At 36.3% G+C, this 144,179-nt stretch overlaps 3 protein-coding genes across 8 annotated transcripts; all 3 read right to left on the bottom strand.

The window, feature by feature from the left end:
* Nucleotides 1-46,313: 46,313 nt before the first annotated feature.
* On the bottom strand, nucleotides 46,314-59,398 carry LOC134841318 (uncharacterized). Of its 4 annotated transcripts, XM_063857220.1 has the most exons (13): nucleotides 58,913-59,380; nucleotides 56,530-56,790; nucleotides 56,026-56,172; nucleotides 51,480-51,709; nucleotides 51,088-51,292; nucleotides 50,579-50,721; nucleotides 50,309-50,377; nucleotides 50,156-50,240; nucleotides 49,781-49,970; nucleotides 49,257-49,437; nucleotides 47,433-47,509; nucleotides 46,949-47,073; nucleotides 46,314-46,731 (listed from the first exon to the last, which is right to left on the bottom strand). In XM_063857220.1, the coding sequence occupies exons 1-13, from the start codon at nucleotides 59,109-59,111 to the stop codon at nucleotides 46,508-46,510; spliced, it is 2,136 nt and encodes a 711-aa protein (XP_063713290.1). In that variant the 5' UTR covers nucleotides 59,112-59,380; the 3' UTR covers nucleotides 46,314-46,507. The 4 variants fall into 4 exon arrangements, with proteins under 4 accessions (XP_063713290.1, XP_063713293.1, XP_063713292.1 ...); XM_063857222.1 differs by lacking the exons at nucleotides 46,314-46,731; nucleotides 46,949-47,073 and adding an exon at nucleotides 47,101-47,357 and having other exon boundaries at nucleotides 58,913-59,388; XM_063857223.1 differs by lacking the exons at nucleotides 46,314-46,731; nucleotides 47,433-47,509 and having other exon boundaries at nucleotides 46,966-47,073; nucleotides 58,913-59,385.
* Nucleotides 59,399-61,605: 2,207 nt separating this feature from the next.
* LOC134842899 (zinc finger protein 330 homolog) lies at nucleotides 61,606-64,248 on the bottom strand. The gene is made up of 4 exons (XM_063859414.1): nucleotides 64,162-64,248; nucleotides 63,148-63,446; nucleotides 62,530-62,727; nucleotides 61,606-62,268 (listed from the first exon to the last, which is right to left on the bottom strand). The coding sequence occupies exons 2-4, from the start codon at nucleotides 63,427-63,429 to the stop codon at nucleotides 61,879-61,881; spliced, it is 870 nt and encodes a 289-aa protein (XP_063715484.1). The 5' UTR covers nucleotides 63,430-63,446; nucleotides 64,162-64,248; the 3' UTR covers nucleotides 61,606-61,878.
* On the bottom strand, nucleotides 63,794-95,672 carry LOC134842897 (histone-lysine N-methyltransferase SETDB1-like). Of its 3 annotated transcripts, none has more exons than XM_063859411.1 (17): nucleotides 95,564-95,672; nucleotides 86,168-86,276; nucleotides 84,777-85,006; nucleotides 79,414-79,794; nucleotides 76,917-77,238; nucleotides 74,790-75,164; nucleotides 74,385-74,600; nucleotides 73,679-74,151; nucleotides 71,737-72,472; nucleotides 71,271-71,472; nucleotides 70,625-70,791; nucleotides 69,147-69,199; nucleotides 68,602-68,862; nucleotides 68,366-68,442; nucleotides 68,198-68,289; nucleotides 64,529-64,574; nucleotides 63,794-64,257 (listed from the first exon to the last, which is right to left on the bottom strand). In XM_063859411.1, the coding sequence occupies exons 1-17, from the start codon at nucleotides 95,661-95,663 to the stop codon at nucleotides 64,186-64,188; spliced, it is 3,912 nt and encodes a 1,303-aa protein (XP_063715481.1). In that variant the 5' UTR covers nucleotides 95,664-95,672; the 3' UTR covers nucleotides 63,794-64,185. The 3 variants fall into 3 exon arrangements, with proteins under 3 accessions (XP_063715481.1, XP_063715482.1, XP_063715483.1); XM_063859412.1 differs by lacking the exon at nucleotides 95,564-95,672 and adding an exon at nucleotides 94,947-94,958; XM_063859413.1 differs by lacking the exon at nucleotides 79,414-79,794.
* Nucleotides 95,673-144,179: the final 48,507 nt, after the last annotated feature.

Genomic DNA, 144,179 nt, shown 5'->3' with positions numbered 1-144,179 from the left:
TGCAGAAGCGCTACCAATTAATGGATGCATTCTTGAGAAACCTAGAACGCAGGTTGCGAAAAATGATTTGAGAAAAATTGGAGACATTGAAACCGATTCAAGCAAAACTTGACGCACTCTTGAGATAATCGTGCCAAACAACAAAGACTGCATCATGTAGAGAAAATGAGACACATAAATCCAGGGTCGGACTCAAAAAACAAGGCAAAGCCCAACCGGAAACACCGAACATGCCTTTACTCACCCCAATGAACCCGACGACTAAAGATGTATGGTGTCAGCCAACACCTAGTGGTCACCAGACCACGCTGATTCCTCATGCAAACTGCAAGCAAACACCACAAAACAACTATGTGAGGTCAAAAGAATTTTGCAATAAGCCAAATAATTCAAAGGATAACTCTGATGGATTCATAGATACGTGGGTTGAGGTTTCGAGATTACATCTTGAGCAAGATAATCTCAACGATAGACAGGATTTTTCCGCACTCCTGAGAAGTCTCGAATAAGATGCACTGAAAGATGTGATGACAAAGAAAGATGAAGAGAGGACACGGCGGAAAAGATTTTTGACATCCTCATGAACTGCTTTGGATCTAGTCTGAATGGTCATCAAGCCTGGGTGATACTCGAGAAGAGAAGACAAAGGGAAAATGAATCAATCGACGGGTTTTTGGATAACCTAGAAAACCAGCGACAATAGAGCGACCCTGAGGAATCCTCAAACCGGCTCAATTTTAGAATAGCATCAAAGTTTATAAATAGGTAAGATGTGACGGTTTGACAAATAAGGTAGCAACTTGTTACACTTTATCGAAAAATAATGCTCCAACTCCAGAGGAGATGAGGGGATAATCCAGAGAATGAGTGGTGCTGACGAAATCAAAAATAACTCACTCTCTAATGTACAGAACTCTTCAGGTGGCATCACTGGCTCATGAACAAGATAGTAGCTAGTTGCTTTATTTGTAGCCAAGAAGGACACTTCAATATGAATTGCACATTGTTTTGGGGTGCAGGCAGAACTCAGAATCACCCCAAACACAAACTAGCATTAACTGCAATACAAAATACTAGAAACAACTGGCAGGTGGAGAATCTCGATATCCAGAACAAAGGCGTAAAATCAGACGAGAATGCAACTAAGTCGGTCAAGCGGTTTCCAGCAATCAGAAAAACAAATCCGACTAGATTCGCAGACAGAATCTGGAGAGGAATTATAGAAAGGCTGTAGCTGACGCCATAATAAAAGTCAGAAGAAAAAACCAATATTTTTCCCACCAAGAAACGAAGAAAACTTGGAACTAGAGATCAAAAAACCAATTTTGGACACTCGGATCTCACTCTCAAGCAGAGTGGAGCCAAATACAACGGAGGCGAGAAATACGAAAACTGGAAGCTTCAACTCAATGAAGGTCGTAACGGGAAGACCGTTGGGCATAAAGAAGATCGGTTGCCGAACAATTTCAATAATAACAGTTGCAGGTCACGAAGTACTCCGAAACTTAAATGAATTAAGGGATCAGACACTGATGCATATAGACATATACGCTGATTACTTGATGTCTCTAAAGCCATGAAAAGCTTCGTCACCCGTGTGGGCACTACTATCAACCAAAAAGAGTAACCATAACAATCAGTGAGTGCTATAATGAAGCACATGGTGCATATCAAGTGATGCTGAGCATAGATTGAATAAACATCAACATCTATATAAAGACGATATTAATCTGTGATGATGACTCAGCTGGTCAAATATTCAAAGGGCAAGAGGAACTCAAAGTCAGAGCAATAAGAATATAGCTTCAAGTTACAACAAGATGCCATACATTTAAGCACAGAAGCAGATGTGAGAGCCGGAATACTGTTTATGAAAGGAATGAAAAACTCCCTGAAAGGCCTATTGGACACAGGGATAGTCTTGAGCGTGATGCTAATTGAAACATCGTCGCGGATGCGATTCGACGAAAGAGTGCTGATTGAGTCTAGAATACGTTGGCAGCGGCAAACAAAGGCACCCGACGCGTTATGGGAAGGAATTCGATTCTGGCATTGATTATGGAGGAAGGAATCTATGGATGAGCTTCTTGGTCGTGGAGAAACTAGACGAATCAGACAAATACATACTAGGATGGAACTTTATCACGAACTTCGACGTCACTATTGATATCAACAGTGCCACGTTCAGGACTTGCAATCCAGAAAGTAAGTACGCTGTGAAACCAGTAAGTTTAACAATAAGCAACGAGCGGAAAAGTCTAGGGGCTATATTTTGAGAGCAGTCGTGATCTTGAAAATTAAAAAATTCAGTTAATTAAGTAATGATAAACAAGAATGCGTTGTGCCCAACCCCAATAGTCAAAATGCTGCAAATTTAGAAAAGTTCTTCTCAATAAAAAAATAGTGGCTTATATTTTAAACTACATGAATTGATTGATCGCCCGAATCAAAAGGAAAAGGGCTCTTTCTTGTAGCGTAAAGGAAAATTAAATCCTGCTCCAGAAACAATTTCATATAAATGAGAGACCAATGATAGCCTGTCAAATTGTTGAAACTTTCCTGAGAGACAAACCCATAGGAAATGGATATGGATAAGCTGCGATTAACAGAAACAAAACACTTCAGGTTCAAAAAAAGAGATGAACGACTCGAGGTTATTTTTTTTTTAAATCAGAAACAGGGATGGTTTTGTGAGGCACAAGACTGACTTGGTTGTTTCAATTTTGTGGAACATGAAATTCAACTAGAGCCACATGCGGTGGCGCACAGGGAGGATGCGAGGCGTATAATATCGCACAAATCTGCATGCAAAAAAAAATTAATGGAGTATGAACTGATAGAAGTATCCAAATCACCGTGGGCATGCGGGGTAGTGATGGCTAAAAAGAAAGGGGATCAATTGAGAACCTTTTGCGACTTTCGATATCTGAACACCGTTACAGTGAAGGAGGCCTGTCCCATTCGTGGAATGTATGAAAGTTTATCAAAATAAAGGAATGCCCAGTTCTTCACAACATTAGATTTATTTTCCCCATTTTAGCTAGTACCAGTAAGGAAACAGGACAGAGAGGAAAAGAAAAAAGTTTGCTTGCGAGCTGTGATTACTGTAAGGGAAGCGCATCCTGTTCGGACTATGCAACCCTACATCAGTATTCCAGTGATTGATGTCACAAGCCCTGACATGGGTATTGAAGAAATATGGAAATTGCTACATGAACGATGTCGTAATCGCCACACCACATGACGATCATATGAAACGACTGGACGAAGTGATTGCCTGCATAAAAAGAGCGATTCGAAAAAGAAAACCGTCAAAGCGCAAGATTTTGAAGGACTCGATTAAATACTTAAGGAGGATGGTCGATAAACATCGAAAAAGACCAGATCCAGATGTCGTACAGGCTTTCTCGACGTTGAAGTCGAAGTGAAAACCAGCGGATGAGCTTTAAGGAATTCGCGATAGAGTATAGGGATCTCATCGAAGAATATACTAATTAAATTTATCAGATTCAGCAGCTCATGAAGCACACGGGAAAAAAACTTACGAGCAATGATCGAGCGGAAGAGGCGTTCCAGAAACAAAAAGCTGAGCTATGCGAAGCCATTGTTTGAGTCATGGCGACAAAGGAGTGCATGTAAATCTTAAATACACAGATGCCTGGGTGATAGCGGTATCAGACATACTGCATGAATAGCAGTAACAGATTTACAAAAGAGTTTCAAGACCAATAGTTTATGAGAGCAAATTCTTGAGTGATACCGAGTTGAAGTAAGGAGCACCAAAGGCTGAGGTGTCCTCTGTGATAACGTTTAAGGAGATGTAATGGTATACCTTGGCAGCGCGCCATTCAAACTGCGGGTAGACAACAGGGCATTCTCATGACTAAAGACATACTCATTGGATCAGAGCTCTATTTGCAGATGGATCGTACGCCTGAAAGGGGTATAAATGATATTTGAACACCGCACGAGAGACAAATATCAATTTGCCGATAACCTAAGCGAAATAAAACCTATTTTTATGAACGTCAGGAAAAGAAAGAAGCAGGCAGACCCGATTTAAAAAGAAGGGTTTTATTCCATCGACCATAAGACCATCCATAACCACCATCCAAAGCCACCGGTTAGTAGACCATCCAATACCACCAAAGTGAAGAAACATTAACCAAAACTCTGTCCGGAAGTAAGCCAGAGTTATTGGGGTCAGCAAACGAACCAACGATTGAAGAAGAAGATCACGATCAGGCATGGAAACACGATAAGCAAAACCAGAACAAGCAAAATGAATATAGGATCTGGAAATATCCAAAAAAAATAAACAAGCTTGATCGGAGCAATAGGCGAGAGTGGAACAGTATGCCATAATTTAAAACAATCATTTGTCGATAAATTACAGCGGGAAAATTGAGTGAGAACTCGCTCAAGCAAAGGGAGAAAAAAGTAGCATCCAATCAGGAATGGACAGAGTTTGGTACAGAAAACGAGTCTGGCGAGTCAAAATCAAACAATAAGAGACCGGATAAGGAAAACTTCTTTGGGGATGGTTCGAGTACGGATACAGAAAGTAACTTAGTAGATGAGGAGAAGATAAACAAAACAACTACGATATGCTATTGAAAGAAAAGCTTTTAGGTCAAGATAGAGAGTAAGAGACTGATCCGGCATCAGGTACCTTTGATATGAAGAGTGATTAGAGCATTGATGAAGCGAAACTAGTACAGCTGGCAGTAGCCAGGAAAACGTTCAGTCAACTATTTTGCAATAGCCTTGTGAGAAATAATCTAGAACCAGACCATCGAAGCAGAATCTTTGAGCCAAGTAGTTTGGGTGAGGCTGAAGGAAGACACCAAAAAACTCTGCCCAGAGATCCTTTGCGGACAACTAAAAGTCATTAAATATTAGGTAAACTCAATTTATAGGATATCGGATCACGTTAGACAACAGAGAAACGACAAAATGACCAGCAAATTGTCAAAATGAATTGAGCCAGGGGAGAAGGATAAAGGAGACCTAGAATAAGACAGCTACAAGATCCTGAGCCAGTTCTACAAGGAACAGAAGGAAATATCTAATCAAACAGCAGATGGAGTAGTCGAATGCAAAATTTTTCCATAAAAAAATCATTATCAATATGCTACCGCAATTGAATTAAACGGATGTGCTGTTCAGGTCGCTTGATCGGATGAGTCAACTGGGACTGAAAAAAAAACAATTTAGGATCCTCAACATTTTGACTGGTTTGGGATGAGAAGAGCCTGTGAAAGTTGGGTCAATGCGTGCATACCCTATCTAAAAGTGAAAGAACCGAGAAAACTGAAACTTCAGTTCAAATCAGTCGAGAGCTCGGAATTTAGGGAAACAATATAGATCAATCATCAAAATGTCTGTATGACGAATCCAATGAGTTATCAACTGGTCACACTTTTCCTCAAATGAGGCAGTGTCACAAGGCACCGCTTCTGCCAACTTAGTGAAGTGGTCTATCATGTTGTTGAATGAGCCTGTGCTACGGGCGATCTTTTCAGGAGTTCGCTTGACAAGTCTCCTTTAAACGCTTTACCATTGTCTAATTGAAATGCCATCGGAGAGCCATATTTTGAAGGTAACAAAACTTAGGTAACACAAGGCCAAAGCAGAGAAAACTCGGGAAGTAACTTTACGGGAGCTAGATTTGTCTGCAGATAAGTTCACTATCTGTACTGACAACACCAAATCGGGCTGGATAGCAGAAGATTGACCATTACGAATACCATCGAGGAATCAAAAGCGCAAATACTGTTGTTAACGTTGACAAAAACTTTTGTCCGGGAATGGGGTTAGTCTTATCCCCCCAAAAATTTAATAAAAAACGGGCTATGAGAGGTGAGAGAGCTGGGTGGGCTAAAAGCAAAGCCCGATTGTGAAGCACTCACCCGTCTAGGAGACTTTCTACAAAAAGACTGATGCAAGAAGTTTCCATGCTCATCTAAGATCCCAATAGAGGCAGATTGAACTCCGGAGAACTGTCAACAGAAGAAACAGGACATCTCCACAAGAAACACTACTTGAAAAACACGAGTATCGCTTGAAACAACATGAAAGAGACACCTCCGATGATACTTTTTGGGATGCGTATCGAGACAACTCCACGCCCAGAAAACTGGAAGAAGTAGTAAAAGAGCTGGAAAACATAACGAAGCCAGAAACGATAACAGAAAAAGAACTTAGACCACAAAGAGTGAAGATGAAGAAAGAATCCACAAATGGGTCGATAAGGGATGTCAACGTTAGCCAAGACTGGATATCCACTCCTTACAGAGGAATCGGCGGACAAGTGTCCGAGGACCCTCACGAATAAGCTCTGGCTAGAAGCACGGTAGGCATGTGGTGAATAGCTTTTGACAGTGTAGAAGAAAAGCGAAACAACTTGAAACAACTAGACATTGGTGTGGCCAAGAAGAAGAAGAACTGGGCCACTCAGCAGCGGTGGAAACATTAGTCTGGATCGGCGAAGTCAATAGGCAAGGAGTTGGGAACCCTTATTAGGGGAATAGTTCGAGAAAAAATTGAGCTCCCTCTTCGTCGAAATTCTTGATCGCGAGTCCGATCATCCGGACGTTCGCCTAGTTGCCGTTTACCAACTGCAGGTGTCACCTTGGAACAACTGACCTAAGTTGAGGGACAAGCACCTAAGCAACTTTGAAAAGTTGTAGAAATATATGGCTCGTGATGATGTAGGGTTAGGCTTAGCAAAGGAGAAAGGACGCGTTGTTTTTCGCGAGATGAATCAACTCATTCCACAAGTAGTGGTCCGGACTTGCCAACAGTAAAACCTCGAAGAACGAAGCGAAGGAGAACAGAATGTCGACCAATTTTGTGGATGCCTATCAGAGCGTGTGGATAAAGAGAGAAATGAACAGACCAGAGAAACCAAAGAGAAAAAAAACAAGATTGATGAAATCCGACGATTCTCAAACAAGAAGCTTGATAGTAGTAATGATGTCTTTCGACCAATGATGAAATCATAAGACTCGCACAAGCCATTCAAGAAAACGGAACATCAACACCTCTCTGGAAAACCGGGATCTCGTATAACCCTTCTTGAGCGTTGATGGCGAGGCAGACTGTTTCAGCAATAAGGTTGCATTTTTGTTGAAGTTTCGGATCGATAAGATATATGAGATTGCCTTTCTTGAAAGAGGAAAAATTTCAATATTCATGAATCTAGACATAGACTCGAAGGTAATGTGGATTCCAAGATCCGGTGTGAAGTTCATATTACGACTCGGAGTGAAAGAGAGCGTCTTGAATACAAACCTGGGCGTGATCTGGAAGTTATCGAGACCGTCTTGGTTTCCGAAACCTCAAGCTGATAAGAACAGCAATTTTACAGAGAAAGTTAGGTTAAGGCCAGAGAAAGTTTCAAGCGTCTCAAACATTCTGCTCAAGCTAATCAGGCCCCACCAAGCGACTCAAGTTGAGATGGTGGGAGGATCGAAAAGTGAGAATGAGCTGGAGCTAAGGACCTGTTTAAAAATGAGAATCGAAGACGGCTAACCTTGATGGGATAATAAAGTCTGCGTGAGAATCCAATCGACTCAGAGCGGACTTGGTCACGTGGTTTGCTGATATAACCGAGAAAGACAAAAGCCATGTTCAGATCGTAACAAAATGTTACGAGGACACGACCGTGAACTTGGCCTCTTCTTTGGAATTCTTGTCAAGACGATGTAGTCTGAAAAATTTAGAGGTTTTAAGAATCAAATGAACCAGACAGATATGGCCTTACCTGTTAGCAAGGGTTATAATCTGCTGGTTAATGCAAAATCTCTTGATGGATCGGCCCTGGCAAGTTATTAAACGATCTTGACAGTGGTGCAAGCTGCTAGCCAGAGAATCCTGATTGACAAAACTTTACATGTACCACAGTGTGTACGCTTTGCCAGAATGTCTCGTCATTCAAACCAACTCTTGATAAAACTATTTAGAGCCGTACTCGGGGAAAAAGAGGAAGTGGTAAAAAAAATGTGGGGAAGAGATCATTTGAGGTATGAACAGCTTTGAAAAGATTTCAAGAGACAAAGTGCCAGTGGCAAAGTAACAAAAGATGCTCCTGTGATAGACGAGTCCAATCCGTGATCGCAGAGACAATGGAATTTGAACCATTGTTGGAAATCTTCGGAAAAAGGAACGTTAGAAGCATCAACCCGACTCATGCTGACTACCCTGCCACTGTACGGCGCAGACCTTCTGATATCCTGAAAAGAGCAACTTGTGCCTGATGTGGGACAAAGAAGAAATCAGTTTGAATGCATTTCTGGACCATCAACAAAAAGTCGATATACCGACAGAAGTAAAGCACGTCTGGATCCGGATTTGATTCTTCACTTGGTTCCCAGCCACGCTGACGTCCTGGTTATACGAACATGCTATAGAACACATGAAGAGGCACATGCAGAAATACAAGTCTTTCCGTTTCGGTTTGGGACCGCGAATGTTCAAACGGACTCTGTTCACCCATTGAAATAGAGTTAAACCTGCCCGAAAAAATAAAAGGAAAGTGTCTAGAACTCGCAGAAGAGCGCGCCAAAGTATCCTGGACTAAGTTTTTGCCAAAAACGTAAATCTGAGCCTGCACGCTTCTTTCTACACAAATCAAGAAATTAGAGTAAGCATCTGCCAAATCAAGCAGAGCTATTGCGGGAACAGAACAAATGGCTTGTTTTATATTGTCAAATAGGAAAATTATTCTTTTTTATTTAATGAGACGTGAATGACATTCTATGAATTGAGTTGAAAATGACAAAGTGTTAGAACTGAGGTTGAAAGGATTAGAGATAGTGTTCGCAAAAAAAAACAGAAAAAACTCTTACATTAGTGAAAAAGAAGTTTCAGAAAGGAAAAAAGGAATCCATTTGCAGGCAAGTGAATTTTTCTTATTGCTGCTGAGCTCTAGAATGAAAATATTAGTTGGCTGGAACTTTTGGAGAAATAAATGAAACTTACAAATGGTGCACTTGTTGTGACTGACCTCTGTAATTTTGATTTTTTGACGATATTGTTGCTGACACGATGAGAACATCGATTCTGAGTTCGGGGAGTATGTGACAGACAGTCCTGAGGCAATAAATTTTCATTTGCGATTTCTTTTTTTGAGTTTCAGTCAAAAACAGAACATCCGATTCTTTAATTGCTGGAAAGTCAAGCTAGAATTCACACCTGGTCAATTGCTGATCGCAGTTGTCACACATACACATAATTTCGAGAGTAGAACTGTCTGATTTTTGACAGAGATAATCGATAATGGCTGCAACAGGCGACGATTGCAAAGAGATGTACAAATTAAAGTCAAAGTGTTCGTTATCCAATTGTGCGAGTCGGTCATATTAATTTTTTTGTTCAAATTGGTTGTATCAAAAACTCGACTTGACAGCTCATTTTAAACTTTCTCGCAGAAACGGAAAATCAAAAGACGGAAATGAGACCAGACAAAAGTACAATTGTTTAAACACGCTCGAAAACTCGATCTCGAGTCCAATTGCTATTTGCAATTGACCTGCATATTTTAAATGAGTAGTTTTTTCGGTCCTGATAGAGAATTCAGCGAATGCGCGAGGAAATTCGGAGAATAAGGCGGGAATCTCAAATGAACTAGTAGCCTGCTTGATTGGAGAAGCTTCCCAACAAATTGACCTCACTCCTCACTCTCGAAAAATACTTGAGCATTAATGTTGAGTGTTGTTTACTAACTAATAAATTACTGGAAATATATCTGGAGATGTTGTCTGAGTGACTTGATTTGCTGAATGAAAAATTTCGAACAAACTTCGTTTAACCATGTTGAGACAAATTCAGTTTCAAGTTGATCCATCTGAACAGGATCCCAAACACACTATCTAACAAAAACCAAAAGCTACTATAGGTTCCTAACCTGGTTTTCAACGGCATTCGCGCGTTTTAGTTATTTAGAGACCTAGCCATAGGGGCGTGCTTATTTCCATCTAGAGTACCAAAAAGGGTGTATAATCCAGCAATGATGATGATGATGATGATGATGATAGAGGGGAATGGTACCTTGTTAGTATGCAATAAGCTGTAACGAATCTAAATTTTAAGACTTAAATCCAATTTTAAATCTGAAGTGAATCACGAATTGGCTCTAATCGACTTAGATACAAAAGCACAATAACTCCAGAGCTGAATTCAAAATGTCTTGAATTACTGAATATTAATCCTTGAGTTATTTTCACTCAATCATGTTAACATAAGTTGAGTTTCAGGTAGATGCATCCGAAATGAATCGAAAACACACGGTCTAACAATAAACTAATAGTTAATGTAGGTTCCTAACCCTGTTTCTCTGTTTTCCTTGGCATTCGCGTATTTTTGTTATTAGGAGACCTAGCTAACTTACTTCTATCTGTATTGGGAAGATATTTTGTTAGTATGCGCAAGATTGTAACGAAGCTACGTTTTTATGTCCCCAGTGAACTAAAAACTTGGCCCTTATCGATTAGGGTACAAAATGTAAGAACCAGTGTATCTGGCCCTCGAGCTATTGGCGATAAATTCTATCACTCCTAATATCATATGTAACATCAGTGAACGACTGATACAGACTGAAATGTCTTGAGTGAACGAAATTTCCACAGTTCATTTTTAAAACCGAATATTTTTAATAAAAGCAGCATCATCAGGTATGTACCTTTTAAAATCAACTTGCTTTTTGCCTGATGGTGCCACTAACGGTCAAAAAGCTTGGTATTGAAGCAACGATTTTTTGTATCGTCTTTTTTAAAGACAATGTTTTACCGTTAAAAACAAGTTTTAAGAATGAAGATGATTAGCTTTGTTATTTCAGCATATTTTGGAAGAAAAACAAAAATGTTTCAGATTGCAACGTGGGAATGGCGACAACTGAGGCTGAAAACTGCAACAATGACAACCTTAGAACTTTAATTCATCATGGTTATGTTTTTCAACCAATAGCCCATGAACTTCATGCTGGCGCCGGCCCTAGGAATGGGGATGATCTTAAGGTAGCTCTAACCGATCTCGAACATATGTACCGAAGAAACCGTGGTAAGTAGTTGCTTCAAGCGGAGGATCATCCTCGCATTACAAGTTGCGAACGCCGCCTCTAACGTTTTTTGTTAAAAAACTGCTCTCGAATATTTTTTTCTCGATTAGCAGAGTCGAAGGATTAGCAGGGCAGATTATTTTCTACGATCAGTTGGACCCGTAGCCTTAAATCTGGTCATTTTTTGTCTGCACTTCCGGCTAAGGTGTGTAGTTTCTGTTTGTTTTGGGAGATATTTGTTTCTCCAGCACATATTCGAAACTGTTTCGCAATTTTCTCAACTCTGTGAAAAAATTGTAGAGCTAAATTATACTATTCTTTCAATTTTCTATATAAATTTTTTTTTAAATGTATCAAGATTGAACGCACGATGTCACATTAGTGCTTAGTCAATTTCCTGCGATTCCATTCAGTATCCGGTATCTTTGTTTATTATTTGTGAACAAGAAACGTTTCCAAGGTTTTTTTTCTCCAATGACGACAAGAGTTCTGGGTACTAATTTTTGTTGCATTTTGTTTCAATATTTTGTCAAAAATTTTCTAGCTACTGGTACACCGAAACATTTTTAGTAATACTCCTTCAACAGAGTTATTTGTAATGGGCGGTTGCGCAACAATGAAAAAATGTTTACGGGTTTTTTCTTAAATAAATTCTAACAACGTTTGCTGTTTTTGTGAGATCCCGTTGTTATCCCACTGATGTTTTACTCTAATTATTTTTGTCCAAAAAAGCAAATGCATCGTTCTCGTTAGCTTTTTCTCTACACATTTCTTGCGCAAAGAGCTTACTTTTTAGAGCATTGTAATTGCATCACATTTTACAGTACAAACTATGTCGTCTACATGTCTTTCGTTGATAAATACAAGTCAAAATTTTTAATAGATAACAACAAAATTTACAGTGAAATAAAATATCACCCAATTATTGGTATTCTTCTTCTTTATGTTTTGTCACTAAGCACGAAACAAGTATCAGTACAATACTGTATCATACATTTGTAACTTAATGGTTATTTATGTTTTGACACTTAGCAAGAAGGCAATCTCACTTTCACGACATTCAACATCTTCAATGATCCAAACAAGTTTTTTACTGCAATTTGTACAAGTTAAAATAACTGGCTGTATGTCACAAAACTTTTCACTCAATGATGCGCTTTCTAACGGTTACCTCTTCTTAGGAGACTGAACTATGTTTTGAAATTATGTGGAAAACTATTTTCAATATACTCTCATTCTGGTACAAATCAACGAACGCATAAGGTAGTAGTGCAGCGCTAGGCTGCTTCTGTTTTTTAACGGTTATAATTAAGCTGTTTTTGACCAAGAGAACGAACTCTTCAACTGTTCCAATACAGCTGGTGGAGGAAGCGATGCCGTGAAATGCAGCAAGCTTGAGAACTCGAACTACAGAACCTTGTTATCATCTGGAAGATACACGAATATGTGTCTAATTTTCTACTTAAAATCACAAGAAAATCTAAGTTATGTACAAAAACTCAGAAAACAAAGCAAAAACGCTCGGCAAGTGAGGCTAATCGGGTACTTCCATTCAGAGTTCCGAGTAATTCTGATTACCTTTTACACCAAAGTTCAAATTGCTGTGCCGATTCTACATTATAGATGGTTACGCGTAATTCTAAAGAGATATGACGGTTGGTGTCTTTGGTTGAAATACGTGATAAACTTAGAAATATAAATCTTGAGATTGATAATTTTTCGAAATTCTTTCTTGATATTTTTATCAATAGCAAGTAATGCGAAGCTGTATTGAAATTTTTCAAATGCAACGCCAAGTTATTGAAAAGGTCAAACTGCCAATAAAAACTACTATAAAAGCTTAGATGAAGCAGCTAAATTTTTAACCGCTTAGTTGGAGGTATCAAATTGCCAGTTTTTTCAGAAACAAATTTTTACGGTGCAAATCGACCAATTAAGGATATTTGTATACAACCTATTTTCTTTCTGTTGTTGTTATTTTAGTAGGTAGCTTACGTAAAAACGGAAAACAAGGAAAAATAATTTAAAACAGTAGCCTCGGCGAACTGGTACGCTAAGAGAATCAGTGAAACAATCGTTGACGATGGTATCCAATATTCGTGATCTTTTGATTGTGCTATTTTTTGCTATTCAATAAGTTGGCTGGTTCTTATTTGAAATATTTGTTGATTTTTAGTAGAAATAACTACCCTATTCATTGGGGATGGGTGGACTCTTCCAATTTACTAGTTCTTCATATCCTGTAATTGAATTCAGATCTTGTTTATGTTAAGATCGAGAGATATCCGGAGAGCTAGAAGTTGCAATAAAAACACTTGATTTTCAACGGCAGACCTTTCCTAATTCTCTGTTTTTGTTGAAGAAGAGGCTTCACCACCGGGAAAGACTACTTCTTTTAATCCCAGCTCTGTTTTCTTTTGGGCCAAATTGAAAACATAACATTTTAGGCTGTTTTTTAAATTTTTGCATGAAAAGTGTATAAAAAACGTCCAATCGAAGTGTATAAATTATTTTAAAACTTTATCTTTAGCCTTCATTTTTTGGCTCATTCTATAAACAACGCTGTTAAAAACAATTTTTAACATATCGTACGCTACGTTTTGAACTAAAATCGCCTAGTCTTCTGGTTGAATAGCACATAACCCCGCCAGCTCCTTTTTGGTCCTTACTGATCTTCCATCCAACAGAAACTTCATCATATGTAGCAATGTCATGCAGCAGATTTTTTCAAAATGAACATCAATTTTTTTTTATCTGCATCACAATTGGCATCATATCACATCATAATGGCTTCTAACTCTTTCAATTATTTTTCAACAAGGACGTGAATCAAGATAAAAGCTATTTTCAGAGTTCTAGTGACCACTTTCTCATTAAAAATTGTTTTCTATGATTTAATGTGGTATGGAGAATGCAGGTCGATTCTGCCAACTTGCTAAATTTATCGTAAGATTCTCATCCTCCCCGGAATCTTTTAATTTATTTTTCCCCTGAAAATAAAAACTCAAAATATCTGTGGTTGGAAGAATCAATGAGTAATCGCCCTCTTCGAAAGGTTATTCAAGTTTTTTCTTGTCAACACAAAACCAACAGTTTGCTTAGTTGATTGAAAACAGTCATGCAGATTGAAATACGACAAATATATCCTCCACCTAAAAATCGTCAATTAAAAATGCAAGTTTTTTTAAAACCACAAACAAAATCATAATGCACTTTTATAAGTGTCAAATCAAATTTGTATGTTCTTCATTTTTATTCTTGACGAATAGAATCTTCTAAAATCATTGATTCTTTGTGTCTTGATATCAGGTTTTTCAAAGTTCGGCGCTATCATCTTTTGCTACTTAGTGTAATCTTACTTGCAAGTAGTACCGTTGGTTCCGAACTAAGGCATCAGACTTTTCCTGTCCCATGTGTTCCTTTTTTCCAATAGGATATTCAGAAGGTTCCACTTTGTGTCCAACAGGTCTCAATCCTTCAGACATTTTCCCCATTGCTCCTTTATGGATGCTTACTCTTAGTTATTTTTCTTTGTTTCAGCCTCCAGCCCTTTAATTGGCATCAGCACTACGACCGCTTTGATTGTAATAGGTTCCGATGAATCTGGCAGACCCATGGAGAGCAGCTCTTCAGCGTACCAAATCAGTACTAGGTTAATTCGCGCAGGATACCCTCACGTCTGCAACAAAGAGTGACTTGGGAAATTATAATGGTCGAACCTGATGCTTCACCAATAGCGATGTCCTGACGCTTTTAGCTGTGGTTCCACTTCGAGAATCACTCGATGGATTTCATCATTTTCTTTAGTGGCCTCATCATCCAGTACTACTGATCGTTTCGGCTTCTGTCTTTTTTCACAAGGTATCTTAAGCCTGCTGGCCTATGGTATGCGTCATTTTCCTTCAGATTCAGTTCTACCTCAATTGTTTCGCTTCATCTTCCGAATTTTCTCTGGTTAGTCTGTAGTACACCTGTGAAGACTTCTACTCTGATGGTTGTAATCACCGCGAGCCTCTGCTCTAGATCAAACAGCTACTCTAAAAAGTTAAGCATGATTTTAGCGTTCTAGCATTTAACTCAATTCTGTATCTCTAAGACAGTCCGCTTCTAGTTTGGCCGTCAGTCTTGGTAATCTATGTTAGGTTTTCAAACAAAGTCATCGGTTGTTGATGCTGCTTCATCAACAGGTTCGAACAATACGTGTCTTTAGAAATGTGACCATTTAAGCCAGTATTTTTTGCATGTAAACTACTAGGTTCCAGTTAGTTCCCTCGATTCTGCTGGAGGCCAGTTTTTTGGATTAACGTTCTACTTCCAAGTTTTGAGTAGCTCGTCATATCGTAGCCACGACAAGACTTGGAAACCAATATGGGCAGCAAAATTTCCCACACTGCCATTGTGTCTGTGCTCAGAATCTAATTTCAGAAACTCAATTCGAACTGCACTCTACATTTGGATTTCAGTTTGGTCACCTTTTCCTCCATTACTGGGCTCCATTGCATCCCGTTTTCAAATTGTTGGCTTGCACAATCTTTTACAGTCAAAATTCTTGAAAGGAAGAACCACATAGCACCGAGAGCAATCACGTATATCTTCATTATGAATGGATCAAAAATCATTTCACTTACCCTAATTTTTTATTGGTAAGACATAGCCAAAACCAATTCACAGTACTCGCTAGATTTCACTAGCGTTCCCGCAATTCTTTTTTCAGTCTCAGTTTTTTTTGAAGTTATCTTACAACGAATTGTTTTATTGAATGTTCACAAAAAGCTTCAATGCTCATCATCTTCTTTCATCAATTTGAGCACGAAGTCAAAGCTGGTGCCGAAATTTGCTCCAAAAGAACCCTCAGAGTACAAAGAGCTTCTCTCCTCTTTGCACAGTTGACACCCAATCGGTCTCAATTTTGATGGTCTTGCCGTGTATCGCTAATTTCATCCGCTCGTAGAAGAAGCAAAATTAGTTCCCCGGGTTGACCTCCATACACCGAAAATGGTTATCATACAATTCCATACATCAAGTGTATGGAAAAATGCTTGTCATACAATTTTCATACAATTTCTAAAAATGGTTGAAAACTGGTATAAACTTATTTCTGGTGATAAAAAACTGAGGTCCTCGTTTTTTTTGAAAAAAATGCTTATCATACAATTCCCATATATGGGAATTGTATGACTGGCACTTTTTTGATGGCGACACAAAAAAATTTTCAAGTAATTTTGAAAATTTGGCCCAAAAATTTTTTTGTTTTTTTTTTCAACCGCAAATCGAATTTCGTACGCAAACAAACATTTTTCGAAATTTTTTTTTTGCATGCAAAATTTAATATTTTGTGTGCATAACGTAGTCCTGGATACGATAAAATTGGCTTTTATTTCCTTTTCACTTAAATTTTTTTTTCGAAAACGCTGAAAATTCCTATTTCTTTTGTATGGGGTGTAAATGTAAGCTTTGATCAATGTCTGATAACTTGAAAATTCAAAAATTTGAAATAATCATCATTAAAAAATTTTGCCAAAAAATAAAAGTTCGTTACTTTTGTTATATCAATCGTGAAAAACATCCCAATTCAGCTCGTTAGCTATGCAGTGTAAATGCAAGACCGGGCAACCTTTGGTGTTTTGAGTAACCAAGGTCTTTGACAGTTGTGTTCGGTTGCAAACTCAATCAAAAACTTTTCAGAAACTAAATTTTGAAAGAAAAAATCAAAATTTTTGGTCTATGGAAAAACACCTCTCATACAATATTCATTTATGGAAAAATCTTTATCATAGAGATTTCATACAATGTTCTGTACGTATGGCATTGTATGGAATTGTATGACAAGAAGTTTTTCATAAATGGAAATTGTATGATTAGAAGTTTTGGTCAACCCGGGCCCGCATGCAGCTTTGTTCTCAACTCTTTCTTGAAAGGACGGTCCATTGCACTACTGCAGCTTTTCTACTCACCATATTGTAATTCTGCTGTAATTTCATGGACAGCAAGAGGCCTCTCACTTTGTTTAAGAAATTTTTGATAAGTTTTTGGTAAATCACATTCTTAAAGACCCGAATATAATCTCCTGCCTAGTATACTTGGACTCTCGTCGTTCCATTGTCAAGTTTTTCCTTTATTTTACTTGAGTTTTCTGTTTGATCCGCCTGCACAAAACATTGAGCTATCACTGACGTTCTATCACATCTCGTCTAAACCTGCAGTGAAATTTTTTTGCCCTAATTTTCAGTATAAAGGAATGTTAATGGCTCAGCCTACTCATGTCCCGACTGCATCATGTGTGTCCTGATACCTATAGTGAAATAATGTGTGATGTTATCAGCCCCGATTGATTGTTGTAGATATCTATCAAGATCCTTCATATATAACTAGCCGTACACTCTCAGCATCAAAGTCCTGTTTCGCCGCTTGACTCAGCTATTCGTCTGCTCGTGGTATCGTTGAAAGAGCCTGTACTATTTATGAACGCCTCATTATCTCTTTTGTCAAACCACCGAAGAAAGCATTACCATTGTTTGGTTGAAATGTCATGGATAATACGTCATGGATAATACGTACTTCAATTGTCTTTGTTCCTTTCTGCGCCCGCCTCCTTCATTAATCGTGCCTGGATAGACTCCCGACAGAGGGTCTTCTTGTCTTGGATGTTTGATGTGCGCGTCTGCTTTCCAGTAACAGCAGACAAGCAAATTGGATCGCATCTCGTTCGGATTGTTTTTATCTGCTGTTTTTTTTTTTCGTTTCTTCTAGTTTCTTTTTTCAACATTGTTTTGTTTCTGTTCTAGTAAAATTTTATTTTTATTTGGCTTCGTACATATCTTTATTTGATTTTGTTTCAAAATTGCTAAGGATCGACGCGACGGCCAATCACTTATCCTTCAAATTAAGGGAGTTTCTGGTGCCGCTTATAATAAAAAGATGGTGTACCCAGAGCTGCGCGTTTCGGAATACACTGCCAGGTGTCTCGTAAGGTCCTTTGAACGAGCATCCGTTCGGCGTGCAGGTTTTCGTTAATCATTACGAGGCCAAACTGTGCATTTTGTGCATTGTAAGCGGAATCCGCAACAAGGACGCTCCCTTTGTTCTTCTTTTGTTCTTTCATTCTCTTTGATCGTTCCGACAAAACTTCAATATGTTTAAAGACTTGTCACTGGAATCCAGGAACATACAGACACAAAATTGTGCTCCTATCCAGTGCACAGTTTAGCCTCGTAATGATGCATTTGTCGATCATGGTGTTCCATGAGCGCCAAAAAACCGCATATGACGTATCGAGAGGGTTCTTTACTTGGATCTCAAACACTAGTTTCTGTCCAATTCGTTAAATCTGTCGTTTTGTTCCAATAAGCGATACTGTTTTTCCTATCTCCGCGTGATTTCAGATGTTGCCAAATAATGCGCTGTTACGGGTCATGACACGCCGATTGAAGTTTTTGAAGATTTTTGAAATCTTTTCTTTAGCCTTCGCTTTTCAGCTCTTTCAATAAAAAACTTCCCTAAATGCTCTTCCTCATGTATTAAACGCCACATATTTAATCAAAATCGTCGAGCATTCTATCAAATGGCAATATCTGTCCCTCAGGGATTCAATCCCATCAATACACAAAGGGTCCGTGAGTTGGTACTATGGTGCTACATCCATTTTCAGCTGACTGTTCTTAAAATATAATAAAAACGGTTTCAACTTCAATTTAATATTTTGAGGTGGGAGCTGGCGCCAAAAACCACATGGTTTTGGTCAAAACTATCCGGAAAGAGCCATAAAATTTTTTGTCCTGTTTTTTTAAAAGTAATTGCGTCAATTAAATTTGTCTCGAGAGAAGATCTTTGTAATGGTTCGGGAAAAATTGAAGAATCAATACGGTCGAGCCAAAAAAAATTGATTTATTTTTCGAAAATCACACCAGTAAAAAACCTTAGATTCGCATCTGACTATCAGTCTTTTTACAGGTCGAAATGTTTTCCATTGACTTCTGCGGATTTTTCCGTTTGGCAAACTTAAAAGGAAGCAATTCTGACAAAGAGGCAAGACGGAGCTTTGCAGCACTTGCGATCAAAACTCAAACATAAAAAAAACAGAGATAAAATAAAATTTTTGTAAAAAGTAACCAAAAAAAAACTACTTTTGGGTCATTTTTTCCCAAAAATTTTTTTGAAGGCTGTCGACAGAGGAGTAGAGTAAAAAGAAATTGAAAGAGTATACATGTACATGGGGGATTAGGCGGTCTTTCCATTCAATTCTTTTTTTTTTGCAAATCGGTGGAATAACTTTTGAGAAAAACAAAAACTACTGCATAAACTGAAAACAGTTTTTGAAACGTCTTGAAAAAATTTAACTCATAAAACTCAAAAAATCGTTCTAAACACCAAAGAACTCAAAAAGTAATATGAAAAAAATTTAAATTTCCTGTACCGTTCAAAACCCGAATTAAGGTGCTGCACCCAGAAACTCGCAACTCAAAGAGTGATCACTTCAGTGCAGTCACTCTCATGCACTCCACAATCTGAAATTGTACTTTTTGTACTAAAATGGATTGAAAAATGTTGGAGGTTACCCAGCAGTCAATTGATGTTGTTCTTATGACACTTTTTTGCCTCATTCCAAGGCTGTTGCGGTACTTTTATTCACTCGCAAAATTTTTTGCGATCTGACTTGCTTGCTTGCGGTTGCTTGATATTTTCCTTTATATCCCACATGATTGTAACGAGAACTTGTAGTGGTTTTTTGTACCTTTACTGTAGGATTATTTCAGTATTTATTTAATTTTAAGCTCTTTTTCAACCAATACAGAAAGGTATTGGTTGAAACCATAAGAACAGAAACCATACCTCTGTATTGGTTGAAAAGAGCTTAAAATTGCATAAACACTGAAATAATCCTACAGTAAAGGTACAAAAAACCACTACAAGTTCTCGTTACAATCATGTGGGATATTAAGGAAAACATCAAGCAACCGCAAGCAAGCAAGTCAGATCGCAAAAAAGTCTTGAAATTTCACGCAAAAGTGTCTTGAAAATATTCCTCGGATAACAACTTGGTAACAATTTTTGATATAGTTAACAAAGATATGTTCGATCAGCGTAAGGTTTGACTCGGGGTGACTGTACAATTTTATAGAACACTCCATGGTTTTAAGCAGGGGTGGATCTAGGAATTTCTCGAAGAGAGATGTGGGGCGGATTTTAAAAAAATCGAATGTATTGTCGACCTTCTTTTTATGTCGACCAAACTGATTTTCTGGGCTCACGAAAATTACTCTATTCTGACCAAACTCTGACCTCTTTCTGACCAAATGCAAAAACAACCCTATTTTGACAAAATTGTCATTCTGTAGGCTAATTTTTGAAGAAGAAAAAAACGGCCAAAAATTGTTTTGTCATTTTTTGGAAAAATTTGAAAAAATCGCGTTTTCTGGTGCGTACTCCCCTCTCCAAATTAGTATATATAGGTGCCTTAGACAAATTTTAGAGTTAGTCAGGCTCCTTTAGAACAATTTTAGTGTTGGTCAGCCAAAATGGATATATCCTAAAAAAGTACTGTTAGTTTATGATTTTCCCAGTTTTAAGATGTTTCCTCGGTACCTCAGCTAAAAACGCCCCACTGAGAAAAGAAAAATCAAAGTCACTAAAAATCAAGAGTTGTCTACCATTTTTAATTGTGTTAAACTTCAACTTATAAGTTAAATGTGACAAAAAAGTTCTGAATTGCTATCGATTACAAAAAATTACATGAAAGGCTGCTTGCTGCGCAATTTGTTCAGAATGATTCACCTATAGCTATGTGCGGTACACAAACTCAAAAAAATTGCTGACCAAAAAAATATTTGTAGGTTTGAATTTTGCGGGGGCAATCTTTATGGCACCATTGTCCAGTCTTATGCCTAAAAGGGGCAAAATCAAACTTTTTAAATATTGACCTAAAATTTATGCGGTGGATTTTAGTTGGCTTATATTAGACAATCAAATTCAACCAACATATCAAGGAAACCAATCAAAACTTCTAGCAGATTCAAATTTTCAACGAAATTACCAAAGCTTGAAACTTTGTCTAATAATTACATTTTTTAAAAGTCACTTGGAACATTTCATCCAGACTAGAAAAATTCAGTAAAATGCCTTCAGCAGAATAAAATTTCTGTAATTTTGGTTTTTTCGGCCATTAATTTTGTCTGCTGGAAGTTTGGATGGAATGCCGGAACATGCTCTCTGAATTTGATAGTTTAATCAGCCAATCAGATTCAATTTTTTTTCTAATTGAGTTCCAAAATTTGTGCAAAAGTGGTTTTTGGGCCGTGTAACGCATATGACCTGTTTTATGTGGCCAAATTTTAGGAGTATTGTATCGCGTCCCGGATCCTAAGGGGGGTCCTTCCTAAGGGGGGTCCTCACGAATAGGGGTCCTCACCTTTTTGGAGGACCCCTATACTAGGATTTTAAAATGAACGTAAGTTCCACGCCTTAAGTAAAAGAACCCCTCCTTAGGATCTTGTTAGGCTGAGCTTAACGACCGGGACCCGATACAATAACTCCTTCTAATTTCTTTTAAAGCGGTCAATTTTCCCGCCATAATTAAAGTTAATCGCCCTAGATCCTGATTTTTTTTTATCGTCCTAGTTTCATGTGGATATCTTTTCCTGGCTTTCTTTCTTTCCGTCGAAGATTTGTCATGCTAATAAAAGTTTGTTACTAAAACTGAACCAAAGGATTTCACACATTTGTTTGAACAAACACTTGATTTGCGTCAACTTGTTTATTTGCCTGAAGCTTTTTATGTTAAAACACTGATTGAGCCCAATACGAACATTTTATTAGTGGTAGAATAGTAAAAACCAAAACAAGTTTAAGCCGAAGTATAAAAAGGACGAGCAGTAACAATCATCTCAAAATATATGTTTCAGAATTTAAAGTTTTTTGTTTTAGTTTTCTTTGCGCTGTTTTTTAAACGGTCTTTCTTCCGATAGAATAAATGGGATATTTACAGGGGACGTTCACAGACTCGGCTACTAGAAACTTCTTCTTCTCCAGTTCTGTTTCTGAGTAGTGCCGCTGTATAAATCCCCAATCCGTAAGTTGAAATTCGGACGAACTGTTATCAGTTTCATTGTATGAGTTGGCCCATTCGGTTTCCATGTAAATGTCTTCTAAAAATGCATTTTTTTCGGTGGCTTTATGGTCAAAGGGAACTGTCGAACTCCCGTCGAAAAGGAGAAAATATTTTGAGTCGAATGGTGATAATGCAAGTTTGTTTTGTTTCACTGTCATTTTGGTGTGACCTTTCGAAAATATACTATAGTTGTACACTCTCAGTGTTTTACTAGTGATTAATATGTCCCTGAAGGTTTGGTGGACCAGTTCTCGCTGTGCACTCCGTTTTATTCCTTTGGCACTCAATTTTTGAGTGCCTTCTGAACATAACCAAAATTTTTATTCTTTCCTACAAGGCAGGGGATAGTTTTATTTCACTTCAGCAACTCAATTTTTACCAAGCAAAATGATTTTTCCTAAAAGAGCAGAAAACTCTAACCTATGATTAAAAACGAGGAAAAGAGGAAAAATATGTTTTCAGATGAATTAACGTTTAGGCAACATTGTGTAATGTTGCCTAAATTAGCTAAATGCCTATAAATTATTGCAACAATTTAAGGGAGGGAGGGAGGTTGGTGGTGGTGGTGGTGGTGATTTTGTTCAGTAAAACGATAGGGAAGGGGGAGGAAGGGTGGCCTAAGTTGGAATTTTTACTTACCATTTAAGACGACCGAATATCGTCTCGGTTTTAGGGCGTTGAATTCTCTGATCGCCTTCCCACCAGTCTCGTCTTTGAACTTCAGAACAACGTTCTTGTTGGTATCGTCGAACAAGAAATGGTCCACATCAAAATTTGAAAAGTCAAAATTTTCTCCAAGTCGCGGTACACGTCGTCAGTTTTTATGGCATAAATAAAACTATCCGTGTCGGAGCAAAGAAGTTTCAAGTTTAGATTAGGCTTCATTTTTTGATAATGAAACTGGAACATGAAACGCTTGGCGAGGTCTAGGATGGTCGCAACAACTAGCATAGGTTTGTCCCATAAAAATTTTGTTACTGAAAAGCTGATTGTGGCTAATTGATCTTCAATGATTTGAAAGCTCTTCATTGTGCTTGGAGCTGTTTTTTGAAGAAGCTCGCTCTTCCTTACAATCTCCAGCTTCTTTTTTCCTAACTTAGACTCCATTGTCTTATCGAATGCTGAATTAACAATAATTAGCTTGGAAAAGTTCTCCTGGATTTTATTTACCGCGGCTTTTCGTAGGCGGGTGTTGAGGTCGACAAAGGGTGCCATCCAGTGACTTTGGCGGAACTGAAAAACTTTTCTGAGGTTAGTTTTTTTCATTCCCAGCTCGTGGTACAACTTTAGGGTAAGATAATGCAAAACATAACATTCTTTAGGATGCAAGGTCTGCAGAAGTTTTGGCATTTTTGGCAGTGTGTTGATTCCCAAATTTACCAAAATGTCGACTTGCTCGTTGCTCATTGCACCGATGTCCACTACTTCACGAGAGGGGAAAAGAGGGTAATCAGCAAAGAAGTCATGAAGCTTTTTGGATATGATCGAAGTGACTTCAACTATATAACCCCACTCTGAGGTTTCGCTGGTGAGCAGTATGTCTTCCAGACTTTTTTCAACTATTGAAAAACCGTTTAATGACAAAAAGCAGTGTTTCATTATGCCCCCGTACAAATTATTTGCGTCAATTTTGAGGATGTAGCTTGATGGTTCTGAGGGCAAAAATCATCGAGGTTTTTATTGTTTGCTTTGTAAAATCGGCGTGCGTAAACCTTCGACATGCATCCTCGTATCATTCGCTGCACAAGGTCCAGATCCGTTAAGAGTTTCAGGCCGAGCTTACAAACTTTTAGAAAGGCTTCCCCGGAAAGGTTACTTGCCGTGAAGTAACAGGCGCAACCCAGCCCGTAAGTTTGATAGCAAACTTCACGAAAAGCTTCGAAAACGGAAGCAAGCAATAACACATCTGTAATTAAGTAAAAGTCGTGGTAATCACCAAGTCAACCACACTTCCGTTCAGTGAAAACTTTTAGGGCATGATAGTGCTAGCTTCTTGAAACACTCACATCCCCTCATGTCAGACTATTTTTCCACATTGCTCGCGGGGGAAGCCGAATTTCTGGGAATTCTTCAAATGAGTTGAAGTATGAGTAGGGCTAATGCCCCTTTCCGTTTCAACATACTGACATTTTCAGGTGAGTGGCCGAGGTTTTCAAAATAGTTCTCCAGCTGAAAAAACTTTTAGTTTGGAAAAGTATTGACAAATTTTGCCAACGGTGCTAACATGAACCTATACGAATCGATGAATCTCTGATTTTCGTAGAGTTTTTTGATTTTTCCGTTTTTGTCCGTGTACGTTTTTATATATACTGAGATTGTCATGGAAATATATTTTTCTTCGGATGCGGGTATTACCGAAAAAGTGTTTTGCTTTATTTTTGCCAGCGTTTTGATTATAAAGTGTAAATCATAATTTGACAAATTATGAGCTACCACTGGAATTTAATTTGTTGTTTTTCTATTAACGTTACACTCATTGTGTGCCCATCCCAGGAACTTGTTGGTTTAATGGAAATGATCAAGTACCACTTGAACATTGTCGGAATAATCGTTCTCGCATATCCAACAAACCGAAGCATCTACCCATTCCTGCTCTGTTATACCGTTGAAACTGTAATATTTCCTTTTCTACGTAAGTTTGTCTCGCTAATGATTCAAAGGAGCTTATTAGTTCTTCCATCACATTCGGTCCTCTTTTAGGCTCAAATTTTAACCGGTTTATTTTCCCAAATTCGATTACTGCTCGTGGTATTGGCACGGTTGATGGATTTCAATTGTTTGCGTGCTAAATTTTTGCGGATCAGGTTGCGCTCCGGATACTGGTAAAAGCAGTGACTACTAATCAAATTAAACTCCTCTGGGTACGCACCAACGAGCTGTTAAGTTTTTGAACTTATGGTCATCTGTCCCTGCTGGGGCATTGTTATTTCGACATCTTCATCTTGGTAGCATAGTTCATGATGTCTTCCCACAGTTTCGAATGAAGCGCATGAGTGGAAACATTTGCGGCAAACCTCAGATTGGAATCGGTGCAATTTAAACTGCACGTACTCGACCAGTTTTTGGAGATTACTTATCACCACATATCGATATTTTGATCCATCCGTCAGCAGCAATAAGTCCACAACCAGGCTAGTAGTGATTTTGCTCGGCACTCTTATGGGCAACAATTCGGCATCGTTGAACCTGAACAGAAAAATAAATTTTTTATCTAGTTTTGACGTAAAACATGAAGGGGATTTGAATAGGTGAAGAAAATTAATGAGGGGGTATTACGATTTGCTCACCGAAAGACGTTGATTTGACAATTGTTCAGTTTTTCAAATCTGTCCATATCCATCAGACCCATTGGAATTTCGTATTCCCCATTGATTTTCAGAGTTTTTTCTTTGACCAGATTGTTAGTTGAGACTTTGTTTTTCTCCAGCCACCGTCTAGATGTGGGGTAGAGTGCGGGCTTATTCACGTTGTGATATGCTGCAACAAAGCAGTATAGAAAACAACGGTCATCATCTTTAGTGTTGATATTTGTGAGCAGAGTAGAAGCAGCGCTGATTGCATCAGGTAGCTCGAGGTAGGATCCTGCTCTTAATTATTAGAAGTCCGCAAAATGGATTTGAAGTTTTCCAATTCGATCGATAATCCATCCACTACCGTGAGAAGAGAAGGAATTGACTTGGTTGACCATATGTTCAATCAGTTCCAAGTATTGATCCCCAGCTATTCCCTCGAAGTACAATGTCAAGGCCTTAGTGTTTAGAAATAGCATGGTCCTTTCGAAGTTTCCATTGGCCCCGTCTTGCAGAGTAGGAATTTTGACATCCCAACTTCCACATGGAATTGCACTTTGTTCGGACCCTCTAAGACCCTTTCCAGTATGAGAGCATCTATTTCCTCCTTGTTTTGCATCATGACTTGAAGAAAATCCATTTCTTTTTCACCAACTTTGAGATCGTATCGGCGCATTTTCCCTCTGATAGCGCTTTCCGTTGGGACAATGGAAGAGCTCGTCTCGATGCCATCTCAAACTGGCAATGCGTGCTTCTTCAGCAAATGTTTTTGATAGCTTTCCGCGGTGAGAATTTTTGTATGGTAATGGATACAATAACTATTGGAAGTCATGTCATGTGCCAGCTCGACAGGCTCTCGGGCTTCCGACAAGCTCTCGAGTGATTCCAGACACTCAACGCAAACAGTTTAAGGAGGAGGGGGGGGGGAAGGATCTTGTGTACTTTTTGCTCATATCTTCTCAAGTTCCTCTTAGAGCTCAGTATTTTTCCGCACTGCTGGCAAGGAACAGGTGTCGCGATAGAAGTAGAGTTCGGCATTGTTTGTTTAAATTACCGAAGTAATTCAGAATTATTTCAAGATTGAAGTAAAACTGGTTATGAAGAAGCAAAAACGAGAAGTAAATAGGACCAAAAACTAAGAGTTTTGCGAGTAAGGACAAGTAGAAGCCAATAACGAGAGTTATACTTCGCCGTGACTTTGACAATAAGTACTTTCCTTTCCAAAAACAGGGTTTATTACAGCTTTCGGCTCTATATTTCTCATCACCTTGTTCAATTGCAAGGGTTTTCTACATTGAAAAACTGATTCATTTACAGCCTCAAACTTTGTGCTGTTAATTTTAAGGGGTAGCGATAAATTTTTTTCAATGTTTAGCAATATTTACGAGAAGGGATTAGACTTTCATTTAACACTAAATTCAGCACTAAATTACAAAATTTAAGACTTAGTATGATTCAGATTCATCCTAAAACTTTTTCTGACTAATTGTAACTGGAAGCAAAATTTTTTAATGATTTCAAGCCCACTACTTGGTTTGCTTACATAGGTTTAGTAAAAAAAGAAATATGAGATAAAAGTGTAAGAAAAATAAAGCCCACAACTATATAAATGAGTTGAAAAACGAGATAATGTTAAAAATAAGAAAAATTTTTACATTGGGTATCTTGATAGTTGCAGATGCATGATAAGCATAGATTGTCATTTGAACATGTTTAAAACATATCAAATCAAAGTTTCTTTCATGAAATTCAGTGTACCGTGAAACGTTTCCTATCATATCAATCGAAATGTTAAGGCATGGCCGTTTGTTTTAAGGGGCAATAGCTAACCCGGCATTGCTCGTCGCTACGCTGCTCGGGAACGCTTTCCGTTCGGTAAATTCAAGTTAAATTTTCTTTTCTTTCCAAATTAAAGGACACCTCAAACTTTTTAAGTTATGAGAAAATGAAAAATTAATTTCAAAAAATGTCTTCAAAATCAGTTAAAAACACCAGTAAATTCAAAGGATATTGAGCACAATTCTACTGGTCGTGTTCAAAACTTAAAAAAAAATCATTTTTTACATTTTTTTTAATTCAATTTTAGCTTAAATTATTCATTCTCATTTAATTGAAAGGAATGTGGTATGAAATTTCCAGGAGCTATCTGATGCTTCATTGGGACAAGCATAGAAGTTAAAACACGTTTATAGCCCAATCAGTGAGAGTAGACGTTCAAAAAGTTGTGATTTTTTGAGAAAATCTGTTTTTTGTGTAACATTTACAAAAAAAATGGGAAAAAACACTTTAGTCTCCAAATCTATCGAAACTAACCTCAATCAATTTGCCATGATTTTCGGGGCAGGGTTAAGGGTCATGTTCAATTTTTGAAAAAAAAAACATTTTCATTTTTTCACGTTTTTTACCAAAATTGTTTTAGTTTTACACCCAAAACATGTATGCAAACGTAATATACAGCAGAATGATGGCTTAAAGTACTCTCTGTTACTTTGCGTAAGACCTGGCTAAACCCACCGGGCACAAAGTATAATGGGAGAGAGAGCGCAAGAGAGCAGAGAGTGTTTGATAAAAAAAAGCCAAATAAATATGGTTGGACTACCAACAAGAAAATGTTGGACCCTTCCTTTGAAAAGAAAGCAATATCCTGAAAAGGATTTTCCAAATGGGGTTCACTAATGAGCAAGTGTAATTACCTTTCTTTCTCTCTCTCATTTTTTTTTTAAACAACAATTTTAGCGAAAAATTATTCCCGATTTATGGTTTTTTCTAGTTTTTCAAGTTTTTCTCTAACATTTTGCTGAAAACTTTACACAGCAAACTTTAATTGATCTATTAGGCCAAATAAAAAAATGAGACAAAAAATAAACCAACGGTGTTGTTAATATAACCTAAAAATCAAATCAAACAAAAAATGTAAAACCTTGGAATAATATTCGAAACAAAGGAACGTTTTTCGTTTAAGTTTATAGAACTATCGAAACTGTAGTTTTTCTCCTTTTTTAGCGCATAGCAAGCTGCATCTAGAGGGGTGCCTTGAATGAGATCTGGAGTCAATAGATCAATTGTCTCCGCACTCTGTGTCGATGAAACCCGAGCATCCGAATAGGAAGTTGATTGTTCTGGAGTTGAAACTGTTCCCTTACAAACGACTCGGGAGACATTGCTGTCGGAATATCCCAGTACGATTCGCGCTCCGCATAATCGCGAATACTTCCCTTCTGACTTTCTTACAACGGCATTGACTCTCAGTCATACGCGAAGAGAATTTTTTTGGGAGACTGCTCGAGGCTGTGTCGTTTATCTCGGTCTTTTCTAATGCCGGATAGCTCTCGTGAATAGTGCAACTCTCGTACATTCGTTTTTGATTCTGTCAAAGTAGACCGATGCGATCAAGGAGGTAGTTCGGTAGCAAGATATGGTTTTTTGTAGTCCGGTTCTCGTTTTTAATCCTGCCGTTTTTTCGGGGAGCCAAGTCATTGAACGGACTTGCTCTAGACGGAGAAACTCTCTCTTTCTGTTGATGGATGACTGCAATCGACTCTCTCGTATTTGTTGGGTAAATAATTGTTCTGTCTCGATCAGACATTGATAATATTTGTAAAGGACTAGCCATGACATGAAGATGTTTTAAGTTTTGTGAAAATGAAATGAATGAATTACCGAAAGGAAATTCAGAGATTGAAAAAGATGAAAGATTAATTAATGAAAATGAGATCAGAAAAGGCGTGGCATGGTTCAATTAGGTCAAAACTATTAACTTGTTAGGCAAGGCTATCAAACTTCATTCAATCGCTTACGCATGACGCCTGAGGTCATGTTAAGAATGCATTAAAAACCCGATTGTTTTAGATTTATGTGATAGCTTTTTGATAGTGGCTACGGGCGAAAGCACTCAAGTTCAATTTTTCATGATAGTTTACCAGACATTCTTTGTCATGCTGTTACAGATTCATAACCAAAATTCATAGCAGTCAATAAATTAACCATCACAATAAAAAAGACTAGAAGATTTTTAGAGTATAGATGGGGAAAAACAACTAAAGACCCATATAAAAATTGGTTTATCGTTGAAGATAATATTTTTTTGGTGATTAAGTTTAATCATTATGGTTTAAGGCGCTCGTAAAATTTATAACCTAATTTTTTAAAACTTTTATCTATCTGGTATACTGTGATCAGTCATTCTTCAACGTTCCACACTAAAAACTAGTTGGTTGTTATTCATTTATGATGTACGCTTCTCCTGAAACGGATGTTGACTATTTCGATGATTTTCAGGATACATCTTCGAAAAATAAACGTTTAGTTAGAGTCGGTTCAAAATTATTCGCACTAACCGGTACTGATATAACTATCAAATTGTATAAAAAAGACGAAGAGGGAATTTTCAATCAAGTTTCGACAAGGAATGACTTTGTCAACTAGTGAACTCGAGTCCTTGGCGGACAATTACACAAAAATCGAAAGATTGACGAAACGAAAAAATTGCGACGTGACTGAAAAACTTAGAAAGTGAAAACGATGATAACTGTCGGGTTGTGTAACATTATTAACTCGTTAATTAAATTAAACTTCAAAGTAATGGTTGAAGCAATGTATGAGCAGTCCCAGAATTATTTCAAACAATTCCGTAAAAATTACAAATTCTTCTTCCTGAATCATGAACCCAACTTCTCTGGCTTCGCTTCAAAAGCAAATTTTGTGGTATCCTCCCATTTGAATAAATTAGATTTTTGCAATCATTCGATTGATAACGAAAAACATTCTCATGTGCTGGTCGAACTCACAAAAGAGTCCACCGATTTACTGAACAAGATGTCTTCAAAAGCCTTCGTTGTCCCTTGCCTTCTCTCTACAATCAAATATTTATTTTTGGGCTGCTCCAACTATCAACTGTCTGGCCCTCTGATGGAAAAACTGAAAATAGCTGGGAATTATAATTCCATCGGCAACTTAAAAGTTAGTGGTGTTCCAGTTCGCAAACGATTGCCTCAAGTTTGCTTCGGCTCGCAGACTAAATCTGTTCAAGTTTAAACTGACATGATTACTAACGTAATAATTGAACGCTTGACTAATATTTTGAAAGGTGAAAATGCTGCTGAGTTTTCTAGAATATTTGACATAGTTTTAAGAGGGTATGGTTGTATGGAAATTGATTCAAACACTTTGTTTGTAAAATTTATCATGGAGAAGAAACTCAAGTTTTAATTATTGCCTTTCTTTTGCTCTCTTGTATATCAAAAAAAAGGTTACTACACAAGCGAAAGGCGTTCTCGAGCAGCGTAGCGACGAGCAACGCCGGGTTAGCGTTTTCCCGCTAAACCAAATGGCCATGCCCTATTGTTTCGAAGGACATGATATGAAACTTTTCGCGGTTCACATAAACCTGTAGAAAAAATATCTGTTGTTGATAAGAATGAACTTTAAAAAATTAAAAGCATCAATAAAATAGTTTCGAATACCATATGTTTACCAAATCTTATCAAATCATGATCATTAGGTTCGAAACCTTGTGGAAATCTATTTGTAATTATAAGATGAGCAACATAAAAAGAATAAAGTCGGCATAACACTGAATCAGCTGATTGTATTGGTTTTTTCATCAGTAGTTGATTTCCCTCGTGAATTGTACGTCGCATATTCTTGTACACGAGGGGAAAATTATATAATATTTTACCTACAGGACCTGCAAAGAATATTTGTCCTCCAGTGCGTTCCAGGTTGATCCGATGGTGACGCCTTCACAATCATGAACGTATTATCGTTTTTCAGTACTGAAGTGCATGGAAAATGTGCCGGAAAAAAACCTCTAAAGCGATATTTCAAATGTTTACAACGGTTAAAAAATTCCATTATTTGAAGATTATCTTTGATTAGCTTAGGTCAAAAGAGTATTTTTTTTTGTTTTTGGTAATTTTGCTATCTGAACGCACATAAACTGCTGACGCATGCTCTCCCATAAACAATAACTCGGAGTTATTACCGAGACCTGCGTCAAATTTGAGTTCGACCGAAATAGTGCAATTGGTCAATTCAGGATGATTGAAATTGTATGAAGCCTCCTGAGTAGACGAGAGATCAAAAGCCAAAATATAAAGATTATCATAATTAGCCAGACTGACTCCAAGCCTAGTGTTCAAAACAAAATCAAGAGCCTCAAGCGTATTGTAAAAAATTCTTTTATTGCCTGATGCTCAGATGGGAGTTCCGGCAATGGGTAGATTGTTTCTGTGTACAATGATCTCATTCAACCCTAATATCTGGTAAGGAAAAGGGTTTATCCTATTAGTTCCTAAATATGCTTCGTTTATGCTCAATGCTACTATCATTCTTCGAACAGGTTCTTTTGCAAAAACATCCTCTTGTCGCCATTTTTGTACCCCTGCAGTTGCGAGAAAAGTTTTTGGTGTTACTTCGATGTAATTGTAAATTGCCGGGTTCTTCAACAAAGTTTTTCTTTTGATGAAAGAACATTGTCAGTAACAGTCATTTTTTTGACATAGAGATTAGCTTCGATTAATTGAACCTTGTAGTGTTTAGCTGCATCTTCAGATATGACAACAAAATCGTTAGGAGAACGTCTTATAGACAATCTAACTGTCACACCGCTAATTAGGTGCTTGTCACACGACAAGAAGTCGCAAGCAATTTTAACAAATAGCTCTAGCTCTTTCGAGGCCGCAACGAGACCTTTACGCTCCGTAACATCCTCAGCTCTCATTCCATTACCGTCAATAGCTAATGGGTTTTTTTCATTATAAGAACCTTGAAAAGCCAACCATGTTTTCTTGGAATCATTACCGTATGAAAACTTGGTCTCAATAAAGATTTTATGGGCAAAATTAGCGTTGTTAGTTGATATTTTCTCACCATTCAGAGGCAGTGTACACTCAGAAAATAATGAAGATAAAGGAATGTTAACAAAAAACGGCGTATCTCTACTTGCCGCCTATCTACGGCGTATCTCTACGGCGTATCTCTACGGCGTATCTCTACTTGCACGGTTCCATTGCTTCAAAGAACTCGTGTAACTATTTCCAAACGAGTACGTTGAAGATCGATGAAATTGTTTCTGTCGCCGAGTACTTCAAACTCGAGCATAGGACCATCAGGAGAGTAGAAAGGTCCAATTTTTTGGTTGAATGCAATTCCAAAATGACAAATAATGGCGGTTTTTCAAATAATTCCAACGAGTTGTGAGTTGCTTCTGTCGGGATTACATTAGAAATCATTTTTAACCCTCGTCAAGAAATGGGAGCAATTTCTCTGTGCAAATCGTTTTCTGGGAATGACGCGTCCCGTTTTTCGTTTCACAACCGTTGTTATTTTCGGATGACTTTTTCGAGATCTACTCCCTCCTCCTACTTGCATTTTGATTATTTTTCTGACGGTGCTTTTCAGCGCCTGCTTAGGGCTTTTTCTTTTTGTTGCAACTTCTATCAGTTCTGGAGCTGCCTGAAGAAGAAGTTCTTCTCCGATCTTTTTTGCTGCTGGAATCACAAATTTTCGGGCCAATGAAAGTGCCACTCTTCATATTCCCATTGCAAGTGCACCAAAACCACTGCCTCGTTGTCTATAATGCACCGAGAAATAAGGTAGGTTTGCTTGGCTGTGGTAATATGAATCCATATTGATCAATTGCTAAACTTTTGAAGTTTCAAAGTCAGAACGACTTTTCTCCCTCAAGCGCAAGGAACAAAACCTCCAGTTTCTGTGCGCAAGTTCACAGAAATATTAGAAATATTGTTGACCAAAACTTTTTAAAATCCAAATTACTAAATACCTTACGATGGTTCGGTTCAATTGTAGATGCGTAACCGTTTTTCACTCGACGATTTTTATCAGTGACTCGTAAAAGGGGTGCTTTTGTGTCTTCGACTATTTGATATTGAATTATGTCCAGGTAAATAAACATAAGCTGAGTAACAGCGCATAAATCAACGGGAGTGTCAGCAATAAGATCTTGGGTAGAGAATGTGCTATGTTTCGAGCTTCCTTATTTGTAACCTATATGATTAGCAGTTCCATCTCCGACGCCTTTGAATCCAAATAGAGTAGGAATTTGCAGAGTTGAAAAAATTTTACCTTCCCAATAATGCAGCCATAATGTAAAATGTTTGGTTATGGGATCTATAACCTAATCCAATTTCTCTAATTCTGTCTTTTGACGAATCTCATCCAGTATTTGTTCATTGCTCGTATACTCTCCTTTCGTTAGTTTTTTTGTTTCTCCAAGGTAAAGCCTCGCGATCTTGTCTTTCTCAACTTTCATGCTTGCTATAACCCGATCTTTATTGTAGTACACAATGTTGTTGTCAGTTACGTTGTTTATCTGAGTAGGGAAGGTAAAATCTGTAATTGCCACTCTCCATTCACCTTGCAAATTTATTTTTTCACTCAGGAGATTTTTGAAGTTTGCCAGAGTGTTATCTTTAAAAACGTTCTTTGATGCAGATGCAATTAGGGTAATTATCAAGGAAGGGGGAACATTATGGGTGAAAAGGCTGGAAGTGCCCTCAGTCTTGATTGTTTATAATTTCTCCTTCTCCAGAACCCGAATTCGTTCAGACTCGTAAAATTTTCCCTCAATCGGTTCTCTTAGTAACAAACAGATTGTATGTTGGAGGATTTTGAGTTGGTATGTCAAAAACTCCAAACACTTCATCGATGAACGATTGTTTGTAACCCTTGCGAAAAGGTATGTCTACTTTGGCGAGTCTAACATAATCACCAAAATAAACCTTTGGACGTCAAACAAGTTTCATTGACTGTTCCGCTCTCAATGAAATCAAGCGAGGAATATCTTTTTGGTTACTTTGTTTGGTGCAAGATTTGGCACACGATTTGTTCTTGAATTAATTGCGTTGATAAAATCTTGCAATTTGTCAATGTATGAGTAAGCCCGTTTATCCTCCAAGTTCTTATATATAAGATTTTTCGAGGAACGAATATTTCTCTCAGCGATTGCAAACTTTTTGTCGCTCTCTGTGCTAAATGTTTTATGCCTTTTTGTTTAAATTCTGTGCCCTTGTCCACCCATACGTTTTTCGGTTGTTTTGTCGTTATCATTAGTTTGAAAACTTTTGCTGTTGTGGTAGCATTCTTTGATTTCAAGGCTTGCACTCTGAGATAGCGGGACATGCAGTCAACTGCAACAAGCAGATACTCAACATCATCGTTGTACTTGGCAAGTTTATCAACATAGGCCAGATCTAATGGCCAGATTTCTTCGATATCGTTTATTATGACCCTGATTCGCGGCGTTTTTCGTATGACAGATCGATATTCCGTGTAAGCAGGTTCATTATGAAGGAAATGCTTAAATTTCTTTCGCGACAAATTGGTTGCTTTTACCAAGTTGTTCACACTACCAAATAACGCGGGACTTCTGTCACTGTATTTAGTTTTCAACAATTTTTCTTCAATCTTGGTAATTTTCCCATTGTTTTGTTTTCACCTTCGTCTTTTCTGATTTTGGAGAATCTGAATCGTTGAAGGCGTTTCGTACGAGCCAGAGCCTTCTTCTGACTCTTTTTCTTGTTTTTGGTTTCGGGTTTTCTATTGTCGCTAAGACTTTTTCTTTTTTGGTTATTACTTCGCTTAAGGTTTGCACTACTTTTTTGCTGCCAAGCGGGGAATGTTGGGCGGTTTCTTGAGGGCCCGGGTTCTCGTTTCTCTTGAGCGTTAAAAAACGCTGACTGAACCGCCTGTTTGGCATTTCGATTTATTACCAGCTTTTCATTCAAGTTGAGAGCAGTTAAAATGATAATGAACGCCGGATTGTGTAATTTTTTGTTGGCTATTGTATGTCGTATAAAAATACGGCAGCTTTGATTCTTGATCTACGTATTTCACCACATTGTCATGGTTTATGGTTACTCTTTCTGAATTTTTTATGATTTCAAGTTTGGTTTTTGCTCTAATAAATTTTTTGTCCTCTAAAACCTGCAACTGACCCAAAATACTTTCGGTCTGACTATCGTTTTTCTCTTCTAATACCTCATCTTTATCACGCTCGACCGTTACTTCTCCATCGTCCATTAACAGTTCAAGCTCTTCTTGTTGGGGCTCAGCATTTTCCGTAGCTGTTTCCTTCGTTGCAGTAGTCTTACTAGTTTAAGGAGGTAATTGGGGTCTAAGCCGGTTAAGGTAGGATAGTTGAGCGTTTTTATGGTTAATAGTATTATCGTGAAGAATGTGGCTGCTCTTTAACGTATAAGTGTTTCAGAATTAGAAAGAACTCTTCAGCAGTCATAATTAAGTTTTGAGGTACTTGTAACAAAAATAAAAAATTTGTCGCACTAAATGGAAACCTTCTTTACCCAAAATTATTGCACATTTTTTTGACAACAATGGTTTTTGGAGTGACTAAATATTTGTATGATGTCTCGAATCATTTGATATTTGCAATTTTAACGGGTACGTTGCGATTGACTACTTTGAGCGAACATTCAGAAATAGTTTTTATGATCTCGCGATTCGAAGTTTTTCTAATTAATCGTCTTAGTTGGTCTGGTGTCAGTTGTACCATATGCCTCAGAATAGATACGTTTTTCTTTTTCATTTGTGATTGGAGTAGTTTCTGCTTTAGATAAGGGTAAATAAAAAACTGTTGGCCCAGGCCGTATGATATTTGAACAAGTATCTCAAACAATCTGATGTACGAGGGTCCAAGTCGATTAGAAAATGTCCAAAAGAGTCTCTGGTAGCTAATTCGTAATCAGTTTTCAAAATTTTTGATACATCAATTTGTCTTCCTAAATGATCTAGTTGCTGAATGTCACGAGGCGATTTGAACAGAATAATGTGTGAAATGTTCACATCAATCGTACGCGACCTTCGACTTTGTTGAAACAAGTTATGTTTAACGTATATTACATCTATCCCTCTATGTCTACCCGCCGGCGCTAATCTAACAAATTCTTTGTCATTATACATGAATCATCGAAATTTAGAACAAAATTTTCTAAATTTCTTAAAGATTCGAATCCGTTGAATTTCATGAACTTCACGTTTACTTCGCGAGAAGACACTTTTTTCTGAGAATCCAGGTTGCATCTCTTTGTAAAGATAAAAAACGGTTCCAAATTTAGGGCAAAAAGTATTGCCCATCGAAAGTTTGAAAATTAACTCGGTTTTCCCGGATCTTGAGGGTCCCACTATCGCCATGAAAACTCTTGTCGAAGTATCAATCACTTTATTCATATCCTCGGGTTTGGTAATACGTAACCAACCAAGCCGGATAAAATCAAAAACCAAACTGAAGTTTCTTCGCAACTTAATTTAGTGAAAAAAAGTTCGAGAATGCAGAAAGTAAATAAAATTTGAATTATTACCATTTGCGCAACAAAAACTATTTCAGACCTTGGCAAAGTTACATGGTCACAAAACGTTCATGATTTTTTTTCACTGTTTGTCTCGTTATAAACAAACTCTGCTACTAATGTCGCGTCAGGCTCTTCTACTGCTGCTGCTGTTTCTGACATTTGAGATCTGATTTATTCTTCAGACTGTGTTAGACTTTTTCTCATTCTGAATGAAACTTTTAAAAAACAATAAATTGAATTAAATTTAAGAACAGTACAAATTTTCATAACGTGTGAAGTCTCTATCATTTTAATCTTGCGTTTCAAGAACATAATTTACTGGAAAATTTGCAGTTTTTTCCTAGTACATTATTTTCTTCACAGTATCCTCTTTCACAATCCTCTGAATCTCATCTAGCAATTCACTGCTGTTTAGAACCATTTGAACTCCTGGCTGACGTTCGGATGCTATGACTAGTTCAAGAAGATATACACCTCGCTTGCTGGCTAACATTTCCGATAAACTTGAATGTATCGAAGTGTACAAACTGATCAATAACTGGAAAAAATCTCTTTGGTGTAGACAACTCTTCTTCGGAAACTATTCTTTGCTCCTTCCTCTGAACAATTTGGTCGCTGCAATCAATACGCTCTTTTCTTAATAATGAAAATTTAATATCACCCTCTGGAGTCATGTACGCACAAAGAGTGAATTTGGTGATAGGTGTGTCTCCATTTTCGCTAATCTGTCGCTGTTGTTCATTTTCAGCCAATCATAACAAACCTTGCTTTTCTTCAGGGCACAATGATTCCTGGAGTTGTAATGAGGTACTTGTTTATTGCAACTTGGATAATTTTGAATTATAACTTTTCAGCCCGAGGACAGCCCAAATCATCTAGGTTTTCAATATTTCGGTCCAAGTACTTAGCCAAAAATTCTGTTTTTTTTTTCTAGCGTAAAAAATGGCACCGGGTGTTCTCATCAAACTCTGAAGTAATTGATTCAAGTTTATCTAAAAGTAATTACCATTTTTCCAATGGAGACCGTGTAAATAATTTATTAAACATTTGTAAGCTTTTTGTTTGAGCTTTGGTAGTTTATTGGAGTTAGACCAAGTTCCCTCCAACTTCATTTTCCTTTTTTCAAAATTTGACAAAGTTATAATTTGTTATATTTTGCCCAGAAACGGCCGCCGCCTTTGGATAAAAATTTCAATTTACTGCCTTTTCACTATAAAATATAGGTCACTTTAAGGAATTATTTTACTGCTGCAAACAGGTAAGCTACGCTGCCAAAATCGCCGGCGAACTTTTATTATATACCATGAAAGTCAATTCCCGGTTCACTAACGAATTTCAACTAAGTCGAAAATTCATTTGCCCCAAACAAATTTAACAATTAATATGATTCATATAAATAACCAGGACCAAAAATTAGGACCCCAAAATTGGAATTAGAAAGAATTTTGAATCGTGTCCCTTGTTATTAAGCTAAGCTTAGCAAGATCCTAAGTAGGGGGTCTTCTGCTTTTGGTTGGAAAATTTCTTTAGTTTACAAATCTTAGGATGAGGGTCCTGCAGAAAATTAAGGAACCCTTTCCTAGGATTTTGCTTTTACGTGAGGACCCCCCTCCCCCTTAGGAAGGACCCCCTCCCCTTAGGATCCGGGACACGATACAAAACTACTCATATTTTCTACGTGAAAATGATGTAAAAGGTCACTGCCAGTAAAATTTTCAAGCTAAATTTTTTTCAACTCCGAAAAAAAATAGATTCTTCTATACAAGACAAACGATTCTGACATTGGTTGATTTACACTTGGGCAGAGTCGAAAAAATATCAAACTAAGATGAAAATTGGATGCATCAATAAAACGATGTATCAGTGATACACAAAGACATGGATCAAATCAGTAAACCTAACATGCATAATTGAACCTAGCAACTATCAAATCACACGAGACACATTTGTAGCATATGAATGTATTTCTTTTACCTAGCAGTGAGCAGACAACAACGTAAGCAGAAAACATGAACCATTATCTTATTTCAGAGCGAAAATCAGAGCGGAAATCAGAGCGGAAATCAGAGCGGAACTTCACCACTTGTGATACAACACAAACATAAAAATAACATCAGTCGAAAAAAAGTTTAAACCTTGAAAAAAAACTAGGTGAACCAAAATTTTCATGAACACATGAAAAGTTGATTTTCAAAAAACCTTAAATGTTTCTCCAAAAAATATTAGAAATTTTTTCCAAAACCTTATTTGTTTCTCAATTAAAATAAGTGAGAGAGTAGAAAATTATGAAATAATAAATTGTCCCAAGGAAATAACCATTCTCCTAAAATCACTAAGGAGTAGCCGTTTCCGCAGGAGTATTTATTGCAACCGGTTCTGTCAATTTAACTTCTCATCGCAGATTTGATTAATTAAATTTTAAGAGAATTCAAAACGTTTCTAAATAATGTTAAAAGAATTTCGAAAAACGATAAATTGTTCTGCGAAAAAAAACTCATTGTGGGAGAGAAAATTTACAGAACCGCCTTAAGCAGAGAAGATTACCAGAACCAGTTTCTCAATTGAACACAACCTGAGAATTGGAACGGTAGGTTTCGCTAAAGTCCAAAAGCTTCCGAAAACCTATCAAGTTTTCAAAACTTTGACTTGTTTGAAGGATGTAGCTTTTTCATAAACAAACCTAACATAGTAAAAAAAGTATGATTTCAACAACACGTTGTTTCGATTACAACATGTTACCTATGATAGTTGATTCGCTATCAACTTTTATACAAAGAAATGTTCACTTTTGTCAAAAATTTAGGAGTTGGCTATAAATTAAGCCCTTATCAGAAAAAGATAGCCAAAAACACTCTGAAAAAATTCAATGAACGTAAGTAACAGAAAAAACCCCAGCATCCAAATTTAGATGGCTTTAAATCTCTTATAATTCCTAGAACAACAAACAGTTTTGATAAAATTTACCCAATTTGAGAAAACTGGGTAAATAGGTAAAACTTCTGCTGTTCGAACTTGAAAAAATCTCTTTAAAAACTTTTACCATTAGTATTACAAGAGTTAGTTTGTTTATTCAACCAAATTTTTTGCTCATTCTAAAATTGTCTAGAGCACGCTTGCCTTTTGGTCAATCAACGAGCCGTTGTACAACTACTATTCAAGCTCATCAAAAATCGGTTTCATAAAAAAAAATATGTAATTCAAGTAACAGTTACAAGATCAGCCTACTGGTCTGTTTAAAGACCAAAAGTTCTGTTTGATGAACTCACCTTAATTATTATATTTTTTCTAGCGATTTTTTTTTCTTAACAAACGTCAATTGTTTTTAAAAAATCAGCAAAAGTTGGAACACAAAAACATCTTATTGCTTCAAACCTAAAAACAGATCTTATTGTATCGGAAAAAAATTGAAAACAAATATCTATAGATCTTCAAATAAAGAACGGAAAAATGGCTTTAATTGGTCTTGCTGATCCAGAATCTTGCGGACTGAACGCACTATAAAACGATGAATAGTTTTACTTAAGTTTTACCAAAAAAAAACAAATCGGAATATTGCAAACTATTGTAACAATAATAGATATTTTTTTTTACAAAAATCGCATGTTTTCCTGATAGCACAGAAAAATCCGTGTTACCAAAGAAAGTTTCACGTCGGATAGCAAACACGATCCCCTTTTGTTTAAAAAACGCAACCTTATGATAGCTGACAATATTACTGTTTTTCGCTCAAAATTAAAACCTTTCAGAAACTTTATACGAAGAAATGTTCACTTTTGTCAAAAATTAGGAGTTGGCTATAAATTAAGCCCTTGTCAGAAAAAGATAGCCAAAAACAGTTGGAAAAAAGTCAATGAACGTAAGTAACAGGAAAAATAAACATACCCCCGGATCCCAGAAAAAATCCCAGCATCCAAATTTAGATGGCTTTAAATCTCTTTGAATTCCTAGAACAACAAACTGTTTTGATAAAATTCACCCAATTTGAGAAAACTGGGTAAATAGGTAAAATTTCTTCTGCTCAAACTTGAATGTATCGAAGTGTACAAACTGATCAATAACTGGAAAAAATCTCTTTAGTGTAGACAACTCTTCTTCGGAAACTATTTTTTGCTCCTTCCTCTGAACAATTTGGTCGCTGCAATCAATACGCTCTTTTCTTAATAATGAAAATTTAATATCACCCTCTGGAGTCATGTAAGCACAAAGAGTGAATTTGGTGATAGGTATGTCTCCACTTTGGCTAATCTGTCGCTGTTGTTCATTTTCAGCCAATCATAACAAACCTTGCTTTTCTTCAGGGCACAATGATTCCTGGAGCTGTAATGAGGTACTTGTTTATTGCAACTTGGATAATTTTGAAATATAACTTTTCAGCCCGAGGACAGCCCAAATCATCTAGGTTTTCAGTATTTCGGTCTTAGTACTTAGCCAAAAATTCGGTCTTTTTTTCTAGCGTAAAAAACGGCACCAGGATTTCTCATCAAACTCTGAAGTAATTGAGTCAAGTTTATCTAAAAGTAATCACCGTTTTTCCAATGGAGACCGTGTAAAAAATTTGTTAATCAATTTTTTAAAGCATTTTGTTCGAGTTTTGATAGTTTATTGAAATTAGACCAAGTTCCCTCCAACTTCATTTTTCTTTTTTCAAAATTTGACAAAGTTTTCATTTGGTATATTTTGCCCAGAAACGGCCGCCGCCTTTGGATAAAAGTTTCAATTTACTGCCTTTTCACTATAAAATATAGGTCACGTTAAGGAATTAATTTACTGCTGTCAACAGTTAAGCTACGCTGACAAAATCGCCGGCGAATTTTTATTATATACCATAAAAGTCAATTCCCCGTTCACTAACAAATTTCAACTAGGTCGAACATTCATTTGCCCCAAACAAATATAACAATTAATATGATTCATATAATTAACCAGGACCAAAAATTAGGACCCCAAAAATTGGAATTAGAAAGAACTTTGTATCGTGTCCCTTGTTGTTAAGCTAAGCTTAGCAAGATCCTAAGTAGGGGGTCTTCTGCTTTTGGGTGGAAGAAAATTTCTTTAGTTTACAAAATCTTAGGATAAGGGTCTTGCAGAAAATTAAGGAACCCTTTCCTAGGATTTTGCTTTTACGTGAGGACCCCCCTCCCCCTTAGGAAGGACCCCCCCCCCCCCCTTAGGATCCGGGACACGATACAAAACTACTCATATTTTCTACGTGAAAATGATGTAAAAGGTCACTGCCAGTAAAATTTTTAAGCTAAATTTTTTTCAACTCCGAAAAAAAAATAGATTCTTCTATAAAAGACAAACGATTCTGACATTGGTTGATTTACACTTGGGCAGAGTCGAAAAAATATCAAACTAAGATGAAAATTGGATGGATCAATAAAACGATGTATCAGTGATACACAAAGACATGGATCAAATCAGTAAACCTAACATGCATAATTGAACCTAGCAACTATCAAATCACACGAGACACATTTGTAGCATATGAATGTATTTCTTTTACCTAGCAGTGAGAAGACAACAACGTAAGCAGAAAACATGAACCATTATCTTATTTCAGAGCGGAAATCAGAGCGGAACTTCACCACTTGTGATACAACACAAACATAAAAATAACATCAGTCGAAAAAAAGTTTAAACCTTGAAAAAAAACTAGGTTAACCAAATTTTTCATGAACACATGAAAAGTTGATTTTCAAAAACCCTTAAACGTTTCTCCAAAAAATATTAGAAATTTTTTCCAAAACCTTATTTGTTTCTCTATTAAAATAAGTGAGAGAGTAGAAAATTATGAAATAATAAATTGTCCCAAGGAAATAACCATTCTCCTAAAAACACTAAGGAGTAGCCGTTTCCGCAGGAGTATTTATTGCAACCGGTTCTGTCAATTTAACTTCTCATCGCAGATTTGATTAATTAAATTTTAAGAGAATTCAAAACGTTTCTAAATAATGTTAAAAGAATTTCGAAAAACGATAAATTGTTCTGCGAAAAAAAACTCATTGTGGGAGAGAAGATTTACAGAACCGGTTTAAGCAGAGAAGATTCCCAGAACCAGTTTCTCGATTGAACACAACCTAAGAATTGGAACGGTAGGTTTCGCTAAAGTCAAAAAGCTTCGGAAAACCTATCAAGTTTTCAAAATTTTGACTTGTTTGAAGGATGTAGCTTTTTCCAAACAAACCGGACATAGTAAAAAAAAAGTATGATTTCAACAACACGTTGTTTCGATTACAACATGTTACCTATGATAGCTGATTCGGCAGGTTAGCTAGCTTGTAAAGTTCAAAAACCGGTTATCAGATTAAAAATCTGAAATTTCACAGAACCATAGCTTTTTGCGTAAAAAGTATAGGGTAGCCGCTTGTGCAGAGGATATTAATGCAGCCTGTAATTTCAAATGAATCCAAAGTCTCAGATTTGGGAGAGTGGTTTTTGAGAAAATCTAAAAACTTTTTTTTTTCAAAATTAGGGTATTAAAATAAAAACTTTGACTTTCCGAGGGCCATAACTTTGGGTGTCACAAAAATTTGGGCGTAGTCGAATAAGCAAATGAGCTTCCAGAACTCGTTCTTTGAACTAAACCAAAAATCACAGGTATGGCAGGGTGGTTTTCGGGAGCAAACATTCAAAAGTTTGAAAAAACGGTCAAAAAAATCAAACAGTTGTTTTTCAGTGAACGATATTTTTTTCTGTAAATAATCAAGGGAGCTTCCCACTACTCGCTATTTTCATTGAACCAATAATATCAGATATGAGAGGCTAGTTGTTCTCCAGAAAAAAATGAGAAAATAAATTTGTGTAAGAAATGTGTAAAAAACTTTATTTGTGAAAAAAAACTTTGAGAGTAGCCGCTTATGCAGGGAGCTTTTCAAGACCATTCTAATAATTGAGACCAATAATTTAGGTTTCGGAGGGATAGTTTTCGAAAAAATATTTGAAAAGTTTTTTAAATATCAGTCCGATATTCCCCCACAGATTTTTCGAGGTCAAAAGACAAAAGGTTCAAGTAAAAACAGACTCTACGAGAGTATGCAAGCACACAAGAAAGTAAACGGCCTTTCAAATGATTCCTTTTTATGAAAGCTTAAGAAAAACCAAAAATTTTGCAAAAAAAGTGAAATCATATGTGACTAAAGTATGCGAATAAAATAAAATCAGTGAAACCAAATACAGATAAGCAGACGATTAATTGGCCGACATTTTCATTTCGAATCAGAATGTTTCCCGTTTGAAAGAAAAACAGGTCCTGGTCAGATTCGATCCCAAGATTAACGGGGAAAAAGATTGCTATACCTTCTATTATCTCAAGGGTGATTAATAACATTATCTCATTTATCAAATGATTTTGAACGAATTTGGTCGTTTCTTAAAAAAATTTTCTATAAAATTTTGAGTAACTACTTCAAAATTACACTTGATATCTTTTTCAGCCAATCACATTCGAGTATTTTCAACTTTACGCGGATTTTTTCTTACTGGTCACACCACATCTTTTTTTTTGCAAAACAGAAAAAAGAAGAAAAACTAGATCTTCTCGTAAAGGAAATTATAACACAATTTTGAGGACAAGGAAGCAAAAAAAAACAAAGCAAAGCGCCAAATTAAAAAAAGTCTCTTTAAAAACTTTTACCATTAGTATTACAACAGTTAGTTTGTTTATTCAACCAAATTTTTTGCTCATTCTAATTTTGTCTAGCGCAGGCTTGCCTTTTGGTCAATTAACGAGCCGTTGTACAACTACTATTCAAGCTCATCAAAAATCAGTTTCATAAAAAATGAGTATGTAATTCAAGTAACAAATACAAGATTCAGCCTACTGGTCTGTTTAAAGACCAAAAGTTCTGTTTGATGAACTCACATTAATTATTATAACTTTTTTAGCGATTTTTTTTTCTTAACAAACGTCAATTATTTTTTAAAAAATAAGCAATGGTTGGAACACAAAAACATCTTATTGCTTCAAACCTAAAAACAGATCTTATTGTATCGGAAAAAAATTGAAAACAAATATCTATAGATCTTCAAATAAAGAACGGGAAAATGGCTTTAATTGGTGTTGCTGATCCAGAATCTTGCCGACTGAACGCACTATAAAATGATGAATAGTTTTACTTAAGTTTTACCAAAAAAAAACAAATCGGAATATTGCAAACTATTGTAACAATAATAGATATTTTTCATTACAAAAATCGCATGTTTTCCTGATAGCACAGAAAAATCCGTGTTACCAAAGAAAGTTTCACGTCGGATAGCAAACACGATCCCCTTTTGTTTAAAAAACGCAACCTTATGATAGCTGATATATTACTGTTTTTCGCTCAAAATTAAAACCTTTCAGAAACTTTATACGAAGAAATGTTCACTTTTGTCAAAAATTAGGAGTTGGCTATAAATTAAGCCCTTGTCAGAAAAAGATAGCCAAAAACAGTTGGAAAAAAGTCAATGAACGTAAGTAACAGGAAAAATAAACATACCCCCGGATCCCAGAAAAAATCCCAGCATCCAAATTTAGATGGCTTTAAATCTCTTTGAATTCCTAGAACAACAAACTGTTTTGATAAAATTCACCCAATTTGAGAAAACTGGGTAAATAGGTAAAATTTCTGCTGTTCGATAGTGGAATTTGCCTTACTTTTCACAAAGAAAATGAACTGAACTTTAAAATTGATCCTAAGTCAAACGGCGAACGAGTAACTTTGAGCCTGAACAAATTTCATGACTTTTCCTAAAAAAAACGGAAAAAATCATAGCGACCTATATAAGAGACTGAACTACGTTCATTGAATCTTAAAAGCACATTTATTTATCCTTCTTTTAATTTAATTTGATGAACCAAATTCAACTTGAATACAGGCCGTCAGAAAATTTTTTACATTTCGCACTAATAACCACTAGTTTCACTTTTTGTATTTTCAGAGCGTATTGGTCCTCCATTAACCAAATGCGATCGATGTCAAGTTTAGCTTTGCATCACATGCGATTTTCAAATATAAGTATACGCGAACTTTCGAGCTCGTTTCAATTTCCGATAAACTCGATTGCCAAAGTCGATTCAAAAGTACGAATCATTTGTGAAACCATATTAGAGCACAACTGATAGCTTTCCAAAAATATCGGCCAAAAAACTTTGATCAGAACTAATTTACTATCACCATAAGAAAAAAATCTGGTAGAAAATAATCAGTCAGTAAAAAGAGACAGTAAAGACCTCTATCGAAACAATCAGGGTTGTAGTTTCTGTCAGAGGCGTGAAAGTGGCTGATTCGATTACAAAGCAAGCCATCTATGATATTAATGAGGCCGAAAAATGACCACGAGTTTCTAGGGGAAAATAAACCAGTGGGATTTCGTATAACTCAGTGGGATTTCGTTTTTTTTTACTGGGAATTCGTAAATGACAATCCATTATTGAAACCAGAAGTAATTCGCGTTTTTTGTGCCATTTGAACTTTCGAGAGCGTATGAATTTGAATTGAACTAGAAAAATTGAAATTCAAACAGCAAAAAAAAATCAAATTTGAGGGTGAACATCAAAGAATTTTTCTGTTTTTACGCTCACAATAAACACATACTAAATAAAAAGATGGTATTTCATATTTATCTACAATTTTACAATCTACAGTTTTGATGCGTCAAAAAATAGTTTTATGTACAAAACCACCATGTCAACTTGATTAAGATTCGCCTAATTTCTCTAGTTTACTGAGTATTGCTTGTTAGATCACGAGTTCATAGCGTCTAAATATGTTTTCTCGAAACTGGTCTCGGTTAGTCTCTGTATGTCCTCTCTGTACCTCTTCTGGTCGCTCTCTGTGTACAGTGCCCAATCGTAGTCCTGCATCACGTGACCCATAATGTCTTTCTCCGCCTGTCTTCTCAGATCCTCGTAGTTACTAAGGTAGAGGTTAGTGCTGACGTCAAGATCTCCCACGTTACCTCCAGTCACTGCAAAAGGGAAGCATTAAGTTATTTTCTTTTGCTCTCAAGAATTCGAAGATAATGAGCAACTATTCAATTTCGGAACATAGCTAGCAACAGGATCAGACATTATTTCACGGGATAAACGATCACAAACTCATGTTTCAACTTTACGTAAGTCATCTTGAAATATCTAGATGCCAAAAATTGACCCTTAATTACTAATTCGGAAACAAGAGCCAACCTTGTGAGATGTCTCTGGTGAAGTTTTGCAGAAATAGAGACAATGCCTCGATGGGACTCTTTGGCTGGTCTGTTCCTCTCACTGAGTTGGAAGGAGCATGGAACCCTGTCATCATTGTCACCTCACTGCAAAAATGTTCTTATGTTCCAATGAACATTTTCTATACGTTTCCTTGACAGTGATTTAGTGCAGCTGTGCGAAAATTATCTTTCGATTTTGGTGGCTCAATTCATATCAAAGACAAGTCCCTGGTAGATAAAATGTTCTTTCGGATAAATACAGACTACCAAGATTCAAACGGGTTATGATTCAAAAATAGGGCGAAAACAGCAGTTTTATGAAACACGCAACACACTAGCGAAAGTTTTAGTGTTAGTTATTTTGTGGAGTCGATGGTGGGAATCCGAAGCTGCAAAGAGACAATTTGTGGTTAGTTGTTTGTTAATTTTGGAAAATAATATTCTGTTACTGTGTTTAAACTGACCTCATTCTTGAGGGGGAGCTTAAGGACTGGTTGTCCGGGGCGATTACGTTACCGCCCGGTGGGTTATCTGGCGATTGCTAAAAGTATGCATTTTTGTTACAGCTTGAATCAGTTGACCTAGAAGCATGTACTAAGTTAAGCCAAATTAGGCTTCCATTTACCGATTACTGTAGATGATAAAATTGAAACTACAATTTTTAAGTCATCTGAGAATTCCATTACAAAACCCATTCAGATGATTTCACTCATTCACGCTTAACATACATTTCCAATGGCAGCCTCTTTTTCACTGAGGGCTTCGCCAATAAGGGTCTGATTTCCCGCTTGGGAATTAGCCCTGGCATTGGTCTCGGGATCATTTTCGTTCATGGAATCAATGGTTGGCAGTTTGTTCACAGGGGCAGGAGTGTCCATTTTGGTCATAGAGTCAAGGCCTGGTGCTTTTTTCATAGATACAGGAGTATCCACCTTAGTAACTGGAATTTCAGGCTCCGGCTTCACGAAAAAAATAGCTAGTTAAATCTCGATCTTCTAATTTTTTTATTTGAGTTCAATTCACATTCCAAACAAAAAACTGGAAGTAGCTCCGGACAAATAGAAAACGGCAACGATTTTGCGCCACAGCACGAAGTCTTACAGAAGGAATACCGGATACATGGCTGAGCACGCTAAACGTACCCAATCAATGCGATCTGTTATAAACTACTCCGCGGGCTAAAATTAATCGATCTTGTCCTAGAGCACTATGAGTCACTGACTAAATTCGTCGAAAATCTTTAAGTTGTTCATATTGAGTGAATTCAATTGCTGAAAGCATACGAATCACAGAGGCGGAAACGAAGTGTCGCGCCATCTGTTATACAGTAAGTATTCGTACAAACATATCAGAAAGTGGAAAAAAATCGAATCTTGGTCGAACATTTTCAATAGCTTAAGACAATTTTCCGAAAAAAAAATATTATAAATTTTTTATGTAGGTACTATATAAATAGTAGCTAATACAAATACGAACGCGCGAAAATAAGAAGCCAATTAATTTTTGACATTTTTGAAATGCATATTTTATAAAGAAATGTATGTCAAAAATAATACACGCATAGGGGGGGATAGTTAGCAAGGTCCAAAAGGGGGAAATAGTTAACAAGATCCAAAAAAATCATTCAATCAATCTATTTCAAAACACAGCGGAGTTTTCCTCAAAGGTCAAACCACGAAAAAGTGAATTTGAGCCTTAAAAAAATCATCACGACCTACATAAGAGTCTGAAATACGTTCATCGACTCTTGAAAAGGGGAAAAGTATAACAAAAATAGCTTAATGACAAAAATGACCTTTTCCTAAGGCTAAAACTTTTTTTTAGACTAAAACTAGGGCGTACAAAACCATTTTACAGAAATAATTCCTACCACCTGTTCTTTTAACTGAATTCTTAGATTTGGCAGGGTAAATTGCGAAAAAGAAATAATTCCAAAAAAGGTTAAAAATTCCCAATTGAAAATTTCGAATGACTTAGAACGCGAGCTCAGGTAAAAAGAGACTAGCGTATTATGCAGACACAGAGTGGAATAGCCGTACTCCACTTGCACCACCATAATGAATAAAATTCTGCGAAAAGGCCATGACAATTTCAGCTTAATACCTATTTTTATCAAAGAGGAAATTTCCACCAAATAAGCGGATATCAATCACATGTTCATGAACAAAAGCTGTACAGCAACCGATTAAGTGAATACTTTAAATAGAGTTCGAGCAAAAAGGTGGCTTTCGGTATATGGTACTACTCTTCGCTTGCGTAATGATAGACACATGTTCTCCTCTTCTCACCTGGTTATTTCTACGCAGTCTGTTCAGCTCTGACTGCAGCTGTGCGATCTCCTCCCTAGCCCTTCTCTCCACCTGCTCTCTCTTCTCAGTCTCCTCGTTCAGTCTCTGCTCCAAATACACTCTATCTTCACTTAACAGTCGCTTGTCCGCCTCCGCCTTCGCCAGGTTGCTCTTGTCCAGACTACACAACACATTAAACAACACTTTTTCAAAAATGTTCAAATTTACAGAGGCAGCAGAACCATCTCATCGATTTTTTTGAACACTAAAAGGATCCAACCTCAATAAATCTTCTCAGAGATTGTCTATTATAATTTTGGCATCGCGATCAATTAGCAGAAAAACTTGCATTTCTGAACTGAGTTAAAATTTTTTAATTTCCATTGTAAAGAATTAACATTGAGCCTTCTGAATTTCTTCATGAATTATCTTCCAGTTTATCAATATATTCTTGTCCTGAAAATAGGATCGATATGTGAATCTAACCACTTAGATATTCCCTGAGTGGTGAGATGCCAACTAACTTGGGGTCCAAAGCTCCAGCGGGCGGGAGTTCGTGTCTCTGGTTTGCAGCCTGCTGTTCTCTCTCGTTTCTCAGCTGGCGCAGTTTGAATGCCGCTCTCTGTTCCCTCGCCAGCCGCCTGTCCTCCACTCGCTTCCTCTCTGGAAGAACTTCCTTAGTCCAGTGGATCCAGGGAGCGGGAAGACCTAGAGCTGCAATGACAAGAATTTAACCCTTTGTGTTCATTCATTAGCTTAGGCTTCCGTAGTTGATGTGGCTTATCAAAAAAAGGCAATTTTCACCAACAAAAATCATGGGCATCGGATAATTAAATTCATGAAAAGATTTTTAGGAGACCCTCTCAAATATAACGAAAGAGTACTTCTATTCAACTTACTCGACAGGGGGTCGACCACAGGTGCTTCATGGCTATACTTCTCGTTCAGCTTCTGGTAGAGGGGCTTGTAGAAATGTTTATGGAACTAAAACAAATTCAAATTCAACTCTTCTAATATTTCGATAATAAGGAGCCTGAGAAACTGCTACTTACTTCATATTGATAATTGTCGACAGTCAGAAGAATAGTCTGCCTCTGAGTCACCTCCTCCAGCTGCTGCGACTGAAATGTTTTAAAAAATTAGTCAATGATAGCCTGAAACTAAAACATTTGCTACATTGAGTTTGAAATTCTATCATACTGAATGAACGTTTGGATTGTTTAAGCCATGAGACAAGAAGTAATACTTCGCTTGGGCCTCATACCTCTGGCCATTTCTTATTCTTGGGTTTAGAGCTATTTCGATCACAAATGGTAACTAACATTAGTGGCTCGCATGAGTGGCTCCTTCATGAGAAGGAGGGTGAGGGTGGCGAGGGGAGTCCACACATCGTAGTCTCCCCCCACATCCAACCCCATCAGCCACTGATCCCACATGTACAATACCACCTCACACTCCAGGAAGCCTAAATATGAACACATGGAAATTAAAGTTGAAGGGAAACAGTCTACAAAACTTAAGACACTACATTCTCGCCCACTGCAAGGCTTCCGTTAACTTCATTTTAAGTTGACAACGCAAATATTGATTCAAAATCTGTTCGAATAAAAAATATTTGCCAAATCTTTGTAGCTATTTACAATCTAGAGGCCACATGACGCTTTTAATGATAGAAGGGTCCATTTAAAAGTATTCGAAGCTCCCGCGCGTTGGACTTAAATCGAATTAAATTACGCTAACCTACAGATGGCAACCTATCCGGGACAAAACAATAATAGCAATCAATGGAGAAGCACTGATAGCTTCTTAAATCTCGTGGAACTTCACTCACCGACAAACATACTCCGTATCAGCGGCTTTAGCATGGCCTTCAGAGAAGCAGTGAGCACTTCGTTAGCTGAGTCTGGTTTCGTAGTGTCGTTCACTTTCTCCTGCGAGTAGAGCGACGAGATATAGTCAGTGAGGCTGGAGTCTATCTTCCTCAACTCCTCTCCCACACCCTTGCAGAACTCCTGCAGCTTCACCCCTGTCGTCGCCTGGTGTAACAAAGCTACGATTATTATAGATTGATAAGGATTTCTTTCATGTGATAGATGATGAAGAGATTCAATTTTATTTAATTAATTTTAAAGCAAAACCTGCTAATATAAATAGCCCTCGACTTTTTTTCGGGAATACTATGCTTTCCAACAAAAAGCGCCATAACATCATGCAACCACACACCTCTCCCCATGCATCTCGGACAAAAGAAGGTCGCGATTCCAACAGAGTAATGTACTGTTCCACCAGACTGGCCACTGAGCCTGGACTAGCCACCTTTTCTGTAGACTGCACTTCCACGCTCACTTGAAGCAGGGGGATGAGGAGGAGGTACTGAACATCTATCAGTCTGTTGGCGGTTCGCAGCTTAGCGTGGTAATAAGAGAGCACTTTGGACATTGTACTCGCAATTGCTGAAAAGACAAGTTTAGTTCAAGTTTTAAAACTATTGTATTTCTTTTATACACAAAAAGAAAAACGTTATATCATGAAACTCGCTCGCAGAGGCAAAATTTTAACGATTTCCACAAAAGTTCGCAACGTAGAATCCCGTCTCTCCTTGAATACAAAAAATTTAAGAATCTATATAACAGAAGCAATTATTAAGAACTAGCAGGCCCACAGCAGCTAATGATTGTAAGGATAGATGGATGTATAGATGGCTAGACTGCTGGTTGTTTGGATGAATGGCTTGAAGCATAGTTGGATGCCTGGTTGGATGTATGGATGGCAGAATGGATGGATTGCCACAGGGGCGGATCTAGGATTTTCTCGAGGAGGGGGGGCCGGATTTTCGAAAAATTTTGACGACCTTCTTTTTTAGGTCAACCAAATTGATTTCCGAGCTCTTTTAAAGCACTATAGAGACCGTAGATAGACCAAATTTTCTGTTTCCCGTTTTTGGGCACTTTTTGGAAAATGTTGACAGAAAAATAGCGTTTTTTTGGCGCGCGCTGCCCCTCAAAGTTAGTATAAATTGGCGCCCAAGGCGCCTTTAGAAAAATTTTAGGGTCGGTCGGTCAAAAATGGATTTCTTAAAAAGTACGTAAGGGGGGATCCTTTGGGTCGGCAGGGGGTCGAATCCCTGAGGGGGGGGGGGGCGTCCGCCCCCCCCCCCCCTAAATCTGTCCCTGGATTGCCAGGTGGATGGATGGCTGGTTTGAAGAATGAATGGACGGACAGCTGGCTAGTTGGATGGATGGCTAGATCGATGACGGATGACTGCGTGGATGATTGGTGGCATGCATAGATGGCTGCATAGCTTGATGGATGGATGCGGGACGGATAAGTTTTTAGATGGACGGACGGCTAGATCAAGGATGATTGGCTGTGTAGATGGAATACCGGATGGATTGCAGGATGATTGATGACCGCTTAAGATGGGTGTACCCATGGATGGATGGAAGGCGGCAGGATGAATAGCTGAATCGCTAAGTCGACAGATAGCTAAATAAATGGATGGTTTCATAGATGGACGGATGGCTGGATGGCCAGATGGGAGTATGGGGTTGATCTAGAGGAATATAGGGATCAATGGATGCATGGATGACAGGATAGACAAAGGAATGAATAGCTAGATGGCTGGTTGAACGGATGGCTGAATTTATGCATGGCTGCTTGTATAATTCAAATGGCTAATTGAATTGATTGCTAGTTAGATGGATAACTAGTTGGATGGATGGTCGAGAAATTAAAATGTGGAACTTCTTATAAACCTGCTTTTTAAAAACTTTTGATAACTGAAAGATTTTGATCAATCATACATAAGTGGACTATAAATACAACTGCGGTGAGTACCCTGACATCACGTCATCAAAGGTTAGACAACTTCAATTTATGCGAAGCATTTTTTTTTGAAATTTAACTTTGAGAAGCTTTGGAAAATCAAGAATATAATATATCTCAGAAACTAAGAGTGTTCCCTAGTCAATTATCCAAACATACTCGTAGATCGCTGAGAGCATCCCAGAATGGAATGGAGAACTCTAACTTCAGTAAAATATTTTCAAATCTAAAATTTGTTTGGTTATTAGAAAGTAATCTTATTTTTCGAAAATCTTCCAAAAACCATAAAAAAGTCACACTTCGAAAATTATACAGGTTATAAGCCGTCAAAACTCAAAACCAAAACTTGAAATTAACTGAGAGCACCTTAACAGCACCTAACTATAGGGTTGAGAATTGCAATCTTTGTAAAGTTTATGAAATCAACCGTATTTAAAAAAAAAATTATAAGTCATATAACGTCACATAGCCGAAAATATCCGAGCAGTCAAATTTGGAGACAAGACTTGAACCATCTGAGAAAACTTTGAAAGCATTCAATTACAGTTGGTTGTTGCTTCAAGTTTTCTTAAGTGAATGACATCTAATGTAGGTTTTTTGAGAACTTTTCAAGTTACCTTAAAACGTCATACTTCTTTTGCTAAAAAGATATGGGTGGTCATGCTTGGAGTCTGATTTCGCACACTGTGAGAAAAAATGCTGATTCACCCCACCATAGGCTAGCTAACTTCAAACTTGGTGAAATAAGCGCTGAATCGAAAAACGCACGTTACAAAAAGCATAGATGGATGAATCCCACCTTTACATTACCCTAAACTGCAGTGCCCTCCTCCGTCCCTCCCATGATGGCATCAAAGCTACAGCTCTGCATTCAGGTCATTTAAATAGTCAGCATTCATAAATTAAAAAATCAATGCAGACGAAGCTGAGCTTCGCAACACTTCGCGATACAACAATTATGGCTGGGCAACAGACGCATTATGAGACCACTAAACCAATAAATTATAGGCCGAAACCAGTATCGGGAAAAAAGGAAAAGAAACCACAAAAACGCCGAAAAAATAATGTCGTCATGAAAAATGTGACCTATAATTTCTATTTAGATTTTGGCAAAATGTGCGATCCAGAATCAGCGAGCATAAAAACTACGTTTCACTTGAAATGACTCAAAAATAGGTCACTAACCCGATAAAATATCAGCGGAAATCATTTGGACAGAAAAAAATCAAAACATACAAGTCAAGAAATTACAAACAGCAAAAGTAACTCAAAACAATAAGAGCCACTACAAGGTAAAGTGCGCATAGCAAACAAAAACAATTTGACAATGGGGCAACTAGGCCGAAAAAACAAAAGCAGACAAAAAAAACCGACAATTTCAACATGGAACCCGTTAAGAAAAACAGGTACCGGTCAGATTTGAATCCATGACATTTGCTATATCAGACGAATTTGTTATCTCCGGGCTAAGTCGACCGGGAACGCTAAGAATTTAAATGGGAGCGAGTCCAGAAGTACACTAGAGATGAGTCCTGTGGACAAAGTTATTTACGGGAAAAAAGTCTAGTGCCCGATTGCAACACCCTTGCTATCGCAAGGGTAAAAACATAGCCAACAGACGGTTGGAAAACAGTCAAAAAACGCAAGTGAAATCTATGATCGGAGCTTTTATGTTTAAAATTAACCCAAATTGACACAGATGAAGCTTTGCAGACACTATCAATGGCTTACGCGTTAATAGCGCGAAAGGCCAAAATGGCACTTACTAAAACCCCAAAACTTGAAATAAAACCCCCATTAAACCCCCGAAATAAGATCACAGGTGAAATATCTTTCCTAATTTAAGCTCAGACAACAATACTTTTTGAATGATATTTAAAAATTCTCGTCAAAAATTGCTAGTTAAAAAGTCGAAATTTGTCTAATAAAAAATCAACCACCCCGAGCACAAATATTCCATTACTTTCGTTACAAACAACAATAGTCTGTGTTATTATCCTTAGCATTGGCTGTACTTAATAGCTGGTTATTGATCAAAATGAACACACTTTATCGCAACAAAATTTGCGTCGCAACAACATTTGCGACTTAGGTTGGAAAAAAAGATAGTTCATACTATAACACAAGCTTTGCTTGTGCAAACAAATAAAATGAACTGAACTTAATCAAAAATCAAACCGTGGAAAAGACAATTTGAGCCTGAAGAAATTTTAAGACTTATCCTAAAAAAAAAACGAAAGAAAAAATCATCGCGGCTTATTTAATAGCCTGAACTACGTTCATCGACTCTTAAAACATAGCCAATCGAAGATTAAAAAAAAGTAATGAACGCAAACAAACATTTTAAAAAAACATTCACTTTGTTGTCAAAATATCAACTTTCGAATTTCAAAGAAAAAAAATAGATGCCCTTAAAGCTCTTTGAACCTCTAGAACGATTTATGATTGGCGGATGCTTGAAATCTACAAATTGCCGCTGGAAATCTTAAAAAAAAATTCCACTTTCAAAACTAGAAATCGTTCTCGTTTTTTCGCGCCATTTCCACGTTCGTATTTTGGAGAGTGCTATTTACGTCTTTTTCAGCAGATGAAATTCCAATGAACTCAAGAAGTGCATATATACTTAAGCGCATTCATAAATGCATCAATATGTATGAATGCACATCTGTAGTTATAAGACTTTTAAGAATTTTCCTGAAAAAAAAACCAGCAAAAATTCAGCAAGACCTATATAAGAGTCTTCACTACGTTCAATAATCTTAAAAACATTAAAGCATTGCAATGTTGGATAAAGCTTAAATATGCAAAAATTCTTCCGTTAAACATGCTAAGTTGAAAAAGCATAAAGATGGTGATACAGGTGTCACACGCATTTAAAAACAGCATAGATGGAAAACAGCTACTCCGATAAGTTATAGTACAATCTACTATTAATCTCCCTCACCTGGCGAGGACTTGGCTTCTGGGAATGCGCGTGCGAATATGGGCACTGCTGTGAGAAGTGCCTCGCACTTGTGCACTATATCCCTCTCGTGTGCACTGTGCACTGCTTCAGGGTCTTCAGCTAACAAGTCACAGTACACCTTGCGAGCTAAACACATCAATCATCAAACAAATTCTAGAAGTTCAGTTCGATAGTTGACATAGTACTGACCACACAAACTAATGCCTGAAACATATTAGTTTTGTTTGAATAATTTTCACTGCAAATATTTTTTATTACTCAGTAAAAAAATCTTATGAGCAAGCATGCATTCATTTACCAAGTTTCAACTAATCATTTGAAGTAATTGAAAAACAAACTCCATTACCCTTTTTGTTATTAATGTACAGCTTAGTTTTTCCAGACGAAAAAAGAATCAGCCGTAAATTCTCCATTTTATTTACTTCAAAATCCTATTGAGACACTAGCAAAGAGATCAAGCAATATATCAAGTAGCTTTACTACCTAGAGTGTTCTGCAAAAACAGTTTCCAAGTGATGAATCTCAAGTTACTGGGAAGTCTCTGATTGAGACACCTGAACACTTTGCCTTTCATCTCTGGCCACCTCTTCAGCAGACACACAGCGCCCTCTCTCACATGCTCAATCACCAATTCAGGCTTCGTCTCCACTGGATCCTCTTCCAGCAACTCCCGGGCTACCTCATTGCTCAAGTGCCTGTCCAGAGTGTAAGACACTTTCTGCGTCATTCGCTTGTAGTTATCAGCTGAAACAAAATCAGTGCAGTGACCTGTCCGACCTGCACGACTACAAAATCTACCCAATGATGACACTGATGGCGAAAACATTAATTCGTTAATCAAGTTAACATCCTCTCCTCGAAATATCCTTCGCCCCACTTTTAAATCGGATTTAAGCTTACTCGCATGTGATTGGCTACAAAATACAGACTATAAACAAATTAACATCTTCCCTCAAGAAGGCTTTAGGGGGATTTTAAGTTTATCCAATTTTTTAAAGCAACTTTGGCCTCTATGTGCACCAAACTGGAGGGCGAAGCACGCGCTGAAACAAAATGTTTTATTTTTATGTCAAAGTGCCCTAAAACGTCATTGTTGCCCTTTTTTGTTCCGACCATTGAAACTGGGGAGAAACTTTGTATTGGGGTTCTTTTTTAGTTTTTTGTTTTCCTCGCAAAATCAGGTATCACAAATATTCATCGGACTGTGTTGAGTGATATAACATATTTAAGTTGTTTCAGTCGATATTCGTACGGCATTCAAAATTTTTCCCAGTGTCGAGAAAAACCGGTTTGAAATGTTTGATTTATCGTCTATTTTCGAGCGAGTAAAGCGAGCGAGCAGGCTTATCTTGTTTTTCAACCAAAAGCATCTACCACAATTAATCATCTCAAGGATAATTATGCCAGGGGTTGGAATAATATATCATATGAAAAACCCTTTCAGCCCATTTTCATGCGACATTACAAAATTTTCAAGTTGTCCCAGTGTCGAGAAAAACAGGCTAAAAATTTACGTGTTTTTAATCTAATTTCAAGCGAGCAGGCTTACTTTGGAATGATGAAACATGAACGTTTAGTTAAGCTCTAGTAAAATAAAGTTTTTTTCGCCATCTTCGCAATAAACATTCTAATTTTCAAAAAAAATCTGCAAATTGAAAAAAAAAATTTGATATTTTTTTGATTTTTTCTCTCTTTTGTTTTTGACTTAAGCCGTTCCGCAATTTACCTTTTTTACTGTGAGTATCCAATATGCCCAACATCTAGGTTTTCGTCAAATCCTTTTATTACACGACCAAAAAAACAACACAAATTGAAAAAAAAAACATGGAAAAGCTTTTTTATTTAATTTTTATGGAGTTGGGTCGGAACACTCTGTGCTACTTGCACAGCAACCGCTTATGTCCCGACCATTGAAAATGGGGAGGAACTTTGCATTCGGGTGTGTTTTAGTTTTTTTGGTTTTTGTTTTCCGAGCAAAATCTGGTACCAAAAATAATAATCGGATTGGGCTGAGCGATAAATCATATTGTGACTCGAACCACATTAAAAAAATTTCCAAAATTTTTTCCCAGTGTTGAAAAAAACCGGTTCGAGCGAATAAAGCAAGCGAACAGGCTTTATTTGTTTTCCACGCAAAATCTGCTACTACAAATAATCATCGGACTGGGTTGAGTGATATATTTTATTAAAGCCCTTTAAGTCGTTATTTGAACGACATTAAAAAATTTCAAAAAAGTTTTCCCGGTGTCGAGAAAAACCGGTTTGAAATTTTCGATTTTTTGTCTAAGTTTGAGCGAGTGAGCAGGCTTACATTAGCTTATTTATGCTTAATTAAAGCCTAGAAAGTTAAGTTTTACTCAAATGAAGTTAGTTTTTGGAGTTTTTAGCTTCATCTTAGGAATCAATAACTTAAAAAATTTTGAAAAATTACTTTAAAATTTTTAAAATGCTTTTATGATTTTTTGATTTAGTTGTCTTCAAAAACTTCTTTCCAATTTGCATATTTTACAATGACTGACTAAAATTCCTAATCTCTACTTTTTCGCTCAGATTCTTTTATCACACCAAGCAAAAAAAACTACACTAATTTGGAAAAAACTTTGTAAACCGTTTACCTTTTACATTTCCTAGATGTAGATTTTAGGGGCTGATTTTTAAGTCGTCAAATATGCTGACGACAACAAACTCTAGCACTAAGCTTTGGTTATTTCCGAATCAGGCTCTCAACAGGACTTTGAAACTTTTAAGCGAATTTCAACATATTATATTTGTTATTTGACTATCACTCACAATGCATAATGGTTGATTATTTTCAGTCACTAAGAAAAACTAACAACTAGCGACAACTTGTCACTGTGATACTAACAGTGTTGAATTGATTTGGCAGCCCTGTCCATGAACAGCGACTTCTCTGCATCTGTCAAATCAGTGAAGTAAGCCACGTGGCTCTGGGCCAACTGTTGCTGGATTGCATCGAACAAATCCCCCGTGACGCCCCTCCATTCTTCCGAATCTACAATTTCAACCTTGCTGTTTTGCAGCCACACGGGAAACGTAACTGACATTCTTCCAACTTGTAACTGCTCGAAGTGGGACTGAATGTTTTAAGCCCTTTTCTAGTTGGTCACAAAAAAAGACTGCTGCGTCTGTATTATCTTCCTTTGAAAAACATTCAGCACACTGAAAATTTTTCGGCCATCCAGTAACTTTCAATAACATTTCAAAACCAAAAATGAAAAACTCGCGAATATGCTAGAATGAAGAAATTGGTTTTCTGTTTATTTACACCTTCCAAAAGAGATGAATCAAGGCAAGTAACCATTCGTTGTCGAATTTTTCTAAAAAGTATCAACACTTTGTAAGAAACAACGTGTTAAAGAACAGACAGAGCCAATACTAACAAGGATAGCCGTTTGTGAAAGTAGAAAGTTCCGATTATTCATTAGAAAACTTAGGATATTTTAAGCTGTTTTTTTAAATGATTCAAATAAAAGATGTTTTCTTTTGTGTGTTTTGTGATGAGAGAACTAATTGAACGCATAGAAAGTTATTGAATTAGGCATAATCAACAACAGTTGTCTTCAAGAAAACTCAACTTTTTTTTACATAATTAATGGAGCTTTCAAAATGAAGCTTCCAAAACTAGTATTGCTGGTGGAATAAAACAAATTTTTCAGACCTTAAAAGAAAAAATTTGTTTCATAGGACCTTGCTCGCTTTACTAGCCGGTTTTTCTCGAAAACAAAATTTTTTTTTAACGTTGTTCAAATCACATCTCAAAGGCCTCTACGATGATATATTACTCGACCGATTCGATAACTGTTTGTGAAACCTGATTTAGCGTGAAAACAAAAAACCAAAACACATCCGAAGACAAAGTTCCTCTCTATATTCAATGGTCGGAACAATAATAACGTATTCTGGTTTGTCGTATACCAACTATGCCCTATACCAAAATAATGTTTCCATCTGATAACAGTTAAAACACAGAGGCGAAGCTGCGCTTCCCAAAAACTAGCAAAAAAGCAGCTCTAAAATTTGAAATAAGAAAAGAAAAGGTCAAAATAAGCCTTGAAAATTAAAACTTTTGCGCTAGCGGATTCGATTCTACGGTCACGGGCCCTTGAAAACTTACAAAGAGACAACCTACTAACCAGAACAACAAAAAGCAGATACATGTGCCAATAAATTGCCAATGCAATGCAGCAAAAGTAGCACCAAATACAAAAAGACACAATTTTGCATGTAATAATTTGGAATATAACAAATTGAAGCCATTTATGTCAAAAATGGTACCAATATTTGTAACTTAGGTAGGAAAAAACATAGTCGTACTATAACACTACGCTCTCGAGTGTAATTACAGCAACCGGTTTTTGTTCGACCAAGTACTGGGAAGAACTTTTGAATTCGGGTGCTTTTCGCCTGAAATTCTGGTACCATTTAGTCAAATCACCTCGTACGAAATCGATTAATAGATATAACTGAAGACCTCTCAGTCGAGTTTCGGACTGCAATGACCAAGTCAAGTGATATTGGAGCTGCGAAAATGAAAGGTAACAAATTTAGCAAAGGAAATGAACTGTAAAAAATCAAGACTCACACCCCGAAAAACCAAATTTGAGCGTGATCAAGTTATACACAAAGACGAAGCAGAGCTTTACATCACTTGCGATACAACACACAAAAAATATAAGAGTAGAAAAAATGGAAAAAGTTCTCATTTTATGAAAACATGCCTAGCAAAACATTTGAATAATAAACTAGCAAAGGAATAAAATTAACAAAGCAGAAACAAAGCCGACAATCGTCGAGCAGACAAGTTAAGCCGGAAACAAATGATTTTGTAATAAGGTTTCAAGAGCCGCCTGTAATTACAAAAAAAAACACTTGCAACTTTAATAAAACTTACTTCCAGCAAAAGAATAAATCCGTAATGTGGCAACTAAGACGACAAAACTTGAGCAGAAAAACAGTCCGACCATTCAATTTTGACTGGAAAAAAAATCCATTTCAAATAATTTGAAATTAAGGGCCGACCGGGACTTACGCCCCAGACCTTAGGATGCAACGGCGACCACGTTATCTCTAGGCCAAGCGGTAACAAGCCTTAAGTTGTAAATGTTCAATAACAATAAAACTTACTTCCAGCAAAAGAATAAATCCGTAATGTGGCAACTAAGACGACAAAACTTGAGCAGAAAAACAGTCCGACCATTCAATTTTGACTGGAAAAAAAATCCATTTCAAATAATTTGAAATTAAGGGCCGACCGGGACTTACGCCCCAGACCTTAGGATGCAACGGCGACCACGTTATCTCTAGGCCAAGCGGTAACAAGCCTTAAGTTGTAAATGTTCAATAACAAAGCAAGCAAAAAAAGCAAGTAAACTTGCAAGAAAAACTGTTTCCGGGTAAAAAGAGTCTAGTTCCCGATTACTAGACATTTGTGCACTGCAAAAAATACTACGACCGGTAGAAGTGGTTTCACTTAGTTCATTCACATTAATCAATATCTCTGAACTATAATTCCAAAATGGCAACTTCCAGAAAACAACATTGGTAAAATATCTCGTTTTTTTTTAAATTTCGAGCTCATGACATCATTATCTTTCGGATTAAAATAAATATTCCCTCAAAAATTCCTACTTAATAAGGCGGAACCATTGTACATACCTTCATAAAGTTTGAGTTTTATGTTCAACACTTTACTGGAAAAAACAGGGTCATTTATATGAACAAATCGAAATAAATAGTATTCAAAATATGAATCAATGCAATACAGCGCCAAAACAATATCCATATCAAATATATCATCTCATAAAATCTAAATTAATCAGATTCTGATTCTTCCTCCTCGTCATCTTCATCAGGATCGAAATCTGAATCTTCTTCATCGTCATCTTCGTCTCCATGATTACCTCGCCACGAGTCGAAATTGGAGTACGAACTGCTTTGATAATTATAATACTCATCGTCGTCACCTTCCGCACCTTTTCTGCCGAAGTCGTAATTCCTCGTAGACATCGAGAGTTCTTTAGTTTCCTTCGTCACGTACGAACATTTAGGACAGGGAAACGCCTGATTTTTCTCGTACTTGACTCCTTTTCGTCTTACGTGCTCGTCACAGAAACAGATTTTGCAGCGTAAACAAGAATATTGGCCCAATTTGTTACATGACATGCATTTCAGATTTTCGGCTTCAATTTTCTGACAGGATGCCTGGATAAAGAAACCTTAGATAAAGTCGCCATACAAAATTTCTGTATACTTATCTTAAACGACACTAAGCCTCAAATCCTTAAAATGTTCATGAAAATATGAAAACAATTTGTAACTCTTTCCCACATTTTATCTAAAATAACGTTAAGTTGGAAACCAAGATAACGTAACTTTTTTTTCCATTTTTGACAAAACCCAAAAAAACCCTATCACCCGACACATTTGCACTTCTATGAATTGCAAAAACTTTACGTTGTTTACCTGATGTTCGAACTGATCGTCTTCACATATAAAATTAGCACAGAAGGAGCACTTGAAAATTCGTCCCCCGTGGGACCAGACATCTCTCTCGCACTCTGTGCACACTGCATCTGTGAGGGGACAAATACAGGCGTGTGTCTGCAGACACTTTCTGCCGTGGCAGATGAAACACTCGCAGAAGTCACAGATGGCACCGATCTAGAACACAAGTATGAAAACTACTTTAGTCTTAATTTTCACAACTCCTCATATGATTCAAAACAAAGTAAGCGTTAAAAACTTTTTTCTAATAACAACTCAATTTATTATTTATCAATAGGTAAGGCAACATCTTTCAAATAGTTTCAAGCGAACGTGTTCACAGAACATAATCAGGAAAAAAGCGTTAATTAACTTTCAAATAGAAAACGTTTCCGCAATCAATACCATAATCATCTCAAAATTAACTCACGTTCTTCCATTTCTAGTGAAACTGGATGCTCAAAAGTTCCACTGTACTTGCAAATTAAAATATTATTTTTTGAAAAATAGCAAGTTTTGCAAAACGAAGTTCGGCCCAGAAAAAAAAAACAAAATTTTTTTCTGGGCCGAAACTTTTCAGAAAAAACTTAAGCTCACCATCTGCATGCCGGTAGTGTAACTACCTCCATGTTTAATCACGCAGTCACCACTCTTCATCATGCATTTTGTCTTTCCACAGTGGCCACACATGGGCAGTTTATTCAAAGCGTTGCAGAAATAGCAGAACGCTCTATTCTTCTGTTTGTTGCCACACTCGTGGCACTCGAACAGGGAGTTGCATGGCTCCTCCACTATCGGGCGACCCACACTTCGCATCTCTTTCTGTCGCTCCTTCTGCTTCTCTGCCTTCTTCCGAGCACCTGTTTTCTTCTTCGGCATTGTAGCTCAATTTACATCTGAAAGTGAATTCAAAAACATCTCAAACAATATGCGCAACAAAGAGGTAACTTCTCGTCATTTTATTTCATTGCGAAGGGAGAATAGCCTGAAAGTAGGCTGCACTACTAGTCGAATGGTGCTCTCTCTTAACTGATGATAATTTACGAGAAGATATAATTTTCATCATTTTGCATCGGTCACTTGAAGCAAATTTTCATTCTTTTGACTGCTTGTTGCTGAGTGGCCCAACTAGCAAATTTATTACTTTCCGAATCGTCATGATAACTACCCATATAGATTAATGTAGTAGTTTTAATGCGAACACCTTCATTCAGCTTTGTGGACTAGTTGTGAAAAAACAAACTCAAACGAAATTGATTTCAAATTTCAAAAACCAAGATTCAAATAAATTTCGGAAAAGGCTGAGAATAAACTCATTGATAGATAAAATCTCGAGTAGAACACAAATTAATTACCATCAGCATATAAACAATTTTGATCGATGCTGAGAGAGAAAACTCGAGAATATTCTCAAAATTCACAAATTGAGAACATAACAAAGATCAAGTTTTAAATAATTTTGAGAAGCATTGAGGGCCATCTCGTCGATAGTCAATTTGATAGATGGGAAACATCAAAGATCTCCCGAGTTTTGCATAAATTTTGGGCAGAGTTGAGGATATCCTCGTTGATCTTTACAGATAGAAAATTGTCTTTTTTGGAAGGACTAACAGAGAACAGCAGTTGTGATCATGATCACAAGAGTCGATTTTGACATTGGCCTGCTCCACAGTGACAGAAGAGTATCTTTCCTTCCACTGATCCCGCCTTGAAAAGAAACAAATTACTCCGAGAAATCATTTCGACTGCAAGCCAATTTTCAATTATTTTCCAAATGAGGTTTGTTTTTCATTAGAATTATAATCAAAGCAAATTATGCAATGACGTGAAATATTTGTTTTGTGAAACTTCAGAAATTACTTCTGTCAGCGAAAAATTTCAGATATACTTCGGTTATATTATCGGACAGATAGATGCTATATTTGAGCACAGAGGCGAAGCATTATATGGAGCACAGAGGCGAAGAATTGCAACTAACCTCATATCCATAGTCCCATCCGAGTTCATCTCCTGGTTTGATATGTCTGAAAAAGCTATCATTAGCATGACAAGGAATAACACACAGAGGCGAAGCGAAGATTTGCACCACTTACGATACAACACAAATATAGCATTGTAAGCAAGCAGACAGAAAATGAGACAGAATCCACAAAGTCAAAGAAAATCGTTTGTTTTTTTTTGAAAAAAAAAGCAAAACTGCATCTACAAATTTTTCTCACATTTATGTTGAATGGTCTTCAATTTGAGGAACATAGCCAACATACAGTTCAAAAAGAGTCAATTAACGCAAGTAAACAGAAAAACAATTGACTCGTTTTCTGAAAAATTCTTAAATTACGAATTTCAGAGAGAAAAATGAAGGCCTTAAAGATCTTTTAATTTTTAGAACAATTTATGATTGACACTTCTTTTAAAATTAATCCAAATTGAGATCAATAAGATCCAGATCAATAAACAATTTCTCTATTCCGCTGGAAATCTGAAAATTAAAAGCCACATTCGCAACTAGAAGTCGATCACGGTTTTTGTGATCTTTACTCAGTTGCTTATCGATAGTCGAGGTAACAAAGGAAATGAACTGAGCTTGAGAAAAAACCGAGAACAAAAAGTCATCACGGCCCATATAAGAGTCTTGACTACGTTCATCGTTTCAAAAAATCTCAAAACTTTTTTAACGAGCAGCAACTACCCAGACAACACTTGGGCAGACGCCAAATAAGACAAAAACTAAATTCGAAATGTCACAGCAAATTTTGACACAGCAATTAAAATTTGAAATTCAAATTTTCTACGCACCACTACTCCACAAAACACAAAAGTATAACAACCTATTTATCCTTCAAACAACCCAATATAATCTTTATTACACTTTAATGCATTGATGCATAGACTTTTACACAGTAATTGAAGTGTTCTTTCTTCTTCTTCATAAGATAACTAAGTGGATATATCATGGAACAGAGCCACTTAACCGAAAAAAAGGCAATCGAACAAAATCAGAGTTATAATACTTACTTGACATGGAACGACTACTAGTAATAATTTTTTAAAAAAATGATTGTTTGAAGAAGAAAAGTCCATGCTTTGGAAAGTGCGCCTACAAAAAATAAAATGGACGTAGTCTGACAACTCAAGTCCCCCAAAACAAATTCAATCCACGCTTTTTCGAAGGTCCGGCTGCGACCCGAATCCTAGACCTTCTATTCTGAGGGCGCAAGGTCAATATCTAACAGGTTTGAACGCAAACCTGTTTATGGGTTAAAAGTCTTGTTCTGGATTACAAGTACCTTTACTTTGGCAAGTGAACAAAGAGTTACATCAATAGGTTTCTCACTCTGCGGAAAAAAATAAAAAGCACTTTTGAAAACAAAAAATGAGCAACACTTTTCAAATCAGAGCGTTTTTGCTATTAGGAGTGTAACTTAGCGTCCTTTTGCGAAGAATAATAATGAGTTTTAAAAGTATATTTAAAAGATAGTCAACAGATGCTTGGAAAACTTAGAACAAAATCAACTAAAAAAAACGATTGAAAATTTTGGAACATTTTTAAAATTTCAAAATTTAGAAAACAAAATCACTTAAAAATTACGTAGAAAATGTTCAAGATGGTCAATTTTTTTTAACACTCTCATATTTAGAGGAATATGAATCAATAATTAATTTTCCAACTCCCCAGGGAATTCAGAAAATTAGAGTATATTTTCCAAAGAAGAGGCCATTCAAATTTTTTGTGACTTTTACACGTTTGAGGTTCAAGAGTGGAATTTGCCTTTCTTTTTTACAAAGGAAACAAACTGAGCTGAAAGCATCAAAATTCAAAAATTCTTTAACTCTTAACCGCCTGAATACTTAATTGAGCGTGAAGAATTTTAGTATTTCCCTTAATAAAAATTCTTTAAATTAACCAGAAAACTCTTGTATATTGACATATAAGTAAAAGCAATCAAAAACAAAGAAAGAAATTTCCCCATTTCAGGAAACACCGAAAAACTTTCAAAAATTTTTCCTCTCTAGGAGCAAAACAAAAACAATAGCAGAAGTAGTTTATCAATTTCGTTCACACGTGATTGAAAAGTTTCTTAATTCATTGAGATTAAAATTACAGACCTATGCCCAAGATTCCCCTTCATCATTCTAAACTACTGCTTCTATGTAACTTTTATTTTCACAAAAGACTTGAAAATCAATACAAAGCAGTAATGAATGCGCCTTAATTAAATGGATGAAAACTCCTGCGATTTGCTATAAAAATACTTAAAAGTACACACACAAACTGAGCAAACATAGAAAGGTGCGATTTTAAAATCAAAAAAAGAGATCTGATCCTAAAACAAGGGCTTTGCTGGCGTATTCGCCAAAAGTTGACTATTTGGAGATTGAACGAGTAATTAAAATTGAAAACACAGCCAACAAAATTACCCCACACGTTTCGAATTTTGCATTTTTTTTAGCTGTCTTACGTGTTAATATGGCTGAATGCGTGATGTTATGATGTAAGGATTACAGAACAAATGTGTTCGCAAAAATTAGTTTATTCACCAAGCAAAAATTCATTGTATTTTGACAATATGAAAATGGAATCAAAACTGAATTTTTGAATGTGGGGCGAAAGTAGAGAAGAGCCCAAAAAACTTCTAAAAAGAAGCTCTATAGAGAAATATGAAAATAAAAATCGGCCTCAAAGACTGAAACTTTTGCTGTGGATTGGATTCGATCCATCGACCTCAAGATTTGGAGTCTTACGTCCTTTCATCTCAGCCACGGATTCTTAATAATTTAAAAAAAAACAATAGCCACAAATTAAGTGGAGAAAAGATGCTATAAAATTTCCATTGCTACAGATCGATAATACTAGCAGAAGTGCTACCAAATCAGCTCTTTTATTTGCTAGTTAGTTTGGATAAAAAGTAGAGTCACGTTCATACACTACGCTTGGAGATGTGATAAGAATAATCAAATTTGAAAAATTGATTCAATCGGTAGAGTTTTATTCCGCTGGGAAATTTAAAGTTCAAAAACCACTTTCGAAACAAGAAGTTTTTCAGCTTTTTCGCATTCTTTTTGCGCATTCTTTATCGAACAGCGTAATTTGCTTTCCTATAAGCAAATGAATTTGAATGTAATAAAAGTTACACCGTCACAGCAAAAATGCGTAGTAAAAATACCTATTTCACTTCAGAATTGTAGTATAAACAAATTAGGAGTTCAGCTCAAACATAGTAAAAATTTGAAATTGAAAAAGGAACATCGACTCTTAAAAAACTAAGCCCAATTTTTTTCACGACATGAACAGATTACAGTTGAATAGGTTAAACATAACTGTGTTTATTACACTAGAATGTCAAGAACCTTTCACAACAAACTTTCACACAGAAGCAAAGCTGTGCTTCGCAAATGCTTAATAAACCACGGACGCTTAATAAACCACAAACTCTCTAGCCACAAATAAAGAAGACAGATGTTACGAAATTTCCAATGATACAGATCGTGATTATAGCAAAAGTGCCACCGAATGAACACTTTTTATGAACACTTTTATTTGCGAGTTAGGTTAGAAAAAAAGAAGGCTCGTACAAATACAGTAGCGCTCACAAGCTCTCTAGCGTAAAAACAATTAACAAGCAAGTTCACTTTAAAGAATACTTACGTTTCCCCAACAAAGAACCCAGTATAGGGAAATCTTTTGTCATGACTGTCGATAAACACATTTTGGACGTATAGGTTAGGATTACACGAATGCTGAAACAAAAATTAAATCATTACATACAAGCCAATCGTAACAAGCTGTTTTCCTAAAATCGTAAGGTGAACTTACATTAAAGAACCGTGCAATGTTTCCCGAGTTCATCGAGTCCAAAACCAACAATGATGTGTCGTCTTCTGAATTATGATCTGAATAAAAAAAGAGCGAAATTATTTATCTTTTAAGAGACCCATTCAAAATGTCATGGATGGATCCTGAAAATCGTAAAGCTATGCAAAAATAGTTTACATCTAACCATTATTTTCAAATCGGCGTTAGCTAAAAAGTTTCAGAGTTAAAATGTTTACCTGTTTCTGAGTTATTATCTCCACTTTTCTGGCGCTTCTTGCCTCCTTTCAGAAGCAAAACTCCATCTCGAAGCGAGTCATTTCCAGTAGCTCCGTTAGTTTCATCCAAATCAGAAAGGTCGTCCAAATCCATCCCGAAACCAGGACCGTCGGCTTCTTCGTCATCACTTGCGGGTCGTATATCTTCCAACCCTTCTTCCTCCGCAATGACTGAAGGCAAGTCCTCGGCAGAAGATGACAATTCAGCTGCTGTTATTTTGCCTGTGGGTAAAATTAAAAAGAACTAAATTGTGTAAAGTGGCAAATTCATTTGCTAGTTTAATTGATGCTAAAAAGGCTCAACTCAGTTTAATAAAATGCAGAATAATTTGTGAGCTAAATACATGCGAAGCAGACTTCATAAGCATGAGCAAAAATGACAACCAATGCGGGAATCGACTGGGCAAAGTCCAACTGAAAAGCGGCATGCCTTAACCCCTACCCGATGAAGCTGAAACACAACTAATGGCACTTGAATCAACAAATCTAAAGAACATAGTGATTACCTGGAGTCCAGGAAGGATCCGAATTTGCAGACTGTGAGAGAGATATGTTCGCCCTGAAAAAAAAAACAGATATGCAATCTTAATGGATTTTGTACGAACTATACAGCACTTTACCAATCGATAGTCTAACATATTCTCGTTAACATAGTCACCAGACCGTTGAAAAATAAACAATGAACAAAAGGAAATAACCGCAAATTATTGAACATTTTACAAATTTCGAATTTCAAAGAAAAAATCAGATGGATTTAGTGCTCTCTGAATTTCTAGAACAATTTATGATTGACTTCGTGCTAAAACTAATTCAATTTCAGAAAAATGGATAAATAGGTAACACTTTTATTCCGCTAGGAAATCTAAAAATGAAGTTACACTTTCGAAACTAGAAGTCGTTCAAGTTTTTTCGCGCCATTTGCACGTTGGTATTTGGATAAGTACAATTTACCAAATTTTCAGCAGATTGTTTCAAATTGAACTCACAAAGTGCAAATATACTTAAGTGCATTCATATAAGCATTAATATTTATGAATGCAAATCTGTATTTTTAAGTCTTTTCAAGACTTTTCCTGAGAACAAAAATCACCAAGACCTATATAAGGGTCTTCACTGCATTCATCGACTCTCAATCACGTTAAGACTCTTTGAATTTCACAAATTGCTCATATGTGGCACTTTTTCTTTGAGTTATCTCTTTCCTTGAGACAATTTTTTTCTATTCAGTTTAGAAATCATAACATAGCCAACAAACAGTCGGAAAAAAATTATGAACGCAAGTAAACAAAAAAAAACACTGACTTTAGAATTTCAAAGAAAAAGAATAGATGCCATTTAAGCTCTTTGAATTTCTATAACGATTTGCGACTGGCGCTTTTTTGATAACATTAACCCAACTTGAGAAAACTGGATCAATAGGTAAAGTTTTTATTCCGGTGGAAATCTGAAAACTAAATTCCACTTTCGAAACTATAAATTCTTCGTTTTTTTGCGCAATTTCCACGTATTTGGAGAGTGCTATTTACATAACGTTCATCAAGTGAATTTTATTTGTACTCAAAAAAGGATATATTCTTCTTAAATGCATTAATATGTATGAATGCACATCTGTAGTTATTAGAGCATTTTAAGACTTTTTCCTGAAAAAAAGGGGAAAAAATCACCAATACCTATATAAGAGTCTTCACTACGTTCAAAAATAAAAATCCCCTTTCGTAACGAGAACATTGATCACATTCTTTGTGTCCTTTACACTTTTGCTGTTTGCTATTGGAGTTTGCCTTCCTTTTCACTAAGGAAATGAACTGTACTTAAAAAGAAATCAAAATTCAAACCGCAAAAAAAATCACATTAGAGCTTTCTGAAAAAAAATAATCACGACCTTTTTAGTGAAAATCTTTTCGTTTTTTCACACTTGAACATATGCACTTTAACTACTGATATTTCCCTGCCTAAACAGCTCTAATCAAAAATGTCTGCCTGCCTTCTGTTCCGTCGCAGGAACTGCTCGTCGTCTTCCTCGTCTAGTTCGTAATCTTCTTCGTCTTCTTCTATGTCGTCTTGGCTTCCATCCTCATCCTCTTTCAAGGTTCCCGCTTTCTCCATGAAATCCAAATTCATGAGGTACGTGTCGCCAGTTACCATAGCAGCCTAAAACATAAAAACCATTCGATAAAACTGTGTTTCTTGCAATTTACCAACACCTTTACTCAAAACCTAAAATATTTACATGACTTTCTATATTCTTGATCATGAGGCGACAATTCGTAACAGTAGTTAAAACGCGGTTCACTGATTCACGCGCAGTAATCATCTCGTGTCGGATGTAAGCGCAGCGGGGCAAGCTTATGCTATTTGCAAATGCTTTGTTTTGAATTGTCGCCCTACCATTCTTGACTTGTGTGGCAAAGAGCAGCTACAGAATTTTTTCTTGCCTGTTACAAATTATTACTACAACAACGAACAGGTTCACCTATTTTTAACCGAATTCTCTCACGGTAGCGAAATAGGTCATAAAGAAGGGCAAAATCAAAAATCCTCGCGTAGATTCTTAATATTCTCAAGTCCTATGATCAGAATTTTAATTCGTTTATCACTGCCTAAATCAATGATGAACATCAATAACTGACCATTTCAGCAGCGAACTTTGTCATGAGTTCTCCAGAGTAATTGCAAATGAAGGTTCCGGCTGGAATGTAGTCTAGAGATCGGACACCCCAACCCTTCTTTTCGGTCATGAATAGCTCCAGTCTCACTTGAAGACCCAACTGCACTACACTGTTGTAACAAGTCTCCTTATTGCACGAGCAATTTGAATTGCACTCATACAGGCTATAATAAAGAAAAATCAGAGTCACTTTTTAACAATTCATCGCAAAGTCTAAAGAGAGTATGTAGAAAGAAGGCCTCATATCTGTTTTGAGAATCCATGCAAATTTTATCGTCGTTACTCAACTAATACCAATTTACCGACATATAACAGGTACATTATCTCTAGTAATTAACGCGCTAGAGAATTTATAGCTGCGCTATCCAATTTCTAGTCGTAACAAAAACTTGACAACTTGCTCAAAAACGGATAGAAATCGAGCTTACCCAAACTCATGTCGAGTTGTTAATCTTCGGTGATTGAAACCCGCATTCGAATACGTAAGCTTCCGCTTCGACTTTCCATTTCTTCCCATCCTCGTTGTTTCAATGGTCAATTGTGCACATGCGCATTTCTTCTTATCCTTGCAATTATCCGTGCAGTCGCAGCACGCTTGAAACCCAGGGTCCGTTTTCATCATCGCAATTACTTCAGCACTTGGTTGGCGCTCTAAGATATATTTTCCGAAGATTGGAACTGAATCATCGATCTTGTTGACTACTCTAATTGGCCGCTTCTCAACACCGTGAGACACGTCTTCTTTCACCAAGAAAGTTTCGGTTTCCAACTCGACCGAATCAAAAATATTAGCAATTAATGGGTCGAAGCAAAACTTGTCAATCCCTATACTACATTTTGTGGAAAGTAAATAAGCACCCAACTCTTCGATGTTTCTTAGGCGCTTCCCACAAGGGCTTCGGTACACCACGGCTACTTTGGGATTGTCGCCTTTGAACGCCGGTGCTTTCGTGTGGCAAAACTCCCGCTCAAAACCGGCAAACACTGGCGTTTGTAAGAGACATTTAGCTCCTCTCTCTTCGTCTTTTGGTGCTGATGGTACTTGCAGACACTTATATGAACATTTTTTGTGCCACTTTGCGTATGTGCGTTTTGCTTCTGGAATGAATTCAGTTGCCCATTTTTTCCCTCCAAACCACCTTGGGTTAGAAGATAGGTCTTCAGCTGAAAAAGATAAATGCTTATTCTTAGATCAGCTACTTATGCGCTGAAGGACAGCAAAAAACACGGAAGTGAAACTGCTCTTCTCACCACTTGCGATACCAAACAAGAAAGCCGCCAAGTCGTAAGGACAGCAAAAAAATAAACACAAAGCCAAGCTGCGCTTCGCACCAACCAAATCTATCAAAATGAATAAGGCTACTTTTGAAAGAAAAACATGCCAAGACAACAGAATAGGAAATAAGCATAGGAAAAAAATTACCAAGCAGTAATAAAGCCGAAAATACTTTAGCAAAAACCCTTTAAGCCGAAAAAAAAATCAACAAGTCCTAAAACTTATTAAGTTAAGAAGTCCCCTCACGCTCAAAACCCACACATACATAAAGTTTTATTCGCTCCTCAAATGAAACAAAAACAGACAACTAAGCCGATATAATATAAGCCAAAAAAAAGAAAAAAAAATTGTTGTCATGAAAAACTATAATTTCTATTAAGATTTTAGCAACTATTGCAATCCAGAAAAGAGCACAAAAATTATTTTTCTATTAAAACTACACCAAGTTAGGCCACAGCCTATAAACTATAAGTCTAAATCAATAAGGCAGAAAAAACTAAAAAAAAAGAAAATACCCGAAGTCAACGCCAGGAAATCGAAACACTAAAATCAACTACAATCTGAACTGCGTACAGAAAAAAAATTCTACGTTGTGGCAACTAAGCCAACAAGAACAAACCATAAGCAGTCAAATATATTGCCAAAGCCAACAATTTTTTTGAATTGGAATAATTCCTGTTTGAAAAAAATTCCTGTCAGGTTCGAACTTAGCACCTTTGCCATCTCAGGCGTAATCATTAACTCCAGCCCAAGTTTGCCGGAGACGCATAGAAATTTGAATTTATTATGAACAACCCAAACTTACCATTTCTAACTTGGACCATTCTGTGAACAAAGTTATCTACGGGAAAAACGTCTAAAACCCGTAGCAAAACCCGTGCTTATCGCAAGGGTAATCACAAATACATTACATCATATTTGACAAGATTGAATTAAAATGTAAACAATTTCAAGTCACACAGCTTCTTTCAAAGGTAAAATTGATCATGTTGGACTTGCAACAAGAACAAAAAGCTGTATCAGCTCCAACTGGCTTGTGTATAAGCCGGAAAATTCCACCTTAATAAATGTTATAAATTATGCTAGCCACTTACTATCATCATGTTTCGAAGTCGATCTTGTTCTCTCAGAGGGCGCCGGAGTGGAATTGCCAGTTGTGCTAGTAATTGCTTTAATTTCTTTCTCTTTCGACCCAATTATTCGATTCGCAGGATCCTTTTCCGCATTTCTACTTGCGTCATTTGAATCCGAAACAGGAAGACTCTCACTTTGCTCTTCACTCTCATCCTCAGAAGAACTCAGAATGTGGATCACTCTTGAAAGGGCTGAAGTGCTGCCTCTGTTTGTTACGCTGCTCACTGACTTAGCCGATGAGTTTTTGTTTTCGGCGTCATTTGACACAGATTTTAATGGGTTTGATTGCAGCATTTTGGTGATGTATCGTTTCACTGACTCAATCCGGTCGGAACCTCGGAAGATCCATTCGAATCTGTTTTTCTCACCGTCTGCGTCTTCGAAAGTGACCTTGATGATGTTGCAGTCCACTTCAGTTATGGTTGCCTGCGACCTGGAAAAAAAATATGCAATGGAAAAATTCAACAGAACACGTTGCAAGACGCTTTCTCATTTCGAAACCCGCCACTAACTTAGTTTTTAAAAAACTAACCCCGCATTTAGTTCAAAAAGCTAATTAATTAATTCGGTTCAAAAACCTAATTAATTTTGGCCAATCTACTTAAGCATCAAGCAATGCGCATCAATTTTTCTGATTTATTGTTATGTAGAAACCATAGCACTGACCATCGTTTGTAGTCTTTGACTGTGATCGGCTTTCCAACAACTGGGTCCTGAAGAAGGAACCTCTTCGGATGGAAGTGGAAGTACACCTGGAGGAATGTAGCCATCTCCTTGTCCACCACTTCTTTCCACATTTCACTCTGATCTTCGGTCAGCAGGTGGAATACGGACCCATGTGGGATGTATTGCACTTGTCCTGTGTCGAAGAACACCAGGTACCTGCAACGACTAGAGGAGAGATACCAATAAAAGCAGTAGAGAATTATATTCAAAGTCACGACTTACAAAAATAACAGGTGAAAAGAATTTCAAAAAATATCTCAATTGCATCATGTAATCATTCTCTGTGCCTCTAACTTGCGTCTATTCACAAAAGTCGGAGAATATGTTTTTTGAGTACTAACTCACCTGTTCTTGTTGTCCGAATTCTTCCCAGGAACTACTTTACTATTCGGAGTCTCGCCAATTACTCCAGTTTCCATTATAGTTCTCTTATTCGGACAGTCCTCCAATCGACCTTTACCCTCGTGTGCATCGTGACTGAACAAAGCCAGCACTCTGGAGCCTACTGCATAGGTCACACGATTCAACGAGAATCCAAATGCAATTTGTTTAGCTTGATTGTAGCTGTGTTCTTGGTTAGCATCCCTGTACTTGACCCGGTAGAGGTCTTCGCCTTCTGGCCCAGGAGTCCTGCTTACTATGTTTCCCTTCATCCACTTTCTGTTCTTCCTCTTGAAACCGAAAACTGAGATTCCCCGATGGATCGGTGTGTTCGTTCTCCTTTAATAAAAACTGACTTCCTGGCTTCAGAGATCATTTATAGCCATTATCGTAATTATATTTGATTACATGTATAGTCAACCAAATGGTCAAGGGAGGATCGAGAACTTTCTCCAGGTGGGGGGGGGGGGGGGAGAGCTAGTTTCATTTAATAAATTTATTGACCTATTTTAAGGCCGACCAAATTAATTTTTTCCGGGATCAGCAATAACACAATAAATTACCATATTTTGAAAACAAATATCAGCACCGCCGTCAAAATTGTAACAACCAGGCCCACGTGATTTCGGGACTCTTTTTTGAGGTTTTAACCGAAAAATAGCGTTTCTTCAGCGAGTGCTCCGGCTCAAAATTAGTACAAAATCTCGCCTTTAGAAATGATTGACGCCTTTTGTACATAATGTCTGCTTTAGAAAAAAAGAATGGACAATAGTACCAAAGGATGGTGAGGGGAGGAGGCATCCCCCTAAATCCGCACCTGCAAATGGTTATAATTAATTCACATGTTTTTGAGAAAAAAAATGACAATTCATGAATGGAATCCGGTGTCTTTTACCCATCTGTAAGAATAATTTACACAGAGGCAAAGCTGTGCTCCGCAAACACTAGCGCGAACAAACCAAAAAGCAGCTGTTGAGTTCTAAAAAGTGCACAATGAGAAAAAGTAAAAATAAGCCTCGAATTAGTAAAAATTTGGCTTTTCTCGGACTCAAAACTAGGACCAACTGCGACCTAGAAGTTACAAGTCTCACGCTGTAACCTCTCAGTCACAGACTCTTAGTCCTTCACAAACACTAGACACAAATAAAGCCTAGAACAGATGCTATGAAATTTCTAATGCTACAGATCGTGATTATAGCAAAAGCAACAGAAGTGAACACTTTTAATGAACACTTTTACTTCCGAGTTAGGTTAGAAAAAAGACGGTTCGTACTAAAACAGTAGCTGCTTGTTAGCGTAAATAACTACATAGTCGATTATTCAAACACCAAATCAGCTAGCTGAATACTAAACATGACGTAAAATTTTCGCGAAAGGACTAAAATAGCAAACAGACAAATGGAAAACAGTCAGGGAACGCGAGGAAAATTTTTTGGCTTTGACCCTTATGAATTTCAAGACGAATTTATGATTGAAATTTTTTGATACAATTAACTCAACGTGAGAAAACTGGATTTATTCCGCTGGGAAATCTTGTAAATCAAATTCCCTTTTAGAAACTAGAAATCGTTCACGCTTTTTTGCGCCATTACCACGTTCGTATTGGGAGAGTGCAATTTACTAGTTTTAAGCAGATTAATTTCAATTGAATTCAAAAAAAGCATATATATTTATCCGGGTATCCGGAATATGAGACGACAGCTGTAAAGACGACAACCATTTTTGACGGGACTTTAAGACGACACTACGCGAAATTTTCCAATGATATTTCTGACAAAAATAAACCAGTTGAAATCAAACAGTTCATTTGGAATGTATTAAAACTGGCTTGTCTTAATGTTCTGTCGTCTTATTTGTCCAGTACCGCCTAAGTTCATTCATAAATGCATGAATATGTATGAATGCACATCTGTAGTTATTAGAGATTTTTAAGATTTTCCTTAAAGGGAAAAATCACCAAGACCTATATAAGAGTCTTCATACTACGTTTATCGACTTTTAAATAAGTTAAACACGACCTAGCTTAAAAATTGAACTCATAATCTTTGAAAAATCCTATTTATAAGGAAGATTATGTCAATCAATACGTACAGGTGTGTCTTCAATAACTTCTTTTGTTCTACAGCAGACGCTTCAACAGGCACTACTTCAATTTCATCGTCAGATTGGTGATCTTTTTTTTCAGAGACTGCAGCCTCAGTTTTTGAATCCATAGGATCTACAACGTCAGACACTTCTGAGGCATTGTTGGCGAACTCGGACGACAGAACCGACGGAGCAGGTTCAGTAGTTTCATCACAAGCTTCCACAAGAGCGGTTTTGTTTTGCGGAGGAACAGATACTATGCTGTCAACTTCTAAAGACTGTAGCTCGATTGTTTCTCGGATATCCATTTCAACTGTTTGTGCATTCTCTGGAAAAAACTGGCCAGTTAAAGATTCCGTAACTTAAGTAAATGACAGTTGTGATGAAAGAATTAGTGACAGCGAACTGCAAATGAGAAGACACTAAAGAGATAGCAGTTCAAGAAAACGTTAATAATCCTCTATTATAAAATGAGAAAAAAACATCCTTTTGAACTTCTTATTTCATTCGAAAGTACAACCCAATTGTCAATCAGAATTAACAAATTGAGAACCTCTTGGATCTATTCTATGACTGCATTTAACTTTTGCATCTTTGATGTTAAATCTCGAAACGGGATACATTACTCTGCACAAATTAATTGTCACTACAAACCCCCTCCATTCACCTCAAGCATTTTCGCTCAATTTCTCGCATGATTTTCATCAGATTTAATCAGAAGTTGCGGAGAAAATCACGGCTCTATTAAAATGGCCTTTTTGTCCATCAAAAGTTCAAGTCACATGGTAATTTTGACCCGCGCGAATTAAGTACTACTTTTGAGTAGCAATTGGCGTATAGTTGCGGATGATAGACTAAACGATGCGCGTTTATAGAATAACATAAGCGACACTTTGCCCTGCCACCAAAATTTTTTGAAAACACTTATGTATACGTCGCTCAACAATCAGTTTGTTAATTCGAATTTTAAATTTATGAAGCCCGTAACCTGCAAACAGTGGTAAAATTTTTCAAACAATTAGGACGAGAATAAGACGAAAGATTTGAAAACAATTTCGTGGTTATAGCCCCAATATGATCTAGGTGCGTACTTACACTTATCACCTGATAATAGAAAATTCAGGAAATAACAGGTCTAGAAGTAAACAGAGCCAACAAACAGTTGGAAAAGAGAAGAAACAGAAAACAATACTGACTTGTTTTTTGAAATCCCGAACTTCGAATTTCAAAGACAAAAATAGATGGCCTTAAAGCTCTTTGAATTTCTAGAACAATTTATGCTTGACCATTTATTGATAAAATGAACTTAATTTGAGCTAACTGGAGCAATAGGTAAATTTTTCATTCCGGAGCAATAGGTAATTCATTTTCACAACTGGAGCAATAGGTAAATTTTTATTTTCATTCGGTAATGCTGAAAAATAAAACCTACACTACTTTGGGATATCCATTTTTGGCTGACGGACTCAAGAATTTTTCTTAAGACGCCTTGGGCGCCCATATATACTAATTTTAAGAGAGGGGGGGGGGGGGGGTAGGGGGGTGTTAGCGCGCTCCGAAAAAAGCGATTTTTTGATAAACATTTGCCAAAAATTGCGTAAAAACGCTATTTTTGGCCTTTTCTCTAAATTTTGACTGCGGAGCAGAATTTTTTGCCGAAACAGGGTCTTTTTAGAGCTTTGGGAGAGCTCGGAAAATCATTTTGGTCGACCGAAAAAAAAGAAAAAAGGTCGACAAAACTGACGAAAATTTACGAAAAGGTCGACAAAACCTAGACAACCCCCCTCCGCGAAAATCCTAGATCCGCCCCTGAATAAAACCCATTCAAACATAGCCAACTATTTTGGAAGAGTAATTAACGCAGGGAAACTGAAAAAAAACTGACATGTTTTTTTTTCAAGATCATTCAACTTTTGAATTTCGAAGAAAAAAAAAAGATGGCCTTAAAGCTCTTTGAATTTTTAGAACAATCTATGATGGACATTTTTTTTTGTTAAAATTGACCCAATTCGAGAAAACTGGATCAATAGGCAAAACTTTTATTTTGCTGGGAAACCTGACATTTCATTTCCATTTTCGAAATTAGAAGTCGATCACGTTTTTCGCGACCTTTACAATTTTGCTGTTCGATAGTGGAGTTTGCCTTCCTTTTAACAATAGAAATGCACTGAATTAAAAAAAAAATCAGAAGTCAAACAGCGAAAAATCAAAATTGAGCGTGAACAAATTTTAAGACTTTTTCCTGAAAAAAAAATCAGCAAGACCTATATAAGAGTACTCATTACGTTCAATACTCTTAATAAAATCCACGTGTACGAAAGTCCCAAGCTGAAAGTTGTTTTGTTAGGATTCAATAATAAAGCAAGTTGAATTTTTTGTAAGAAAAGTTGTTTACGGTGAAAAAAGTCTTGCAAGTCTAAAAAGTTGAAAGATTGCAATCGGTTTGCACTTTCGTTTACATTCATTAACTGAAACCAATTTTTGAAAATTCAATAATTCTAGCCTTTTTCATTGTTGTGAACTGCGGATTCAGACGATTGGGCGAAGACAGACACCTCACTACCCGATGTCTCTTTATTTGAACTGTACAACTGCCCGCCCTGTGTCAGAAGATGCTGATGAAAGGTCGATTGCAAAGATCCCATCGGAAACATAGAAACCGCAGGAGCCATAGAAGAAGGCTGGGGAACATTTAAAGGCCCCGAAATGAGCTGAGCGGAAGTGAGGATTTCATAATTTCGATTTTCAGCTGCAGAAGTCACTGGGACTGATACTACGCTTTGTGCTTCTTGATCACTGCTCGTGTTCTGTTCCATTGGCTCACAACTTAATTGAGATGTTGAATCTTTTGAATCCAGAGAAGATTCAGATATCGGCTCCGATGCTGAACGAGTAAATTCACAATGAGAAAGTGAAATGAAATGTGCGTTTTTGGTTAGAAAAAAGACTCGTATAATTACAGAAGCTCAACTGCTGCGATATAATGGAAGAGAAGATAGCTGCAACTTCAGACAAGCTTGTAAACACAGCGAACAATTGTTTCAGAAATAAAAAAATTAAGAAACAAATTTCTAAAATTTATTAAACTTTCCAAAACAAACTTTTCACTCTAACTATTGATAGAAAACTTCTTTTTTGAAACATTTTTTTTTCCAGTCATTGATAGAGCAGTTTCTGTCATTGATTAGAGCAGTTTCCAAGCTTCCTAATTGATTTTTCCAAAAATAGTTTAAAAATTATGCAAAACTCATAATCATCAATTATAATAAACATACAATTACATGTTTTTGTACAAGGTACAGCAAACTTTTTTATCACCATGAAATCCAAAAACGGCAGAGCGGCACAATTTTCCTTCAAACTTTACAAAAAAAATCATATGGAAGCTCTTTAATATCAATTTTTTATTGTGTGTCAATTTTTGACACAGTGGGGAAGCTGAGCTTCGCACCACTTGCGATATAAATTTGATTAATAAATCAAACGGAAAAACCTGAAAAAAAAATCAAGTAAAAAAGCGGTCTCAAGCAGTTGTGATACCTCTATGCCAGATGCGATGGATAGCTTTATAATTACACAGCGGTAGCAAAGCCGAAAATACCTGAGCAGAAACCTTTCATGCCGAAACAAAATAAAAATCTTAACTAATAAAATATATTTTTTGTCCCTTTTCCCCCAGAGCACACATATGCACACAAACTTTTTCGATCCCCGAACGACGCAATAAGAGGCCACTAGGTCGATATAAATTAAGCCCAAACTCATTAACCCGATAAAGACAAAAAATGAAGAAAAAAGAAATTTTGACAAATAGAGTTGGTAAAATTAGTATTAAACCAGTACTAAAAATTTCAATTCGGTCGGATTTTTAAAATGCTAAAATACTTGAAGCAAGACCAGTGAAAATTGTTTAGAGCTGAATAAAAACCATTCTTAGATCTGGCAACTGAGCCGATAAAACATAAGCTGAAAAATAATAGGCCGAATTTTTTTTTGAACCGGGTCATTTACCGTTTGAAAAAAAAAACAGGTCCTAGACAGATTCGAACCCGAGACATTTTCCATCCCAGGCGTATTCGTTACCTCCAGCCTATTGCAGGATACACTAACAAACTGAATTGATTATGAACCAAGAAACCACGAAACTAGATGAGTCCTCTGGAGAAAGTTCTTTACGGGAAAAAAAGATCTAGTACCCGATTGCAATACACTTGCTTATCGCAAGGGTAATAAACCCAACTAGAGAAAACTGGATTGAAAAGTTTTCTCATAGATTTTTCTAAAAAAGATTGAAAAATTATGCAAAACTCAAAACCAACAATTATAACAAACAGGCAGTTAAAGGTTATTATTTTACTCAACGAGAGGAAATCCAAAAACGGCAGACTTTTTCAACGAATTTCACAAAAAAAATCATCTGGAAGCTTTCTTTTAAATTTCAGTTTATATCCACTGCAAATAATATAACAAACAAAATCCAATTTTGGAGCTAAAAATCAAGCTCCATTTTTTTGAGAGATCATTCCACTTTTGCTTATATAGAGCGTATTTTCCCTTCCACTTAGCAAATAATCAGAATGACAACTACAGAGAAATCAAATGTATTCGTTCACATAAGAGGCAAAATTGAGCTTAGCGTCAATCAGAAAATGGCAAGCTACTCGACCATAATTGACATGAGAGCTAAAAAAATTCTTTAAACAGAGCTAAAAATTCTTTAGACAACAAACAGTTGGAACAAAGACAAATGAAAACTCAAAAATAACTTTGTTTTTTAATTTTCACATTTTTTCAAAAAATTAGCCAAAGTTGAGAAAAACGGTTAAATAGCTGGAATTTTTTTTCCGCTGGAGACTCTTAAAAAAGAGGCGAAGCAATGCTTCGCACCACTTGCAGTACGACAAGATTCCCGAAACCGGGTTCCTGGATTGAACACCAGAGAATTAACCAGAGAATTGGCACGGTAGCTTTCCAGTTCAGTCAAAAAGTTTCCAAATACCGTCAAAGTTTTAAGGGCAATAACCTTTTTCTTACAAACATTGGACTTAGCCCATTACAAAAGTAGGCGTTCAACAACCTATTATTTCGATTAAACGTATAATATCAGATTTGGCAAGATAGTTATCGAGAAAATCCCAAAAAAAAACGATCAACCAATCAAAAATTTGACATTTCCGAGAATCGGAGCTTTTTGTGTCACCATTTATGCAGAAGAGATTCTTACGACCTGTAATTTCGATTGAACCCAAAAACTCAGATTTGGGATGGTTGTTCTCGAGAAAAATTAATCTTTTTCAAAAAACAGTAAAAAAAAAATCAAAGTTGAGACTTTTCCGAGGGCCACAGTTTTTGGTGTAAAAATTTGGGCATAGTCTCTTATAAAGAAAAGCTTCCCACAACCTTGTCTTGCATTGAACTTAAATTCCCAGATATGGGAGGGTAGTTTTTGAGAATACTCAATAATTTATTTTTAAAAAAGTCAACATCAAAATTGACATTTTTGAGGGTGAGAACTTTTTGTACATCATAGTGAGTGGCCGCTAATGCAGAGGATTGCCTAAAGCAACCCGTGATCTCCTTTAGCCCACAATCTCAGATTTCAGAGTTTAACTTTCCAGAAAAAAATCAAAAAGCTTCGAAAACTCAAAACTTTGAATATCCCGAAGGACTTAACCATCTTTGGAAATGATTTTTGGCGTAGTCGCTTAGGGAGGAGCTTCATACAACCGTTCCATCCATTAAACCCAAAATCTCAAATTTGGAAGGCTAGTTTTTGAGAAAAACCAGAAAAAAATATGGGTCAAAATTTCGTTCCACAGACTTTCTGGAAGGTTGTACACAGAGGGTAAAGAAAACAAAGACCAGAGGGGTAAGCAGACACACAGTGAAGCAAGCGTTATTTTTATTGACACTTTTTTTCGGAATATCGGTAGCAGTTTTGCAAAAGTTCAAAATATTCCAAAACGTCTAAAAAATGAAATAAAAACCCAATCCCATATATTTTCATAATACCTGTTTCTATCAAAAAATTATTTTAAGCAAACCTGCCAAGCCAAAACATTGATTTTTAAATTAGGAATGGAATTAAATTTACGAAGCAGAAACAAAGTCGAAAATCTTTGATCAGAAACCATTTGAGCCGAGAAAAATTAATTTTACAAAAAAAAAACTTTTTAAGTTTCAAGTCCTCATGAAACTACAAAAAACAACACTTGCAACTATCAGGATACTTGCTTAAATCACAAAAAATTAGGATGTGACATGTAAGCCGACAAAAACTTTAGCAGACAAACCACTGTCCGACAATTCAATTTTACCAGAAAAAATTTTTTTAATTTATGCATACTGAAAAAAAAGGTGCTACCCGGATTCGAACCCCGAATCTAAGAGTACAAAGGCGAAGGTGTTACTTCTTGGGCAAGTGCGAAGAAACCTGAAAGTTACTAAGATTCAAAACAGGCGAAGTTGCACTTCGCATACACAAGCAAAAATATGACCGATAACGCTACTGGGAAAGCTGAATGAGTAAAACTTTGATTCTACAAATTTTCTTAAGTGATGCACGCCAATTATGAGTCTACATAAGTTCTAAGTGACGCAAGCCAATTTTGACGCATTAAGAGTACCAGTCAATTTAAAAAAAATACTAACTAACAGGCCTCAATTTAAAGAGCGGACGCATTTTAACAATATACGAAAAAGTCCATTTAAAAAACATCGGACCCTGCCCAGGTTCGAACCCCCTTATTTTCTTGCTGGTCTCCTTCCCTGCCTCTACGCTACAGATCCATGATACCTTGAAGCTAAAGAGCTGTTTCTACTATATAGTCTGTGTTAATATCCTTAGCATTGGCTGTACTTAATAGCTGGATCAAATTGAACTCTTTCAAAATGAACACATTTTGTCGCAACAATATTTGCGACTTAGGTTGGATAAAAAGAGAATTCATACTATAACACAAGCTATGCTTGTGTAATAATAAAGCAAGTTGAAAGTTTGCTAGAAAAGTTGTTTACGGGAAAAAAGTCTAGTTCCCGATTACAAGATACTTGCTTTCGCAAGTGTGAAAATAAAATTTCATTTTCGAAACTACAAATCGTTCGCGTTTTTGAGCCACTTTCGCTTTCACAACTTAAGATCTCAATTTTTTTAGAATGAATTTCAATTGAGCTAGAAAAATTAAACGCCAAAAATTAAACGCCAAAATTAAACGCCGAATGAATTTCAATTGAATTTAAAAAAATTAAACGCCAAACCGCAAGTTCAAATCAACACCTAGATAAGACCTAGGTAATTGTCTTAATACGTTCATTGACATATAAAATGAGAAAATTTGCTAGTACTGAAAGAGTCAATGCTTTGGTTCCACTTGAAAGAAACATAGACAACAGATGACTGAAAACGTGTAGAAGAACAAAACAGAAAAAAAAACGGATCAAAAATTTTTGAAAATATTTAAAAGGACACTTTTGTTGAAGCTTATCCTATTTAGAGAAAACTGTAACAATTTTTGAAGCTAAAAGTTATTCACAATTTTTGTAACCTTTAGCTCTTTTTGCTGTTCGATAGGGGAGTTTGCCTTCCTTTTAACAAAGAAAATGAACACAACTTGAAAAGAAATCAAAAACCAAACCACACAAAACCAAGCATGAGCATGGAAAAAATCATCACGACCTCTATAAGTTACAACTACTTCGTTCTTTTACACTTACAAACCAGCCTTTTGGACAAGTTTTCTCTTAGTTTCTTGGGGTAACAACATTTGCCAAGAAAATAAAAACACGCATACATAAAAAGTTCGACAATAAATTATACGTTAACTCTTACCTACTTCGGTAATTTTCAAATCATAAGTTTTTACTTACGCAATAATTCGGCCATTACGGCGTTCCATATATGCTGATAGTTTTCTGGTTTGGACTCCATGAGTTTCAGCAGGTTGCGAACAGTTATCCTTTTCGAGAAATCTAGACGTAGCATTTCGTCGAATTCTCCCAGACTTGTTTGAAGGTTGCCTCTTGTTTTCAGCATCTTAATTTTGTCAGTATAGCTCTTGCTCAACGCATCCGTTAGAGACTGTCTATAAATTCTCACACTAAAACACAACGATGGTAATTGATCACGAAGCATATTATTCTGACTGTTATGAGCTCTTAGTTATAGGTTCATCCGCATATTATAGCCACCCTCTCTCCAAAGTTACCTGTGAATCTCACTCTGAGCATGCAATTTTTGAAAATCAATAATATGTTGCATATGCATTTTAAACAAATACGCAATTTAAAATCTTTGAAAATCATTTTTGATACAATATTGCATTAGAATTTAAAGAATATTCGTAAATTTTTTTTTTAATATTTAGATAATTTAATTCTGGACAAATTTAGATTCTATAATCTTACCAGTGTAACTTATTATTTGATGCATAGGCACACACTTTACTGATAGGAGCCAGGCAGTATTGAACTCGCATTAATTAAGCAAATATATGAGATACTATTTCAATAGATTCTAATTTGAAACAAGGATAACCGGTTACTGTGCAAGCAATACCATTTTTTTTAAATTAGCGTCGTTTTTTCTGTGCGGTGTGATAATAAGATCTGAACAAAAAAGCAGAACTGAAGCATATTCCACAATCATAGCAATGTAAGCCAATTGGAAAATAATTTTTGTAGAAAAACGACTTGGAAAACGGGAAAAAAATCGTTAAAAAAATTCAAATTTGCAGAAATTTTTGAAGCAAAAATTGGCGCTAAAACTCCAAAAATAACTTTACTCAAGTAAAATTAAGTTTTTATGGCTAAAATTAAGCAATAATAGGCTATTGTAAGCCTGCACGCTCAACAAATTAGCTTGAAATTAGACCATAAATAAAAATTTCAAACTGGTTTTTCTCGACACTGCGAAATCTTTTCAAAATTTTTCAATGTCGTTCAAATCACGACTGAAGGGCTTTAATATGATATATCAATCGATCCATTCCGATTATTATTGATTTACTTGATTTTACGTGGAAAATCAAAAAATAATAAGAAAAATGAAACACACCCGAATACAAAGTTCCTCCACATTTTTCAAATGGTCTGAACATTTATACGACGTTGAAGAAATCCTTGGTCTTTAAAATGCAGCTGATAACGCCTCGACAGAATAACTGCTTTTATAAGGCAAAAGTACGATAAAAACTGAAGGGACTAAAAAAATGAGATGAAGTTGTTGAAAGGGCATAACAAAATTTGAATGATTTTCTTACTTTTCACAACGACCATCCAATTTATCTGCAAGTTGTATTCGACGCTCCAGCGATCCGATCATCAATGCCTTTTCTTCCAAACTGGTGTCGATGCACTGCAAAGCCTCTGCTAAAAATAGAACATATATGATATACGTAGTAGTTACTTAGTGAACTTGCATCTCTCTCTCTCTCTCTCTCTCTCTCTTTCTCTTTCTTTCTATCTTTCTCTCTCTCTCTATCTATCTCTCTCTCTCTCTCTCTCTCTCTCTCACACACACACACACACACACACACACAACACAACACAACACACACACACTCACACACACACACACACACATATATACACATACACACACGCACAGACGAGAAAAAGAAAAGAACTGAGTCAAAACAGAGTGGCGAAGCTGAGCTTCGCACCACTTGCTAAGCAATATTTATAGGATGAGTGCACAGTGATGGTAAAAAATTAGCAAAAATAACTTCAAAAGATGTTACAATTGAAAGAAGAAGTAAAAAACGCGAAAAAAAAACTTAAAACAAAAACAAAGCCAACTGAAAGTTGGAAAAGAGTTAACAACGCAAAGAAACAGAAAAAAATTGTTTTTTGAAAAAATCTCCGTCTTCGAACTTCAAAGAAAAAAAGATGGCCTTCAACCTCTTTCTAGAAGTTTATAATTGACAATTTTTCATGAAACTAACCCAATTTGAGAAAACTGGATCAATACGTAAAGACTTTATTTAGCTCGGAAATCTGATAATTAAATTCCACTTTCGAAACTAGAAGTCGATCACGTTTTTCGTGACCTTTACACTTTTGCTGTTCGATAGTGGAGTTTGCTTCCTTTTGACAAGGGAAATGCACTGAACTTGAAAGGAAATCGAAAGTCAAACCTCGAAAAATCGAAATTAGACGCGAACAAATTTTAATACTATTTTCCTTTAAGACCTATATAAGAGTTTTCACTACGTTCTTTACTCTTAAAAAGCAACTTTTATGTTTGAAAAAAGTTAAGTTTCTCCAAGAAGGTCCTAGCGGGGTTAAAATTTGGCATTCAAAAAGTGTGCAATCAAGAGTCCTATCGATCTCAAAAGAACTACCGGATGTTTCAAGGAAAAAAAATCAGTGAATAAGCATAAGCAAACAGAATTGAAGCCGACATCCAATCAGCTGAGACTCAGCCAAAAATTTCTGCCAGGGATAATTTCATTTAACGCCCAAAAAGGATCCACGATAGCTATACAAGTAGCGTCGCAAGCATAAAAAATTTTGAAAACAATAGCGCGAAAACTACTAAAAAGTGAATTAAGAAAAAATATAAAAATAAGCTTTGAAATGTAAAACTTTTGCAGAGGAGGATTCGATCCTACGACCAGGACAATTAAAGTCCCCTGTCCTCGCATCTGTTCCACAGGCCCTCAACAAATTACAAACACTAGCTACAAATAAAGAAGCCAAAATTGTTAATAAATTGCCAACGCCATGCAGCGAAAAAGTCACCAATCACAAACAGACACATCATTGCATGTAAAAATTTGGAATGTAACAAAAAATAAATCCACACTAATTTTGGATGTAAAAAATTAGTAAGAAGAAAGCCAAAATATGTAACCAGAGGCGAAGCTGTGCTTCGAACCACTTGCAATACACAAAGCCATCGACTCGTAATTTTCACACTCAAACTGAAACTCATTTTGATGAACACCTGTGGCAGAGCACAAGAGCACAACAACCAGCATTGAACTGGCTTGTAAAATAAGCATTTCGCTACAATTTAGACAGTGTAAAAAGATACGAAGTCAAAAAAAAATCTGAAAAACTAAGTCGAAAAAGTTACTTTGAAATATAACTTTGAAAAGCTACAGCTACAAAAACTTCACCTGGCCGCAACAAAGGCAACAACTTTTGGGTCGAATTCTGTTGAGTCGAAAACAAAACTGTTGTCAAAAATTTCATGAAGTGTTTGAAAACTTTACGATCCACCCATACTGAAGCACGTAATCATATACGAATATACTTTGCGCTCAAAATTACGCAAGATACGCATAAGTTGCTTAAATCGAAATAATGAACTGTTTTAATAATTTTAAGAAAAACCATGAAAAAAATTACGCAAATTCAGACGTAGTAACTACATAACTTTCAATTATGGTACAAAACGGCTTAAATTGGAACAAAACCGATGCTATAAAAAGTAAGCGAAAAAAAACCCTACCAGATAAAAAAAGTGTGCATTTGAAAAAAGGAAACGACAGAAACTAGGACGAAAAACACGAACCTGAAATTAAGATTTTTTGAAAAATACATTACAAACTGAAACAGCCTTGACTCAATCTATTATATATTTAAATGCGGGCTTCACTATCTTGCCATGTTTAAGCTTTTTCAACGTATTATTTTTGCATGTTTAGGATATATCGTATATTGCAATGGTTAAGAATTTTTTTTCGTTTTTCCAGTTTGATTTTAGTTGTTATTTCACCGAGTTTAAAATATGCAGCCAAAAAATGGGATGCTGCTTGGATTCCCCAATGGTTGCGAATTTGGCCTCCAATTTTGGATGCCCAAATCCTTTTAGTTAACGAGATAAGACGATTTTTGTGATTTTTTCAAAAAAAAAGATTTCAGAAAACTTAAATTAATTTTTTTCTTCAAAATCTGAAATTCCCAACCCTGTAGTTGGGTCCTGTCAGAGTACTCTCAAGAACTGCAAATCTTGCCTCCAAATATGACTGCTCAAATCCTTGTAGTTTTCGAGATGTGATGATTTTCGTGATTTTTTTTTCAAAAGTTTCAGAAAACTTGAATTAAATTTTTTTTTACAAAACTTGAAGTTCCCAACCCTTTAGTTGGGTACTGTCAGAGTAGTCAAGGATTGCGAATCTTGCCTCCAAATATGACTGCTCAAATCCTTGTAGTTTTCGAGATATGACGATTTTTCCAAAAGTTTTCAGAAAACTTAAAATAATTTTTTTTCTTCAAAATCTGAAATTCCCAACCCTGAAGTAAGGTCCTGTCAGAGTACTATCATGGATTACGAATATTGCCTCCAAATATGACTGCCCAAATCCTTTTAGTTAACGAGATAAGACAATTTTGGTGATTTTTTCCAAAAAAATTTCAGAAAACTTAAATTAATTTTTTTCTTCAAAATCTGAAATTCCCAACCCTCTAGTTGGGTCCTGTCAGAGTACTCTCAAGGACTGCAAATCTTGCCTCCAAATATGACTGCTCAAATTGTTGTAGTTTTCGAGATGTGATGATTTTCGTGATTTTTTTTTTCAAAAGTTTCAGAAAACTTGAATTAATTTTTTTTTACAAAACTTGAAGTTCCCAAACCTGTAGTTGGATACTGTCAGAGTACTATCAAGGAATGCGAATCTTGCCTCCAAATATGACTACTCAAATCCTTGTACTTTTCGAGATATGACGATTTTTCCAAAAGTTTTCAGAAACTTAATATAATTTTTTTCTTCAAAATTTGAAATTCCCAACCCTGAAGTAAGGTCCTGTCAGAGTACTATCATGGACTACAAATGTTGCCTCCAAATATGACTGCTCAAATCCTTGTAGTTTTCGAGATACGACGTTTGTGATTTTTTAAAAGTTTTTTTTAGAAAAGTTCAATTAATTATTTTTCAAAACATTGAAATTCTCAACCCTGTAGTTGGGCGCTGTCAGAATTTTCTAAGAATTCCAAATCTTATCTCCAAATATGACTGTTCAAACCCTTGTAGTTTTTGAGATATGACGATTTTTTTTTTGACTTTTTCAAAAAATTTCAAAAACTTACATCAATTTCCTTTGCAAAATCTGAAATTCTCAACCCGTTAGTTGGGTCCAATCAGATTACTCTCAAGGATTACAAATCTTGCTTCCAAATATGACTGTTCAAATCCTTGTAGTTTTTTCGAGATATGATACTTTTTGTGATTTATAAAGAAAAATTCAGAAAATTTAAATAATTTTTATTTCATAATTTGAAATTCCTAAGTTTGTAGTTGAATGCTGTGAGGGTACTCTCAAGAGTTACAAATCTTCCTACATGCGGCTGCTCAATTGCTTTTAATTTCCGAGATGTGGCGTTGTTTCTGATTTTTTTCAAACTTCTCAAAGAACTAATCTACAAAGAAATTCAAAAAATTTGAAACTACCAACTTGATGAAGACACAACCTTAGTGTCAGCGTACACCCAGGCGTCTCAAATCTTGCATCTGAATATGAATGCTCAAATCATGCCATAATTTGTAGCCAAAATATGTAACCAGAGGCGAAGCTGTGCTTCGAACCACTTGCAATACACAAAGCCATCGACTCACACTCAAACTGAAACTCATTTTGATGAACACCTGTGGCAGAGCACAAGAGCACAACAACCAGCATTGAACTGGCTTGTAAAATAAGCATTTCGCTACAATTTAGACAGTGTAAAAAGATACGAAGTCAAAAAAAAATCTGAAAAACTAAGTCGAAAAAGTTACTTTGAAAAATAACTTTGAAAAGCTACAGCTACAAAAACTTCACCTGGCCGCAACAAAGGCAACAACTTTTGGGTCGAAATCTGTTGAGTCGAAAACAAAACTGTTGTCAAAAAATTTCATGAAGTGTTTGAAAACTTTACGATCCACCCATACTGAAGCACGTAATCATATACGAATATACTTTGCGCTCAAAATTACGCAAGATACGCATAAGTTGCTTAAATCGAAATAATGAACTGTTTAAATAATTTTAAGAAAAACCATGAAAAAAATTACGCAAATTCAGACGTAGTAACTACATAACTTTCAATTATGGTACAAAACGGCTTAAATTGGAACAAAACCGATGCTATAAAAAGTAAGCGAAAAAAAACCCTACCAGATAAAAAAAGTGTGCATTTGAAAAAAGGAAACGACAGAAACTAGGACGAAAAACACGAACCTGAAATTAAGATTTTTTTGAAAAATACATTACAACCTGAAACAGCCTTGACTCAATCTATTATATATTTAAATGCGGGCTTCACTATCTTGCCATGTTTAAGCTTTTTCAACGTATTATTTTTGCATGTTTAGGCTATATCGTATATTGCAATGGTTAAGAATTTTTTTTCGTTTTTCCAGTTTGATTTTAGTTGTTATTTCACCGAGTTTAAAATATGCAGCCAAAAAATGGGATGCTGTCTGGATTCCCCAATGGTTGCGAATTCGGCCTCCAATTTTGGATGCCCAAATCCTTTTAGTTAACGAGATAAGACGATTTTTGTGATTTTTTCAAAAAAAATTTAAGAAAACTTAAATTAATTTTTTTCTTCAAAATCTGAAATTCCCAACCCTGTAGTTGGGTCCTGTCAGAGTACTCTCAAGAACTGCAAATCTTGCCTCCAAATATGACTGCTCAAATCCTTGTAGTTTTCGAGATGTGATGATTTTCGTGATTTTTTTTCAAAAGTTTCAGAAAACTTGAATTAATTTTTTTTTTTACAAAACTTGAAGTTCCCAACCCTGTAGTTGGGTACTGTCAGAGTAGTCAAGAATTGCGAATCTTGCCTCCAAATATGACTGCTCAAATCCTTGTAGTTTTCGAGATATGACGATTTTTCGAAAAGTTTTCAGAAAACTTAAAATAATTTTTTTTCAAAATCTGAAATTCCCATCCCTGAAGTAAGGTCCTGTCAGAGTACTATCATGGATTACGAATATTGCCTCCAAATATGACTACCCAAATCTTTTTCGTTAACGAGATAAGACGATTTTTGTGATTTTTTCCAAAAAAATTTCAGAAAACTTAAATTAATTTTTTTCTTCAAAATCTGAAATTCCCAACCCTCTAGTTGGGTCCTGTCAGAGTACTCTCAAGGACTGCAAATCTTGCCTCCAAATATGACTGCTTAAATCCTTGTAGTTTTCGAGATATGACAATTTTTCCAAAAGTTTTCAGAAAACTTAAAATAATTTTTTTCTTCAAAATCTGAAATTCCCAACCCTGAAGTAAGGTCCTGTCAGAATACTATCATGGACTACGAATCTTGCCTCCAAATATGACTGCTCAAATCCTTGTAGTTTTCGAGATACGACGTTTGTGATTTTTTAAAAGTTTTTTTTAGAAAAGTTCAATTAATTATTTTTCAAAACATTGAAATTCTCAACCCTGTAGTTGGGTGTTGTCAGAATTTTCTAAGAATTCCAAATCTTGCTTCCAAATATGACTGTTCAAATCCTTGTAGTTTTTGAGATATGATACTTTTTGTGTTTTAAAAAGAAAAATTCAGAAAATTTAAATAATTTTTATTTCATAATTTGAAATTCCTAAGTTTGTAGTTGAGTGCTGTGAGGGTACTCTCAAGAGTTACAAATCTTGCTACATGCGGCTGCTCAATTGCTTTTAATTTCCGAGATGTGGCGTTTTTTCTGATTTTTTTCAAATTTCTCAAAGAACTAATCTACAAAGAAATTCACAAAATTTGAAACTACCAACTTGATGAAGACACAACCTTAGTGTCAGCGTACACCCAGGCGTCTCAAACCTTGCATCTGAATATGAATGCTCAAATCCTTTTAGTTTCCGACACAAGAGGTTTTTTATGATTTTTTCATTTTTTTTCGGGGAAACGGGTTTAAAAAAATTTCACGAAATTTGAAATTTTTAACCCTATAGTATGGTGCTCTCAGGGACTCTCAGTGGCTGCAAATCTGGCCTCCAAATTTCTCCAGAGGCCCATTAAGTTTTCGAGAGATCGTTTTTATGCTATTTCAAAATAAATTTGAAAATTTAACAGTTTGAAATTACCAACCCTGCAATTGAGTGCAGTCAGAGAACACTATAAGTTGGCAGATCTTGCTTCCAATATATGCGGTTTCTCATGAAATGTCGAAAAAATTCGAAGCTAGTTACTATTTAAATTATGGTGGATTTATTCAAATTTCAAGAATTCAAGCGTGTCAGAAGTGGTAAACTCCTTCTATTCGGGTCCAGTTTAGCATTCCACCTTTAATTATCATTCTGTGAACAAAGCTGTTTACGGAAAAAAACTAGTGCTCGATTGCAATACCCTTGCTTATCGCAAGGGTAATAAATTACGCATTTCAAAAAATTGAAATATAAATTGAATTGAAAACTTCTGAAAACGATTTTTATCATTGTACTGTTGTTTGAAACAAATACCTTTTTTTGGTTCATCTGTTGAATTAAAAATGCAACAGCTGTGTTAACTTATAATTAATTGAACTTCAAAGCAAATGCTATGAAAAAGCCGTAAATGTGCCCCAAAACTCGCATCAATATTTGCCTCTTAGTTTGGAAAAAACAATTGTCGTACTATTACACTACCCTCGCTAAAACTTGCACGAGTAATCAACAATACTTGCAACTTCAACAAAAAATGCTAACAGCACGAGAATAATCCGCGATAATGGCAAATAAGTCGACAGAATATAAGCAGATAAACCTTACGCCAAAATACAATTTCAAACCCGAGAAAAATTCAATTCCAAACATACACAAAAAACAAGGCTGGGACTCGAACCAAGTTACCTCTAAGCCAAGGGGAAGGGAGACTTGAAGTTGTTAAACAAAAAAGAGACACAAGTCGGAAAATATTTTAATAACAAAAGCTGGAAGGGTTACTTAAAAGAAAAATTTTTAAATTATTAAAGGTTATCAAAGTTATTTGATAACCTTACAAAAATTTCATGTTTGTATCGAATGAAGTTCATTAACAGCCTTAAAAAGCATTGGGATTATTTAATGAGCAACCACTGAGGCTCATCTGTACTGAAACACATAACAGCATAAGAATATATTTTGCCCTCGAAACTACACAGCATAGGTTAACCAAACCAATGTTACTTAAACAGAAACTGTTTAATAAATAATTTTAAAACATAAAACTTGCCAAAATTACAAATTACAGAAACTTCAAATATAGTAAAAATTGTTTAAGAAACATAGAACCCATTACTTAGAAAGTAGGCCGAAAAACCGTTCCAAATAATATATGTGGCATATAAACAAACAGAAAAGGAACCGACGAAATATAGGACGGAAACCACGAATCCGAAAAAAAATGAATAAATTCATTTAATTACTATATGAATGAGGGTTATGTTATTTAAATTTTCAGTTATTTTTTTTAAGTAAAGGCAAATTACAAAAGGGGCCCTTCAGTGTGGTAACGGTCAATGCACAAGCTGCATAGGGCCAATCCAGCGCTATATCAGCAAACTGCATCATTGTAACAATGAAGTCATATATCAGTATTAAATGCATCGTCGTAATGTTAATTTATCTTCTTCGTAGTAATTAGAACATAGTTGAAAGATGCCCGAGGGAAAAAGACCCCGGCCTGAGGGCACGCCGATGGCGGCCCTTTTGCCCGCGGCCATCTTCAACTATGTTCTAACTGTTGAAGAGTATGTTTTTGCTCTTTCTGAAGGAAAGATGCCGGAAAATTGTGAAAGATCCCGGAAAAGTGCGCAAAACTATGCAAATGATGTCTTTTTTTCATTCATACGTTCTAATATTTCATTTTTCATTCATGCCTTGTGAAAGAACATGTGTGAAAGAGCAAAAACAAAACCTTCTAAATATCCGACCTTCTTCTACAATAGCGCATATAGAGTTGTCGATAAATTGCACTTTGCACAGCGATCTGTATCCCCCTTATACATAGTATAGAGCTCCGGAGCTCCGAGTATAGAGCTCCTGATTTTATTTAAACTTTCAATTAATTGAGCATTTCAGCCACAGAGCGTGAAATTTACCATTTCTTCTAAAATGACCATATCGTGAAAGGTACAAAGTCTTTTTACTAACCACATTGGCTGCGCTATATCAGCAAACTGCATCATTGTAACAATGAAGTCATATATCAGTATTAAATGCATCGTCGTAATGTTAATTTATCTTCTTCGTAGTAATTAGAACATAGTTGAAAGATGCCCGAGGGAAAAAGACCCCGGCCTGAGGGCACGCCGATGGCGGCCCTTTTGCCCGCGGCCATCTTCAACTATGTTCTAACTGTTGAAGAGTATGTTTTTGCTCTTTCTGAAGGAAAGATGCCGGAAAATTGTGAAAGATCCCGGAAAAGTGCGCAAAACTATGCAAATGATGTCTTTTTTTCATTCATACGTTCTAATATTTCATTTTTCATTCATGCCTTGTGAAAGAACATGTGTGAAAGAGCAAAAACAAAACCTTCTAAATATCCGACCTTCTTCTACAATAGCGCATATAGAGTTGTCGATAAATTGCACTTTGCACAGCGATCTGTATCCCCCTTATACATAGTATAGAGCTCCGGAGCTCCGAGTATAGAGCTCCTGATTTTATTTAAACTTTCAATTAATTGAGCATTTCAGCCACAGAGCGTGAAATTTACCATTTCTTCTAAAATGGCCATATCGTGAAAGGTACAAAGTCTTTTTACTAACCACATTGGCTGCGCCATAATTTGATGAGATCACCAACTTCAGCATCAAAGCTCTTAAGCTCAGTCTCTAAATATTCAGCTACCTGGCGATGGTCAGTCATTCACGAGCTGAAAAAAAACACCATTTCTTCCTAACAAGTAGAAAAATTCATCCAAATCGAAAAATCAATCAAAATATTAGGGCAGTTAAGAAACCGCAATGAACTGTAGCTCCGAAGTAGACGAGTTGTTTTTATGGAATGATAGATTTTCATTGCAATAGATTCCGAAGTTTGACATTGTTAAGGAACACAACCTTACAGCAAGTGTCCTTCAAGTGACCTGGTTTCGTTTCGAGCTTACCGTCTGGCCAATCTTTTCAACGAATGTTTCAACACAGAGAAGAAGAGGAGCTTCGCACCAGCACAAAAACTAGAAGTAGAAAAAAATGTCTACTTAAGTTTATATTTTCATTGGTTTCGACAGAAGTTAATTCTAGGCAATCATTTGAAGACTCCAGTTATTTGAATATTATTAATCAGAAGGTCAAAAGTATCATAGAAACCGAGGTTAGTCAGGAGTCCCTTCATCACATATTCCAGTCAAAATCCAAGGAACTTTCTGGATATGCAAGAGTAAAGTATAAGGTGGATAGAAGAAAAGAGAGTCAGATGGTTGGGAATCAAACCAACCAGATTGAGAAAACTAACACTTGCACAGAATAAACCGGAGTTGAAAGAAACTAAAAAGATTGACCTGATATCAGGCTACGGGTCTATCAGATACACTAGTGGACAAAATTAAACGCAACTAGCGTGTTACGCACCTCTGGTGCTTCGAATTTTTGACAACTCAAGAAAAACCGCATATATTGGAAACCAGATCTGCAGGCTTTTATTTTACTCTGAGAGCACTCATTTACAGGGTTGGTAATTTCAAACTTTATGAACTTTTTTTGAATTCCAATTTTCCGCCAAATCTCGAAAACTACAAATATTTAAGTAGTCATATTAGGAGGCAAGATTTACAACTCCTGGGAGAACCCTGGCAGCACCCAATTACAGGCTTGGGATATTTAAACTTTGTGAAATTTTCTAAATCTAAGTTTACTGAAAATTTTAGAGAAAATATAGAAAAAACCTCATATCTTGAAAATACAACAATTTTAGCAGTTATATTTAGAGGCAATATTTGCAACCCCTGTGAGTACCGAGACAGCACCCAACTACAGGGCTAGGAATTCCAAAAATTGAAGAGAAAATGAGAAGGTAGGCGGTACCGCTGAGCTGAAGCCAGAGATTACAGACCAAACAGCCAACACTCATAAGCTACTGACACTGAAGGCTTTGCATATTTGCAGGGAGAGGCCGAAGATCAACACACGCGATGAATTCAGGAGCCGGGAATTAACACTAAAATTATAGTCTATGTACAACATGGCTAAAAGTTAAAAAATTGACATGTCAGAATCAAAATTATTCCCAAATCTAAATTTTATAACCATGAAAGAACAAAAAACTAACAAATCTCCGAACTTTACAGGAAAATGTTATTCATGATTATGTAATTATATTATGTAATTACAGTTGTTCAAATTTGATTGGTTAAAAAGTTTTAGAGCCTTTTTAGACAATGTTTCTCATTTTTCAGATCTTTGATCGTTGTGTAATTATTGTAAAAAATTTTAATCCTGATGATGCACAAAATGTGCGACAACATTTGAATTAACATTTTAAATTTTTTATAAAAACAATTAAATTTAAGTTTTCTGAAAAACTTTGAAAAAATCACTAAAAAGCCGGATCTGGATAACTACAAAGATTTGAGCATTCATAATTGGAGGCATGATTCGTAACCCTGAGAAGACTCTGATAGCCCCCAAATACAGGGTTGGGAATTTCAAATTTTGAAAAAATTTCGTTTAAGTTTTGTAAAATTCTAGGCAATGCGACAGAACTTAATTCTAGGCAATCATTTGAAGACTCCAGTTATTTGAATATTATTAATCAGAAGGTCAAAAGTATCATGGTAACCGAGGTTAGTCAGGAGTTCTTTCATCACATATTCCAGTCAAAATCCAAGGAACTTTATGGATATGGAAGACTAAAGTATAAGGTGGATAGAAGAAAAGAGAGTCAGATGGTTGAGAATCAAACCAATCAGATTGAGAACACTAACACTTGCACAGAATAAACCGGAGTTGAAAGAAACTAAAAAAATTGACTTGATATCAGGCTACGGGTCTATCAGATACACTAGTGGACAAAATTAAACGCAACTAGCGTGTTAGGCACCTCCGGTGCTTCGAATTTTTGACAACTCAAGAAAAACCGCATATATTGGAAACCAGATGTGCAGGCTTTTATTGTACTCTGAGAGCACTCAATTACAGGGTTGGTAATTTCAAATTTTATGAACTTTTTTTGAATTCCAATTTTCCGCCAAATCTCGAAAACTACAAATATTTAAGTAGTCATATTAGGAGGCAAGATTTACAACTCCTGGGAGAACCCTGGCAGCACCCAATTACAGGCTTGGGATATTTAAACTTTGTGAAATTTTCTAAATCTAAGTTTACTGAAAATTTTAGAGAAAATATAGAAAAAACCTCATATCTTGAAAATACAACAATTTTAGCAGTTATATTTAGAGGCAATATTTGCAACCCCTGTGAGTACCGAGACAGCACCCAACTACAGGGTTAGGAATTCCAAAAATTGAAGAAAAAAAATAAGAAGGTAGGCGGTACTGCTGAGCTGAAGCCAGAGTTTATAGACCAAACAGTCAATACTCATAAGCTACTGACACTAGAGGCTTTGTATATTTGGAGGGAGAGGCCGAAGATCAACACACGCGATGAATTCAGGAGCCGGGAATTAACATTAAATTATAGTCTATGTACAACATAGCTAAAAGTTAAAAAATTGACTTGTCAGAATCAAAAATATTCCCAAATCTAAATTTTATAACCATGAAAGAACAAAAAACTAACAAATCTCAGAAATTTACAGGAAAATGTTATGTAATTACAGTTGTTCAAATTTGATTGGTTAAAAATTTTTAGAGCCTTTTTAGACATGTTTCTCATTTTTCAGATCTTTGATCGTTGCGTAATTATTGTAAAAAATTTTAATCCTGATGATGCACAAAATGTGCGACAACATTTGAATTAACATTTTAAATTTCTTATAAAAACAATTAAATTTAAGTTTTTTTTTTCTGAAAAACTTTGAAAAAATCACTGAAAACGCCGAATCTGGAAAACTACAAGGATTTGAGCAGTCATAATTGGAGCCATTGTTTGCAATCCCTGAGAGGACTCTGATAGCCCTCAAATACATGGTTAGGAGTTCCAAATTTTGAAAAAAATTCAATTTAAGTTTTCTGAAAAACTATGAAAAAATCACTAAAAAGCCGGATCTGGATAACTACAAAGATTTGAGCATTCATAATTGGAGGCATGATTCGTAACCCCTGAGAGGAATCTGATAGCCCCCAAATACAGGGTTGGGAATTTCAAATTTTGAAAAAATTTCGTTTAAGTTTTGTAAATTTTTTTTTGAAAAAATCACAAAAAACGTTATATCTCAAAAACTACGAGGACTTGAGCAATCATGTTTAAAGGCAAGATTGGCAACGCCTGAGAGTACTCTGACAGCATCCAGCTACAGGTTAAGAAATTTTAAACTTGGAAAAAATGTTAATTTAACTTTTTGAAACACTTTTTGAAAAAATCACAAAAAAACGTAATATCTCAAAAACTACAAGGATTTGAGCAGTCATAATTAAAAGCAAGGCTCGCAACCCCTGAGAGTATTTTGATAGCACCCAAATTCATGGTTCAGAATTTCAAGTTTTGAAGAAAAAATTTCGTTTAAGTTTTGTAAAAAAATTTTTTGAAAAAATCACAGAAAACGTCATATTTCGAAAACTACAAGGATTTGAGCCGTCACAATTAGGTTTTCTGAAAAACTTTGAAAAAATCACTGAAAACGCCGGATCTGGATAACTACAAGGATTCGAGCAGTCATAATTGGAGCCATTGTCTGCAATCCCTGAGAGGACTCTGATAGCCCCCAAATACATGGTTAGGAGTTCCCAATTTTGAAAAAAATTCAACATAAGTTTTCTGAAAAACTATGAAAAAATCACTAAAAAGCCGGATCTGGATGACTACAAAGATTTGAGCATTCATAATTGGAGGCATGATTTGTAACCCTGAGAGGACTCTGATAGCCCCCAAATACAGGGTTGGGAATTTCAAATTTTGAAAAAATTTCGTTTAAGTTTTGTAAAATTCTAGGCAATGCGACAGAAGTTAATTCTAGGCAATCATTTGAAGACTCCAGTTATTTGAATATTATTAATCAGAAGGTCAAAAGTATCTTTGTAACCGAGGTTAGTCAAGAGTCTTTTCATCACATATTCCAGTCAAAATCCAAGGAACTTTCTGGATATGGAAGAGTAAAGTATAAGGTGGATAGAAGAAAAGAGAGTCAGATGGTTGGGAATCAAACCAACCAGATTGAGAACATTAACACTTGCACAGAATAAACCGGAGTTGAAAAAAACTAAAAAAAATTGAACTGATATCAGGCTATGGGTCTATCAGATACACTAGTGGACAAAATTAAACGCAACTAGCGTGTTACGCACCTCCGGTGCTTCGAATTTTTGACAACTCAAGAAAAACCGCATATATTGGAAACCAGATCTGCAGGCTTTTATTGTACTCTGAGAGCACTCAATTACAGGGTTGGTAATTTCAAATTTTATGAACTTTTTTTAAATTCCAATTTTCCACCAAATCTCGAAAACTACAAATATTTAAGTAGGTTATTAGGAGGCAACATTTACAACTCCTGGGAGAACCCTGGCAGCACCCAATTACAGGCTTGGGATATTTAAACTTTGTGAAATTTTCTAAATCTAAGTTTACAGAAAATTTTAGAAAAATCATAGAAAAAACCTCATATCTTGAAAACTACAACAATTTTAGCAGTTATATTTAGAGGCAATATTTGCAACCCCTGTGAGTACCGAGACAGCACCCAACTACAGGGTTAGGAATTCCAAAAGTTGAAAGAAAAAATAAGAAGGTAAGCGGAACTGCTGAGCTGAAGCCAGAGTTTACAGACCAAACAGCCAACACTCATAAGCTACTGACACTGAAGGCTTTGCATATTTGCAGGGAGAGGCCGAAGATCAACACACGCGATGAATTCAGGAGCCGGGAATTAACACTAAAATTATAGTCTATGTACAACATGGCTAAAAGTTAAAAAATTGACATGTCAGAATCAAAATTATTCCCAAATCTAAATTTTATAACCATGAAAGAACAAAAAACTAACAAATCTCCGAACTTTACAGGAAAATTGTTAATTTAACTTTTTGAAAAACTTTTTGAAAAAATCACAAGAAAACGTAATATCTCAAAAACTACAAGGATTTGAGCAGGCATAAATAAAGGCAAGGCTCGCAACCCCTGAGAGTACTTTGATAGCACCCAAATACATGGTTGAGAATTTCAAATTTTGAAGAAAAAATTTCGTTTAAGTTTTGGAAAAAAATTTTGGTAAAATTACAAAAAACGTTATATCATGAAAACTACAAGGATTTGAGCTTTCATAAATGGAGGCAAGATTCGCAACCCCTGAAAATACCCTTAGAGCACCCTACTACAGGGCAAGAAATAAAATTTTGAAAAAATCACAGAAAACGTCATATTTCGAACACTACAAGGATTTGAGCAGTCACATATGGAGGCAAGATTCGCAATCCTGGAGAATACTCTGACAGCACCCAACAACAGGGAAGTTTGATATATTATGTTGGAATATAAGTTTTCTGGAAGTTTTAATAGTGAAGCCCGCATTTAATTATATAATAGATTTTAGGCTTCTACTCTCTAAAATTCCTTATTTCACTGACCATTTTGGACATTTATTAAAAGTTTCACCAAAATTTGATAGTTCAAATTTAGATAGTGAAGCCCGCATTTAATTATATAACAGATTTCAAATTTCCACTCTCTGAAATTCCTTATTTCACTTACCTTTTTGGACATTTATTCGGAATTTCACCAAAATTTTTACATCGACCTGCTGCAAATGATCGGCGCTCTGAAAGTTTCAATTTTTGATTTGAAGTTTTTTTATGTGTGAAAATGCCAGTTTTCACCATTTGCCATGAGGTTTCTATGCGAGTGAACACTTTTTTTATTAAGCGGATTAGTGAAAACTGATCATGCAAAGTGAAATTTTTTGAACTAAAAAATTTCATTGCTCAGTGTGATAACTTTTCTAAGCTGTGTTGATTCGAACAATTTCACACCGTTGGAAAACCTTATTACAAACAGCAAAATTTAGACCTGGAAAAATTTGGAGTGATTCAAATCAAAAATTGAAACTTGAGAGAGGGTAATTTAGTCATTTGCAGCAGGTGGATGTAATTTTTCTTTAAAATTCCCAATAAATCTTTTCCAATACGCTCCTTCAAAAAAAGTATTTTTGGGAGTAAAAACGTGAAATTGCGTTTAACCTTGTCCACTATACTTATACTAAGCTGCGCTTTTGTTTCCTAGGCTCTATAGATAGAGAGTTTCTGCGAAAATTGTTTTATCATTAATAGTGCCGGGGTTCCTCGGTACACGTGCTCAAATTCTGACACCGCTTGTTCAGAAAAACCTCAGTGCTAGGCGCAGCAGCACCCTCATATTCAAAAACTAATGATTGGAAAATATATGTGCCAGTCGGTAATATTTGGAAGTTTGACCTTGAGCAACGTTTAGTCTTGATTTTGGTGTGAAATACAATTTTTCAAAAATTTGAATTGAGCATGACATGCTCAGGTTTCTCGTGACAACTGATAATACAAGAAAAAAAACAAAAAAAACCCAACTACAGTCGCGGGAAAGTAGTATAAGAATAGGAGCGTGAAATTGCTTTACGCAATTTTGCCGTATAAATCGAACGAGAGTACAGTTGTCTCATTCCTAGAGAAAGAACAAGTCGTGACGAGAAGAGACAAAGAAAATTGAGTGCACCAGTGTGAACCTTCGGTGGAAAGGTGGACAGCTGAAACTGCCCAATAGTCAAAACAGAAAACTTGTGTCTTGAGTTAAAATTTATTCATTCCAAACTTCTTGAGTTAAACTTGATTACTGGACTAATTCTAGAGTCGCTTTTTAATTTAGTTACTCGATTATAGAAGTCGTGACGGTATGTAAGTACCCAATTTAATTTTCTTGAGTGTGTTTTACATTATTATGTTGAGTTAGGGAGAGTTTTATGTTGATTCATCTGAAATGGATCAATGGTCCACTGTCTTATAAAAAGTAACTGTAACGTAAGGTTCCGACCCTGTTTTTAACGGCGTTCGTGTGTTTTGGGTATGTTGAGACCCTAAGCATGGGGGCGTTTTTATTTCTAGAGGAGGGGAGGGAGGGTATTTTGATAGTAGCCTATATTTTGTAACGCGGTTTGTTGTCTCATGTCGCAACTGAAACGTATTGGCTCCGACCATTTGAGGAAGAATAACACAAGAGATAGTGCCCGTGCTTCTTGAGCCAATGGTTAAAGGGCCTGTTTTTCTTTAACCTCATATGTGACTTAAGTAGGCGACTGTTACAAAGTGTTTTCATGGCGCTCCTGGGTGATTTTACGACATCATGACTACGGGATTGAACCCACTCGACGCAGCTCCGGGCTACATGCCCATTCTAGAGAACCGGTGGTACGGTTCAACGGGAATGTGACAACCTTCTGATTGTACCGTGATAGCTTTTTAGAAAACCCGAGAAAAATTCCCGGTGCACTTTCCAAAACGAGGCCTAGCTAACAGAGTAATGGGGGCCACTACGGGGACAAAAAACGGCTAAAAGACAAAAAGCGAAACAAAAAACCGAAAAAGATTTAAAATAGGAACAAAAAACGATAACAAATACAAAAAGGACAGTTGCTTTGACTTTCTGATTCAGTGGATCAAACCTTAATTTTAATTTAAATAGTATGCGCATACTTTTTTCAATGAGACCGATCGTTTCGATCAAACCAGCAACATTGAACAGGTGCCCGAACTAGGGGCGTTGAAAAAGTGTTCAGTCAGCTTGTCACATCAACGGCCCACTGTGAGACTTGACTGGAACAGGTGACAAGCCAAGCCAAGTGGCAAAGTGGACCTCTGAATGACTTGACACCTGAAAGACTTGACTAGAACAGGCGAAAAGCCATGTGGGGAAGTGGACCACTGAGAGACTTGACCACTGGAGACTTGAGTAGAACAGGTGACCAGCCAAATTGGAAAGTGGTATTCGGGATAGAGATCTCGGAGACAGAGGACACCCGACCGGGAAAGAGACATCCAGCAGAGTGATCAAAGCAGAACAGAGCAAACGGAGGAAGTTTCTGTTTGGTCGAGTGGGTATCGTTACTCCATTTTACATTATAGGAAATAAGTGTAAAATTAAATAAGCGAATGCCCACTGTTTTGAGGAAACGTTTTTACTTGAGCAGAGCTTGGAAACAGGTTCTAAGGTTTTCTCTCGAGAGGTTTAGCACCCATCTCGCAAGGGTAAGTTTCGGCATAAGTAGGGGGCTAGACAGGGGGAGGTTAGCATGGGGGCGTTCTTATTTCTAGAGGATGGGAGGGGGGGGGGGGGGTATTTTGGTAGTAGCCTATAAATTGTAACGCGGTTTGTAGTTTCATGTCGCAACTGAAACGTATTGGCTCCGACCATTTGAGGAAGAATAACACAAAAGATAGTGCCCGTGACTCTTGAGCCAATGGTTAAAGGGCCTATTTTTCTTTAACCTCATATGTGATTTAATTAGGCGACTGTTACAAAGTGTTTTCATGGCGCTCCTGGGTGATTTTACGACATCATGACTACGGGATTGAACCCACTCGACGCAGCTCCGGGCTACATGCCCATTCTTGAGAACCGGTGGTACGGTTCAACGGGATTGTGACAACCTTCTGGTTGTACCGTGATAGCTTTTTAGAAAACTCGAGAAGAATTCCCGATGCGCTTTCTAAAACGAGGCCTAGCTAACAGAGTAATGGGGGCCACTAGGGGGACAAAAAACGGCTAAAAGACAAAACGCGAAACATAAAACCGAAAAAGATTTAAAATAGGAACAAAAAACGGGATAACAAATACAAAAAAAGACAGTTGCTTTGACTTTCTGATTCAGTGGATCATACCTTAATTTGAATTAAAATAGTATGCGCATACTTTTTTCAATAAGACCGATCGCTTCGATCAAACCAGCAACATTAAACAGGTGCCCGAGCTAGGGGCGTTGAAAGGGTTTTCAGTCAGCTTGTGACATCAACGGACCACTGTGAGACTTGACTGGAACAGGTGACAAGCCAAGCCAAGTGGCAAAGTGGACCTCTGGATGACTTGACACCTGGGAGACTTGACTAGAACAGGCGAAAAGCCAAGTGGGGAAGTGGACCACTGAGAGACTTGACCTCTGGAGACTTGAGTGGAACAGGTGACCAGCCAAATGGGAAAGTTGTATTCGGGATAGAGATCTCAGAGACAGAGGACACCCGACCGGGAAAGAGACATCTGGCAATGTGATCAAAGCAGAACAGAGCAAACAGAGGAAGTTTCTGTTTGGTCAAGTGGGTATCGTTGAAATCCATTTTACATTATAGGAACTAAGTGTAAAATTAAATAAGCGAATGCCCACTGTTTTGAGGAAACGTTTTTACTTGAGCAGAGCTTGGAAATAGGTTCTACGGTTTTCTCTCGAGAGGTTTAGCATCCATCTCGCTTAGGGTAAATTTTAGCTTAAGTTGGGGGCTAGACAGGGGGAGGTTAGCAGGGGGGCTGAATAAGATAGAGCTTAGTGGTTGAAAATCTTAAGAAGGGGGCTTTTCTTATAGTAGCTAAACAATCGATATCGTCAATTTAGTTACATTAGAACAACTGAGTTGAAGACTCAAAACAAGAATAGCAACGCAAAGGTACTCGATAGCGAACTCGTAATAAGATAGGTGACCTGGCCGGATCGGGTGGGGGGGATCGGAAATAGACAGTTTTTGGAACTCAAAAGGGGAAAACCCATAAGCCCGCTAGTAAGGGGAAGGAAAAACGCATGACAGTCAGGTACCAGACGTTTTTTACGATAAACGATCATTGTCGAAATTGCATTTTAGGTATACAAGTTTTTCTTGTTAAGAGATTTTTCTCGTTTTTGACCTTTACGGTTTTTAAGTTAGATTTTCATTGAATTTTAGTAAACAACGATCATAAAATAAGGTTAAAAACAAATCGTATTTCAACTAGCATTGCAAATAGGAAAAAAAGGAGAATACGGGAGGCTTAGAAAACAAAAATTCGATTGATAGAATCGGGTTTTGGGGATTTTTCACACAAGTTCTGAGATAGAGGTACTGGGATAGTGGTTTGGATATCTTAACACTCAAGTCAGGGTACAGGAAGAGTCTAAAAACGAGATCGGACAGGAATTGGTACTGGAGGGTGGCGGAAAGAGTTTACACACCTGGACCAGAAAAGTGGAAGCAGCACAGGAGTCTTGTCGGCAGTCCTGGGATAGTGACCGAAGGGACATAGGTCAGTATAGAAGGGTCCCAAGACCGTCCCTGAGGATCACAGCACTCGAGCGAAGGGTCCTAGGAGGGTACAGAAGGGTCCCAAGACCGTTCCAGAGGTAACCAGAGCTCGACCGAAGGGTCCCAGGACAGTACCGAAGGGTACTAGGACAAAACCGAAGGGTCTCAGGACAATTCCAAAAGGTAGCAACACTTGAGCGAAGGGTCCCAAGACACTACCGAAAAGTAGCAAAACTTGAGCGAAGGGTCCCAGGACACTGCCAAAAGGTAGCAACACTTGAAAGAGGGGTCCCAGGACAGTACCAAAGTGTACTAGGAGAATATCGAAGGGTCCCAGGACACTACCAAAAGGTAGCAACACTTGGCGAAGGGTCCCAGGACACTACCGAAAGGTAGCAACACTTGAAAGAAGGGTCCCAGGACAGTACCAAAGTGTACTAGGACAATATCGAAGGGTCCCAGGACACTGCCAAAAGGTAGCAACACTTGAGCGAAGGGTCCCAAGACACTACCGAAAGGTAGCAAAACTTGAGCGAAGGGTCCCAGGACACTACCGAAAGGTAGGAACACTTGAAAGAAGGGTCCCAGGACAGTACCAAAAGGTACTAGGACAATATTAAGGGCCCATGACACTACCAAAAAGTAGCAACACTTGAGTGCAGGGTCCCAAGACACTACCGAAAGGTATCAACACTTGAGCGAAGGGTCCCAGGACAGTACCAAAGTGTACTATGACAAGACTGAGGAGTCCCGGCACTAAGAGCGAAGGGTCCCACGACCCTAGGGAAGGATAACAGAGATAGAGCGAAGGGTCCCAAGACCCTACATGAAGATCCAAAGACCTGATCAACGGGTCCCATTAATTAGTTTCGGTCTACAACTCTAGGACAAACGAATTCGACTGGGTTTTAATAACTAAAAGATTAGGAACTTTTTCTTATAATTTAAACTAGATTTTACTTTGGGAATTTTTTCTTATAATTTCAATTAGATTTTACATTAGGAACTCGTATATATATTAGAATTGTAGATAGAGAAAGTTGTTTATGGAAAAAAAATCATAAAGAAAAGAAGAACATCTCTAACAGAAAGGAGAGGGATAGGATTTAAGCAAAATTAAACCTCGTCGCAATGGAAACTAACACCAACAAATCAGAGAGTAATGAGAAAGAATATTTCAGCGAACATGGTCAAAACAAGAAGCATAACGGAACAGAAGGCCAAAGAGAAAGTGACGGAAGAACCGACTGTACCGGCTAGAGAAACCGATCTTGAGACACCAGATCAGAGTATAGACGGGGCGGAAAGAAAGACGACGGAATCAACACCCAGGCCACATCTAGAAGAATAAGAGAAGAAAACAAGAGAGTTCTCACTAATAGGCATTGTAGACGAAACAACAAACAGCACATCGGAAACGATAAAAGACGATTCTCAAACAAAAAGAACGTCGTGCACAGAGAGGATTGCAGCGATGGTCGGAATGAAACCGAAAGAGAAAGAGGAGGTACTACCGAGAGAGGCAAAACGTTTGGAACAGTTTTCGCAGAAGCTACAGAAGCTATGCAAGACGAAGAGCAGGTCACTAAAGGAGCAATGGCCAGGCATGCCGACAGAGAAAGTGATGTACGTACTGGATACCGATGCATCGACGAAAAATACAGGACATACCTGGGTTGCTAACCATTTAAGCTGGGGGTCGACAACAGAGCACTGAAGGAACCAGGGTTACATCGGGAGATGGATAGTGCGGCTGGATGGTTACAATATGATCATTGAACACAGAACGAGGGACAAGCTCCAAAATGCTGACAGCTTGAGCAAGAAGATGGAATTCTACGAGAGACAAGAGCAAAGGGAGACTGATAGACCGGAGATCAAAGATAGCTTTTTTTATGGACAAGGAAACATATGATACCCTACCACTCACAAGATTGCAAGACAGGTCAGGAAAACCGATAGAGGACCATCCCGAATTACCAATTGAACATAAGGCAAAAAAACTTCTCAAAAGAAGTTTAGGGATGCCAATGGAAATAATGTTCAAGTCCAAGATAGTGAGGGAAACGCGGAAGGAAAAAGGCTACGACCTCAAAGAAGTGGAAACAGGAAAGTTAACGGTGAGAGAGGATCTAAGGAAACTACTCGAGAGACTAGCAGATGACAAACCTGTGGTCTTAGAAAGTGGTAATGACAGACCGGAAGTCACCATATTGAAAAGAGGGGAACTGAAACATGACGGAGACTTGATGACGATCCAGGAGGTTGTGCGGACATTAGTCGAGAGAATCCCGGAAGAAGTACTCAGGCGGACGACGATACGAAATAAGAGAGTGACGTTCAAGGAGGAAGTTGAACATCTGGGACTAGATCAAGAGTCTGAGGAGTGGCCGCAACGAGGAAGAGATGGCGAGGAAGAAAATTTGTCGGGGGAGTCGGAAGAATGGGATGATGGTTCGGAGGAGAGTGACGATGAGCAAGACAGTCTCTGCACAACATTGGCTGAATAAAAAATGAGGTACCACGACAAAGAGTTGCAAACAGATCCATTGTCAGGGACGTACAACCTGGAACATGATGATACGTGTGGAGGGGAAAAGCTTGAAAAGATAGCAGTGTCAAGAAAACCATTAAGGGAGCTGTCTTGCAGTTCGAACATCAGAACGAATCTAATACCAGAGGACGACAGGGAGATCCTGAAAAGTATAGTTTGTGTGAAGCTCAAGGACGACATCCACAATCCTGGAGAGCTGAACGGTCCAATGATGGCATTGGAGGAACACGTCAAAGCGAGGTACAGGCTGTCGGATCTGATACGAGCACAGTAGAATGATAAAATGACGAGTAACCTCTCGAAATGGATTCGGATCGGAGTAAAAGAGAAGGGAGACCTGGAAGAAGATAATTCAAGATCTTGAGCCAGTTCTACAAGGAGAGAAAGGAATTACTCTATCACACAGCTGATGGTGTGCTAGCCTCTGGGAGAAAAGACGACGAAAAAGTTTTACACAAGCATAACCTCATCATACTACCTCAGCTATATCAAACAGAACTGTTGTTCAGATCATATGATCAAATGTAACATCAGGGGATAGAAAAAGTACAACAAAGATTACTACACAAATTTGATTGGCCAGAGCTGAGGAAGGCTTGTGAAAGATGGGTGAACGCAATGACTGTCATGCTTGCATGTGAAGGATCCTAGGAAAATGAAGTTCCCTCTTAAGTCTGTGGAAAGCTCGTAGTTTAAAGAGGTCGTGCAGATAGGCCATCAGAAGATCTGCCTGACTGACTCTGGATATAACCAGATAATACTAATTATAGATGATTTCACGAAACTGACAGAAGCGGTACCATGTCAGACGGCATCGGCGGAAGAAACTTGTGATCACTTGATAACGCACTGGATATCACGATATGGTTGTCCGATGATATTCCAATCGAACAATGGGAAAGCATTCGTGGGGGTCTTGACAAAAAAACTAATGAGAAGATCCCACATTGCACAGGTCCATTCAACGACCTACCATCCACAAACGAATGAATTAGTGGAGAGACAGAACAGAACACTAGTGTTTATCCTCCGGGTGTATTGCTCGAGATATATGACCGACTGGGAAAAATATCTGCCGCAGGTGGTGGGGGCGTATAACAGCACGCAACACTCAACAACAGGGATCAGTCCTTTCATGATGTTGACAGGTAGAGAGAGAGCGAAGCCCCTGACCTTCTTCTATCCGGAGTATGAGGGAAAGAAGACGTCGCCTCAGGCATATGCGAAGGAAGCAGCCAGGTTACAAAAGGAGCTGAACGAGCTGTGCAGAAGGAACAGATCACAGGCGCAGATGAGACAGCGGAAGAAGTACGATGAAAAAAAAATACTTCGAGCGATGTTGTATGCTGTGGGACAAAACGTATGGGTGTTACAGAACATGATACCTACTAAAGGGGCAAAGAAGCTATTGAAGAAATGGAGAGGGCCGTTCATGATAACGAATGTGCACCAGCAGGGTCGGTTCTATCGCTTGAGTACAGGGCGTGCGGCGCACTACGAGAATCTGAAGATTCACGTCCCATCATTGGAAGACTGGTGCGTATCACAACACATGGAAGGAGTATCTACTGGTAGAGCCAGCATGTGAGGTAAACGAGAAAGGCACCAGAGAGAAAAATGATGGCAACGAGAACGTGAGCATGGACAAACAAAAGATAGAAGTAGATTCGGACGAAGAGTCCTTCGCCGAGGAAGATTGAAATGACCCTGAGCAAAGCGAGGTGCCAAAATGGACGGAACCAGTAAGAACCGTAAGGAAACAGGCATGAGATACAACAGGTATGGTGATGACTTCCTGATCGACAAGATACAGCCTGACGAGATAAGAGAAGACTTGGTGAACATGTGTGAGCTGGTAGCCAATGAGGAATGGCAGATCATAAACGACAGTGAGCACTCCTTGCGAGAAGATCACACCATGCCAGAAAGAGAATTAGACCTAGAATAAATCGAAATTGAAAGAAGGCAAAACTCAAACCTGAGGATAATGGAATGGATGCACAACCTGAAAGCGGACGAGAAGGAAGCACAAAACATCCAACAAGTCGACGTATCTGCGAAGAAACATGTGAAATCAGAGAACCCGTTGTTCGGTTGGACAGCCACTGACCGGCCACTGGAAATACCACCGCATAACTTGAGCCACGTATCATCGACGTTGACGGAAATTCTTTTCAAACTAACAATATATTTCAGAATGTGGGTAGTTGAGAACGAGGAAATAGTCTATCCATCTTTAAAGGATAAAAAAACGTTGAAGATAACTCTAACAAGGGTTAACAAACCTGTTTTTAAATACCACCATGTTGTCTGGGGTTTGTAAACCAGATATGTGCTTTTTATGTAGTCTAAAGCTAAGTAACTTTCGGTCGGCTGATAGCTCAAAAGTCGTAACACGTTTGTTGACCCATTAAAATTTTTGGCTGGGTCAAGACTTTGGAAATACCTAAAATCAAGGCATGTGACGTCAATCAGTCGTTAAAGGTAGGTTTTTTACTGTCCTTTAATTTTTAGGCAAATCTTACATAGGTATTTTAATGGCGCTCTCGGGCGAGGTGAGCATGTTTAAGGCATTGTGATCATCATGATCAGCCAACGCTCTAGCAATCTAGTGTTCACTCCGAGAAAATTTTCATCTTCAGGTCGTTAATAAGCCGAGTTTTAGCACAATTTTACATAGACCACGAGCAATTTTATTCATCAATTTCATGATTTTTCGTTCATCAATTTCATTGATAATAAAAAAAAATCAGCGAGGACTCGCAACCCGGTCAGGACTTGAGGAGATGGTAAGGAGCGCTTCTAAAAAGAGAATAGATGGCCTTAAGCTGTTTCAATAACTAGAACAAAAAATGATTTATATTTTTCAAATAAAAGGAGACCAAATTGAGATAACTACAGCAGTGGACAAAATAAAGCAAAAACTCAGGTTTCTAATCTCTGAAAAGCCTCTTTTTAATGTCCATTTTGGCTCTTTTCCTGTTCCCCCCCCTTTTCAAATTCAATACTGAAAAGTATATTTAACGTTTTCATAATGCTGGAACCTGATCTAAACTACATTTTATGATTGGATAAATTAGATATTTTACCAATGTAAAGTATTTAATATTAACCAATCATGATCCATCTAACTAACAACCCACTTATTTGTAAGTGCTGAAGTTACTTGTAATTTCAGCACCAGAGAGATTTGATTTTAACTTAGAAATTAGTTGGACTCTCCCGAGCACTTCAGCAGCCGCAATAAACCAGTATACCCTAGATCTATTGAGCCTAGCAGAGACTAGTTAAACAACCTGAGACTAGATAGTATAAGAGTAAGATTAGGATCGGTATTAGACTAAGAAGTTGCACGAATCTATCCGGCCGAAAATAAGATAGCGTGACGAGCAGACGGTGTACCCTATCCGAAATTACTCTATGAGTTATACACTCCAGTCCTAACTCATCTGGTGCGACCATAAGTCTCGAACAAGACCTTAATAGCTTAGAATTAACCAAAATAGATTAGAAATTAGACAAAAACATTTACAAAATGTTATACGACAAAAATTTAATCGAAATGTCTCTACGACTCAATAGATCAGAGCCAATATTCCGAACCATAACAGAACTACCCGGAATTGGAAGAAGACCTCGAACCAGAGACGACATACGACAAAGTAGAAACTTGCCATATAGCTATATGATAGTTAGGCAAAAACCAGAACAAACTTTTATATTTAGAATACTACTGGCAATGAATTTAGATTTTCATTTGCAAACATAAAACCTTGAAGTTAATCTTCAAAATCATTTCAGGCGCTAAACAAAATTATTAATATACAATAACGATTGATAAAAAGATCTAAGATCGTTTTCCTAAAACTCTGCAGTAATATACAAAACATGTTTGAAAAATATTTATTGAAAAATAAAAAATAAAAATTAGTAGCATGACAATAAATGGTTAGTAATTATAAATCATCCTGTTGTTCCAGCTCCATCACCTAAAACATAACAGCAATCATAAACCCACTAATATCATCAAAACACTAAATCTTTCCTTTATACACATTTAAAATTTTATTAAAACTTAAATTCACTTAATTTTAAAACCAGATCATCAAGGCTTATCCTTGGATCTTAAATCATTTTCTATTTAATTAAATTTAAAACTTGATCATCAAGGCCTATCCTTGGATCAAAAAGAACAACTTTGTTCTCCCCCACCCACTTAATTAGTGTCTAACGACCTCAAACGTCGATTCACTACCCAACCCTTTCTAAAGACCTAAGACTAATAGAAATTTTTAAACAAAACTAATCATTCAAATTAGGATAAACAGTGAAGAACTTCGGTTATTCATCCTTCACTTGATCCCCCCTCTTACCAGACCCAGGATAAATCTTAGACTTAGTAAGTTTAAAATAGTATCTAACGAACTACTCGCGTTCTAATTATACCTGAACCTTGTGGATCGATTTACTATTCTCCAACCCTTGAACACAATCACTACCCCTAAGTAAGATTAAGTAAGTTAACACCTTAACTTATACTAGCCACGAGAAAGTAAAAAATCATTCTCCGGAATAGATATACTTTTCTCTCCAACCCTGAACAAATAGACCCAGGTTAAGCTAACCAAAAAATCGTAAGGACTAACAGTTTAAGAAAATAGAAATCATTTAACAACCTTTTGCATCCGTCATCCTAAACCTTATGTCATTTAAAAACCTAGGAAATAAACAAACAATCGTTTTACACAATTGTGAAATAGATAACAAAAAATACGACCTTGTAATCACACCTCATACACAAACAGTTGGATACATTCGAACAAAACGACAAACACTAAAAAGAAAAATAATAACGAAACAAAGACAAATAACACGAAAAAGATTTTCAAAAAATCGAAACGCATTTTCAGAATCAGAAACCAACAGTTTAGACGAACTTTACAAACTAAAAGAATCAATAGATAAAAATTGCCCACTTCACGATCAATTATATTTTTCTGACTCAGAAACAACTTCAAATTCATCAAAAAGAGGAAAAAGAAGAATAAAAAAGCAGTATAAACACAAACCAGTACATTTATACAATTGGAATCAACCAATTCGACACATTAATAATTACATATTAACAGTCATCGAACGAAAAAATGAGCTCAACGCACACCCCAGGTGACGAAACCCCAGATGATGATGAAATCTTTCCTTTTATAGTAGATGCAACCACTGATAGAGGACAGCATATATTTTGCAAAAATTTACTATTAAATTTATTTGAACCCGGAATCAGTCCATGTAAAACAGAGTTCCCAGATGTAAAAATCAAAAGACAAATCATAGACCACTACTTGAAAGATATATGCAACATAACACAACAGTATGGAATCTACTCCATAGAATTCACCTCACCAAACCATAATCATAGAAAATATACAATTCAAACAGACGATCTTGATTTAGAATTTTCAAAAGTTTTTTCAGAATATATAAAAAGCATCCAATATCATAACTCACAAAGAGCAAACTCCATATTCACCAATGAAGTTTTCGCAATAATATATAGTTATATTTCGATATTAGAAAACGAAATCCCAATAACAAATGTCTCACCGACAGAAACATCTAAACATTTAAGAGTACGACATGAAATCACACTACTCTCTAGTTATTTAAACATCATTAAAGAAAATTTCACGAAAGACGACGTTTCACAACATACAAAACACGATCTACAAAAAATTTTGGCATGGTTCATAATAGATTATTTCACACACAATATTGATTTAATTGCACAAGCAAGAAAAAATTTTAGACCCCAAAACTCGAACGATGATACCGCTATCACAGAACAATCAGATTATGTTTGGGACCCCGAATGGTCTCATCCCGCATTTATAAGCTTCCCACAATCAATCTCAAGTCAAGCAATAAGTACGATATCTTACATAAGAGATTATGTAAAAATAATACCATTCACCATTGATGCAACACCATTAAACTATAATACATTTTTGCCCGATACACAAAATAATAGTTTAAACTCTACAGTCATACACAACGAAAACCTCAATGGAACTAGGAATCTTACTCAACAAGATATCCAGACACCATCACAGTTCATAAATGAAGAAATTGTACACACAACAACTACACAACAAAGTATTTCACCAATACGCCCAAATTTAACAACACCAAGAAATACAAATCCTTCACAAACACAGGTAACCTTACAATCAACCGTTAAACCTTCGGTTGCCCCTAAATATTCACATATGGATTACCAAACATACAGACCCATGACAATACCATCAAAAACACGCAAAACATTCACTAGAAACAACTTTACAGACCATAATTATAATTATACACATCCATCAAAAACATATAATCAACCACAAAGAAATTTTAACCAATATACAAGATCTCGAAATTGGGATAACCCAATGACCCAAACTAATTCAATAAATTTCCAAACAAATCCTCCACAGGATCACAGTGAAAATTACCCATTTTTTCAACAAAATAAAAATAAAAAACAGACATCTTATCAAATGGATTATTTATCCTCAGATGATGATTTCTTACAACCAGATATATTTGCACCAAATACTCAAGAATATCGTAGACAAGAAATACAGAAAACACGTACAAATCATAGAAATTTTTCTCCACAACCAATAGATGCACAACATCAACAACCAATTCAACAACAAAATCTAATTAATACACAATCTTTTCAACCAATTCAACAACAAAATCCAATGACTACACACTCGTATCAACCATCACAAATGCAAAATGAAATACCACTCCCATATTATCTCCAACAACATGAAATAACAAGAAACCAACTTTCAAATTTTTCTCAAATGCCAAATGCAGCAGAATCATTACAAATGACAATGAATCCATACCTTATGGGTGGATCATCAATAACATCAAACAAACCTTTAATGGTTTTCACAGGAACAGACCCTGAATACTCTGTAGAAGATTATTTAAATGCAGTAACAGCAAACCTGATTTTAAATATTGGACCTGAACCAATTAATACGCCACTACATCAAAACTGGATACATCGACGCACAGCGTTAATACAAACAACCTTAGATGGCGCAGCCCAAAAATGGTTTTCAGTACTACCTCTAGAAATAAAATCAAACTGGAAAAGGTTTACACAGGAATTTTCAAAAATGTTTGACTCCGAAAGAAACAAACAACAACAAAGAGTTTTATGTAATGAAATTCGCAGATTACCAAACGAAACCATCAAGCAATTAGCAGTACGAATCGAAACACTAGTTCGAAAAGCATATTCACTAAATACACACGACTATAAAAACACAAAGATGACAGAAATCTTAATGATGACCTTAACACCACAATTAAGGAAAATAGCAATAAAAAAGAGAGCATCCCATCCTTCTTCAATTCGAGAACCCGATTTAGATTTTCGAAAACTAGTAGACAAATTAGAACAAGCAGAAATCACGATGAAACTAGAAGAAACGGAAAATCTGAAATTACAATACGTTAACAGAATTGAAACGACTCCCACTAATATTAATAATATACAGGAATCAGAGACAGACCTCGTTGAAAAAATCACTGAAATACTCAATATTTACGAAAAGAACCCAAACTTTAAAGGCAAACCATCTTTCAAAAAATGGTGTAATTATTGCCGACGATACGGACATAGTATTTCCGAATGTAGACAAAAACAGCAAGACAATCAAAATAAACCTCAAAAATATAAAGAACCAAATAAATCATTCTATCAATACATGAAAAAAGATCAAAATCTACCGAACAAAACAGTCTACAGCAACAACAGTTCAGGAAAATCACTCCCGAACAATACAAATTATACAAGAAATCAATCACCATATAACTCAAGTTATAGAGGAAGATCACCAGAACGAAGAAACACGCATAATTCATCACAAAATCACTACAATAGACCAAATAGTCGAAATAACTACTCCAGATCACATTCAAATACACAACGATTTGTTTCTAGATCTAATTCCCAATCAAGAAATAACTACTATCCAAACAATCAATCACGAAATTCATCATACAATAGGAATAGAAACTACTCAAATAATCGGAATAGAAGTTATTCAAACAACCGAAACCAGAATTACCCGAACAATCAATCAAGGAATAACTCATATAATAGATCGAACTATAACAGACCAAACAATAATTACCAAAACAGATCGCGAAATAATTCACAAAATCGACACTCAAGTTATAATAATCGTTATAGAAATTATTCCCAATCACCACACCGGAAAAATAATAACTATAATAATTCTAATAATCACCACAGAAGTAGTACACCTAAACATCAAAGACATATTAATCAAGTACAATCTAATCCAGAAACAACATCAGACCCTCCAGGTATTGATGACACAGTAACTGATACGTTACAACTCAATCAAATAAACTGTACATCATCAGATTCAGAAAGTGATACAGAAAACACTCTTTCTATCAATATGATAAAAGTCGAAAATGACTATGAATCTGTCATATATGAACAACCTTTTTCATCACACATATATGAAAATCAATCAGAATTTCTTCAAAATTATTACACTACACCCATAAATTCCACACCAACGACGCAAGAAACAAATGAGATTAACACTACAAATCAAACCATTAAAAATATCAAAACAAAATGCTTGAATACAAACCACATTTATCAAAATATACAAAAAGAACAACCCAAAGAAAAAATTTGGACAATACCATTTCTCTTAGAAAGCCCAAGAAATAAAGAATTTCAACCACCAGACCTTGAAATAGATTTTTTAATTGATTCAGGAGCAGAATCAAACATAATAAACATCCCCACATGGAATGAAATAAAAACTTTACACCCAAAGCTAACACCTCTTGAAACCTCCAGTAAGTTAGCAACAGCACAAGGATCAACATTGATAAACTACGGAAAAATCCAATTATTTCTCCTCCCCACCAGAGCAATGGAGCAAAGCAAAATTTTAAATAAGCCATTTAAACAAATATTCCATATCACTGATATTAAATATAATATCATTGGAATACCATTTATTTCGAAGTATATACCAACAATTAACATACTAAATAGTAAAATATTAATCAAAGATAAATATACAAAAACAAAAGAAACATCCTTAACATTTTTTCAAAGATTAAATAAACAACCACCATTCTTTTCAAAATTCTACCCGATATTTAACCAACAAAGAAAACACTTGAAACCACTATCAGGAAACATCTATAATTTTTCAATCAAACAAGTTCACCAATATGATAAAGAACAAAACAAACAAAAATTTTATATGTCAGATTTTGAATTCAAACCTATTCACAAATTTTTCAAAATCACAATCTCATCCATAAAATATTTGAAAAATTCGAATTCAGATATCATTTCCTTACATGTCTATAACAACACACCTTACCAAGTAACATTACCTTTAGGACTTTTAGGATATTGTGAAACCAACGCTACAATATCACCAATACACGAAAAAGCCTATCGCGTAAATAATATACTCCAATTACTAGATATTTGCCAATCTACAATTCTTAATGAAGAATTATCTATAAATAATATAATAAGTAACGAAAACAGAAATACGGATTATTTCGCAAAAACTCCATATTTCAAACCTACATTCAACATAAGTAACTACACAGAGGACCAACAGAAATTTTTAACAATGTTTAATTTCCAACATTCACAAATAACACAAGACGAATTCGAAAAATTAGCCAAACAGCTAATTAAATATTCATCAGTCTATGCAACATCAAAATTCGATGTTGGAAAAATCAGTTCATCACTACATCTCCCGTTAAAACCAGACGCAGTTTTCAAAAAACAGAGAGCAAGTAAAGTACCAATTCACTTACACGATAAAGTGAACAGATTACTCTACATTTTAGAACAATACAACATTATATCACCAGTAAATAAAGAAGAACAACCAAAAGGGAACACATTTATCAACCCCGTTATCATTCTAGCTAAAGGAGAATCATTAAAAATCGTTCTCGATGCTAGATACCTCAATTCACTTATAGATGAATCCAAATGTAATTGGCCCATTGAACCAATACAATTTATTTTAACAAAAATAAACGGCAAATACTTTACAACCGCCGATATGAATAGTGCATACAATCAAATGCCACTAGATGAACAATCACGACGTTTAACACAATTTGTTATCGGAAACCAACAATATGAATTCAACCGCTTATTCTATGGAATATCCATAGGACCAGCAGCATTTTCAGCTTTTATGAGCAAAATTTTTAGACCACTAATACTCAAGAAAAACGCAATCACCTATTTAGACGATGTTTTTATGCAATCACAAACAAAAGACGAGATGTTCAATGTTTTAGAAAAATATCACCAAATACTTCAGAACGAAAATCTGAAGGCCGCCCCCGATAAATCACACTTCTTTTTGACAAGAGTTAAATTCTTAGGACATAATATAGAAAGAAAAACAATCACTCCATTGAAATCACGCATTGACGCTATTCAAAAACTTCAACCACCAACAAAAAAAAAGAAAATCCAAGAATTTCTTGGAATGTTAAACTTTTTAAGCAAATATGTTTATAAAATGCAATTATATCTACGACCATTCCATAATATACTTAGACAACAAAATAATTTTGAATGGAATACAGAACATCAAGCACGATTTGAAGAAATTAAAAAACTTCTAACTGAACAAATTTCAAACACAATTCCAGATTCAAATCAACCATTTTATGCAATGTGCGATGCTTCGAACTTTGGCATCGGTGCAGCACTATTACAATCACATAATGGTACAAATAAAATGAACCTCATATCAGCAAATTCTCGATTATTCACTCAAGCAGAGCTACGACTCTCAACTCTAATGAGAGAATGTACAGCCATAATATATACACTGACAGAATATGAATTTCTGATACTTGGATCAAAACATCCCACAGTTCTATTCACAGACCATAAACCAATCATCTTTCTTTTTACACAAAAGTCTAATCCAAACCACCGAGTTTATAGATTTCAACTAATTTTAATGAAATTCCCAAACTTACATATAGTTTGGACTGCAGGAAAAAATCTTGCATTACCAGACACCTTAAGTCGAAATACGCCACCTGAATTACTTACACGTAAAACCACAGTTGAAATACCCAAAAATATAAAATTCTACCTTGCAGAAAATTAAACATCACCCCGATTGGAATGCAAATATGCAGTAAAAACTGACGTTGAACAATCACAAATAAATAATTTACAACATTTCCCACTTTATTTAGATTGTCAAAATAATCACTATGAAGTTGATCTACTTGGAACATCAACTTTTAAACCAATCCCATATTCTCAATGGATAAAAAATAACACCCAACAAAAACGAACAAAACAACACCCACCTAAGAAAGACCATTTTCCACTAATTGAAAAAGAAAATTTAACTGATAAAATAAATTTATCAGGACCACAAACAAATGATTCAAAATACACAATAAATCAAGTTTTTGACCTCCACGACCCACTTGATACAATACCCTTATCTAAATTCGAAATTGAAAACATTTTTCTCCCTCCAACAGAAACAATTACAATTTCAACACTGAAACAATATCAAAATCTTGACCCGATAATTAGACAACTAAAATCATGGCACAAATATAAAACTAAACCTGTCAAGGCAGATTCAACCATTCTAGGAAACAAAACACTCCTCCGATACTTTCGCAAATTTAACAACACAACAATTAACGAAAATACAGACCTTTTAGAGTATAACCTGAATGAATCTACAGTTCCCTGTCTCCCTTTAAGTATGATTCTCATAGCTTTTAATATTTCACATACACAAAATATTAAAGGACACTCTGGATCAGAGAAAACATATTCAAATTTTATACAAAATTTTTACTTCCCAAATGCACCAATTTGGATAAAAGTACTATGCAATGATTGTATAGTATGTCAACTAAATAAACCTTACCCAAACCAAAAACAAATAGCACAAAAACAAGATTTTAAAGGACAAAGCTTGTACTTTAACCATCGTATCTCATTTGATACTAAAGGACCAATTTCACCCTCATCCGAAGGAAACTCCTACATTATGGTAATTGTTGACGCATTTACACATTATGTAGCACTTAACCCAGTACCACATTGTAACGCTTATTATGCTTACACAACGCTTTATGAACACTGGATAGCAAAATTCGGACTACCAGAAATTTTAGTCACAGACAACGGTACAGAATTCATAAATAATGAAATTATCACACTATGTCATTTATACAACATAAAACACAAACCACGTACATCTCATGCACCTTGGACAAACGGCTTAGTCGAAGGTATGAACCGTTCATTACAAGAATATCTTAGATGTATCATCAACGGAAATGATACAAAATATACCGAATGGTCAGCAGATGTAAAATTATTTCCCTTAGCATATAATTCACAAATTACGACAACTTTAGGAATGTCACCATACGAAATGGTTTTTAACCAAAAGCCACGCAAACCAATAATGTTTACAGCAAATTCTCATAAAAACGCACAAGGTTATTGTCAACCAAATAAAGACTCAATTTGTTATAACCTACCTTTACATACACACGATGAAGATCATTTTCATCACCCACAAATTCTTAAACTAGCCTCCGGTACACACACCGAATGGATTCTAAATAGAGATAAAAAACACAATGAAATTTATCAAAAAATAACAAAAAAGTTATTACAAAGACAAAACATTAATGAACAAATCAATTCACGTTTTACACCAGCCTCCGAATTAAAAATTGGAACATTTGTTTTAATACCCAATTTTAATACTCAAAAAGGAATTTCTAAAAAATTACAACCCCTTCGAAAAGGACCATACCAAATAATTGCAAAACCCACTGATGTCACATATAAAATTACCGACTCAAACAAAAAAGAAATCGTTCAACATCGAAACAACCTATTACCTTATTACCCAAAAGAATACGCACTCCGCGAATTAACTCAATTATATTCTTTCACAGGATTAAAAATCATTCAAAATGAACCACATCTGAAAAACACAGAACAAAATGATAACCCCACCGAAAATCAAAACACAAAACCAACCGCCACCAAAAACAATACACAAAACCATAAAGAATCCCCAAAACAAAGAAAAAATAGAAAAATGACCGAACAAATAATACCCCAAGAACAAATTGACAAATCAGAAAATAGAAAAACAACAAGACTCCGAAATCAACCACGTAAAAACTATAAAATATTCATCCCCCAATCTAAAATTTTAAAGAAAGTGGAATTTCAAAAGTAATTTTAACATTATACTTCACAATCTTGAAACCTCCGAAACATTTTTCATTTACATTTTTCAAAATAACATGCTGACAAGTACGCAATAATTCTAGTTCAAAATAGACCAATAGGATTCATCCAATCCGTCACTTTCTCTAACTCAAACTAAGACCAATTAGACGAATCATATAGAACTCCAGGCACATCTATAACTATAACTTTACGACCTCCAGGTCAAAAATAAGCAAACCACTCCAACTTGACAACTAAAATAAATATCACCATAATACCGTACCCCTCCCTTATCTAATAACCCAAAGATCAACAATATTTCCCCAACTCAGACCACGAATACCCCCAAAACAAATTTGTTAACTTAGCCTAAAGTAACAAAATGAACATTTTAATTAGCCTAAAGTATAAAAATCTCACCATACCCCGGATCATTTGACAAACAAAAATAAAGAAAAAGACGACCTCCCGATCACCATGAAAATTGCCCCCAACAATTTTTTACAAAACTCAACCCACTTGTCAAAAAACTAATAAATAATCCGACCACACTTGAAAATCGTCTCAAACAGCAAAAAATATTCGACCAAGAGATCATTTCTTAAATGCTCTTCTCTCAATCAGTTACTCAAATACTCATAAATCTTAAACATTTTTTTACAATACTTGAAACCTTTATAATATTTCTTTTTGATATACTTGAATCTTTTCTAATAATCCTAATCATTTTTTGTAACATTTTTTTAATTTTCTACACTATATTCGAACTATTTCTCCAACTTTCCAAAACCCTTGATTATATCCACAGGTACGATTCATATAACTTGTCTAAATGATACGAACAATTTTCAGTAGAACTGATATTTTTTTATTGTTTGTAATTTTCATAGCATTCTTATTATCCCTCATTTTGACCATATGTAAATGTATAAAGAAAGCAATCTTCACATTTGCCCTAGCAACAATCCTTCTAATTCTTTTTTTGGAAGAATATTATAAAAAACACAAATTTTCTCACTAAAGTAATAATTCAAAAAACTATCAAAAATTGCTACCCAACAGTCACAAAGTCAGTCTTCACCGACATCATCCCAAGATAACCCAACACCATCTTCAATTACTCAAAATCCTCAAACATCTACACGAATTTCTTTTCAAGACAATCCATACACTTTTGAAGAACGACATGCTCGTTTATCAGAACCACTAGAACCAGTTCAACGACAAGCACCTCTAAGCGAACCAACATATAACCTATACCCAACACTACCACAAGAACTAAGTAGAATAAGAAATCCTAGTCAAAACCAAAATACAGTCGAAATAAATAGACAAATTATACATCCTCGACGAAACAGAAATTTTCAAACTCCCCGAGTTCATTTTGATATACCTCAATCCCCATCACAAAACACTCCAGAAAACCCCATTGGTATATTACCAGAAACCCCTACGCTTCTTTCACAACGTAGCACCTCAAGCCTACCATCAGATTATTTAGGTTCAACACCAACATCTGAACAAATACGTGAAAATCCCTTTAACCCCCCAAACCAGGCATCACGACTACCATATTGGACAACACATTCATTTACACAAGGTGAACTAAATTTAGTCAATGATCCAATAGATATTTCTACGGATACAACAACATCCTCATCACTACCAGAAACATTATCACTACCATCAACACCATCAATAAGCCAGATTTCACCACCACCTTTTAACTTAAATTTTCCAAATAATCTCGACGCCAGATATCGAGAACAATCATCAATAAATATTCCTTTAAGACTAGATTGGAATACATTTACAGCACCTCCACCATTATTTGGACAACATCAAGAAAGTAACCGCCTTCATAACTGGGCACTTAATAGATTACAATATCGCCAAGATATTCACAACGATATCCGTGATCACAATATTCAAATACTCCAACAAAACAGTTTACAATTAAAGTTTGAAATCACAGTTAAGTTAAACAATATTACCCAACATCCCTACCCATTAAACCCACCTATCATAACAGCTCAATCACTACCACCACCGTTTATAACTACTGAAGTAATATACAAATACGACAGATATACCAAAAACACAATTGGCTACATTACATTTTATAATCCATACTCAGGATTATCATACACATGTATATTCTAAAATTATTAATTTTTCTCCAACTCCTTTTTCTAGTAATCTCAAATCAAAACATAAACCCTTCCCCTCGTACAGGACCACAAGATTTATTAGTAACACATTACGATTGTGAAGAAAATGAACAAAAAACACTACACAAATATGCAATAAATCAAGTATCACAATGTGAAACAGAACCACAAGCTATAGAAACCACAAATGTAATAGCAACACTCTATTCAAAAGCCCGAGCAACAACAGTTACAGGTTATAAATTCACAGCAACATTTTCCGAAAAGAAAGTACATTGTTCACAAGTCTCGAACGGAAACAAAAACCGACTTGACCATGAATCATTCTATCAGAGTAATATAGAACGTCTTTTACATCTCAATCCCGACGATTGTAAAAATGAATTACTTAGACTAAACATCACACAAAATAAAAACTCCGAAAGAAAGTTAGTTAACTTTCAAGTTTTTTCAGACTCTGTACATCAATCACAACTTGAACGACACCAAGGACATATAAAACTAGACGACAAATACCCGTATAACGGCGCACACGGACGATTAACCTATGACCTACACGATAAACATTGGATACCACACATTGGTATAAATAACCCATCAAACTGCAAAGCAGACACAAAAAATAAAGGATACCAAGAAATAATGTTTTTCGATTGGAAAATACAACTCGAAAAAATACAACTAACACGAGATTTATCAGATAATACAATGATCTATCAAGGAATCCGATTACCTTGTAAAAATGATCAAGGTTATTGCGACCCTACAACGAGAACACAAGCAACAATTGTTTGGTTCCCCGAAGATACATGTACAACATTTCAAGTAGCAAGAATACACGCTCGTATGATAAAATTTCACGAAAAATACTTTATACAATCAGTTCCATATGAACAAGTACATCCATCACGAAAACAAAGTACTAATTTTAGAAACATACACAATATAGAAAATAAATTGACACGTTTTCAAATATATCAAGAAACAGAACTTGCATGTAAATATAGAAATCCACTCCATAAAACACAATACTCTGAAATATTAGTTGAATACGAAAAAGGATTCGACATGACCACTGGACAAATAAAAATTGACCCATATGCCACAGGTCATCCTCCAAACGAAGGAACATCCTATATACCAGTTAATTTTGAAAAAAAGCAACGGACAACCTGGTGGACATCTAAAACCCCATGACACCAGAAGCACACGCTTACAAGAATTATCACTAATGAATACTACATATTTCGGTAATATCCACTATGATATTCATTTAGATATGAAACTAGATTATACAATTAGCCGAATTTTTCAAGAAATGTCACTCTCCGAATTAGAAACACTACACCAACTATGCGAATTAGAACGAACACAAATATTACAATCACTTGCACTAGCAGTATTAAAAATACCCTATGCAGGATACTTATTATCTGGAAATAGATCAAATTTTTTAGACTATGAAGGAAACATCTTATGGTTTTATACTTGTACTAAAAAAGTATCACCACTATACGTTTTTGAAGATAAACGATGTTATAAAAGAATCCCTATCTTTTATAAGAATAAAGTACATTTCGTGGATACACTTTCACGAAGAACCTATTTCTGGGATACCGCAGTCCCATGTGGATCAGAAAACAGCCACAATGTAGTACAACTAAACCCTGATGAAAATAAATATTATCTTCTCACTCCATATCCCACATTAATGCAATCACTCAAAAAATTTTCACCAGAAAGCATTCGCGCTATTGCTCGAAACCCAAATATAGACTTACAATCAATAGGAATCTATTCAAAATCAGATATTCAACATCACATTAGAACACAACAATTCCAAGAATTATTAACACAAATGGACACTATACAAAGACAATCAATAGACCAAAATTTACGCAAACTTGCAGAAACCGCAGGATTTGCCGATATCTACACGCAAGACTATAGCGGATATTTTAAAGACATTAAAGATTATATATATCTAAACGGTGAAAAATACCGTCCCCAAGATATATCACCAATTAACATTTTTAGCTTTGTTACACTCAAAAATGAGATCCTCGATTTTCTAGGATGGCCCTACTACATCTTAGAAAAATTGACTATTTTATACGCAATGTTTAACTTTATTGGATTTCTTTTCTCACTTTTAAAAGGAATCTACAACACATGTTCTATACACACACAAGTAAACAGACAAGCAAGCGTAGCACGCATACTCTTTGCAGGATTTTTTGGAATCTTTTCTACATCTATAAACAAAATTCTTTTAGACGCACAAATAAAAGAATATAACACAAAAATAGCAACACGACAAAATACATACGACGAAGAACATAACAATGTAGACATAACGCCAACGGCACCACAATTACCACCCCTACCAAATAACCATCCACTATCCCTAGTCCCACGAAATTTTCGAAATTTAGCCATCACACATAATCCAAATTTTCGACTCACCACATCACAAAGTCCCATCCAACATATAAGGACACACCAGTCACAAGATGATAATACTTATGAACAAATTATTGAACAACCCCATACCACCGCTTTTCAGTCTCAAAATAATCATTTTTTTAGCCCACGATGAGCCGCCAACTTGGATCACTACACCGATCAAATTCCCACCCAACCAATCTTACCTCTCCAATCCCAATAATACCACTTTTTGCTTTTCCGCCACCCGATTTTCCATCTAGTAATGTAACATCAGGCATGAATTCCGACACTAATTCACATATCTCAGTTTTATATTCCATCTCACAACTCAATAACCCGAATATTGAAACCCCCGATGAATTTGCCAACTCAGAACCATCCCCATCCAATAATTTTCATAACTCTTCTAATTTTTCTCAACCCCCTTTTCAACCCATATTATCCAATAACCCTGACCCAATCACTTCCACACCCTCTTATGCTTCCCAAGTTACCCCAACCTACTCCTCATTTCATTCTGACCAATCATCTCATTCTCCAGACACCCCCCGAATCTCCCCAGAGCTAGATAATTTTATTACCCTTCAACAACAACCCTACCACCTCCATACCCCAACAATAAACCAAATCTCCTCCACAATAAATTCATCCAACCCCCCTACCCCTACACCCTCTTCAAATTATACTGAATCATTAGCACCATCATCCACATCAACTGAATCTTCACTCAACACTAATAGAGCTTACCGCACTTTTAAAAGAAAGTTCCCCAACCATCCTTTCCCAGCAAAACCAGGAACAGCCCGTGAATACATCAACCACCCCAAGCATACTAACACAAAAGAATTTTTAGCCATCATCTTACCCTCATTCCCACAATACACCTTAAACATCCCCCACGACACTAACGAAACACGCAACTTTGTAGATGAATACGTTTTAATGCCCACTCTCTCTTGGACCTCATATTATCATTTTACTAACCCTCTTTGCTTACCTTTATCTAACACTCACATCGATATAGAGCGAAATACGGACATGCTATATCGACTCACTACACCACTAACCGCTAGACAATTTACTTACGTTGGATATAAAAAATCACTAAAAACACACACTGCACCTAGAGCTAACGAATATACACTCGAATACTATGATCACAACATCATCAGAGCTAACCAAGATCAATTCTTAGACGACGATCGCTTCGCTAATCCACAAATTACCGAGAAATTTTTCATCAGGACACCATATATATTTACACTAAACATCTTCGACCGAAAGTTTGATCACATTATTTCAGAAGCACTAACAGACACACAAGCATACGAAAGTTTTAAAGAACGCTTCCAAATATTTTCACTAACCTTTCATTTCCTTGCACCACACGAAAGAGATTTACACTGCTCACACGATATTATGTTGCGCACTAAACAAACCCACACATATAGTTATTATCGCTTCATCCAAAATCACTTTGACCTACACACACCCTCTAGACAACCACACCATCGTTTTCAATTCATTAATTCCAAATACACTTCACCATTTTTCCTAAATTTCACATATTGCATTAAAGATACTAACCTTCATGGTATTCTTCGCAATTATGATCCCATAACCCAAATGTACATCTTCTGTCCCATCACCAAGACCTTCAACGCCGAAGAATCCCGACCCTTCCTTATCCCGCACGAGTTTGTACAACCTATAGAAATCCCAATTTTAGAATTCATCCACAACACTAAATTCAATCACAAATTATATAATCTAATCCAAAACACACCTTATGAGTTTGCAGTTGGCACTGAAGAACTAACCACTATTAAGGCACTTCAATTGCTTTGGCCACTGCTTCAGACTAAAAATATCATCCGCATCTTAGCTAAACTACTAACAACTTCCGATCTCATCCACGACATCTTCCCCCACGGTTTTTTCCCCGACGACTAAAAGGTAAGTATGAATTAAATGAATATTACTAACTAATTAAAATATTAAAAAACTCACCATACTTTATCCATGTTTTCTTTAGATTTTTAGCCTTCATCCGACAATCACCTACAAAAACCACAAAAGACAAATAAAAATCGCAAATTTCATCAAACAGATTTCAAAAATTCTATTAATCTCTTACACTTATAAATTTATAAATTTAATACCAATGCAGTAAATTCATTTCTAAAATTTTCCCCACAAGCAGTAAATCTAATTATGATGAAAATTTGTAACTTAAAATTCCCCCATAACTAGCAGTAAATTTCCAAATTCTATGCAGTAAATTATTAAAATGCAAATGCAGTACTAACCTTTTGATATTTTCATTCATTCGCACAAGAAATTCTATCCACACTCGCACAGCTCGCCCACGAAGAATTGTTTAAAATAATGAATTTCAGTTTCAAGTTTTCACACTCAACAACTCTAACATATAATAACATGTTTCAAACTTTCCTTTAACCCGGTTGGAAAGGAATCATATACTAAACAAAACTAACCAACGCAGCTTACTAAATACCACAAATCATAGAATAACAGCATGACTAAGAAAAGGAAACCAACGGTACCCAAACCGGATTAACCCAGTTTAAAACTGGATAATTTATTCTTTTGAAGACTCTTATAAAGTCTAAGAAAGAAATAATAAAACACAAAAAAGTCGAAAGACAAACCCATACCACGAACAATTTGATTTTTGAAAAAAGGACACAACCAACAAAACATAAGAAAAACCACAACAAACCCAACATAAAACGTTGTCACATAACAGGACCCCTCACAAAAACCGCATGAAATCATACTCCCACTCCTGGCCTAACCCACCAGGAAGGACGTCCTGAGCATGCTCTATAGCCGGCCTAACCCACCGCGCTACATCCACGCTTTGTGACCACACCTCTATTTTTAATAAGAGCTACTCAAGGGTGAGTAACTCTTCAAAATAACCGAACTAAAACAAAAAGCTTTTGTGAAAACAACTAACTAAAATCATAATTAAAAAATATTAAACTAATAAATGTTTTATAAAATGTAAATTACATTATGCAATACATAGATCAGAATACAACACCAAGGACGAACATCTAAAGACAAAACGACCCCACTACACTCGAGAGAGAATGGCCAACCACAATCGATATGCCACTCACAATCACAACTCAAAGGATTTAGAGTACGACTTGACTTCGCAGAAAAGGACTTCATTGAACTAGACCAATGACCACCTCGATGTTCAAGTATACGTACAGATCCGAGTAACCAGGCATCCCCTCCACGCACAATCTCCACCCCATTCCCAAACTAGATCAGACACAAAAGAAGTTCTCCACGCAGAACAGAAAAACCTGACATAGCCAACCATTCTGAAATCAGATTTGAGGTTGTTGCAAAGACTTAGTCGTTGTCACTAGAAGACACAACGTCTTATGTCTCTAACTCCAGCTTCCTGGAACTTCTTTAACAAAGAGGAAACGGAAGAAAATGATGTTCGCCAAAAACCAACGTCCATCATCCATCCTTCGAATTGCAGAAGAACTATTCTAAAAAACTCTGTAAAACCCGGATGGGTGGAACCTGATCTAAACTACATTTTATGATTGGATAAATTAGATATTTTACCAATGTAAAGTATTTAATATTAACCAATCATGATCCATCTAACTAACAACCCACTTATTTGTAAGTGCTGAAGTTACTTGTAATTTCAGCACCAGAGAGATTTGAATTTAACTTAGAAATTAGTTGGACTCTCCCGAGCACTTCAGCAGCCGCAATAAACCAGTATACCCTAGATCTATTGAGCCTAGCAGAGACTAGTTAAACAACCTGAGACTAGATAGTATAAGAGTAAGATTAGGATCGGTATTAGACTAAGAAGTTGCACGAATCTATCCGGCCGAAAATAAGATAGCGTGACGAGCAGACGGTGTACCCTATCCGAAATTACTCTATGAGTTATACACTCCAGTCCTAACTCAATGCAATGAAATTTGGCGTGGTGAACAAATCGACAATTCTGAACAGATTTGTTTTTCATACTTTACAGCGTAACATCACGCAATTAGCCGTAATAACACGTAAAACAAACAAAAAACTCGGTATTTTGAAAGGGGGGGAACTGGAAAAGAGCCTCCATTTTGGACAACATTGACTTCGAGCTCTAGTACAATTTTCAAACTGCCCATGAGCAACTTTATTGATCAATTTCATGATTTTTTGTACATTAATTTCATGGACACTGAAAACAAATTCGCCAGGAATCGCACCCGGCCTGGACCAGACGGGTTGATAAGAAGCGCTTCTAACTCCGTCAGGACTCGAATAGAAGAGAAAAATGAAAAGAATAATATGAGGCAAGAAAACGGAAGAAAACACTGACTCTCGAATTTCCGAGAAAAAGTAGCCGGCTTTAAGCAATTAAATTTCTAGAACAAATTAAGAATTATAAATTTTCTGATAAAAACAACAAAATTTGAGAAAATTAAACTACAAAACTAAGCGCAAACCCAGGTGTTTATTCTCTGAAATGCCTATGTTTAATATGTCCTTCTTAGACAACATTCAATTCGATGTTTAGCTCAACTTCTACATAGACCAAGAGCGAATGATCAGAACTACCCTCTATGAAACTATCAATGATTGGTTTTCAAAACCTACTAATGCCAAGCGGGTGTGAAAGTGCCACTTGTCATCATCTGCAAAAAAAACGCGTAAAAAGCTAAGAAAAAGCCAAATTTAGTAAAATTTTACCCAGATTAATTCAACTTGATTGCTGAGCTTAAGTCACGTTACAAAAAATTTTTCTTAAAAGAATGCACGAGGATGCAAATCTTAGTGCAGATCAGGGGCGGATTTAGGGGGGGGGGGCTTACGCTTCTTCCCTCAGGGATTCGACCCCCTGCCGACCCAAAGGGTCCCCCCTTTAATACTTTTTCAGAAATCCGTTTTTGGCCGACCGACCCTAAAATTTTTCTAAAGGCGCCTTTGGCGCCAATATATACTAACTTTGATGGGGAGCGCGCGCCAAAAAAAACGCGACTTTTTTGTCAACCTTTTTCAAAAAATGCTCAAAAATGCTCAAAAGGCAAAAATTTTCAAAAATTTGCCTGCGGCCCAGAAAATTTAGCCAAAATAGGGGAACAACAGTGCCTTGGGAGAGCTCGAAAAATCAAATTGGTCGACCTAACAAAAAAAGGTCGTCAAAATTTTGGAAATTTTTTTTGAAAATCCGCCCGCCCCCTCGAGAAAATCCTAGATCCGCCCCTGGTGCAGATGAGGTAAATCTTTGAAAACAAACATTGATAGCTTTATAGAGGGTAGCTTTGATCATTTGCTTTTATTTTACTTATGTAAAATCTGTGCTAAACATCAAAGTAAAGATTGTCAAAAACGGACATTTGAACCAGGCATTTCATAGAGTAAAAATCTGAGTTTGCGCTCATATATGCTATCTAGTGTATATTAATAATGTCACCTTTCATAATCAGTTCTGATTTTTTGTTTGATTTTCAGTGTCATCAAGTTGTGGCTACAAAATTTCGACGTTTGACCCCTCATTTTCCTTGGCGAAACTGTTTGTTACAATAATTTTGTAGTCGTTAACAAACCCAACATATCTTGACATGGTCTATTATGATGAAGAATATAACACTTAGTAATGAGCCTTGTGGAACTCCGCTAGTGAGCCACAACTCTGAAGAAATCGAATTGCCAAAATTTGCCTCTTTTTTCGACCTCTAAAGTAATTTTCGAGCCAATCCAATAGTTCTACAGTAACAATTCTGTTTTGAACGTTTTGTTTTAGTTTTTCATGACTTACTTTGTTAAGGACTCTTTCATTTCCCGGAAGAGAGCTTACAAACAATTTACTCAAGTAAAGGAACATTTTTTTTTGCACGTTTATAATTGGCGAACTCGTGCTGTTTTTTTTTTGAGGATGTGACGCTAGATTGCTATGTAAAATCTATAAAAGAACAGGGTTTCGAGAATTTTTTGTTTTCATGCTAAAAACGAGATGAGACGATATTTGGAAATGTCTTGTTTTTCTTCAATTTTAAAAAGGGTATAAAGTTAAACGTTTTAGATACATATGGTAGATTTGATTTGTTTAGTTACGATTACGCTGAAGACAAGTGTCGATGAGAGAACTAAATGTTTTACAAGTGCTTTAAGAGGTAATATTGCTGAAAAATGACTGGAAAATCATTAAAAAATTAAGCTTTTTAATTATCAGTGGAAAATCTCAGTTCAATTAAAAACCTTTCCGATGGATCATGAGATTATTTTCCAAATGCTTTTAAAATATGTTTTCATATCTGAAAATTTTCAGCTTTCAAAAAATGAGCATTTAAATTGTTCGTTTAAATGAGGGTATAAATCTTCGTCCAAAACTACTCTTACTTGATTCTCGAGTTTCCTGCTATTCAAGATCATTCGCGGACGGTATTTTGTCTTTCATTTCCGCTTTCCGCTTTTCTTGTGCATTTCCGTGCAATTCCGCTTTTCTTTGCTGATTGTTTTTTGTTAGTGACCCTCCAGGTTAGAGTTGTTCATTTTTTGGTCTTTTTAGGGGCTAGTTTTTCAAAGACTTAAATAGCCAATCCTACCATGCAACAACGTCGAAGTTGCTGAAGCAGTAGGGCGAAAAAGGATGTTGCTCAGCTGTTGACCCAATTTTTTTCAATCATTTTTTTTTCAAGCACAGTTTTTGTCACATTAAACTATATTTCAAAAACACTTTGAGCTATAACGGCTAGAGATTGGGCTCTAGAGTTGTTTAACTTCGTTTTCGAAATATACAATTGACACCGAGTCTGCATCAAAGTCTAGAATGATATCACGATGTCTTTTTGCGCCTGTGAATAACTACTGGTACTTGCAACCAAAAAAAAATTTTTTGTGTAGTATGGTTCCGTCAAAAACATTTGCTGCCAGTTTGTTTGATTATAAATTGAAAACTCCTACGAGCAATCACATGCTTCTGACTAAATTTTCCAGGTTTTCAAGAAGCACCGATAGAAGAAGATGCGAAAAAATTGCATTGGTAAATTTGGAATACGAGTTTTATTCGACGATGTTGAAAAGTGTCTTTTGTTGCAAAAATTACTCCTCCATACTTTATTTGACCACCTACTGTTTCAGCACGTTAGGTGGTCAAATTGTTTGATAATAAATTTGATTATAAATTTATAATCAAACAAGCAACCTAGACAAGCAACCTACGAGCAATCAAATTGTTTAATTTGTTTGATTATAAATTTGATTATAAATTTATAATCAAACAAGCAACCTAGACAAGCAACCTACGAGCAATCGCATGCTTCTGACTAAGTTTTCCAGGTTTTCAAGAAGCACCGATAGAAGAAGATGCAAAAAAATTGCATTGGTAAATTTGGAATACGAGTATTATTCGACGATGTTGAAAAAATTACTCCTCCATACTTTATTTGACCACCTACTGTTTCAGTATTTTTAGGATGCAACAAAGAAATTAGTCTATTGGCCGCAAAATGAAAAAAATGTTCAGAAAATTTTGTTAATGTTAGTATAATTTTAGTACAATGATAGGTTGTGCGAAAATTAAAGCCATTTCTTCCCTCATTATACCCTTTAAACAACGTCTAGGCGACTAATACTCTCTCTGTTGCTATCATTGAAGCAATCCTACGGATTTAAATAGAAACTTTAAACTGTTAATTTATACGTTTACGTATACTTTGCGCCTTATTAGACTTTGAAAACTTTACAATACTTATCCTGCAATCAATGCAAAGAGTTTTTTGACCAATCGAAATCATACAATTGTAAAAACATGAGAATGCATAACACTGTTCTTCAAACAAAATTTTTCGCAAATTTTTTTGTTTTTCAGGTTTCTAACATTTGTTCAGTAATTACATAACCTCAGCATCGGAAAAGAAGAAGGCCCTATTGAGACTAGTTGACGTCAAATACATTACCTCTAATTGTTTTCACCCTCTCAATATGGTCTGTGGTTATTGGTCTATTTAAGGGTTAACATAATTGTTACGATATTTTGGCCATCAACGGAACAAATCTCATTCGTAGTAATATCACATATTCGGGTCTAGCATTCCCAAACAACGAGTTCATTTTTAATAACGGTGCTGAAATCACAATTAAAGTTGTTTTAGTTTAAAACGTACCTTCAATCCGTTCGTCATAGATCGACTCATTCTTCGCCTTCAACTGCTTATCTTCTTGAAAAAATTATTAACCCGGAGTTCAATTCAATTATTGGGAGAATTTCAGTAATTAAAAAGCTATCATTGTTCAGAAACCATTTTTAGGCCTGGGCGTTAATTCTCGCAAATCCTGAGAGATTATTTTGGCATCCGCCCAGTTTCAGGGATCGAGAGAGCTTCGAACGACAACGAAATTGCCATTCGATTTTTCATTTCAACTCACCTTTGTCGTTGTACTCACAAATTGTTACGAGTGCTAGATAGCAACTGCTGATGTCTGTTTCTATAACTTGTGACCATTTTTGATTGCCATTTCAGCTGTTGTCAAAAATTGGCGGCTTTCATCGTTTCTGAGTGTTTGTAGCTCATAATATTGCCAATCCGCAAGAAAGGCACAGCAGAACCTTCCGAGCAGGCAGCATTTCGTCATCAAATGGTTGTGTGGCGGAATCACGAGTGAAGGTGTATTATTCCTAAAAAAAACTCCAAATTGTAACAGTTACCCCAATGCCACACAGCAACGGAAAGTGGAAAAATCCTCCTGGAAGACTGATTGACGTCAGATACCCTAACTATACGTTTTTTTTTCATCTTGTCGTCCAAATCAGTCAGTTTATGGTTGTTTAAGGATCAACATACGTGTTATGAGTTTGAGGCTATCAGCCGACCGGATCTCACAAGAGTTGTGACTACTTGTATATAATAAGCTCACAACTGGAACTCGGATCCCCAGACAATGTGTTTGTAGCCAATAAAGGGGCTTAAACCGAAATTGGAGTTACTTTTGTTGGTATTTGATTCTTGGATTCACTAAAGATAGATTGATTCTTTTCTCGCCCTCCTTTACTTGTACCCTGAAACGAACTTTTAATTTGGAGCGAAACTCAAATAATTACAATTTTCCAGTAGTTACAATAAAGGTCTTTAGGTACCGCGCCGTTTTTCGTGTCTTTCCTAGAAAATAAAGTTTTTTTTTAGAGCATAAAAAAGATTCAACCCTGGTTTTTCATAGAGACGATTTTAAAAATTACACAAAGACGAGATTGAACTGCCTGGAAAATTTTTGAAACCGAGTCGAGTTAATTTTAAGTCGATACGGCGCAAAAAAAGCCATAACTAGAGTTGTTTTTAGTGACAGTTACATTTTGAATCCGTTAGACATGAATTAACCCTTTTCCTCTAGACTTCAACTAATCATATGGTCAAGTAAACGTTTTCAACACGGAGTTCAATTCATAAAATCCGAGAAGTTCAGTTTTCAAAAAGCTATCATTGTTCCAAAACAGTCTTTGGGCATCGGGCGTCATTCCTCGAACTTCCAGAGAGATACCTTTTTTTCCTCCCAATTTCAAGGTTTGAGAAGTTTTGGATTGACTCAGAGTTCGCCACTGGACCATCTGTTTTCACCCAAAATTGTCGCTAAACTCATTTTGTTACGAGTGTACGAAATCCACTGCTAGTTTCTGTTTCTAACATTTGCGACATTTTGTGTTTGTCATTTCGGATTGTCATTTTCTTCGTCGGAGTGTTGATTTTTCCTGGTTGAAAATTAAAAAGAATCAATAATCCCCTTCATGACACTGAGCAACGCTTAAATTAGCCATTTTGGAAGGAACTGGTAGAAAACAAACAACAGCCGAATTGATGACGGAGAAAATCTGCTAGAAAAGCGAATAAGATTTCGAACACTCGTGATGAAAAAAATATTAGCGACACAGTTGAATGGAACCAGAAGGTCCTCTGAAGTGAAAACAGCCTGTTTCAATTCCTTTAAATGCTGCCGGAGGGCATACTCCGAAACGCATACACCGAAACGTCGGAAAACTCCGAAGATGGGGTTTCTCCCGGGCACGCTCCGAAAACGGAACAAGCACTTTGAAATCAGTCGGGATGGTTAGCTACGCTCAGAAGCGGAACCCTCCAAAATGAAACTTAAGCATTTAAGGAAACCCTTGAAATCAAATTTTAATCCCTTATGTTAGAAATGGAGTGCTAAGTAATCTCCAATCCGGATTTGTTCGACACTGAAGAACCTTATTACAGGAATGGAAGAATGAGTACCCTCCGGTTGGGCACCCAAAAAGGAGGTCTGAGTACCCACCAATTTGAATTCTTTTTAGACTCAAGCCCCTCACTAAAAAACCGAGAGCTGAGAACCCTCCTGTTTGAGAACTGTTTCAACTAAGTACCCGCCTCTCAGGAAAAACGGCTACCCTCTGATTGAAATGCAAGCACGCTTGAAAGCTATTAGAAGATAAACGGGAGCTTGGGTACCCTTTGAAAATACTTACTAGGATAAAATAGATTTGTCGACCCGAAGATTTTCTGTAAATTTTGCATTTTACGTAAGGTGTGTCAGAGTATCCAATTGTTTTTTGAATTCTCATTTGTTTTGGCTTTGAAAATGCCCTGGAAGCAACTCGGGTAATCCGGGACAATTGAAAAAAGACCTCGGTAATTGTAATAGGTGCAAAACACTCTCTTATGAAATACATTGAATGTCCCCTACTCTCTTGCGCTCGGAATCGATTTTCAGCGGCAGTTTGAAATCAATACAAGAGATCGCTGTCACCTCACCGATTGTATTGAATATAGTGTCTTGTGTTATTGAGTGTTTTTGATATCAAGCATTGTGTCTTTTTTTTCTATAATTTTTTTATTGTTCTGATTGATATAAACTGTTGTGAGCCGGTAGCTTATCACAGACTTAGCAAAAAATCTAAATTTTTCTCTTGAAAAAAATTAGATAAAAAATTGCTCTTTTTGTATATTTTGTGCACTGTTGTCTTAGATTATGCGTAGTTGAATTAGGAACTTAAATAGGAATATGATGAGGAATTTAGGAATTGGTAATGCAGGAATGGGTAATGAATTTAGGAACCTGAGCTAAGCATGGGTAATGCAAGGAAGACAAGACGCAGTGCCTCAGAAATTTGGCCTTGTAACATACCAAGTGAGAAACGAAGTGAACTTTTAGTGCAATGAATCCAAACGCTGGACGATCTGGCGATGAATCTGAACAGGAATGACAGCAGCATAGGGTGATGCAAGGAATGGAAGCCTAGGAATGGTATGAGGCCAACCTGTAATTTGGTCGATTCTTCAGTTTGAAATTTATCGAAATCAGCGAACAAATGCGACGCTCGGAACCGATCCAGCATCAGTCGAAGAGAAGGCAATGCCCAGCATCAATCGGAGGGGCGAGCCAAAGATATGTTTCAAAGTAAAAACCGGGGAGAACCGGTCCACGATCCGGATGAAGAATCAATAGTCACTATTTTTAGGGAATCTGGTGCAGTGGTTTTCAATCAAGCTTCGATCTCCATATCAACAATCTCAGAAAGGGTTTTCACTCCAAGCCCGAAATACGACGAGAAGAAAAAACGGCATCCATTTTACAGATGAGACCAATTTTTGACGACCTCACAGTGGGATCATGTTCAATTTTTGAATAGTGAATGATGCCAATGAAATTACTACGAGATTGCGCATCATCGATCACCAGACTGCAATTGCCCGTGTTGTGGTCAACACTGTGTTTGAATGCATTGATGGGCTCTGCAAGGAAGACGAGTGATATGTTCAGAGGCAAAAGCACCATAAAAACACCTGTGTTACATTTTCCTAGAAGTTACACACCTTCCGAAAACGTTCTACGCCGACAAAAAATGCCTTAAAACATTTTAAAAAAGGATGAAAAGTAGAAGACAGAAAATTTTGAATTTCATTTTTTTGTAAAGTTTCAATTATGTAACGATCGCCTCGTTGACCGTTGACAACTGATTGACGTCCAATACCCGAAATCGATGTATTTTTTTTTCACCGTCTCTTCCGAACCAATCGGTTTTTGGTTGTTTAAGGGACAAAAAACGTGTTATGAGATTCGAGCTATCAGCCGAACCGATCTCACATAACTTTTGACTATTTGTCAAGCTCAATGTGTTTATAACTAAAAACAGGCCTAAACCAATTTTAGAGTTTCATTTGGTGGGAGTTACTTTCGATGACCCCTCTCTCACCCTCAATTACTCATACTGAGAATAGAATTTATAAAAGAGAGAGAAATTCAAATAATCAGGGTTTTCCAGTAGTTAGCTGGCTATAATTGTTCAGTATCAGTCTGTAGGCAATTCGACTCCTTTATTGCAATTTTAGGCAATATCGTTTTTCGAGGCGCAATGAAAACGAATTGCAAAAAATGTCTCTGAGTTGTTGGCGGTGAAAAAAATCCAATTTAGCGGTGACAAGATTGAATGAATATATTCTAAGACCGCTGAACCGATTGGAAGGACTTTAAAAGGTAGTCGATATCAATTTGAGTCAATTATTTTTTGTAACCTGTAATTTTTTTTAGATCCACAGGCTAGCAGTAAACTTTCTCTTAGAACTTCATGATTCAGAGAGACCAAAATTTTTTTTACAAAAAACCAAAAAACCATACTAAAATCTTAAGAAGGGTTGACTAGTTTAACTAACTTGAATTTTATTCCTTTAGACGCTAGACTTATTTAAATATTTTAGACCTGAAGCTTTTTCACCGCTAAAACTTCATGGTTTGTGAAAAATGCGGTTCCCTTTGGCACCTTCCAAAAACGGAAAAAGCTCTTGAAAATCTGTCCGGGGGGTTGCGTACCTTCCGTAGTGGAACCCTTCGAAAAAAAGTAGCTTGTTCTAAGTGATCTAAAGGGAAGTTTTGGCTGGAAGCTTTTCCTCGACCGAACCGTCCTATTTTGCGAAAAATGGTATTTCTCCAGGGCATAATCCGGAATGGAATAAGCACCTTAAAATCTGGGCCAATAATAAATGTAGTTTATATCTGGTTCCACCCATCCGGGGTTTACAGAGTTTTGAATCTTAGATCTTCTATCTGTAATGAAGGATGGATGTTGGTCGTTGTTATTTGGCGAGTATCATTTCCTGTTTTGTTCTTGGAGAAGAAAGCTGCAAGAAGTTGGAGTCATCGATAGGAAGTTAATAGTTATCGTTTGACAAAGACTATGACTGTCAACGAAATCAATCTGATTTCGAGATGGTTTGCTATGATCGTCTGTTCTTGAATGGTTGTGGAGAACTGTGTTTCGATCTGGTTTGGGAATGGCGTGAAAATCGTGTTTGGAGGGGATGCCTTGTAACTCGGATCTGTACGTATACTTGAACATCGAGGTGGTCATTGGTCTGATTCAACGAAGTCCTTTTCTGCGAAGCCAAGTCGTACTCTAAATCCTTTATGAGTCGTGATTGTGAGCGGCATGTCAGTTGTATTTAGCCATTCTGTAGGTTGAGTGTGATGGGGTCGTCTAGACTTCGGATGCTCGTTTTTGTGGTTGTTCGTGATCTATGTACTGCATATTATAATTTAAATTTTATAAAGTTTTGTTAATTCTATTTTTTAGTTATGATTTTGATTAATTGTATTCGCAAAAGCGTTTTAGTTTTAGTTCAGTTATTCTTAAGAGTTACTCACACTTGAGTACCTCTTGTCAAAAATAGTGATGTGGTCACAAAGCGTGGATGTAGCGCGGTGGGTTATGCCGGCTATAGAGCATGCTCAAGACGTCCTCTCTGGTGGGTCAGGCCAGGAAAGGGAGTATGATTTCGTGCTGGTTTTTTGAGGGGTCCTGTTTTGTGTTAACTTTTTTGTTATCTTATTTTTTGTTTTCTTTTTGTTTCGTTGGTTATGTCCTTTTCTCAAAAATCAAATTGTTTTTGTTTTGGGTTTGTCTTGCGACTTTTTGGTGTTTTATTGTTTCTTTTTTAGACTTGGTAATAGTCTTTAAAAGAATAAATTATCCAGTTTTTAGCTGGTTTAATCCGGTTTGGGTACCGTGGGTTTTCTTTTCTTAGTCAAGCTGTTAGTTTATGGTTTATGGTGTTTAGTAAGCTGAGTTGGTTAGTTTGGTTGTTATATAATTCCATTCCAACCGGGTTAAAGGAAAAGTGGAAACTTGTTATTGCTTGTTTGAGTTGTTGTTAGTGCAAACTTATAACTTGAATTCATTATTTTAAACAATTCTTCGTGGGCGAGCTGTACGATTGTGCATAGAATTTCTGTGCGTTTAAACAGAAGTTATAGAAAAGGTTAGTACTGCATTTCATTTGTATGAATTTTCTGCTTTTAAGGCCAAATTTTACTGCTTTCGGGATTGAAAAGTATAAATTGATTTTCATCGTATTTAAGTTTACTACATTTGGGGGAATAATTTAAAAATGATTTTACTACTTTGAAATAAATTTTACTGCATCCTTTAGTGCTGTTGGTTTAATAGAGTTTAAAATGGAAAACAGAGTTTATATTTTTATTTGTCTTTTCTTGCTTTGAAGGTGATCGTGATGTGAAGACTAAAGAAAATGCAAATTATTGAATAAAATGGTTAGTAATATTTTGAATTAGTAAGTTTGAAATTTATTAAATTCTTAAATACCTTTAGTCGTCTGGGAAAAAACCGTGAGGGAAAATGTCGTGAATAGCGTCTGATGTAGTTAGTAGTTTTGCTAGTATGCGTATTATATGTTTAGTTTGCAGCAGTGGCCAAAGCAATTGCAGTGCTTTTATGGTTTTTAGTTCTTCGGTGCCTACTGCAAATTCATGAGATGTGTTCTGGATTAGATTGTAATTTTTATGATTGTGTTTAGTGTTATGGATGAATTCTAAAATGGGTACTTCTATGGGTTGAATATATTCATGCGGAAAGATCAGGGGTCGGGATTCTTCGTCGTTGAAGGTCTTCGTGAGGGGACAAAATATATACATTTGAGTAACGGGATCATAATTCCGAAGGATGCCTTGGAAGTTAGTATTTTTAATGCAATACGTGAAGTTTAGAAAAAATGGTGAGCTGTATTTGGAATTATTGAATTGAAATCTGTGGTGAGGTTGTCGTGATGGTGTGTGTAAATGAAAATGATTTTGGATAAAACGATAATAAGTATAAGTGTGTGTTTGCTTAGTTCTCAACATGATGTCGTGTGAGCAGTGCAAATCGCGTTCTTTTGCTGTCAGAAAGTGAAAGGTTAGTGTAAATGTTTAAAATTTGTTGTGAAATGATTCAAACGCTTGGATGTCTGATAGTGCTTTTGAAAAAATGTGATCATGCTTTTTATCTAGTATGTTAAGTGTGAATATGTATGATGATTTAATAAAAAACTTTTCTGTGGTTTGTGGTTTAGCGAATTTATCGTCATCAAGAAATTGGTCTTGATTAGATCTGATGATGTTATGATCGTAATATTCAATTGAGTAGTCGTTAGCGCGGGGTGCAGTGAATGTTTTAGTATTTTTTTTATATCCTACGTATGTAAAATGTCGGGTAGTGAGTGCTGTTGTTAATCTGAACATTTCGTCCTTATTTCGTTCAATATCGATAGTGGTGTTATAGAGTGGTAGCGTAAGGGGGTTAGTGAAATTAAATTTAAGCTCTCCAATGAAGTGTGGGTATTAATACATGTTCATCTACAAAGTGACGTGGTTCAGGGTTAGAGTCGGATTGATTTAGTGTATATTGGGGAAATAAAGGAAGGGTTATTTGAAGAAAATTCCTAGTATTGGTGTGGTCTGGATGGTTGATAAATTCTCGGGCGGTTCCGGGTTTCGATGGAAATGGGTGATTTGGGAATTTTCGTTTAAAAGTTCTATAAGCACGGTTAGTACTAGTGGATGATTCTGTTGAAGTGGATGAATGAGCTAATGATGGAGTATAATCTGAAATTGGTGTAGGTGTTGGTGGATTTGATGATGTTATTGTTGATGATAATTGGTGAATAGTTAGGGTGTGGGGAGATAGCAATTGTTGTTGGAGTGTTATAAAATTATCTAGTTTTTCGGAAACTTGAATCGGGGGAGTATGTTGCGGTTGCTTGAGAAGGAGTGTAGGGAGATGTATGTTGGCTATGGCGTTGTATAGGTCGGAAAGAGGGTTTTGAGAAGGTTGTTGAGCTGGTCGGGGTATGTGTAGAAGGGGATGGTTCGGAATCGGCGAACTCATCGGGGGTTTCAATATCAGAATTATTGAATTGTGAAGTAGTTGTATAAATTGTGATATCTGAGTTAGTGTCAGCATTCATGCCTGATGATGTATTAGCTTGTGGTGAATCAGGTGGCGGAAAAGCAAAAAGTGGTATAATAGGGAGTGGATTTTGGAGGTTGGCAGGGTGGGAGTTTGATCGGTGGAGTGATCCAACTTGTCTGCTCATCGTGGGCTAAAAAAATGATTATTTTGAGACTGAAAAGTGGCGGTATGGGGCTGTTCAATGATTTGTTCGTATGCATCGTAAATTGGAGGTTGTTGTGTTACTAAATGTTGGATGGGGCTTTGTAAGTGTTTGGGTCTTAAGTTTGGGGGGTTTGTGATTGCTAAGTTTCGAAAATTTCGTGAGACTAAAGATAATGGATGATCATGATGTAGATTTGGCAAATGGGGTGCCGTAGGTAATGCATTTGTATTATTATTTTAGTCATCGTATGTGTTGGGATTTGTTGATAGTTTTGTATCATATTCTTTAATTTGTGCATCTTGGAGGATTTTATTTATTGATGATGAAAATATTCCAAAAAATCCTGCAAATAATATGCGTGCTACGCTGGCTTGTCGGTTTACTTTTGTATGTATTGCGCATGTGTTATAGATTCCTTTTAATAATGAGAAAATAAATCCAAAAAAATTTAAACATTGCGTATAAGATAATCAATCTTTTTAAGATGTAATAGGGCCATCCTAGAAAGGCTAAAACTTCGTTTTTGAGATTTACAAAACTAAAAATATTGATTGGTGATATATCTTGTGGTCGATATTTTTCACCGTTTAAATATATGTAATGTCTGATGTTTTTAAATTATCCGCTGTAATCTTGTGCGTAAATATCTGAAAATCCTGCTGTTTCTGCAAGTTTTTGTAAATTTTGGTCTATTGATTGTCGTTGTAAACTGTCCATTTGTGTTAGTAGTTCTTGAAAGTCTTGTGTTCTAATGTGATGTTGTATATTGGATTTAGAATATGTACCGATTGATTGTAAATCGATATTTGGGTTGCGAGCAATAGCTCGAATGCTTTCTGGTGAAAACTTTTTTAGTGGCTGCATGAGTGTAGGGTATGAGGTAAGTAGGTAGTATTTTTCTTCGTCAGGGTTTAATTGTACGACGTTTTGGCTATTTTCGGATCCACTTGGGACTGCAGTATCCCAAAAATATGTTCGTCTTGAAAGTGTATCAACAAAATGTACTTTATTTTTGTAGAATATGGGGATTCTTTTGTAACATTTTTTATCTTCAAAAACATAGAGTGGTGATACTTTTTTTGGTGCAAGTATAAAACCAT

Source organism: Symsagittifera roscoffensis, chromosome 3 (assembly GCF_963678635.1).
Source record: "Symsagittifera roscoffensis chromosome 3, txSymRosc1.1, whole genome shotgun sequence".
NCBI lineage: Eukaryota > Metazoa > Xenacoelomorpha > Acoela > Convolutidae > Symsagittifera > Symsagittifera roscoffensis.
The sequence above is the reverse complement of the archived record's forward strand: the minus strand, read 5'-3'. Positions and strand labels throughout refer to the sequence as shown.

Excerpts from the sequence above, each read along its gene's own strand:
- LOC134841318 (XM_063857220.1), bottom strand. The coding sequence starts at position 59,111 with ATGTCAGTTACGTTTCCCGTGTGGCTGCAAAACAGCAAGGTTGAAATT. Across the intron at positions 56,791-58,912 it reads TGCCAAATCAATTCAACACT|CTGATAACTACAAGCGAATG; the intron begins GTTAGTATCACA and ends ATTTTGTTTCAG. Across the intron at positions 50,241-50,308 it reads TCGACAATTATCAATATGAA|TTCCATAAACATTTCTACAA; the intron begins GTAAGTAGCAGT and ends AATTTGTTTTAG.
- LOC134842899 (XM_063859414.1), bottom strand. The coding sequence starts at position 63,429 with ATGCCGAAGAAGAAAACAGGTGCTCGGAAGAAGGCAGAGAAGCAGAAG. Across the intron at positions 62,728-63,147 it reads ACACTACCGGCATGCAGATG|ATCGGTGCCATCTGTGACTT; the intron begins GTGAGCTTAAGT and ends CTTGTGTTCTAG. Across the intron at positions 62,269-62,529 it reads ACGATCAGTTCGAACATCAG|GCATCCTGTCAGAAAATTGA; the intron begins GTAAACAACGTA and ends TTCTTTATCCAG.
- LOC134842897 (XM_063859411.1), bottom strand. The coding sequence starts at position 95,663 with ATGACTGACCATCGCCAGGTAGCTGAATATTTAGAGACTGAGCTTAAG. Across the intron at positions 68,290-68,365 it reads ACATTGCACGGTTCTTTAAT|CATTCGTGTAATCCTAACCT; the intron begins GTAAGTTCACCT and ends TTTTTGTTTCAG. Across the intron at positions 64,258-64,528 it reads GATGGGACTATGGATATGAG|GCGGGATCAGTGGAAGGAAA; the intron begins GTTAGTTGCAAT and ends TTTCTTTTCAAG.